The 144,179-nt window shown below is 25.5% G+C and overlaps 4 protein-coding genes across 10 annotated transcripts; 2 read left to right on the top strand and 2 right to left on the bottom strand.

Moving 5' to 3' along the window:
• The first annotated feature begins 66,672 nt into the window (after positions 1–66,672).
• LOC145831357 (RNA-binding protein 39-like) lies at positions 66,673–75,082 on the top strand. 6 transcript variants are annotated; one of them, XM_082938591.1, is made up of 17 exons: positions 66,673–68,137; positions 68,265–68,318; positions 68,737–68,766; positions 68,947–68,995; positions 69,363–69,838; positions 69,961–70,087; positions 70,502–70,660; positions 71,032–71,163; positions 71,396–71,535; positions 71,741–71,847; positions 71,908–72,041; positions 72,438–72,527; positions 72,770–72,883; positions 73,191–73,356; positions 73,846–73,985; positions 74,214–74,319; positions 74,698–75,082. In XM_082938591.1, the coding sequence occupies exons 6-17, from the start codon at positions 69,981–69,983 to the stop codon at positions 74,752–74,754; spliced, it is 1,452 nt and encodes a 483-aa protein (XP_082794717.1). In that variant the 5' UTR covers positions 66,673–68,137; positions 68,265–68,318; positions 68,737–68,766; positions 68,947–68,995; positions 69,363–69,838; positions 69,961–69,980; the 3' UTR covers positions 74,755–75,082. The 6 variants fall into 6 exon arrangements, with proteins under 6 accessions (XP_082794717.1, XP_082794718.1, XP_082794716.1 ...); XM_082938592.1 differs by having other exon boundaries at positions 66,673–68,318; positions 69,363–69,401; positions 69,761–69,838; XM_082938590.1 differs by lacking the exons at positions 66,673–68,137; positions 68,265–68,318 and adding an exon at positions 68,530–68,606.
• A 12,804-nt stretch (positions 75,083–87,886) lies between these two features.
• On the bottom strand, positions 87,887–95,060 carry LOC145831993 (small ribosomal subunit protein uS2-like). Of its 2 annotated transcripts, none has more exons than XM_082939347.1 (6): positions 94,953–95,060; positions 91,928–92,076; positions 90,214–90,393; positions 89,526–89,737; positions 88,643–88,796; positions 87,887–88,139 (listed from the first exon to the last, which is right to left on the bottom strand). In XM_082939347.1, exons 1-6 carry the CDS (start codon positions 94,960–94,962, stop codon positions 87,954–87,956), a joined length of 891 nt encoding a protein of 296 aa, XP_082795473.1. In that variant the 5' UTR covers positions 94,963–95,060; the 3' UTR covers positions 87,887–87,953. The 2 variants fall into 2 exon arrangements, with proteins under 2 accessions (XP_082795473.1, XP_082795474.1); XM_082939348.1 differs by lacking the exon at positions 94,953–95,060 and adding an exon at positions 93,193–93,217.
• An 11,655-nt stretch (positions 95,061–106,715) lies between these two features.
• Positions 106,716–122,802, top strand: LOC145832474 (mannosylglucosyl-3-phosphoglycerate phosphatase-like). Its single transcript, XM_082939791.1, has 13 exons — positions 106,716–107,219; positions 111,240–111,479; positions 114,247–114,423; positions 115,188–115,307; positions 115,569–115,627; positions 115,685–115,761; positions 116,167–116,384; positions 116,850–117,065; positions 117,907–117,984; positions 118,330–118,493; positions 119,709–119,823; positions 121,628–121,954; positions 122,158–122,802. The coding sequence occupies exons 1-13, from the start codon at positions 106,716–106,718 to the stop codon at positions 122,287–122,289; spliced, it is 2,427 nt and encodes an 808-aa protein (XP_082795917.1). The 3' UTR covers positions 122,290–122,802.
• Positions 122,803–123,275: 473 nt separating this feature from the next.
• On the bottom strand, positions 123,276–133,840 carry LOC145831908 (steroid receptor RNA activator 1-like). Its single transcript, XM_082939262.1, has 4 exons — positions 133,585–133,840; positions 130,216–130,299; positions 126,551–126,733; positions 123,276–123,901 (listed from the first exon to the last, which is right to left on the bottom strand). The coding sequence occupies exons 1-4, from the start codon at positions 133,777–133,779 to the stop codon at positions 123,836–123,838; spliced, it is 528 nt and encodes a 175-aa protein (XP_082795388.1). The 5' UTR covers positions 133,780–133,840; the 3' UTR covers positions 123,276–123,835.
• Between the last annotated feature and the right edge of the window lie 10,339 nt (positions 133,841–144,179).

Raw genomic sequence — 144,179 nt, 5'->3', positions numbered from 1 at the left:
GTTATTCTTTAATCTTTACAAATGTTACAGTTACTAATGTGGTCAGATACAGCTGTTTTACCTTTTAGATGTTCTTTGACTCTTTCTATCAGTCGTCTTGATGTAAATCCAATGTATTGGATGCTTTTATCTTTAGAGCATTTATATTCATAGACTGCATTGGATTTCAGTTCGTCAGGTGTTTTGTCCTTGTTACTGAAATAGTTACCTATTTTGATTGTGGTAAAATAACTTTGAAGTCTTCAATATAATTGTTTAATAATTTTTCTAGTTTTTTTTTATATTCAGTACTTGGTTTTCCAATGTAAGGTACTTTCAGGATGTTTTTGAAGTTTTAATTATTAAGTTTCTCATTTGTGGACTCTTTACTGTTGTTAATAGATCTTTTAATTACGTCATCGACAAATTTTTTTGCATAAACATATTTTGTGAACTTTTTTTTATAAGAAGTTTGAGACTATGATTATGGAAACTATTTTGTTTAAACGTCATAGTCCAATTTTGAACAGACAACTAACTAAACCGGGTATTGCCCACACAATAAAACTTTTTGATTAGTTATGTATATTTTTCTTTTAACAATTTATAAAAACTTATATAAATGGTAATTGTATTGTAGTTTTAATTTTGTTATATAACTGATAGATATATATCTTAATACTTTAGTTTTGTTGTACATTTGGTTATTTTAACACTAAATTTTAGATACTTTGCACAGTGTTCTATTTTAAAATGATTAATAAAAAGTCGAAACTCTGTCAAAATTATTTTTTAAACTATAAATCTACAATGTGTATCTCTCTAAGTTGATATATAAAATTTACAACATCCCTTTCTGTATTTAATGTTTTTAATTCTAAAATTTTTTTTTTGAAGTTTAAAAAAGATAGAGAAGTAAAGTATTAACTTGACGTTAGTACTGAATAAATGAAATTTCACTGCTTAAGTTCATAGATTTTATTTTTAAATTTATTTAGTTTTCAACGGTTTTAAATTAATTGTCAAATTCATGCTTTACATATAAAATATTGAAATATAATCAAAATAAAAAACTTTAATTTAATTTTTGTAGTAAAGTGTTGATGTAAATCTTTTTACATCATAAATCAATGAATATTTAAATTACTAAGTTTGAGTAGTAGATGTTCATTTATAAAATACTTAAGTGAAATAATGAGAAATTTTTTTTTAAAGCCAGCTAGACAAAGAAATAAATACTTTGTTAGTAGTTTAATTTGAGTTAGTCAATAACAATTGAGAATAACAATTTTAACGTTATTAAATTTAGTTAGTTGTTTAATTTTTGTAAAAGAATTATTATAAAATTATCAAAAAAACTAATGATCAAACAAAACATTTATCAATTCAAATCAGTAAACTTAACTCTAAATCAGATAAATTTATTTTAGTTTTAGTCAATGCAGTTTTAGCTTTATTCACTTAATCGAATTAATTTAAAACCTTATTTGCTTGTTAAGCCGGTAGATAAAAAATAAATTTATAAACTTTAACATAATTACGAACCGTTAGAATATTAATTTCCCAAATCTGCTGTAATAGTACTCGATATCTGTTGTTTAAAATCATGGCTAATCGAATAAAAAAGACCGACGTTAAACACATGAGTCTAAATGCAAAATTAGTTGTGCTAAAAACATGAAGCTTAAACAAAACATCATTATTGGTTATCAAAAACAGCTCTGTTTTAGAGCTTAATCTTACAGTTCTATATATTTTACTAAATCTATTTTTTTTTGAACAGTAAGTTATGAAAAACTAAAGTATAAGCTTATAATAAAGAGTTTTACAAGATTTTAATCGCTTATAAAGAACATTAAGACTCGAAATTCTATTACAACTATACTATTGATTTTTTTAACCTTACTTATTATTATTAACTATACTTTCGATTGTATGAGTAATTTTTGACTAGAAGTATAAGAATCAAAATTCAATTTTAAAGTGTTTTTTACTTATTCGTGCCACAATTGACCAAAATTTTGAAATTTTTATAAATTTTGCGACAACTTGCAATGTAATAAAAAAAACTTTGGTATCTTAGTGACGTCACTAAGTGCACAACAAATATTAGCAGCAAAACTTATAAATATAAGTAAAATGAGTTATGCATCTAACGAACACTTTAGATAATCAATGTTGCTAATCAATTTTGAAACTGTTTTAAAAACAGTACAAATACAACCAATTAAAAAAAAGAAATGTGTAAGTTTTTTGTTTTACACAATAATTTTGTTAAGATAAAGGTTTCCGTCAAAAAGTAACAAAGTAAAGACAACTACAGCATATTTATACAACTTAAAAAATTGACTAATTTATACTAAATTAATTGTAAATCATAAACAAATAATGTTAAAAAAGCAAGCATATATTTCAAACTATAAAAATAAAAAAAATTTTAAAGAAAATAACATCAGTCATTAATAAAACCTAACACCAGATTGTGCTGGGTACCATAATTAATTTTAGTTTTTATTGATTTTCTAAACAACTAACCAAATTTTGAAATTTTAATCAATTTTGCGACAACTTGCAATGTAATAAAAAAAACTTTGGTATCTTAGTGACGTCATTAAGTGCACAACAAATATTAGCAGCAAAACTTATAAATATAAATAAAATGAGTTATGTGGTTGACGAGCATTTTAAATACTCAAAGTTGTTTTTAATTTTAAAACTGTTATAAAAACAGTATAAATACAATCTATATATAAAACCAGTTTAAAATTAAGCTTTCTAATTTGTAATGTTCAAATTTTTGTTTCACACATGCGCAACAGTTTCTTCAAAATAAAGGTTTTCAATAAAAAGTTATAGCGGAATAAAAGCTACAGCTTTTTATACAATTTTAAAAACTTAATATTTTCTACTAAGTTAATTGAAAATAATTATAATTAACTTTAAAAGAAGAAAATTTTAACATCTAATAATTGAAAAAGCTTAAAAGAAAATAACATTATCCATTAAAAAAACCTACCACCACTTTTTTATTTGTATTCTACACTGAACACGAGAATTTTTTTTAGTATTTATAAAGTTTCTAAATAATAAGATTGTTTAATTTTAGCAAGTTTAAAGTTTTAATAAACACAACCTTGCTAAAATTTTGTTAGTTACTAACAACGTTTTTGAGTTGTTTAATTACGATAAAAAAATAAAAACTAAAAGAAAAAAATGTACGATAATTTATTTAAAAATATAAGCAAAAATACATTTCTTATATAAAGTAATAAAAAATGATAAATAGGTAACAAAAACGTAATTAAATTTTTACTATTAATAACCCACCATATAAAAACGTAACTAATTTTAATATTTTTGAAAAAGCAAGAGTTCATAAATTACTTATAAAACTCTTTTTTTAATGCTTGTGAACTAACTTAATTACCTTTTAGTTTTTTATAATTAATATTTTGAAGCATTCCTGTGATTAAAATTAATTATGTGATGTTTTAAAGTGTAAATAAACCTAAGTAAAAGTAAAATTTTATTAAAATAGTCTTTAATTAGAATCTTTCTTTACAAAGTCACTTATAAAAAGTTGCTTTAAATCACAGCAGAGTTCTAATTTTAGTCAGTTTTAAAAATTTGATTTTATTCAGGCAACAGAGACATAAAAACTTATAAGTTTGATAACAGTTTTATATTAAATCAAAACGAACAATAAACATTGTTTTACAAGAATCCGTTTTTACTTTCATGTTCATTGAATAATCTTTAATGTTTCTTTGTGTCATATACATTAATTAATACAGAATATCGATAATTATATCTCTCTTGCGTAACATCTTGAAAGCGTGCATACTTAATCAATCTGAAAGAAGATGTTTTTACTTTGTCACATAAAACTTAACTAACTATTTTAAGCAGATTTTTAATACATGTTTGTATCTAAAGTTTTAGGAACAAGATATACTGATAGTAATAATTAGCTTATTTTAGTAATTACCACTGAACAAAATGAATAAAACTAAAAGCTTACTGAAATAAATATATCTGCTTTCTAATTAACTTTAACCATCGAAATGAAAATATTTAAAAGTTTATTAGTTCAAAACCTATATATCTTTACTTAAGAGGTGTGTAATTTTATTCAATACTAATAGTTTAAACTGTTTAAAACTATAACTAATTTTATTATATAAAATAATAATTTTTTTTATTATTAACTAAAAAAATTGAGTGTTTATTAGTTAACTTTTTATACTTTTGTTAAAAAACTTAACTTGTTTTACTCGTACTAAAAAAATAAAATCGAGTTTTAGTTATAATGTAAGCCTTAATTATTAGAAAACTAAAACTAAGTTCATAAGTTAATTATAACAATAAAAACAAATTAAACAATATTTTTTATTGCTCTGACATACGTTTCTGTAAGTTAAACGAGTTAACTCACTTTAACGGAGCTCTGCAAAACATAAACACTGTAAGGAAAGAATAGACTTAAATGTAGTTATATCTATGTGTTTACAAAAATAAAAAATAAATACTATAGATTAGGTGCATCGTGTGGGATGTTGCACTGCCGCAACTGCATTTAAACATATTTTAGATTATATTGATTTTAAATTATACAGTAAGATAAATGTATTTTACCCTGTATTATTTTAAACATCTACATCAGTCTTCTTGTAACAGTAAGTTTTTACTAGTTGTTTAATTTTTTTTTTCATCATCTATTTTCACATAAATAATAAAACATATGTTTTAGAAAAAAGATTTTATAGTTACAATAAAAATAAGCTCATTTTTAGGTACATATAGTACACAATTAATTTAGTTGGTTTAAAGCTAAGACTTAAAGAAAAAATTAAATAACAACTGAATATGAACTTTTTTGAGTAATAAATATTTTTTTTAAAAGACCAATTTTTCTATAATAAGCTATTCGCGCCGCAGGCATGAAATACTTAAAATTATTGTTAAATTAAACTTAGGAAGTATTTTTTTAAGCAAGAAATATGAAACATTAAGCTTAATAAAACAAAATGTATTCCAAAAATTGCAAACAAAAAAAATATGCCAAGCAATATTAATTTCTATAGTCTTTACAAAGGTAGATTTAATTGGACATAAATCAGTTACCGTAGAATACTTTGTTATAAAAAATAGTTCGGATACTAAAAAAACTTGAATTTGCTTTGAACCTGATTTGGACTAAATTGTATTAGCCGTAAAAGCATTTTACTAAAGATAGGCCAATTTTCCTTGCCGTCCGTAAATACTTAAAAAAATCTAGTAATCAACGAACAAATGTAATTTAGGTCTAGATTTTAATAAAATAAGCATTGTTATAGTTTTTAAATTCCAAAGGTCTTATTAAAGAAAACTATGTTGTACAGTACTATATTTTGTTGTTTTAATTAATTACAAAAACTAAAGTATAATTAAGTGTCAATGTCAATTGTTCCAACTCGTACAAAAAAAAATAATTGGACATAAATTAGTTACCATGATAGAAAATGGTTCCGATACTAAAAACTTAATTATTATTTAAACCTGATCTGGATTAAACTTAAGTAACAATAATAGCATTTTACAAGTAACAGACCAATTTTCTGTTGCTCGCAAGTCGTAATTATTTAATTATCGTAGTTATCAACAAATAAAACTGACATTAAACTAAAAACATGATAAAATAAGCAACAGTAACAATTTTAGCGTAAACAAAAAAAAATTATTACCTTACTAGTTTAATATTTTAAATGATTTTTAAAAATACAAAATAAAAATTTTAATGTGAGTTCCAAACGTATTAAATATTTTAACTTGTACAAGAATAAATCTATATCTGGTTTGATAATATAGTGGGAATTGACCGGGTAGGAATTATGTGGATGGGAATTGATTCGGGTGGGAAATGATCGGGTGGGATTTGATCGGGTGGAATTTGATTTTGGTGGGATTTGATTCTGGTAGGATTAGATCGAGTGGAACTTGATTCAGGTGGGAAATGATCGGGTAGGAAATTATCGGGTGGGATTTGAATCAGGTGGATTTCGTGCGGGTGGAAAATGATCGGGTGCAGTTTGATTTGGATTTAAATTGATCGGGTGGGAATTGTGCGCGGGTTAAAACTGAACTGTTACCGTAATAAATTAATATAGTTAACAAAAAAGTTTTAATTTTATAAAACTGGCAATTAATTAGTTCTATCATAAGAAATAAAACTTTATTGCACTTTTGAGTTACGTCAGCTATTGAGAACTTTATTTTAAGACTGAATCTTATAAAGAATTTTAAGTCTTTACAACGGTAAAAATACTATCATGAGTTTAAATGACAAATAAGTTACATTTAAATAACTATAATCATTTTAACTTTTAACTCTACTGAAAATAAAAGAGTTAGCATAAAAAACTATTTATATATTACAGTACATTATAGTATAGTGATTATTTCAATTAAAATAACTGATAAACGCTAAAAGTTTATAGAAAAAATAAACAAAATTTAAACTTGTTTTAAAACCATTTTAGTTCTTTATGTTACATGCAAGGAGATAAGTTAAAAAAAAACTCTTTTTTACAGTTTTGATAGTTTGTTTAAAGTTTTATTAAAGGTTTAAAAACTGAACATATAAACTGTTTCTAAAAATTTTAGAGCTTTTTTATGATCTTAGTTCTTTTTTTATAATGTTGCAACTTGTTTTTAGACCAAAATTTAAGTATAATTAAAAAAATAATTATACTCAGGAAGCTTTAGAACAAATTTTAATGTATTTATATTTTTAGTTACGTTACTAGTTACTCATAATCTCATATTTAACACTAATATATATATATATATCAATATTAAATTCTACTTAATTTGCAACGCAGTCAGGGCGCTTCTTTGAAACTATTGAAAACGCGGTAAACTAAAAGCTTATTTAAAAAGTATATGATTTAATTACTCATAGGTCAAAGTTAAGTATGAACTTTTATTGAACTGTTAAAAATTAATGTAATTGTTGTGTTAAAATAAACTAGAATTAGATACAGAATATACTAACAAACTGTTTTAGCACTGTGAGTAAAACGTAATAAATTTAGAGTTGTATTGTTATAAAGTCTTTGAAATGTTAAATCCTTATTACCTTTTATTATTTTATATAAGTGACGAAGTACTTAGTAAGAGAATTATGCATAAGGAACTTGTTTAATTTAAATAGTTATATAGATGACACAAACTTTTTACTATTAATACTTTCATTTGTAAAATAATTTAAATCAACTTCCTTATATTTAACATACTTTGACGCTATTGAAACGTTGCATTTATTTTTATTCATAAATATTGTAAAAAAGGTCGAATATTAAAATAATTATACATTTTGATAAAACAAGCTGTTTTCCACTTTACTGTCACTCCTGAAACACCCCTGCAAAAATATCTTTGTGCAAAAGTGTTAATAAGGTTTTTTTTCAAGTTTGAACTTAATTTAACAATAAAAAAAAATATTTATAATCTTAATTAATTCGCCAAATATTTGTTATGAAAACATTCTTTCATACATAACTAAAAGCACCTAACATAAAAAATAATAAAGGTATATTTAGTATATCGTGCATTTTTTAAATACTTTAAAAAAAACTCGTTTAAAATACAATAAACTGACTTTAAGAAATTCACACTACTTAAAGCTAAAATTAGTTTATTAGCCTAAACAAACAATAAAACTTTTGATAAAACATATATTCTGGTTGTTTGTAAATAAAGTTTTTCAATTTAACTTTATTTTTCCGAACAAAAAAATTGTTTAGCAATTAGATTAGAATATTGTTAAGTTTTAAATAAACTTATTAAATATTAAACAGCTAAAGTTGTAATAATTTTTTTTTTTACTTTAATTACTTACCAGGTTTATTTGTAAGTCATTTGAGTACTTGAGTAATGGTTTTTTCTTATGCTTGTTTTGTGTAATTAGTTGCTAAAATAATTGCTAGTATAGTGTATATTATATTGCTTTTGGTAAAACACTCAAGCATAGTTATTGCTAGAACTTTATGTATATTTGGTAGTAAATAATTAATAATAACTTGTGATATACTAGTTATAAAATGAGTGAAGGAAACTTAAATGGAAAAACTGCTGCAAGTAACGTAAGTAAACTTTGCTCTAACAAACATACTTTGCTTACATTTTACTAATCTATTAAGCAGTTAAACCTTTACTACCCAGGCTTAATTATTTGAACAATTATTGATTATCACACAATCACCACAAACGTTCAAGTGAAACTAATAGTGATATAAATAGTGCCTTGCTTCGGCTTTATTGATTAAATATATAACAAATTGTGATAATATTTTGTTTTTAAATTTTTTGTTAACGGCAACCAGTGCTTTTCATTTATCATTAAATCTAAAATTAAAAATTAGAAATAAAATAAATCTTGTCTACACAAATTAAAAGAATTTTTAATATCAAAACACTAAATAACTAAATAACGATTTTTTTTCTTTTTCTTTTTTTATTGAGTCAAAGAACATCTACTACCAAGACTTTTTATTATATTGAAATATGTCATAGACAGGTTCACCACAACCATTAAATGGAAACTTTTACATTTATAATACTGTTTTATTTGCTCTTTTCCGGTCATTTATCAAACTTAACAGAAACATTGAAAACGTGGTACACTTTACCAATGTAATTTTAGCAATTAATACTTTTTGTCATATAAAATTGTTGGAAAATTGAAAATTAATTGCATATAGTGCAATTTAGATATCGGGAAATTGCAGCGGGAATTATTCCGTTATTGCAGCTTAAATTAATCATTGACTTTTACTCCTTAATCCACAATATTTTAAATGATATACTATATTTAAATTGTATTGAACGAAAACTCTAACACACTTCTGTTTGTTTTTTGCCATTCTCAGTTATCCAAATTAGTTTTGTATTTTTTAAATCATTTTTATTTTAAAGTGATTTTATAAAACTATTATTTTTAATTTAGTTAAAAAAGCCTTAAATTAAATAAATTAAGTTTTTATTATATCAATAAACTATTGTTTTAAACTGAAATTAATTGAATTAAGACTTGACAACAATAACATTTTAAAAGTTTTCAGTAAGTGCTATAATTTTTTTTTTTAATTCGAAATTTATTTATTCAGTAAAAAATAGAATCCTTAGTAGATCATCTATAATAGGGGTTGACAGGTAGTTGGTGCTCGCGGCCCAAATTTCAAGTTTCGAAAGTCTTCTCGGGCCGCAGTTTTAGTTTTAGTCACATTTGAATAACGTTTTGCTTATAGTCACTAGTGAAAGTTTTCTTTTATTCACTTATTTATTTTATGTGACTTTTAGATATACATAGAATGCTTATTTAAAATATAAATACTTGTTACAATAAAATTTACATTGAATTATTTACTTTAGTCTAAATAACTTGTGTACTATCTTAAGGACTTAATAGTTTAAACTACATATTTTTGTAATTTACTTACAACCTCACGCTTTATAAAAACTGAGCTTGAAAAACATTTATGGGTCAATTTTATACATTTTTTATAACAATAACCCTTTTTTCATATTTATAAAAACATTTATCTTTAAAAATAATTTTGCGTCTTAGTTAGTTTACACTCTCTAAAAAACTCAGTAATTAGTTAATTAAATAAAATTAGTACCTATTTGTAATGTAGAAAGCTAAAACAAAATTTTTAACATAAATTGTTCTTGAAAATTATAATAAAATACTTTATGAGTAATTAATTAGTATTTACATGGTTACCACTTTAAAAGCAAAAATTTCTGAGTTATATTAAACAAGCCTAATATTATTAAACGTTGAAAAAGTTAAAAACTTGCTGTTAATGAAGCTTAAACACTTTATTAAAACATCATCATTATTATAAAATATACAATTTGAAAGAAGACAAGAAAAAATAACAATTAGTAAACTACATTACAGTCAAAAAAGCTCTTCTAAAAATTCGAATATTTATTCAGAGTACTCAAAATAAAAATTTCACACACCTGAATTTTAAAATTTCTTAAACAGGTTTAACATAGTCTGAGTTTTTCAAACTTTTAAACTTTTTAAAATAAAGATCACGAAATAAAGAAGTTTATTAACAGCAAAAAATATAACTGTTAGGCAGTTTGGATAGACAACTAAGTTAAGTAAACATTTTTAACAAAAGTATAAAATTTTATTATGATATTAATGATGTAGAAAAGCTTTGTTTTATTCAGAATTATAGCAATTCTTTATCTGCAACAAAATTATTGCATTAAAGAGTAAATTTGAAATTTAAGATGAGCTATAAAAATTAAAAAACTTAGAGTTATTGCGAGAAACAAAAAAAATCGCTTAAGTCAGTTCCAACAAAGTACATGATTATCGTTAGCAACTACAGACTGATCGAAGAAATTGTTTAGCAAGTTATGAAGTAGCAAAATTAATTACTATAAAGAAAAAACCGTTTAGCATTTTATTATTCTTAAGAATATATGTTAGCGGTAGTAAAATATTTTTGTTTATTACTTTAATGACAACAAGAAGTCGTGTTTAGGAAATGCCTGAAGATTTTAAAGACGCATAAATCAAATTAGGACTTAAATTAATATTTTAAGATGAGAGCACTGATACAGCAAACATTGGTTATCTGCGAATTTTTAATAGAGATGTTTTTACTAACTTTGACATTTTTAAAAACATTATAGGTTTAGTTCCAATGCGTGGCACAACAATAGGTAAATACAGTTTAAAAGCAATGGTGCAATTCACTAATATAAAGTTTAGGAAAGTTTTTTTCTTCTATTATTAGTGTACAACCAAATTAAAGGTAAAGTAGGCTGTCTAAACTAACATACCAAGATTAAAAAGATACTGTTAAGCTACTTTAAATGTATTTTTTTATAAAAAATTTTCATATGGTAGATTTTATTTTCTAATCGAATTTACTTTACTTTACATGTAAAAATTGTTTAAAACTCCTGTATTTTCAAAAATTCTCAAATTCAAGCTTCAGATTTTTTAAGTATAAGTTGTCAAATTACAAGCCTTTCCGGGACTAAAAAAACTAACATTTAAGAGTTTAAAGAAGCTGAATAAACAAAGAAAGTATATGACTCTTCAGTTTGAAACCATTGTAAACGCGGTACAATTAACAATTGTTTGTATGTACCACAACAATTACTAGCAGTGTGTTGTATCTTATAATAAATTAGTTTACAAGTTAATTAGCTTACTAGCTAGATGTAACTTTTTTCAATGATAACATTAAATTCTTTTTATTGATAAAATATTTTAAAACCAAAAAAACCACTAAACTTAAAACGGTAAGTTTAGTATTACGAATATTATGCTTATGAACATTTATGACCTGACCCAAAAAATTTAAAAATCAATGGTGATTTTGAATGATGTATGAGCAGTGTATTTTATTAAAAAATACTATTATAAATGTTTAAATTTTTTGAAGTTGAACCATACATAGATTTGTAATATCGTGTTTTTAAAGTTTTCAAAATTATAGTTTAATCAAAAAAGTTCAAATTATTCGGGTAAGCATTAAATAAACTCTAGTTTAAACACAGCTCTAAAATTATTTTTAGTGAAAACTTCGATTTAATTAAGAATAATTAATAATATAAGTAATGCAGCAAATAAAGAAAAAAACAACTATGTAATATATAACGACAATAAACACAATAAAGATGATAAAATAACTTTAAATATGATAAATACCACAAGTTATACATATCTAAACTTTTAGATTTTTCTGAATTAAAAGTTGTTTGCTTGACTACTTTTGTACGTAGAATATTTTACACCTCATTCTAAGTAAAGTATAGTGTATCTGCATTTTAACAACAAAATGTTGTAAACTATATACTACACACAAAAAAATATATACAAAAATTGATGTTTAGCCGATTTAAAAATGTTTAACTTAATTTTGTATATTAATTGTATTTCGAGTTTTTTTGCTTTAAAAACTTTTAGTTTTTATTTATTTTATTTCTGTTAGGTAGCTCAGATCTCTCAACATTATTCTTTAATGTTAATTACGTTTAAGAAAAGAATACATTTGTAAATCGACACTATTTTCGTGATAATTTTTTATCTTAAAAGCAAGATAAATGTTTGTTAAATAAATTAGTTTCTGTGAAAAGTAAAATTAAAAAATCAATTAAAAAGATAATTAAGGTTTTAAAAGTAAAAAACTATAACATTATTTAGTTAGTGGTTCTATCATAAAAATGATCACAAGTTAAAAATTTTTTAATTTAAAATTTTTATTTATTTACGTTTGAAAAGACGTCAAATTTTTACACGCAAAGTGTTCTTTGAAACTTGGGTATGTAAGTAGATAAAATATTTGATCATATTTAATAGTGTCAAAAAACAAATTTAAAGCCGTTAAAAACGCAGCATACTTTTAATCATCAAACAAGTAATGAATTTTTAAAAGTAAGAAAAATGTGGTATAAAATTGAAAAAAGTTTATAGTCTTAAAGTTGGTATTGACAGACTAATTAAAGTACTTATAGATTTTGTAATCAAGAGGAGGTTTTTTAAACCTGTTTTAATATTAAAAGTAAAAATGTTGTTTAAGTACTTAAAACGAAAAAGTGATCAGTATTGTGACGATACTAAGTACTTAAGAAAATTAATGATTTTTTGAAATAAAATACTAAAACATTTAATAACTTAAAACACGTAGTTTTTTGAGTATAGAAATTATTTTTTTTATAAATATGTAAGATTAATCGTACTGCGAGTAATTAGCGCTAAAAACAAAAAGACAAGTACTAAATATGCCGCGTTTAGATCAGTTCTAAAGTAAGGAAAAGTAGTCGAACTGAATTTAACCAACTTACTTAGAATTTAAAATATTACTTTTTGTTTTACGTTTGTGGTGAAACTAATGCTGAAACCAAACAAGTTAAAAATTCTTAAATAAGTTTTTAGAGGATAACCTCAGTTTAATTTAGATAAAAAAATAAACAAAACATTTTGTATAGAATTTTTATGTATGGATTTTTAATTAAAACTTTGTTTAATGTGTTTCTTATATTTTATTAGAATTATCTTTGGTGTTGTCTTTAATTATATTCAAATATTATTAAGTACCTATTAGTTTTAAGGATTTTTAAGGAAAATTTAATAAAATGTTAAAATAGTACAATATTTTTATTGCTAATCAAGTATCATTATGTATTCTTGAAAACTTTTAAATTTTTACTACGTTTTTAAAAGTTTTAAAATTAGAAATCAAAAAAAGCAACTAAATTAAGTTTTTTGCAATATAAAACTATTTTAAAACTTACGTTAAAAGTATTAATGTCATCAACAAAAATAATTTGCATCAACTATTGTTCGTTTAGTATAAATTTTTAGCATTTAGTTTTTTTATTAAGTCTAAATAATGTTAGTTCTACGCTTTTTTTAACATTTACATTTTAGAAAAAGTAATGATAATTTTTTCACACAATACTTTATAAATGATTAAAGAAAAATAAAAGTTTTAAGCATAACTATACTGTTTTTTATATCACTTTTTTGTATGTAGTATTTAGAATACATTCAATGTGCTTAGTTATTATATTGAAGGTACGCTAAACTTACATATAATGTATTAGAGAATTTGATGTAACAAATAAATATTCGTCAAAAACGAAGTTTGAAAAAGTGTAAATCAAAACATGTTAGATATTTTATAATTTACTTTAATTTAATAATTTTCTAGATTTAATAAATATAAAATAATTCAATTGACTTGAACTACTCATGTTTTACATATGCTATTTTTGTATTTAAATTTTTCTTGTATGCTCTGACTTTTTAAATGTTATTCTATACTATATTATATTTTTTGTTGCATTAATAACGTTATTAATTAAATTAAGTTAAATAGAAATCATTTACTAATGTAAACCATTCTTGAAAAACCAATTATTCAAAACAAATAGTTTACCGCTTTTTCAGTGGTTTCAAACTTATTTATGTTGCTGTTTGAAGTGATTTAACGTTTAAAATGTTAATAAGTTAAAGTATTAAAGCATAGTTTGTGTGAAAATAAAATCAGGTGAAGTCTCTGTAAAGAATACAAAAATTCTATAAACTGTTTTCATTTAAACGAGTGTTGAATTTTTCAAACTCAAAAAATTAGATTTAATATAGCACTTGTAAATACTATACTTCACTAATCTAAAATTGTCTTGAATTTTATTAGCCTGTTGTAAGGACAGTTTCCTTTATTTGTATTAAGTATAAAGAAAGTTTTAATTTTAAAAGGTTTGTCACTTTTACCTCCTTTTAAAAATATATAACACTTTTAAATTGATTAGGATAAAATTTGCCTCTACGATTACAAAAGAAAGCTTTTTCAACGGATTCAAACTCCAACGTGTTAGTAAATTCTTTATGTTTCTAAAGTATATTGTTTGTAAATATTATTATCAAACTAGCGTTTCTTGCATAAAAAACAAGCGTCGTAATACAACAAATAATAACATAAACAAAGTTTGCGAAGAGTATATAAGTTGAGAACAAGCCAATATATGATAAATCAGCCAATAAAAAATACTTTAATATTTTACACAACCTTTGCTTATATCAATTGTAAAATTATTTGGTTAAAAAACTTACATATTTTAATGTCAGAACTTAAAAATTCTGTAATTTCGCTGTAAAATTATTTATTGCTATGGCGTGATTGCTCTTTTTTTGTCTATAGTGAAACGTTATTAGCAGAGTTTAAAAAGCTAAAAATGCAGTTTTCAGACTTGGTTTGAATGCAACTGTATTTTGTAAATTTATACGAAACTTACCATGCCAAAATTAATTAATATCAACTTACTTTTAAACTAACCGTGTTTTAATTTTTAGACTAAAAAATTGTGTATATAAGGTTAAAGAAGTAAAATGTATAATAAAAAAATTTAATAACGTAAGATAAAACTTATAAAAAATATATATTTTTTAAATTCTGTTTCATTTGATACCACAATACTTTTTTTATTGCTTAGAATTTTAAACACAAATGTTAACTTTAAAACTGTAAATTAAACAAAAGCTAATCAATAAGCGTTGTATTTATAAATTACTTTAGTTTGAAATCGCTGAAAACGCGGTGTTTTACACATACATAATTAATATAACATCTGGTTAAAATTTATCTTAATATAAGGATCACTAACTTTATTAAAAAACTCGGTTTTATCATAGAAAAAATCTTACCGTATTTTAAACGGCTTTAAATTTTCAAAAATGAATATTCTAAAATTGTATGTTATTTTATAAAAGAATCGTTAGTGCTTTACTAACGTTTGTGGCAAAATCTTTTAATACATGAATAAATGCCATCAACTTTAACATTTTTTATTTGATTTTAACAGAATAACAACGTTATTTTATATTATTTAACTAAATGGTTAAGTTCTAGTCAGTTAATCAAAGTAATATTATAAAAAATAACTTTATTAAACTAATTTTCTTAAGCAATTAAAATATATTAAAAGAATTTTTAAGCTGTTTAATTTGTTGAATCATCAACATATTGAATGATAAAAAATGATCAAACAATATTGCATTTATGATAACCGCATTTCGCACGGTTTTAAATAAAACTACAAACAACCATCGAAGTGGGGAAAAATTTCTTAAAAACTAAATAATAATTTTAAACTTATGTTTTTTGGTGAAAGTGTTTATGCCATAAGTAAAAGTTGTTTATAGTAAACAAAGTTCTGTAGTTTTATGTTACTTGACTTAATAACTAGCAAAATAAAAAGAAGTCATCTATGGTTTGATATTGTTCAGCTTGAAACTACTGGAATACAAAAACTGAAAATAATAAACCAGCTATCATAAATATATTTCAAAACTATACGTTAAGTTCAAAAGGTTTTCGAAGGTATGTTACAAGCAAATCAAAAACCTAAATTATTTACGTACAGTAATTAAGATTTGACAAATGTGTAAGTTTGCATATGTTGATTTTTTAAGTTACTAAACTTTTGCTTTATTCTAAAAGTAAACTCTTAAGTAACAAATTTTATAAAAGTAACTATATTTGAACTAGACAACTACATAAACATTCTTAGCAGCTATTTTTTGGAACATTAAATACCTTTATTTTAGTTTGGATTTTAAAAGATGCGTCTAATCCTAAGGTAATAAAACAGTTTTATATAATTAAATTATATGCACTGTAACCTTTTTTATATAAATAAAATAATTTAACTTTATTTATTATCAATTGTCGCATCGTATCAGTGTCGCAATTAACTCTACGACACTGATTTTTTTAACGTTGATTATTTTTTGAGCATGAAATTGTTTGAAAATGTTTTCATGATATTACGGGACATTAAGTTTACCGCATTTACAACGGTTTTAAAATAGCTAAAGTGTATTGCAAAATCTTCCAAAAAATGCTGTTAACATATCAAAGATTTTAATAAGACAGATTGATTCTAACAAAAAAACTGAATTGACGAGATGCAAGGTATATTTATAAAAAAATATGATATTTACAAAAACTAAGTTTCTTAAATGAGTCTTATATATTAATAAATTTTAGTTTTCATTAATGTTCGTCATCAAGCTAACTTAATTTTATTGATAAATATTCATTTTTTTAACAACATCTAAACATAACTTGCTTTACGAAACGTAAATTTCACAACAAACACTCGTTTAACAAAAACATTAATAAAAAACAACTATTTACTGATTGATAGGCTAAATAATGATTTGAGTTTGTAACTGTTGAAAATACGGTGTAAACATTTCTTGTAAATAAAACAATAATGTTACTTAACACGTTTCTTAACACAATACCTAGTCTTGACTTAAAAGGAAAATCTTCTATACGAATATAACTAATCTGCTTTTAAAAAATATTAATAAATTATATACATATATATAAAATATTATTATTTTGTCAGTTTTATTGATATAAATACTAAAACAGTTATGACTTATGTACATATATACAAATCATTATTATATTACTTCATACATTGAAAGAGAAATTTGTTTTATTTGGTTAATATCATAAGTGTAATCTAAAAAAAAAATTAAAACATGAAGTATATTTCTAATATAAGTTAATTGGTATGTAAACAAAGTTTAGAAGTTTTGTGTTGGTAAATTTTTTTGACTTCTACTAAAATAAAATAAAAAACTTTTAATTTTGAGTTTATAAGAAGTTTTTGTAAACTATTTTCCTATTTAATTAACTTCTATCAACTTAAATATAAAGATGATCAATTTCTACTATTAGATTGTAAATACACTTTTAAACCGCAACCAAAAATATTGTTATAATAACTATGGATTTTTTATTTACCGCGTTTTTAACGGTTTTAAATTGCTCGATTTGCTTTTGAGATTATTTACGAGTTTTATTTCATAATGAGCTTAAGGTATCAAATTAAAGTTTATGTGTAAGTTTTTAACGTCACCAAACAATATAAAAATGATAAAATATTTTCTTAGCAAACATCTAATAATGAATAGAAAATGATAATTCAAAATGTATAATAAAATAATATTTATAAAACATTAGGTTTATTAAAATAAGAATGTTTTTGTTTGTAGATTGATACTAAGTTTTATGTGTTGTAATAAAAATTAAAAATTAAATCAAAAACCTTAACAACTAGAATCTTAAAATAAATGTAAGTACAATACATAGTTATGTAAATATAAAACATTATACAAAAAATCACCTAATGTAAAAATCTATTATGTACATACAATTAAAAACTTTAAAAACACTTGCCATATATATTCTCTTATTTTTGTTTTAAATGGTCTTTGCTAAAATGTTGAATAAATTGAATGACAAAAGACTTACGTAACACATAAACATTTTAGGCATGATTGAATTTTAACTTGATCATATTGCGGTAATACTTTATGAAACGTATGTTTTAATATTTTTAAAATCGAGTTTCCTTAATGAACTATTAAAAAGCGACTCTTTAAGTGGGTTCAGTGGAAAGGCCTTAGTTCTAGATAGTTACAGTATTTTTATGTGTACATTTATTTATTAATACAACGCTACGTTTTACAAATAAAATTGTTTTACTGTTTTGTTAGACAGAACAGCTTTTCAATTTATTTATTTATTATAAAAGTATTTTAAAACACAAATCAAAATGTACATGAAATTATGGAATTTTAAGGGTTGTTACGTCAATAAATAAATAGTAATAAAGTATGAGACAAACTAAGTTTTCATAAACAATCAAAAAAAATTAAGTAAAAGCTAAAAAATTTTTACAATTACTTTATGTTTATGAGTTTAACTTTATGATCTCATATTTTCTAAATTAAAGAGAGTGCAGCCTTAATTTGTATTTTTTTCGTGATAAAATTACTCACTTAGTGCAAAATTCTTCATTTATATCTTTCAAAACCAGAATAAATTCAAAAACGTAGTTTTCAGTCTGTATTTACTGTTGTTAAAATAACATTTATGCAGTATGTAGTTTGTTTTTAAAGTAAACCTGATAACCTGAAAAACTGCTAAATTTTCACCGACGTTATTACCGTCGCTATATATCAAATTAAATTGTTTTGCAGTTTTGAAACACTATCAAGTTATCATATTTAAAATAGAAGCATAAAGCATTTTCAACAGTTTGCCGATATTTTTTTTGTGATGAGTATATATATATTTATATGTTTATTAAATTATATAAAAACTATAATTTATACAGCTGTTTCATGTACTCCTCAATAAGCTACAGTTTATTAAAATAGTAAACAGAAATTTATATTGTGAAAATTTTTATAATAATTGTGACGTAGTAATTATACAGCTTATTGTACAGTTAGCAGAATTTGAAAATAATACGCTGTAGTTGTTAATTTATGCATTTTAGGAAAGTTTAAAAAGGTTATTTTAGAAAAATGTTTTAAGCTAATATAAAAAAGTTTTGGACTGTTGGAAAAATGTTATAAAATACTCGTGTTTGCCGCTTAAATTTTATTTTTAGGCACTTTTGCGCTGCGTCACTTTTGCACGAAAAGACACATTTGCACAGACGTCACTTTTGCACGCAGTGTCATTTTTGCCCGGCGTCACTTTTGCACAGCAAAGTTTTTACATTTCAAAACTTTTTCACGCCGTTACATTAGCATGGCGACATTTTTGCGAAGCGTCACTTTCGCACTGCGTTATTATTTTACGGATATACTTATGAACTGCAAAAATTTTAAGCATTCAGTCATTTTTTAACGGAACTTAACTTTTGCACGCTTCTAATTTTTATCTACTCCAATAAAAAAATCAATAAATTATTTTTTTGTCAACTTAAATAATATTCGCTTTTAAACGCAATTTGTTTTGAATGAATAAAATGTGGTATTTTTTAATAAAATTTTAATGTAAAGTTTTTATGAATTTATTGATTTAAGAATTAATTTTACAAAATAAGTTTCGGTCAAAGACCTAGTCAGTGCTTTAATAAAGTTCTTGAAAAAAGTTTTTTTTGGAATTTTACTTAAAACAATATAATAAGGTATCAAAATTCATTAATTTGTATTTATAATTTTTATTTAAATAAACTAGATTAATACACATTTTATAATTTTAAATAAAAACAATTTGGAATACTTTAAATAAAAATAATCTGAATCACGTTAATTTTTAAACAAAAAGATAAACTTAATTTAGAAAGGCTATAAAACACGAGTCTTAAGTATCATTTTTTACTTATATTCTCTTGATGTTAAAATTAGCATTATGTAGTTGTTAAACAAATGCTTAATTTTTTTTCAATTTTTAACAATTGTTAAATAAAAATTTAAAAAAAGTTAGTTTATGAAGTGTAAAGGTATTTGAGATTTTACTAGATGTTTATTTTTTAGCTTTTCTTTGAACTTGTGTTCAAAGAAAATATACCACATTAGTCTTCAACCGCTGCAATATTTTTATAATGAGGCTTAGCAGATTTCTTTTTTTTATTTATCAGTTAGTTGAAATATGAAACAAACTTCCAAATGAATTAGTTTCTTGCAAAAATTAAAAAAAAGTCGATTAAAGTTAAAAAAATTTAATCTTATTTATATTTGTGCTAGTAGAATTAATAAGTATTTTTTATCAACCGTTAATTTAATTATAAGATTTAGCTTAGTTTATAGTTCAATTTTATTAGCAGCACCTTTACTCTACTAATATTGAGTCGTTTTTAAGCGTATTTAATGATTATTCATTTGCCCAGTCTATTGTTAATATCCTTAGAGCGTTAGGTTTTTATTTTTATTGTTAGTCAATGAATTTAACTATTTGTTGTTGATCGTTCTACATCAAAGTGTAAATAAGTATAAGTTTGTGGTTAAAGTTTTGCTTTTTATATTAAATTATGTTTTTACCTCTGTTTTAATAAATAAAACAAATGTTTATACTCACAAACAACTCGTTTAGTTAAATTTGTTTTTGAAAACTCAGTTTGAAACAGTTAAAAACGCGGTATACATACGTTCTACTAGTTATATTTATATTCTAACATTTATTGAGACAATTATTCAATTTGACTAAGTTCAAAAATTTAAAAAAGTGTTTTCATTTAAAACAGTTTGTTTTTGGTGTATAGTAATTTAAAGGATAATTGCTTGTTTAATTGCCATAAACTTTAAAGCAGTTAAAACTCAGTAAGCTAAACGAGCCTAGATTAAAGTACAGTATTAGGTAAAGTGTATTATATAATAAACTTAAATATTTAGCATTTAAATGTATCGGTTTCTAATTAGTTATAGTAAACTCTCATTCGAGTTTGTTCTGTTGAATTTTAAATTACAAATTTTAACTATAAAATGATTTATATTGTATAGTCTGAGCAATTAAGTTTTTTAATAATAATATAACGCTTTACATTAAGATTTAATTGTTTAAAAATTAAACATTGTTCTTCAATGTAATTTAAGGAATAATACTTTATATATAAAGATAAAATTGAAGGTGGTATTAATTAAAAAAATATTAAATTTGTTATACCGTGGTTTAACGGCTTTGAAATTGAAGTATATGATAGTTTTGTTTCTGTAACATAAATTATAATAATAGTATATTGAATTAAAGTTTGAAGGTAAAGTTTGTGAAGAAATAATTAGCATCAATAAAACAAGAAAAAAATAATTTATTTTGATTTTAATAATCTTCAAATTAAATTTTGAAATTATAATGTAATATGTTCGTTATTTAAAGCCGGCAATTCAAATTTAAGTTTGAAACTGCAAAAAACTATTTTCTAGTTCAATATGTGCGTTAAATCATGAAAATTAAATTTCTTTATGCACTACTAGTTCAGAAGTTTACTGATCTTCTTAACACTTAGAACTTAATTTGTACTTTTTTAATTAAGTTTTTATCATTCAATCATTAAGCCGTTCTAATTTCACGACAAAAATTACGTTTGGCAATATTGAACAATGTGTGAAGCATAAATATAAAATTTGAGTAAAAATTTAAGTCAAACACCAAGTTTTAAGATTTGAAAATAAATATTTTTATCATGTAAATAAGTAGCTTTCGCCCGACCAAGCTTGAGTAATTAAAATTTTTTGTTTATACTTTGTACTGCTCCATTCTACATATTAGCTTTTTTTTGACAATTTTGCAAATAAAGAGTCGCATGGTGATCAAAGTTTTTTTATTCAAATAAAACTAAACATTTTTTTCTGCTAAACAATACTTTCATTAACAGAATACTAATTTATATGGCAATAAAATAGGTCAATAAAATGTTTTTTGTAACGGCTGCAATACTTTTCAACGAAATGCTTGTATATTTAAAACTGAGTTAATGAAAAAACAAACATTTTAGGTGATTTTAATATTTTCGGGGGATAATAAATAGTGGAAAGCAAAAGGGAGAGAGAAAATTTAATTTAACAAAAATATATCACGTTTTCACTCGTTTGAATTTACTGCGACAATTGGTTAGATTAAGTTGGTTTTTATATTCAAATTAATAATTAGAATTCGTTTGTTGAGACTGCTGACGTCACTAGATTAAGAAACTTGGTTTTAAAATAAATTATTATTGGTATTATTATTATTGTTACTATTTTTATTATTATCATTATCATTATTATTATTGTTAGTATTTTTGATATAACTTTTATTATTATCATTGTTATTATTATTACTGTTATCATTGTTATCATTTTTATTGTTTTAGTAATAATAACTTTGAAGGTTTTTTTTTATGTTTATAAAAACAAAAAACTTAAATAAAGTAGTTGACCAATACCAAATATATACAATTTTATTAAAATTAATCAGTTACCAAATATACTTTAAATAAGATTTAGAAAGTGGTTTTATACTAATTTTTAACTAACATATTTTAAAGTTTTTAACAAAAGGTAGTTTAAATTTTACATCAAAAATGTTATCTTGTTATAGATCTTTATAAGTTTGCGTTTTAAATACTAATATCATATACTTTGAAAGTTAAATATTACATCATATTTTAAACAAAAGAATGTAATTTTTTGGTTTTTAACTTAACCCCAATTGCTTTTTCTTATTATGATAATAAGTTTACCGCATTTCTATCGATTTCAAATTTTTGTCCATTGTCAAAGCAGTTGAAGAAGGATTTATTTTGATTTTATATCTAGTCTCAAAGTTAAAGTTCATATGTAAATTACTGATATCAGTTATTTATGCACTAAACTTATATGAGACTGCAACTTCATTTTTGCAGTATTTACTTAAAAATTTAACAAAACAGTTGTACACACTTTAGCCATGTAAAGTTCTTAGACTAAACTATCTAAATACTAGTCTATATACTACAATTAAAAACTTCTATAATTAGAAAACTTAGGTTTGAAATTAATTCTTATGGCATACGGAAGTTCAGGCTTCTGCTTTGCAGAGTATCGCCGGTGTTTTTGTTAATTGTATTAAATACGAGCGTAACAGATGTCTTATCTAGTGGAAAATGTATTGAAAGTTGCACGGAAAAAGACAATGATAACATCACTAATAAATACCAGCAAATTGTTGCTTCATGTGAAAGCATCATAAACCGTTTATAAATTGAAGACTGCAAGTTTTTTGGATGTGACTGACTAATGAGTTCTGATAAGGATGAAACTGGTCTCAGTCAACCTAAACTTGTGGTCTGATGATCAAGTTGGTATGACCAACCTTTTGTTAACAGTAGTCAGTTAAACTAATTAATTATTATAAAACTTAATTTATCGAATTATGATATAAAAAGACTCACCACAAACACTAAATGGTAACTTATAAGTAAGTTACAATACAACGTTTTATTTATTTTAAATTGTTGAAAACACAGTAAAGGTTATTTATGTATGTTTAACTTTTACTTAGTAGTCAAAGATTTTTTTACATAATGTTGTATGCTCTTTTGTAGATATATCTTTTTTATTTTTAAATATAAAGATATTACAAAAAGCCGTTAATTTTATGTTTTTTAGTTTATTTTATTGTTCTAACTTTAGTTTTTGATATTTTTGATTTTATTTTTCAGATGCTTTCCCCTAAAACTTCTTTTATTATTTTTATCAATACTATTGCACTGCATAAGTTTCATTTGCGCAAAAAAATTAAATAAAAAATATGCAAATAAAGTGATTAAATATTGTAAACTATAGTCATAATAATGATTTTTTTTTTAATTTTTGATTGATTTAAATCGGAAAATTTACTTAACTATGAGCTGTAAAGTTTAAGTTCAAACTAAAAGTATTTAACAAGGTAATTGTAGATAGCTACTTCGAAAATAAAAGAAAATTAAGCGTATTTTAAACATCAGAGTTAGTAACAGTTCTTCATATATTCGCTTATTAATTCATCGAGATTTTCATATTTGAATTTTATTTCTTTTACCACTAATACTCTCAAACGATTTAACTTATTTATGAATTAATACTTATTATCAAGTAAAACTACATATCTCCGTGCAATTTTTCGGGTTACTTTGTAAGCTTAAATAAATAAAATCTTTTATCGTACTACAAAAACAATAAGTAAGTTTAATATTATGAAATAAAAGTTATAAAATGAAAGATAACCTGTTTGTTAAATTATGTTATGGAGTTAAAGTTTTAAACAATTGTTTTTTTTACATTTGGTTTGTAGCAGTTATGTTTACCAAAATCATTTTGACTAATTAAAACTAAAACTCTTTTATGATTTCATCGCATTTCTATGTAAAATGAAATGCTATCAAGCGATGTACATCAGCAGTATTGCATAAAACATTTTAATGAGCTAAAATTACAAATTACATCGCAAAATAAACGTTTTATATCTGAGTGTAGCTTTTAAACAAGTTTTCATTACAATATTATTTGTACAGTATTAGTGCAAAAAGCAATTGCTAATTTAATGTCAATAAAAACGCGGTAAACTCGTTTTATATTAATTAACTTTATGCTTATTCAAACAAATATCAACATTTCGTGATAAAAAGTGACTTTAGTAATTATCAACTAGTAGTAAAAATTTTTCTTAAAAACTAACTTTTATTAATTGAATGAATAATTTTAGTTGTATTTGTTATTTGATATAACGAAAATATTATTTATGGTAGAGCGATGCTAAACATGTGTTAAGCTTTTTATACTAATTTAGTACAACTTATCCTAAACGATAAATTATCTATTGAAGTAGCAACTAAATTAAAACTCGGTTAAATATAAGCATTAAAAAAATTCAGTAAAGTAGAAGATTTAAACAAATAAACAAACATAAAAACAATGTTTTATATAAATAACAAAAATTTATCAAACGCAGATATATTACTTTTAATTTTTAGATAAGGTCATTAAATTAGTGATAAGAGGTTACTTTTTCCCTAAGGTATTAAAATAAAGTTAAGAGATAAGTTTTTCTTAATAACTATGTAATTTCTGTTACAATAACCCTTAATAATAATTCTATCTTAACTAAATGAATTTTTACAAAGTTAAACACTTTTTTTTTCAGATAATATTTAATGCACTAATAATTTTTTCAATTCTTAAATTTGATTTCTAAAAAGTTTATTATAATGTTTTTTTTTAAAAATGGTTTTATTAAATTCAATGTTGTACAGTTTTACTAATTTTTTCTAATTAAAGAAAATTAAAACTTTGCCGTTAATTTATTTCAAATTTAAATAAAACTAAACGCAAATGTCCGAGTGACGTCACAGCTAGCCACAAACGCTAGCTTTAAATTCTATAATAAAAACAAAACTAATCTTTACGTTTTGACTGTGAGAACTACTCTGTTTTGGTTTGCATTTTGAAACCGTTGAAATGCGGTTTTTATGACTTAATTAAATGAACGTTGGATTGCTCTAATGCTTTATAACAACTTAATCAATATGATAACAAGTTTTTTTTTTACTTGTAATGGATTGAAATCCAAGTTGCATTTCTATTTTGCTATATGTTTCTTTTTTCGCTGCATAGTGAACCAAGTTTCTATATTTTTAACTAAATCCCAAAAAATAAATTTTATTGCAATTTACAGCTATAAAATGGATTCTGATTATGAAATAAAATTTAACTATTAATTTTTTTTTAGTAAATGTTGAAAAATAAGCACTGTAAAATATTTCGTTTTTTAACAATCCAAAATTTTTATAAGACTTGTAGATGGTTTAAAATTATCACTAACTACTAAATAAATAATTATTTTTTTAATTAGCTAGCTTGTTTTAAAGTTTGACGTATTAACATAATTTATCTAACGAATGTTGTTTGCCAACGAATGTTAAAAGAAAGTTAGTATAGAAATTAGTAAGTGATAATTGCTAAAGAACTATAAGTTTATAGGTGTAAATAAATGTAAACAGAATTAATAAAAGCTATTAAAGCAATGAAATTGATAAAATGTTTTCATATTTTGCTTTTTACTTCAATTTGATTAATGTTTAACTTTAGATTAGGTTAGTTTGAACATTTTAAAAAAATATTTTCGGTATTGAGGCGGGTATTTAGTATTTTCGCTTTTTTGACCAGAGTATTTATGGTTATCCTTTTTATGTGTGACAAATTTAAAATCATTTCTTCAAACTGATTATGCTGCACTTCGCCAAAATAAAATCCTTTTTTATAGTTAGGGTTTATTTTTTTGTTATCAGCTAAATGGTTTGACATTTCACTACATTAAGCATTTGAAATGAGAATTTATTAGTTATGTTTTATAACTAATGCTGTTTTAGTTTTATCCTTAGGGTTGAACTAAAACTTTAGGAAAAAATCCATAAGTTTTATTTCTTTATTACTAGAAATTCTAACAATCTGTATAAATGTACCTGATAATCTATATATATTTTATTAATTTTTTAAAAAGGTGCATATAATATAATTATTTTACTAGTAGTTATAAAACGCTAAATGTAAAAATCTAACTTTAAAATCTTACTTAAATAGTAATTTATTTTAAAGAAGTCTAAAGCTCAACTAAAGCTAAATAATCAAAGAGGGTACTTTTTAACAAAATTACCACATTAGAAATATTAAAAAAAATTGTAAGTATTACAGAGGGTCTAGCTTTAGCAATAGCTACTAAAAGTCTAAAAGGAATTACACTTCAAAATGTATCTAAAGTTTAAAAGTTTAAAATTACAAAATTTATAACCTGCAGAAGGTTTGATCCTACATTACCAAGACTTTATTTATAAAATACTTTAATTTAAAAATATATTCTTATAACTAAGTTATATTACTATTTTTCGACTTTATTAAATGCTAATTTTATACTTTAAATTATTTAACTACTTTTATAGTAACTTTGTTTTGAAAATAAAACTTAGTCTTACTGAAGTATTTTTTTTTCTTAATTTCTGTTTTATTAACATACAAAAATTATAAATTTACTACAATTTTGAAAACAACTTAAACAGTATATGACTTAAAACTACTCGAAACTACTCTTAAACAAAAAGTAGGTTTTATCAAGTTTTAAAGTTATTAAACACCTCTTTTTGAAAAAGCTTGACTATGAAAAATAAACAATAAAATATAAATACAAATACAACTAATGTGAAAAAAAATCAAGATAACTTAAAACTTTACAGTATGAATAATACAGATTACTTTTTATTTTTAATATGTATACCCTTTTTAAAAACACAAACTGCCAATCCAAGCACATTTGAAACATCTGTTGATGTGCCTCTTTGTAAATTCCAATGATATTTTTTTAAAGTACAAAGGTTTTATGTGTGTATTGTTCCGTACCATAAACTTACATAAACACATGACAGCGTTACACGTGAAACTTAAGCCTCTATGCTGCGGCAACGTTTTGAAATCACCAGCAAAATTTTTGAATGAATTTATTTTGAATCATATTCAAATAAATTCGTTAGTGTTTGAGTATTATTTACATCACCAATCAAAACTGTTAACTAATTCTTGTATAACTTAGCTATACTGGTAGTGCAACTTGATATACGAAATTAATCATTTCAGATCTTGTGTGTCTTATTAACTTGTCGAAAAAAACTACACAATTTAACTGAAGATTAAAAGAAAACTGTCTAAAACGATTTAATTTGGTAGTATTTAACTAAAAACATAGATTTATAAGCAGATAAATTAAAAATAACATCAAAAGTTTCAAAACATTTCTGTAAACTTTCATACATCTTTTGTGCAAATGACTCTACAATCTGTTTTTATTTGTTCCTATTAAAAAATTATAAAGTAAAAAACAATTATTTTGTCTTTAAACACATTTATAACAATTTTATTTATTTAATTGATTTTTTAATCGTTATCATACATCTAAAACTAAAAGTAAACTTTTGAGCTAAAATTAGTCTACAACAGGGATACCGATTTTTTTTTTCAAATCGCCCCTACAAAGAATTAATAAATATATGGCCCCCATTAGCATTAATACACAACAAACAACCGTTAAAATACTAAAAAAAATTTTTTGCTCTTCATCTGCAACTCCAGGATATCTAGAGTTTCAAATTTTGACCTCATGGCCCCTCTGTGGCTCCTTTACTGCTCATCTTTTTCGTCCCTTTGCTGTTCATGTTCTCCTGAATATCTGTCATGACCCCTAATCCTGATTAGGAAACCCTAGCCTAGAAAAAAATTAGTTCAATAAAGTTCACAAAGCATAAAATACATTTATATACTATAGTTTAAAAAAAAGCACAAATACACTTTTTAAACATAAAAATTTATGTAAAAAAAAATACTATTTATTATTGTCAAGTTTAAAAAACGACATAAAAATACGATTTGTATCACATTAATGATTATTATTTTATAATTTTATAGGGCACATAAGCAGACTTAACCACATTATATATTTTGGATTAAATTACTTAACACTTTTTTCAATAGCAGTTCGTTTAACAAAGTAGCTAAATGTATAAAGCAATTTTTAGAATTTTATAATTTTTTTAGATAAGTTTTTTTTGTTTATATCAATTTGATGATTCCAAGTATTAAACGATAAAGAACACTTTAAGTGACCATAAATCAAAAAAATTAAATGTCATAACTCACGCTTTTCCATGCTTCTAGTGTTTTGAATATTTTCTAAAGATTTGGTACCAATAGTAAAATATAGTTTCTGCTAAATTATAAATTTCTTAAAAATTACAATGATAAGTGTTTATGTAAGTAAGTAAATTGTTAAGTAAATTAAAAAATTTATATTAATTAATATTCTACCTCAGCAGACGAAAAATATTTGGGTACAAACATTTTGACTAGTTTATCTGCTTTTTATTTTCCAGTGTATGTAGTGATTTTCATGTCAGATTTTATAAACGTCATGTTGGTTTCTAAAATCTTAATTAGATGCAAGTTTTTATTGTTTTATAAAATAGCATCTTTTTTTTAAGTCACTTTTATTTTTAAGGATTAAATTTTTACCATACTTACATTAAATAATTTTTTAATGATAAGTTATTTTTACATTCTAAGATCGAAAGTTGACGCAGTCAAATCGTTCACAGCCCAACGTCTAAGACATTGTCAGCTAAATGTGAAATAATAGTGAACTATTTAGCTGCGTAAATTTTTCGGACTTTACCCACAAACGGTCGCTTTAGTGTATTTGCACTTAAGCCCGCTCGGTTTAGATAACAACAGCGGTATCTCGCAACTAAGCCTGCCTGATGAGTCCGAAAAGGGCGAAACCGGTCGTAGGTTGTCTCGGAAGCTGTTGTTGTTGGTCGTGCGGTGAAGTTCATTGTTTATTATCAATGGCATTAAAGATCTCAACTTTATTGATGATGGCCGAAATAAATACTGGCTACTCTTAATTTATCTTTTTTTCGCATCACTTTTTGCTATAGCTTTTTAAATAGATAGTCATGTTTTCCAGTTACGTTTCAAATTGAATATAAGTATTTTTTCAAAACGAAAAACAATACTATTCTTAAAACTGCTAAATATAAACTAAATATAATACTAGTAAAAGGTAACAAACAAATTCACATAGAGATACACTTTTTTAAGTTTTTTTAAATTTTAAGTTAAGTTTAAAGTTTTTTAAAATAATCAAATTTAAGTTTTGTTGAGTTTTGTATGAATCTTAGATCTACGAACAAAAAAAAAATAGCCTATAAATATAAAATTTTCTAAATTCTACTAACAGGTTTTCCAAAAAAGACACATAAACAAATTAATTTAATAAATTTCTAATAATCTTGTTCAGAAATAAATCACTACACGACTTATAATTATAAGAATCAATAATATTTCGGTTGTTGCTGAAAATAACTTTAATCCAGCATAAAAATACTTTAAATACTTACATAGTTACTGTATACTAGACCTCTGCACTAAAATACTATATCTTAATCACAACGAATAAAAAAAATTAAAACTAATTATGTAATCCCAAGTAGACAAATATCTTAATTAAAACAAACATAAACGTATTTTAAAATAAACTTCAAACCAAAACTACCTATTTGACAGTTAAATATAAAAAACTAAAAAACAACAAAAACTATCATTGCTACAAATAGACCTCTTCAAAAATGACACATTAACAAGGTAAGCTAAACAGATTTGGTTAGAGAATACTAACATCATAATTAGGCCGGGATAAGATTTTAGGCTGAACTTAGGTGACCATATATTGACTTTGTTAAAATTTAATAAAGTTATAAAACTACAAATGTTTACAAAACTACACAAAACTTTAGTGATAAACTAAGTTTGAGATGTATAGTATGAGTTAATATGCAGAAATCTGCGATTAAAGGCCTCGATAAAACACTTCATTATATTTGAGAGTATAACAAGAAAAATATTATACAATAAGTTACACAAGACACATAGTTTTAAACACTAAATATATTTCGAGCAATTCTTATCAGTAGAGTACAAAGCTAATAAGTAATAAGATTTTACAAACTTATATAGTAACCAAGTAATCATAAAGTAACCAAGAGATTAATCAAAGACAAAAGCAATTAGTTAAAGTTAAAATCAAATAAATTTACTTATGTTATAATTGATCTACAATAAAACTAAACATAAATAAAATAAAAACAGTCCTTATAAAGTATTACGAAAATAAAGAAACAGTATATTCAAAATATTTTTGCTTACATAAAACTGGTTTCCTTAACAAAATACAATTGGCTTCTAATTTAATCAAATCGAAATCATTACTACAAGTTTCAATAATTTTAAATTTATCTATATTATAACTGTTTTGCACGAATCGAATTATTAACTAAATGTTCTGCAATAGATGAACGTTTAGATGCGTTTAAAACCTTGACCGGTATATCATCTTTCTTATCTAAAAAGCAAAAACTTTCTACACTTTTTGGTACATGCTCTTTTATTCTTTTCCTTAGATGTCTTGTCATTAATCCAATATAACTTGATGTACAACAATAGCTGTATTGGTAGATTACTATACTTTTATTTAAGTTTGATACTGGATCCTAACCACCTGGTGTTAATAGTGGCTTAAAGGTGAAAACAATTCTAGGGTTTGCTGCATAATAAGTGTTCTTAATAATTGTCTAATTTTCTTTTCTAACATCTCAGAGCTTTTATTAATAAATAGAACTTTAAAAGTAACTACACATTTTTCCGGTCCTATTGTCTTTATTCTATCCAAGTTTTTCAAATGTAAACCGATTGTTTTGTTAACTAACTCTTGTAGGTAACCGTTTTTGTTAACATGATCTGTTTGATTTCACTAAGTAGCAACTCTGGGGAACAAATTTTGTGTGCACGATGACACAAAGTTCTAATTAGATCTACTTTCCTTTTTAAACTACAATATGATTGAAAATTTAAATAACATCCTGTAAAAGTTTTCTTCCTGTACACCGAAGTTTAAAACCTATTTTCTTTTCGTTTAACTTGTAAAAAAATGCAAGCCCATCATTGTTTTCTTTTTCTTTTGTGAACAAATATCATATTGCAGATCCAAAACTTTTAAAGATTTACAGTTATTAGAAATTGTTATTTAAAAATGTTATCCAAATTTATATTTTTGTGCTGAGAGTTACTTGAGCCAGTTAAATAGTTAAAAAGCTCTGTAGTGATTTAGTAAAAAGTTTTAGGATAAATTTCAGATTAAATAGAAATCAGATAAAAAAGCGAAGTATATTTAAGTCTGACTTTCTAACTTTAATACAAAGTGCTTAAACATCTTAAAAGACCTAAGGGTATAATTAAACATTAATTCATGACAAAAGTATGTGTTTTTTTATTTATTTAGTAGAGTCAATTTTAAGTTATTTTTGTCACAATAACCTTTTAGTGATTTAAAATATTAAGATATACCTATACCCTAGAAAAAACAAGTTTTTGGTAATTTAAGCTTGAGTGTAATAATTAGATTTTTTATCTTATAATGGAAAACAAGGAAAAATTATATTTATAACAAGTTGAGTATTTTAAAACTGTTGAGCTGATATAATTTTACTTAAACTTTTGTGAAATGTTTAACCATCTGACCTAATATCATAGAGATCTAACTTACTGTTATTATGGCTACTGTAACCACCGGTAATAATGTTTAATGTTATACCAATCTGACCTTCTGTTATAACAATCTGACCTACTGACATTGTAAGGATCTGACCTAGTGAGATAGTAGCCGTCTGTCCTAATATCATTATACCTACAGTTCTACTGTCGTTATAACTAAAAGGTCTATTATGGTTATATGAGGTACAGTGGTTACGAGAGGTAAAGGACATGTTAGGAGAGCGAATAGGGAAAGTTAAATGTTATAATATTAATGCGCTACTATAAACTAAGTATATGTATGAATACTACTTAATTCAAAACTTTTGAATCGGCTTAAAATAAAACGTCATAACGTCTTCGTGGCAAAATCTATTTATATTAAAACACCCTAAGAGTAGTTACTTTTTAGCTTTATTAGTATTAGAAAACTCGAAAACTAATAGGGTTAGGATTAGAATTTATTTATACTTTTAAATTTTATACAAGTTCTGTTATATTTGTTTATAAAAAGACTTATTTATATTTTTAAAATTAAAAGGTAAATTTTTCTTAATAATCTTAAAGATGGGGCAGGTGGAAAAACAAATGATGTGCTCAAACTCAATCGCTTGACCTTCAGAAAACGTTTATTTTTGCAGAGGGGAGAGTAAGTTCTGATGTTTTTCTACCTTGGAAAAAATCTCACACTTGATTTAAATCTACAGTTTTTGTCGTTGCTCTTAAACCAATCTCGACTCAATTAACGTTCTTGCTTTACTCCCAGGAAAACTTGCAAGATAATCTTCCGTGTAGGTAAAAGTAATTCTAGATCACTTTCAGGTTACTTCAGTTCAGCTAAAAACCTTATCTGGAATGCTCAGACACAATAAAGATTATTTTCTAACCAACACTATTAATCTTGTCTTGATTATTTTGACACATATGTTAAGGCTAGTTTTATGAAGTTTGAAATGCAGCGGTTTAGTTCAAAAAAAAACTATGTTATTATTAAAAGTTTTTTTTTGTTAGAACACTATGATTTTTAGTAACCATCTTTTTGTTGTTAATAATCTATTTAGGCGTTTAGTAAATGAGAAAGTAAAAAATTGTCTTTTTAAATGTCTAGTTTCATAATATGTTTTTTGTTATCAGTTTTTTGAAATAAAGTTAATTATAAAGTTTAGGAAAACTTAGCAAAAAAATAGGTTGAACACACTACATCTTATTATTCAATGAATTACTAATTGCAAATATATTCAAGTATAACTTTCTATTTTTGTTAAGTACGGCCCGAGATTAATTTTTTTAAATAAAACTTTTAGGCTCGTTACTTATAAAATTCTTTTAATCTGAACCTTCGGATATACTGCACACAATATAAAAATATGATAAATATTTTTAACTTTCAAAGTAAAAAAATACTTTGTTAGGATGTTTAACTTCAACCTTTTTTTTTTGCATAACAGTTTTTCCTTATTCATCTCACATTTTATTTATAATTACAGTTTTTTGTCGATGCTCATGAATCTATTTTGGCTCATAAACATTCTGGCTTTTATCCTACGAGAATTTGCAAGAGATATACCCTCGAAATTAGTAATATTAATTTCATTTTAGCACTAATACTCTGCAGGTTTTTACTATTCAGCTTGATTTCTTTTTGGTAAGCTCAGGTCTATTCAGGTTTTATTTTTTAAACAACTTTAATAAGCATATATGTTACGACTGAAACTATTTTTTTTTTATTGCTGAGGTCTAGTTTACAAAACCATAGATTATTTTAAGTATTTTTTATTTAAACAACATGCTTTTGAGCAACAATCTATAGTTTTTGATTATTTATTAAGCTCCGTAGTAAATAAAATGTGACTAGAATAAAACATTTATTTGTTAGCTTTTTTTTAATCTTACCTTGTTATATTTAATAAAGTTTCAATCTTTTGAAATTTTTTGTTTTATAATATGTTTTTTCTTATGAATTTATTTAAAATAAAATAATAACAATGTTCAGGAATATTTCACTAAAAAATAAAGGTTGTAGCTTTATTTGTGTTATTAGTAAATGGCTTAATAAAGGTAAAAATAATGAAGTTTTACATTATTTTTTAAATAACTCGTGCCCGAGAATAATTTTTATAAAAAAATTCTAGGATTTACTTACAAAATTCTTCCAACCTGAGATTTAGCATAGTGTGCACACAATAAAAGGACTGTGATAAATAATAATTTTTACCTTCAAGTTTAAAAGATATATATATATATATATATATATATATATATATGTATAAATTGTGGTGTTTAATTTCAGCTCTGTTGCCTAACAGTTCTTCCCTATTCATTTCACATTTTATTTATAGTTGCAGTTTTTTGTCTTTGCTCATGAATCTATTTTTGCTAAAAAACATTCTGGCTTTTATCCTACAAGAATTTGCAAGAAAAATATTTGTAAGTAAAAAATTAATTTCATTTTAGCACAATTACCTGCAGGTCACTTCATTTTGGTGAGCTCAGGTCTAATCAGGTTTTATTTTCTAATAGTCTCTTAAAAGCAAATATGTTATGTCTAATATTTTTTTTAAGTATTAAGGCCTAGCTTACAAAACCATGAAATTATTTTAAGTATTTTTTATTGAAACAACATGCTTTATAGCAAACATCTATAATTATTAGTTATTTATTTGATCGTGTAGTAAATAAATTTTGACCAAGATAAATGATTTATTTCTTAGCTTCTTTTCAATCTCACCTTGTTATATTTTTGTAGTTTCAATATTTTGGAATTTCAATTTTTATAATATGGTTTTTTTTTATAAATTTATAAAAAAATGACAGGAATATTTCACTGAAAAATAAAGGTTGCAGCACACTTTATTTTAAAAATAAATGGTTTATTAAAGGTAGTTATAAAAAAGTTTTACATTCTATTTCTAATAACTGCGGCCCGAGAATAATTTTTCTAAAAAAAATTCTAGGATTTAATTACAAAATTCATTCAACCTGAGTTTTGGCATAGAGTGCACACAAAAAAAGGACTGTAATAAACTATTGTTTTTACCTTCATATTAGATAAAATATATATTAAGGCGTTTAACTTCAGCGCTGTAGCCTAAAAGTTCTTCCTTAATCATTTCAAAATTTTAGAGATAATTACAGTTTTTTGTCTTGTTCATGAATCTATTTTGGCTAAAAAACATTCTGGCTTTTATCCTACAAGAATTTGCAAGAAAAATATTAGTATAAAATTTCATTTTATCACAAACACTCTGCAGTTCACTTCATTTTGGTAAGCTCAGGTCTAATCAGGTTTTATTTTCTAACAGTCTCTAAAAAGCATATATTTAATGGCATAATTTAATTTGTTTTAGTGCTGAGGTCTAGTTTACAAAACCATAAAATTATTTTAATCATGATTTTGAAATAATATGCTTTTCAGCACCCATCTATTGTTAATAATTAATAAGTTAATTGTTTAGTAATTGTGTTTTGATATATATAAAGGATTTATTTCTTAGTTTTTTTTTTAATCGTACCTTCTTATACCTTACATAGTTTTAGTCTTTTGAAAATTCAAGTTTTATGATACTTTTATTTTTTTGAATATATTTAAAATTAAATAACCTGGAAAAACCTGGAATTTGTAAAATTTAGAAAAATAACCCTTGAAAAACCTGAAATTTTGATCAAAAAACCTGGAAAATCCTGAAATTTTTAATAATTTTAATATTTTCTGTAGTAGTTTCGACTTGACACAAAAAATCTATCATATAAATACAATTTTTTTGTCATCATCAAAAAATTTTTTTTTATTAAAGGACACTTTTAAAATAAAGTTACAATATCTTTTCAATGATTTTATACTATTTAACGCAGTTTATTATATAGAAATCGACTTAAAACTAAATATAGACCAAACAATGTGTACTTTTAAAAACCTGGAAAAATTTGGAAAATAACCCTATAGAGTTAGTTTTCGATCTAGTTAAAAAAACAATTCTAATTAAAAGTAGCTTGGACAAAATTTGGTTTCAAAAACATTTCTAACAAATCTGCAAAATTCAAAAGCCATGAAAATTAACTGAGCAATATAAACAGAATGGTCTAAATTAACTTATAGGAAAAAATATCATTAATAACTTTTTAAGCTAAAGTTATAAGGACGGTATTGATAAACACAATACTAAAACTCGGAAAAACAGAAAAGTTTTGTCAAAAATTATTGACAGTATTTTTTTTTGTGGTTTCCAAGAGTTTTCAAGAGTTTTCATAACAATAAGTGTGTTTTTTTATACAGCGGGCGTGAGTTTGCTATCTTAGTTAAAATAAAGGAACTTCTTGGTCATCTCAGCCATAGTATAAAAAATAACTAACTACAACGAATTAACATGTATGTGTTTATAAATAGTTCAATATTTTAAACTTGCTGAAATTGTTTTTGCAACAAAAGATTTTTTTACGGGCGATTTATTTACGACGCTTGCTATGAGGACTCAGAGATTGAAGTTAAAACAATATCCTACTAAGTAGTCAGATAGAAAAAAAAACATAACAGTTTATATATAGAAGTTTAATATTTAATATAAAACAAGGTTAACATAATTGTTATCCTAGTAGTATTAATCTATTGATAATTTTATTAATTTTTGCAAAACTTTGCATTATCACTTTCTTGCACAAAGCAATTGAAAAATACCTAAATGTGTGACTGTGTATTAAATAAACTTTGTATGAATTTCAGTTTTAAGCATTATCATCTAACTGTTTCTGTCATTTCAGATTAACATTTCTATACAATTAAAAAAATATGAGTAAGCGAAACATGGAAAGTGGCGCATCGAGTGCTGGAAGTAAAAGACCGAAAAGGAGCTGCGTAGTTGAAGCGGAAAAAATAAAACTAGACAAAGCAAAGCAGCTGTATGACGATTACACCTCCATGTTTGGTAAAATCGTGATCTATTACTGCTGTTTTTTGTTCAGTCTTATACATAAAGTTCTTGATGATCCAACTGATCTTTCCTTTCAACGCAAGTACGATGAAATCATGTGTGAGCTTTATTTGTTTTGCGCACGTTGGAAAAGTTTGATTGAATTTAAATCGATTTATTTTTTCCATCCGGAACATCCAGATATAAAGACTAGCACTCTCTATTTCAATTACGATAACCCAAAAGAGTTTATTGACCGGAAAAGCGTGGAAAAATTGAACGATAAAATATATGCATTTCGTCAAATAAACGAAAATGAAGATATAACACGTATAACTGGAGCTTGTGAACTGCAAACACTTGACCCAATGTTGGGTCTCAACGAAGATTTACGCGAAGCTGTCGACGAAAACAATATACGAAATCGACTAAATGCTCACAATAGAAACTTCGTGGATTGTGATCATGTTAATAATCTCCCAACTGTTAAGTTTACTGAAAAGGAAACCGAAACAGAATGTAGCATTTGTCTTGGAGATTTCAAAGCGAAAAATGAGGTGTTCAAACTTCTGTGCGGACACCTTTACCATCGAAAATGCCTGAAAGATTGGTTAAAAAAATCTGTCAGCTGTCCATTTTGCAGGGAAATCCTTTCATAGATGATTTACCTAGTTCTAATGAGGCTCAGCATCAGTACGTTTCGAAAAATATTTAATTCAAACACCATCAAACGTAAATTTTATTGTTTATTTTACTCTAGCAGCTTAAGTTTAAAGCTCAAACATGTTTATTAAGTTCTATAGTTGTTTTACGATGCTATTTTGATAGAAATATTGATTTAGTACTACATATATTTAAATAAAGTAATTCTGAAATTCTTCAGTCCAATAGAAAATTTTTATCTTTTTAAAACAAATAAACAAAACCAGAAGATCATATTGTTTTTAAAAGTTCAATGATACAATGTTAATGGATAACTGTTTTACTAGATGGTAAATAAATAATTTTTGTTCTAAATGTATATCTCAGTTCTTTGTGAAAGTAAAAAGCTAGTTGTTGAGATATACCAAATGCTTTTCGGATAAAGATGTTTCGGATTGATTTTTTGAATAATTATTCTGACCGACGCATATTTTTTGAGAAACAAACTCATTTTTTATGATCTAATGCACAAGTTTATTAAAATAATATTCTTGTAATATGCTACTATATACATGATAATAAAATAAGGAAACATTTGAAGAGCACATTTGTTTAAAAAGCAACAGTGTTAGTTGCTTTGACAACCTTACTTAGAAAATGAAAACTACCCGCAAAACTTTAGCCGACCAGGTTTAACTAATGGGTTGTACCCGTACCTAAACTATGTTTATTCTCTTGTTACGTACGATTATGTGAAGTTAGAAATAAAAAAGTAAAACATTTTAATTTCATTTAAAAAACTGAAACATTTTTTCAATAGAATAAAAGCTCAAAACAGAATGCCTGTTAGTAGAACTTTTTTGCGACTACAAAAGTTTCAAATTCTAAAATATTCAGTAAGAAACGTTTTTTCAGTATCGTTGTAGACTTTTGTTATAAACAAGCATCAACTATAATAACCTTCTGCTTAAAAGTATTTGGTATTTCTGTGCTCAACATTTTAAGTTGTAGATAGATTTAAAAATCAAGTATAATTTTGAAGTAAACGTCGAATAAATGTTTTAATTAAGCTTGTCACGCTTTAAACGTTCTCAAGTTGTAAGACGGTTTGCTTATAATGTACGGTACGTGTTAAATGTACTGTAAATTAGGTTGCCCCTTGAAAATAAAAAATTTTGAAATACACTTTTGTGCAACTGTTTGCAAGTGAAAAACCACATTTAAAAGTAACAATATAAATATAGCCGGTTTGCACATAAGTATATTTTCGCACACAAATTTATATTTAACAAAATATTTCATGTAGTGTGAAAAACAAATAATGTATTAAACATTGTTTTTAGGTAAGTTATAAACCCTTAGTTGTGCATAGCTGGTTTTTACTCATTTTGTTTATTTACTTTGGGCTGTTTTAAACTTTTTTATTGATTTTTGACTTGAGGATAATACTCTAAAAAATATTCTGCAATTAAAAATGAAATACATAAATACGAAGAAAAACTTGTATAGGAACTTTTTTTATTAAGATAAAATTAAAACCTTTTTCCTGGATAAGACATTAAACTATATCCGTTGTATGAACGAAAGGTTTTCGAACATCAGTTCCTTGGACCAAACTTATTAGCTTTTTTTATGTCTTTCAATAAGCAATATATAAACTAAATATTTTTTCTTCAGTTGTCTATCATAAAGCTTTTGCCTTCATACTCAAAACTGTATAAACTATTTTTTTTGAAATATAAATAAAAATGAATATTTTTAAAACACTTTGAACGTTTTTATATAAAAACGCTTAACTTGTTTAATAGTTTTTACTTTTATTTTTAAAAAACAGAAAAAGCTTAAAAATATAGTAAAACTTTTAAACTGTATTATTTTGCAACTACTTAAAATCCGGCATGTATTACCAAATAAATTAACAAGTGTTTGCGTTAAATTTCGACAAACATTGCAGCTGTTCAGTTGGCTTCAGTGAAGTGAGACGCTTGACTGTTTTCGACGTATTTGAAATATTTCACCAAGCGCAATCAAAAATATCTGTTTGCACTTTTGTTCGCATTATCGTGTTGTGGGAAAATATTTTTAACTTCCCACAACTTGAAATGGTTTTTTAATTTCCGTAAAAGTTTTACTGTCGAAAACATTAAATGGTGTTAGATTTTAACCAGTCACGCGAATTGTGTTACAACTAAATTGAGCAATGCTTTATTTAGAATTAGTTTTACTATTTTAACTAGCAAACAAACGATGTTTAAAACATTGTGTTTAGGTAAGTTGTAAACCCTCAGTTATGCGCAGCTAATTTTAAGAATTTTTTTGTTTACTTTAATCTGTCTTCAATTTTTTTTATTGATACCTAAATTCAGGATTTAACCCTAAAAAACTTTTTGACAATCTAAGTATGTAATTATGAATTTTTTTAGGTAATACAGTAAAAAGACAGTTTACAGAAAACTTTTAATGTTGTTAATTCATAATCGAAACAACAAAACTACATAAGAATAAACGTTACTGTATAAAACGTACAGGAAACTCATTTTTCTAAAATTCTGGCAGCAAAAAACAAGGGTGAGAAAAAATATAATCTCCTGCCCTTGAGATTTGTTAAGAGTTTAATTGAACTCTAATTTCTGCTTACAGGTTTTTGTTTTAGAAAGTTTTGATTATCTAACCTTTAAACAAACAAAAAATAACTTTTTTATAAGTTATTGATTAAATGTAAAATGAGTTTTTATTTTGAACACAGCGTTTTTGGCCTAAAAGTTCGTCACACAACCCAACCTGCAGTTCGTACCGACGAATGCGTACTTGGTTTGCTTGTTGACTTAACACTGAAATTTAACTATTAAACTTTTAAACATAGTAAAATGGAATAAGTGCCTATTTTAGTTTTAAAATGTTTTTAAAAGCGGTAAATTTAAAAAAATTGAACACTGCTGCTGGTTTGTACAGTATCTGGGAAAATAACATTTTCAATTGTTAAATGTTTAATATAAACAAAAAATTAATTAACTTTAAGTGTAAACTTTTTAACTCGTATAAAAGTTTGCAGTCATTAAATTTATTTATTATGAATGAACTGAAGAGACACCTTCTTAAGTTTACTGAAGTTTATAATGTTTATCAGTTGTACTTTTTATCCGTACTTAAAATCATCAAGTTATACTGTTTATAACAATCTATGTTTTTTAAAGTGTTGAAAAATAAGTCAGTTTAGCAAAATTGGATTTTAGAATGAAACAAACATTTTAAAGCAAATTTAATCGACTTTATTTACATCTAATGTTTTAAAGTTGAATATTGTTTAAAGTATTTTAGTAGATACATCTCTATTTTTATGATCTATGGTGACGAATTCATCTATAAACATTAAAAAAAAGTATGTATGTTTATAGCTTAATTTTAACATAAACTTAAAAACATTTTGTTATCGCTTTTTCTTTGTACTCAGTAAAAACTGATTTAAAAAAAGTAGAATTGGCAATATTTTAAACAGTTATTAAAAAAATTTATAAAAACAAATATTTAAAAAAAACATTTAAGAAAAAAAACAATATAAAAACATTAAATCTTTATAAGTTTAAAGCTCGATGTCGTTACTTTGTTTCTTAACTAGAATATGGAAGAATAAATTTTGTTTTCAAAAATTGTTTGTTACGAGAAATTAAACTTGATTTAATACATTTTATAAATTTGTACTTTACTGAAATACTACCTATACACTAACTCGTTAGGTGTATGTTTATTCCTTCATAGGTTTTTTTTTTTGGTTAACAAAAAATAATTTTCAAGTTGGTAAAAAACATGTTTAAAGTAGATAATTCTTGTAAAATGTCAATAAGTTAGACAAAAAGTTTTATTAGATTTTTTTAGGCTGTTAAAATAACACTACATGAACCAAAGTACTTAATTATTTATTGCCTTATAATGTGTAAGGATACAAGTATTACAACAAATCGAATACAATATATGCGTAACTGGACTAATTAATTTTATTAGTTTAAAACTGTTGAAAACTTGGCGTTTTCTAAACATACATGTTTTTAATGTTAACTGGTACAACACTTCGTTTTAATTCTTTCTTATCAAAAATTGTTTATCGAATTTAAATAAAACCTTTTAGAATTAAATATTTAAAAATATACCAATTAGTTTTATCAGATTATGAAAAAAAATACTAAATTGTTGCTTCAACTAAATTGAACAAACAAATATTTAAAAGCAAACAGAAATATAGTTTAATTAGGAAAATTCAGATTTTTATAAATCTGAAGTAATTTAATTATGAGGATAAAAAGTTTTTTTTTACATCAAAATTATCATAGTAAAAATATAAGATTTCTTTTTTTTTAAACAACTTTTATCTACCTGACCAAGTTTTACGTAAATCACTAAGAAAAACTCTTTAAAAGTAAACATTTTGTTTTTAAGCTTTAATTTTAAAATTTTCAAATATTTTTTATTGTTATCCTTATCTAAAAAAAAATTCTTTGTAATAACTAGTGGTTAATTAGAGACCTATATAATTTACTGTACACAATTTATAGTTAGAAAAGTTTGTTAAGGTATATATAAATCAAAACCATAATACAGATCGGAGATTCTTCAAAGAAGTTAATATACCTAGGTGATTGGTAGTTGATTTTTTTATGTTTTATTTTAACATAATTTATAGTTTAGAAAAACATTTGATCGAGTTACAAAACATGGACACTACAAAACAATATTAATTGTAACAAATTAAATACATAATTTTTTACTGACTGACGACCGACACCAAAATTACAACCATGTAAATTTTTACTAATGATCAAGTGACGCCAGTAGTTTTACCACGAGCAGTTATTTCAAGCTACTGTGTATTACTTGTTGAAAAAAATAGTAACTTATTTAATCGCATCGCTAAACGAATTGAAAACATTTTTTCAATATTAAAACTGGTTAAAGTACATACAAGTTCAAAATATGATATTTTCAGTAGATAAATGGTATAGTAACTAAATCAGGAAACATAAATAAAAAAACTTTAAATGACAAGAGATTTATTAAAAAGTTCCTTACAAATACGAATAAAGTAAAAATTATACGATAAATTAATAAAATAAGTTATAAATTTTTGTAAACAAAATAACATAGTTTTCTTTTCTACCATTTGTATTATCTTTAAGATGGTTATTTTGTCATAAAAAAAAAGTTAAATTATACCGTTTATAAATAATGTTACTAAAAAATTATTGAAGTTAATTTATCTAATTTTTTTTAATTTCAAATATTTTGAATAAGTCATTTTAATGCTGTTTAAAATGCTTTTAAATTTAATAATAAAAGTTATTCTGGTTTATTATTTAGATATATAAAATAAGTACTCCGCGTTTTTAACAAATTCAAACTCAAATTCAAAGAAAGAAGAGACAAGATGAAAACTTTATGATAATCAGTATTAATCTAAAACTAATAAAATAGTGTAATTCATAATGAAAAAGATGAAAAAAATTAAATGTATTAGATTGTGCAGCATGACTTTATATATTGAAAAAAGATATGTTAAAAAAGCAAACAAAATATTTTTGTTAGGAATTCTACATTTTCAATAAACAGAAACCTTATCGTTCTTAAATTAAATGTAAAAGTTTTATTGGAAAATAAAAGTCTAAAGTAAAATTACTTTACGACATAAAAAATAAAAAATACAGTTATGATCAGTAAACAAAATAAAATAAACACGGTTGCGTAAAACTGTTGTTTCATAAATCTAGTAACAGTTGCTTCGTTCAAAAGTTATTAACTTATTACACTTTTTGTTAAAGTTTATAAATGTATTTTTTATATAGTGTACACTGTACAGCATAATGGTATTTTACGAGGAAAAAAAACTTGTACTAAGATTTTGACAGTTTTAATTCAGAAGAAGACAAAATTTCTAAACTTTTCTTAAACATTGCTAAACTTTAGCTTATAGTTTTAATTTTATTGTCCGAATACACTTAAATCGTAAAAACCTTCTTAACATTGTTAATAAATAGGTGAAATAATAAGCACTCAAGATACAGAAAAAATAGTATATGTAAATAAGCTTTGCGTTTCAAACCTAGCGTTTTGTTTCAGTTTTTGATTTAGCTGTTTAAACCATTTATAAAATAAACTTGTAATGTTTGGAATTAAATACATTAATGCTATTCATATGATAGTTTATAGGTAGTTACTATTATACTTGTATCAGATTTTTATAATTTTCACCACCTTCTAAGAAAAATACCAAACAGCGTCACTGTTTGAAGCTTTATCATTTTCAAGGTCATTTAAAACTTAATAAGAACTTTTCAAAAACGCTCAATTTATACTGATGCTATCAAATACATACTGTTAAAGAAAGATTTTTGAATAATAAATAAAAGTTTGTTTTTTTAACAAGCAAAGAGATGCTTGAGTAAATTTGTGGCCTCTTGCTGATTGAACTCTTAGAATTATGTGAGGAATTATGCTTCTTTTAACCAGCTAATCTTAAAATTAATAAAAAACTACTCAAGCTTGACAGTTTCATAGCTAAGAGTAGCTTTTTTAGTTTTCAGTGTTCAATTCTCATAGCAAACATAGCATTCTGACAACCCTGCTAAGTGTCTAAATATTTTTAATAAAAAAAATTTTGGACCTTGATGTATCTTATTAGTACTTTTGTGTCTTACCAATATAGTTTTTCAGAATTAAATTGAAGTCAATCATTATTAAAAACCATCATAATCATATTTCTAGTTAAGAATGGTGACTTTTACTAAATACTTTTGAGATCAGCATTTTAGTAGTGCAGTTCTTGTTTTAATTCTGTAAAGTTTTTCATAGATAATGATGACAACTTTTATTATCATTATATTTTTAATTGTGCAATGTTGGGCTCAGGAACCAAAAACTGAGCCACTTAAACAGGACACACAATAAAAAAAAAGATTTTTTTTTTTAATTTCCAACAGTATAAGAATGAGAAAAAAAATGTTTTGATGTTTAATGTTTTGAGAATTATCCCTGTAATATGACCTTGCTATACTAGATAGTTTTGGTATTTTTAGGTTATATCATTTTTATACCGCATAGTATACTTGTAGAAATTTGAATGTGAGCTTTAGTTTAATAAAATTAAAAGTTCTATTTTAAAACAGTTTTAATGATGTACTTACCTTGTTGGTGTTTTCAGAGATCTAAATTATTGATAGAAATAACAAAATTTATGTAGAAAAAAAATTGTTTTATGCAACTTAAGCCCAGTACTATTTGACCAGCTTGTTTTTTGTTTTTAGAGGTGATAAGTCTTTCAATTAAGTATTAATAGAAGTTAATTGCGAAACTATGTTTTAATGAAATATAATTACTAGTAAAAAACCTACACATTTAAACTTAAAAAAATACAGAAAAATGAACTGTCGTAAAATATTTTAGTTTCATTAAAAAAACTACACATTTTTGAGAAAAAAGTTATTTCTTATCTTTGTTATCAGAGTATGCCATAATATTAATGTCAGGTGTTTGGCAGGCTATCGGAAATTTTCCAGTTTGTTGACTAGAAATGAAACTAATCACTTTTCATTGTGCCGATACTGTAATGAGAGAATAGAATCATAGAATAAAGTGGGTGTATACAAGTTTTCATTAAAATAAGATATTTTCTACAGATAATAGTTATTAATAGGTAAAATATTTAATATTAAATCCGACTGTTATAAAACTATATAATATTTGTGATTATTAAGTGTAAAATAAGTAAAGTAAGCTAAATTACACAACAAAACAACAAATCATAATATAAACAAACAACTCACGTTAATGGGAAAGATAACTGATTAAAATTTTATTGTTGCTAACTAATGAAAAATATATTCATTAAAACCAATAATTACGTCACGATGTAAATGAGGTTGTTTAAACTATTTAATTTGTATTGCAAAGAACATTAATTTAGTTTTTATGTAATCTATTTTGAACAAAAATAAAACATTAACCATTAGTTAGTGAATCAATAAAATTTAATAAAACTTAACGACGGTGAAGGCAATATAAGTCACAGAAACTCGATGTAACATGTTATTATATATTAAATGTTTGTAATGATTAAATCAATGTTATATAGAATTAGGAAGCATATTTAGATCAAATGTAAAAATCAAAAATGAAAAATTTAAACTTTAAAATTGTTATTGGGCTTACAATGTACTGACCGATAATTAATTTACAGCGACATACATAAAATCACAATCATCTAAATTAAATATATATTGTATTTTATAATTAATAAAATAATTAATTGGTAAAGTAGGAGTCGGCTGTTTAATTTAAATATCCCACACAGATATTTTAAATATTTAATAATAAGTAAACTGTGTTATATATGAAAGTTAAAATGTAAAACAACAAGGTAGTCATATGCTAAGTATAAACCTGCAGTAAAAAACCTACTAGCTCTCTTGGGCGTAGTAGGTAAAAATGCACGGTTTATCTGTGATTTGAATACAGGCTTCCAATTAAACTTAAACCTTAACATATAAAGGTGTGAAGAATTATAGTCGGAGGGTAAAATGAATGTATGAAATTTTGGAGAATAGAAAGTGACTTGTGTGAAATAGATATAAATAATAAATGAATAAAACTATATGTTACTTAGGATATATAATATTACCATTCCTATACAATAATTCTTTTTAAAAATTTAATGTTCTTTGCTATACAAATTAAATAGTTTAAATAATCTCATTTACATTGTGACGTAATTATTAGTTTTAATGAATGTATTTTTCATTAGTTAACAACAATAGAATTTTAATCAGTTATCTTTCCCATTAACGTGAGCTGTTTGTTTATATTATGATTTGTTGTTTTGTTGTGTAATTTAGCTTACTTTACTTATTTTACACTTAATAATCACAAATATTATATAGTATTATAACAGTCGGATTTAATATTAAGTATTTTACCTACTAATAACTATTATCTGTAGAAAATATCTTATTTTAATGAAAACATGTATACACCCACTTTATTCTATGCTTTTATTCTCTCATTACAGTAATTATTTTTTACAGAACCCAGTTGAAGTGTGTTGATTCGTTGACACACAGAAACATATGTTGGTAGAATAAAGGAAGATTACTGTATAATTTGTTTTTATTTATATTCCAGTGAAGTTACTTAATAGGATCTTTTGTTAGCAAACAATTAAACCTATATTTTGAACAGTTATTTAGTATATACAACTATCTCTACGATGGGCAAAAATATACCAAATGTTGGCGCTACTGATGTTTGTGAAGCTAAAAAAGTTTGTAAAAATTCAACTGATACTCAAAATGACAGTTCAGTTCAAACCTTTGCAAAACTGTGTATCGGAAAAGCATCAGACAATGTTGACAGAAAATTTTTGAACAACTTCAATGACTACGTTCAATCAAGTTAGTTTTTGTGTCAATTACTTTATTAATCCTGTCCCGGATATGACGTTAAAAGGTGTGCGTGGTGTGCAACTCGATATCCGTAAGGTTTATTCGTGCATCAGGTCTTACGACCAAATATTTTGAGCGATTTTTTGTTGTCGTTTAATAAACAATCAACGATTTTTTATTTACTGTTTTTTATTTACCTGTTATTTCTTTATCCTTCTCCATTTCTATCTAACAGGTAAAAATTTAATGATGAAAATTATAACTTAAAGTTTATACAGTTTAAAAGTTTGTAAACTAAATGACATTTTTTTATAAAGTCAATTAGTTCAAGTTATCAAAGTTTAATCACCATTTGATCATCAAACCACAAGCCTTCGGTAAACTGAGACCCGAGTGTTCTTATTGAAACTAGCCAGTCAGCCACAAGCAAAAAACTTACAGTCGTCAAGATAAAAATTGTTTATAAGGTTTCAGCATGAAGCAACCGTTTGCTGGTAACAACCAATGAAGTCAGAATAGTCTTTGGCCAAGTTTTATACATTGTCGGGTATACAACTACCGAATGCATTATATAATGTAATAAACTATTATAGATTTCCGGCTGCAAGTTTTTAGGTTACCTGACTAACAAGTTTAAATAAGAACAAAACGAAGGCCTCAACCTACCAAAGGCTTGTGGTCTGATAAGCTAACTTTTACTATCAAACCTTGTTAATTTTAGCTTGTCTCAGGGCTTTAACTCTTTTGACTTTAGCAGATCCTTTATTAAATCCATTAGCAAAACAAATCTTTAAAATTTATTAAATTTCAGGTAAACCTAAACAAGAAGGCAACAAGTTAACTCAAATTTTACTAATGAACAAAATTTTTCTGAACATTAAAGCTGAACGAATGGTAGTCAATCATGTCAAGGAAAACATTAAGTACAAAGCTATTGATAAACATCAATTTATTACTACTTTCTATCAGTTATCTAGTTTTTATAACTTATTAGATATTAAAAATGAGACTTTAGATTACATTTACCGTTGGTTTACAGTTATAGCTAAAACTGAAAACTTTCAACAGCTAGATTTTAACAGTGTAATGAAAATACTGTCAAGTTCTGAACTAAACATTTCTTCAGAGTATGAAGTTTTTGATGCATCAAACTTTTGGCTGAGCTATGAAAGTTTTAATAGATGTGAGTTTGCAAAAAAGTTGTTTTTAAAAACTCGGTTTTCATTATTGTCTGATCATGTGACTAAAAGTCTTTTAGAAAAAGACAAAGATTCAAGTAATGTTTCTTTTTTTCATAAAAACAAGGAGTGTCTTGTGTTTGTAGAAGAAGTACTTAAAAACAAGGAAGAATTTTACAGAAACAAGTCAAGAGTTTATCGCACGAACAGATATTGTAACAGCAGCAAGTTTAATATAATACTATGTGGTGGGTATAATCATAGAGCTTTAAAACTAAACATGAACATATATGATTTTGAAGCAGATAATTTCCAACAAGTTAAATTGAGTACTCAAAGTAAAGAATGGAGGATTGACGGTGCTGTTAGCATCAGAAATGACCTTTACTTTCTTTTTGAAAAGCGATATGATAAAAGTTATGCATTTGGGAAACATTCAGTTGCTACAAAATCCTGGACAGAGTTACAATTTTATTATGATGTAGAAATAGTGAATTACTGTATGTGCTCTTTTGTAGATAGTATATATTTTATAGGAGGATGTTTTCACAACAAATTTCGTAATAATGATGAGGGTAATTATGAAATTGCAAAATCTTGCGTAGTTTTTGACACAACTACTGAAAAATGGAAAGAAATTGCTATAATGAACGATTGTAGAATTCGTTCTGCGTGCACAGTTTTTGAAGGAAGAGTAGTTGTGTCGGGTGGAAATAATGATAATGGAGATCTTCGCACAGTTGAGGCTTATGACCATGTAGCTGATAAATGGTCATACATGCCAAGTATGAATAATCAAAGTTGTTCTCACGCCATGATAGCTATTAGCAACAAATTGTTTGCTCTTGGATGTGGTGGAATAAACTTGTGTGAAGTTTATGATTCAATTGGTAAAAACTTTGTGGTTTTCAAAGGTCCTTCTGAGTTTTATAATTTATACCGTGACCATGTTATTCCAATTGGTGGGAAAATTATGGTTTTCAGATATTATTCAACAAAAGTGGCAATTTACAATGTAGATCAAAAGGATTGGTCTGAAGACTTTTTTGAAGCTAAAGAGCATAATAGTGGTTTTTTTTGTTTTAGAATACCAACCTTAAAACTTTAATGCTTGGTTTTTTTATGAAATGTTTTAAGTTGGTGTTACAAAGCGTATAAGTTAACTTTAGTTATTGAAACTGCCTAGCTTGAACTTTTGATCTCATGTACTTTTTTATACTTAAAAGATAAGTTTGAACAATTTCAATTTAATTAACTTTGGAAATTTTAGAAATTTTGAAAAAAAAAATATTAAAGCTTTTACTAAATGTTGTAAACTTGTTTATAGTTTTTTTAAGTTCAAACTTTTTTAGATTGCATTTAATAAAATAATATAAATTTGTTTCTTTTAGTTACTCATATAAATGACTTAGATATATCTTAGTTAACAACTAGATCAAGGTTTTCAAAAATGATCCATTACAGAAGTTTAGGGGGTCATGAGGTCATAATTTGAGATGATGAATAGCAAAATAAAAGTACTCAGGCGTTTTTAAAAAAAGTTTTATTAGAAACTTTGTCGGAGACCCATAGATTTTTTTAATTAATAAAGGGGACCTTTCGAATAAAAATTAAAAACCCTGAATTAGACATGTCTCGAAGTAGCATTTAATAGATAAGCATAAACAGTCTTCGTATATTAGAAAGCTATGTATGTCTGTTTAAACTTAATAGTTCACGTTTAGTATTAATTAAAAGATTTGACATGACCGACTTAAAAGTTTTAATTATCATATTTCATTACTTTACTTATTTAGTTTGAAACTAGTTTATTAAATTTGTTGAACAACTTTTTGTAACTCAAATTTTACATTTCAAGGTATGATAAAAATAACAATTACTTCTTTAAAATGATTTTAACAGAACAATTATGTTAACTAAGATATTAAATGCAACTGAATGTTATTAAAGATATAATAAATTGTTAATAAACAAATTATTTTATTGGATTTTAGTGCTAGTGTACTATCCATGTTGAATATTTAAAATTTATCTGAAATATTTGAAAAAATAGCATCTAACTCAACATTTCATAGTCGCTCTTTTTACTACAGAATCTCAATATTTTCCAATTACCCTTTTAAAATTTTTATTATTATTCCTTAATAACCAAAAAGTATTTAGTTTAATTCATTTTCATCATCATGAAGGTCAAATATTGTATAGTATTATTATTATTATGCTGGTAAATTAGATAAAAACTAAAACTCTATAAATGCCAAAAATTCTGAAAAACCGCTTGTTTAGCTGCATTACTAGATAATAAACTTAATAAAATGTAATGACAATTAGTTCCGACAAATAAAATCGCTAAAGGAGGGCCAATACTGACCTTTTTGGGAGTCTGATCTAGCTTGCCCAAAACCTTCTAAAGTGTCCATTGAAAAAAAAAAGTTAGTAAAAACATAAAGGCATGATAGAAACCGTTTAAAAAAAAACTGAGTTAAAGTACTTTACATTTTATTTATTAAAAACAATTTCATTTATTTAATATAAAAGTTCTAATTTTTAAAAATTTTTCAAATTTTTTAACGGATTTTTAAGCAAAAATATATTTCTTTGGTACAACTTAAAATCTTGATTACGTAGACCAAGTTATGCATTCCAAAATAGAACTCTGAATTCAGAAAAACTGTTTGTTTAATATTAGTTAAAATGTAACGCATGAGTAATTATGTGGCCTCTTGCTGATCGGTCTCTGGAAACTATGTGTCGAATTAGCCATTTTTATAAAAAACAGTGTTTTTTTATCATAAACTATTCAAGCGTAAGACTTTAATTTCAGAAAAAAAAGCTCATTAAGTATTCAGTATTCAGTTGTCATAGGAAGATAAGCATTCTGACAACCTTGTGGAGAATTATTTTAAAAACTTATTAACAAAAACACTTTAGAACCTTTATATTTCTTATTGATACTTTTGTGTTTTCTTATTTTTTCAGACGTTAAAATTGAAGGAGAGCATATACAAAACTCTTTACAAGATAATGTTCAAGTTTTTATTGATGACTTTAAGTAGAACTCCTTTGAATTAATTATTCTAATGTTGCTTTTTTCATTTTATTTACAAACTTCCTATTTTTAGAAACTGGCAAGGGATAGGTTATGTAACAGTTTGCTAGGTTTAGTTGAGTAATTTTTGTTGTTTTTAAGAGAAATAATGGTATACTTACAACTCAAATCAATGTTTTTAATTCATATATTTTTCATTATCTTCTGCTATTATTGTTACCAATAATCCTTACCCTTGGTTGGTAAGCGGTTCTAGGATATTATTGAGTGGAGATTTTGCGCGGGTGGATCGTGGGTTGCAAGTGAGTGGTTTTCTCTTGTGATATTGTTATATTACATAGTTATTAAATATTTAACTAACATAATTCTCATACGATATAAAAAATTTAAAGAAAGTAAAACTTGAGCCTTAGTTGCCAAACAAAAATTAATTAAAAGTTTTATTAATTTAAAGAAGGTCTTACCGTTTTCTTAGTTTAAAGAAACCAAAATTATTAATTGCTTTAAAAAATCACGTTCTAAATAAATTAAATTTGAAGTAGCTATATGCTTTGACCAGATTTTTTTAGTTTTAAAAATCTACAAGTATGTCAAATGAATGTTAGTAGGTCAATTTTAAAAGTATACGTGGTTGAATTAAACGTATCAATAAAATCCTACACAATATAGTAGACTATAGCAAAAAACTATAAATCATTAAGTCACTAAACACCATTAAAAATATTTTTCGCACTTTTTTTTACCACCATTGTGAGTATAGGTTTTTTGAAATCAGTCGACAAATGTTTAAAATGTTAGATTTTATTGTTTATACCTGGGTTACTGTGTTTGATTTCGTTCAAGTTAAGTACTTAGTAGTTTTGTCAGTTTTAATGGGGCTAATGTTCACATTTGTTTTAAAATTATTTTGACCCGACAACTGTTTTAAAATATCAATGTTTTAATTAATATTGAATTTAATTAATCAAAACCACATAAATTATTTCTATATACTATATTTTTGCATTTTATCATTTATTTGTTCTTTTTTTATTCATTTCATTTATTTGTATTCATATCATTATCATTTGAATTGAATAATGGATACTTAACTAGTGATTTTTTTTAAATATTTGATTATTAGTTTTTACAGTTTAGAAAAAAATCAAAAGTCACAAGTATACTCCCTTTGGTTTTCAACAAAAAAAAACTAAATACAAAACTACAGAAAATTCTTCTGAAACAACAAATTTGCTAGGTTATTATACGCAATATTTCCAAGCATTTTTACTTTTTTTGTTTAGAAAGTAGAAATTAAAAAACTAAAAATACCATATTGTTTAAAGTCTTTTTTTAATTAACGAACTTGTTTATTTTTCATATTTAAATTTATTATTAATTTATCTTCAATAGAATCATAAAAAGAAAAAGTGTATTTAAGTGTTTCAGTGATTTTTTTGTGTAGGTTTTGCAAGCAATTTTTGACCAAACTTCTTCATTATTTCAGAGTTCTTGTAATACTTGAAATATAAAAAAAATTAAAATAAATCTATGAACTGTTTATTTCTGTTTTTATAGTTTCTATAAAACTGGTAGCAGTAAAGAAATAAGACTAGTTTAATTCTATAGTAAAGTATTACTAAAAGCTTTAGGGGCATTGAATTTTATTAAACTTTCTTATATTGCCTTATACACCATAACATTCCAATTTCCTTAGTTAGATATTTTATATCTACACCAGGGATCGGCAAACTGCGGTCCGCGGGCCAACTGCAGCCCTCCAAGTGTAAATCTGCGGCCTGCGAGCACGTTTTTTTAATGGAATAGGGCCCGCGAAAGAACATTGAAATTCTGTGACCCGTGAGTACGTAAGTGTGGCCCGCTGTGCAAAATTATATAATAAGTTTTTTTTGGTAATCTGTAAAAATTTAATTAGATTTGTTTTAAGTCCCTGTATAACATTTTTAAATACTTAAAAGACTTCACTGCTTTGGACTAAAAATGTGAAAAAGACATATTGGTATTCGAGCAGTGATTTTTTCTTAGTTTTATTATAGCTTTCTTCTTACAATAGCGACTAACACGCGTTAACTTAGCTCAATTTTTAAAAAATTTCCAAACTTTGAACCCAATTATTTTCCTTATCTTTAAAGCTAAATAAGATTCTTTTTTATTCTAGAGAACACTCCTTTGCCTATAATTAAAAGTAAAACAAAACTACGTTAAACATAAAAATTGTAAAAAAGATTTTTTAATTTTAAAATCGTGTTATATGAGCTTTGTTGTCGTAAGTTACAGTTTTAGAATTCAACTGAAACCTTTGGTAGTTGCGCATAAAATGTATAACTTATATGATTTTATAACAAAACCTGAAAATCTCAAGTAATTATAGCTATTTAAGTAATAAAGATAGACTTAATCGAGTCTATTATTTTATCAATTTATTTATATGCAAATTCTAAAATTTTACTTAAAATTTACAAACGATAACTTTCATTAGAAAACAAAGTCAGAAAAACATCAACAGTTTGTTTTTTAGATAAAACTACCACAAGAGAAAAAAAAATTGTAAGTGTTTTATGAGGGACTTGATGCAAAAGTTCTAAAAATAAGTTTACATTTGTTAGACAGTGCGAGTTTAAAGGGTTTAGCTTCAAGGTTTTTTACGAGATTTTTGTAAGTTTTTTATTAATTTTTTACTTTACTTTATTTTATAAACCAGTCAGTTAAGGGAGCTACCAATACTCAGAAAAAACAGCTAGATATAAGTTCAAACTTGGATAAAATTTTACACTACTTTATAAGTTAAAAATAATATTATTAAGAATTTTAGATATTTTTTAGAAATAAAGTTTGAAACAAGTTTTCAGCTGTTTAAATACTATCTATATGTATTTTTTAGCAGTTTAACTAAAATATACTTTAGAAACTTATACATCAAAAATATTCAAAATTTAGTTTAATGATTTATATATAGAACTTTAAGTTTTACTTTTTTATAAAAAACAACTAGTTTTCAATTTGCTTACAGTTGTTTCAACACTTAAAGGCAAGTAAATATTATCAAAGCAAATTAAGTTTTATTTGGCGATTTTTATCAATGTATATAAAAATACATTTCATGACCTATTAAATAAATCTAATATATTTGGTAGGTCTTTTTTTGAAATTATTTTGTACAACTAAAGTTAGTTTTTGATTTGTATTGTTTGTTCTAATTTTTAGTTTTAGCATGCTTTTATTGTTTATTATCTTATTTTAAGTACATATTTAAATTATACATACAGGGTTGTTGTCTTTTTTTTTTAATTCTTTATACTTTATTTTTACTTTCCCGATTAATCATAATTTTAATCATGAATAAAAGCATGATAAAATTAAGAATGAAAAGAAATAATACAAAAATAAAAAACTTTAATAGTACAAAAATATTTTTTTAAATAGACAAAGCAGATTTATTTAAAACCTCATCATATTTATCATTGTAAATATGTAAAATATTTTGCCAATAAACTTTATTTGCTTCGATAAGATACTTTTAAGTAGTGATTTACCGAATACTAGTACTCGGATCCAGCCGGATACTAATTTTATGGACTCGGTAGATCACTTTAAGCATTTTGAATTATCCTCAATCATTTGTCAGTAGTTTAATGAAATGTAAAACTGTTCGGAAGAATGTTAAAATTTAATCTGAATAGGACTTAAAACATACAAAGTCATAGAAAAGCAAACAGCTTAAAGTTTGAAACGAACGTAAGTTGATACAACGTCAATAAAGCTATATTTTTATTCGCAGCCACTGGCGTGTTTAACTTCGGTTGCTCTTTTTCGATCAGCATTATTCTAAATTAGAAGCACATCTCGGGCGCACCTCTACAAATTTCAAGTTGTTTTTAATGCTAGAGTTTTAACATAACATACATTCATGCAAACGATCGTAAACAACAGTAAATAGTATCACCTCTTCAAAAACTTGTTCTCGATACTTTTCCTATGAAGGAAATGATCTGGTCTAAAGAGTAGTTGTACTTGTTTATGACACTTTAATCTAATGTTTCTGTATATCAGTATTCGACAAATCTTGTGAAAAACTGGCTACAACAATCCGACAGACTTACATGTGCGTTTTGCTTTAGCAGCTAAGGGAAGATTGCAGTACCTGTTTTCATGTTTAGTTATTATTGAGTAAGTTTCACATTTTGTTATGTTTTTTTAGCCGTGAGGTTTTTCTTCTATTAAAAGTCTGCTTACAATTGAAATAATGTTACGTACGATTTGATGAAAATAATCCAAGAACATCAAAATTCCGCAACTAATTTGCATAGATCAAAACAAGTCCTTTCTTTTCATTCTAAACCTACACCGTTAAGCCTAGACCCTAGAGCAACCTTGTAAAACATATAACAAATAAATTAAAATAAAAGTTTAAATAGTTAAAATATTACTCTTGAAATAACAGAGGTATATGCAAATTAGTTGCAGGTTTCTGAATATACCTAAAATATATCTAAAATAACAAAAATTTTCTCCCCTCTTGTAAATTTGTCTTCGTGCTAAAGTATCTTCTTGCAGTTTTGTGCCCTCGTGCAATTTTGTCTTCGTGCAATTTAGTCCCCTCGTGTAGTTTAGTAACCTCGGGCAATTTTGTCTTCGTGCAATTTTGACTCGTTCCCCAGAAAATGGTTGCTTCATGCTTGCAATTATAAACCGTTTGTAGATTGAAGACTGCAAGTGTTTTGGTTGTGGCTGACTGATGTGTCCTAATTAGGACGAGACCGGTCTCAGTCTACTGAAGGCTTATGGTCTGATGATCGCATTGGTATGATCAACACTTTCATCTACTTTTTTGTTATTATTTAATTTTAATCAAATACAAGTTTTTATAAAAAGAATCATTTTTATTTATCTTAAGATAAAGCTTTGATGTAGTTAAAATGCCAAACGTAGTTAAAATGTCACTAGAAGTTACAGTTTTCTATCTTTTCTTTAAATTTCTTGTCTTCGTCTCTGATAACACCTGTAAAAAGTTATAAATACTTAGGATTAAAAAGGTTTCCTAAAAACAATATTAAATATATTACATAAACGTTCGTACATCATTTTGATTCTGATAAGAAAAGAAATAGTTAATTCTTAAAGTGCGTATCTTATCGATGTCTTTACTGCATTTAATAGCACAATATTGAATTTTAAGCCTACACATACGAAAAGCATTCTAAATTTTACATGGTTAAGTCCAGCTTACATCGGTAAATTATGTTATGTTTTATTTATTTTAAACTTAAAGTAAATTGTTAAATAAATTAAGATATACCATTGTTACTTTAATTAAATGGTTTTACTCATTATTTAACTTAATGCGTACCTTAGACGTTTGCTTACCTCTTAAAAAGCGTACCTTACCGATGTCTTTACTTTTTTGAAAGCACATTGTAGAAATTTGGACCTGGTAGTAGATATTAACTGAATATCATATAAAATTGGAAAAGTTTCTGCGAATAATGTAAAATATGGTGTGCCCTGATTCGGCGACCTATTTTTCTCTATAAGTCTGTTACTAATCATTTCATTTTAAATTTTAAATAACATTTAGTTTTAGACATTATTTTTTATTATTATTTATTATATTAATTTGTTTCTTTTAATCACGTTTAATAAGCAAGCTTATAGTATTTAAGAAAGATTTATAGACTTTTATCCTGTTTAGTTTTTTACTGTGATTAAGTAGAAGAATTTTAAATATCATTTAGTTTACAGGAAGTCTCAGAAATACTTCAAAATATTGTAATTTTTTTTTTTTTTTGAAATCAGCGTTAACCCAAGTTTTCAAATAATAAGTTTTTTTTTAAACGATCATATTATAAACTAAAATAATGAAAATTTAACTCAGATACATTTACTATCATAATAACTTTCTCAATACTCAACTACAATAATAACAAATTAAAATTAAAAGTTAGCACAATTTTTATGAGTTTTTTAATGGTTTTTTTTATTTCTTTTAATCTTGAAACACTAAGTTTTTATACTTGTTTTTTTTTCATATACAAAATTCAGTTTTTAGTTGACTTAAAATAAAGTTTTTTTTGATTAGCTTTTTTCAGTTGCAATGCAAATTTAATTTATACAAAGTCTGTAAAATTTAAACTAGACTAGAATGCAACCATGACAAACAAATACTTAAACATTAAAATGTTCAGCTTAGCTAAAAATAATAAAGAACCAACTGAAACAGCTATTCAAATAAAAACTATGCTAAATGTGAAAATTAAAAACAAGTATATCAGTAAACAAAAGTAATTAAACTTATTAAACAATATAAAAAAGTTTTTTTTTAACAATTTTTATTTATCTGTAGATAGTTGGCTCTAGTTTTAATTAATTAAGCAGAGTTTAAGAGTTGCTGAATATTATTTTATTTTTTCAAGCACACAATATTTTACAAATTTATGTATACTTTTAGAGATAAAATTATTTAAATTTATAAAATATTTTTAAGTTAAAAATTTTTTATTCTATATAAATTAATTTTTAATAAATATTTTGTTAGTATTAAACTAAAATTTACGTTAAATGACAACTTTTCTAAAACCTTTTTTACTTTTAAATTTGATTTTAAGCAAAACTTAAAAGTTACTTTTACTAAATTTGGTCTAGTACAGTTTTACTAAAACTTATTCGACTAGTTGAACAAAACTAAAACTTTGCTGTAACTTCATTGCAATTCTAAATATTCGTTCTAATGAAAAGCAAATGACTTATAAAAAACCAATTGACGTCACAATTATTCAAAGTGACGTCACGTTCAAACCATAAACGCTAGCTTCAAATTTAGATGTTTATTTAAAATTTTGAAACCGATGAAAATGCGGTATGCACTATTTACAACTTAATTGAATAAATGCTGATATTTAAATGATGCATTAAAGTTGTTAAGCAATGAAATAAACTAAGAATGTTTGTGCTTGATTTGTAATTTGTATAAGATTTAACAGTTGTTATTGTTATTTGATTGCTTAAACTTTATTATTTTCAATTTATTAAGCTATACTTTTAGTGTTGAAATTTTTGTTATATGGTTGTTGATATCAGTAGAAACTAACTCTGACTCGAAAAGCTTGTTTTGTAGTTAAATTTTACAGCCACATTATATTTCAAAAATTGTTTGACAAAAAAAGTTTACTAAAATGTAGAAGTCAGACAGTTTAAGTTGACAAAGTACTAAATATAAAGTTTAACTTAGTTAATTAAAATTCATTGTTGCAACCAGTTTGTAGCTCATCAAAAAAAAGTTCTTTGTATAATTTTTCAAAAGATTATTTCGTTACTTTATAAAAGTCATAAGAGTTTGTGATTACACCCTACTCAATACAAACTTAGAACTAAGTTTATTACATATAATTGTAAATTTGTCTTCAAAATATATTTGTTACTAATAATGAAACTCACAATAAAATTGTGTTAAATTTTAGGTAACACTAAAATATTTTTGAAAGTTTGCTCTTTCCCTTAAATTTCTATACTTGCTACAAAAAGGCTTCATATTGTTATTACTCCGGTGATTTTAAATTGTTTACATCAAAAAAATATTTTATTTCATTTGCTTTTGTTAATATTTTTTTTCAATGTTTTAATCGTAAATATAAGTTTTAGTTTTCTACATTAAACAAGATGTAACGTTTTTTTTTTACTATACACTTGAATACTAGTAGTTTAGTTTGTAATAAGTACTGCGCATTTTAATCATTTTACAAGCTTTTTAATTTAATTTTTATTTATTGGTTCAACATCTTAATAATAAGCCTGCTCCGTGGTGATCAATGACTGTTTGTTAAAAAAGATATATCGTTTGTACCACAAAATATAAAGCTTATGTTTTTTACACCAAAATTTAACTGCACAAAACATCTGCTCGAAACAAGACTTTTTAAGTTAGAGTTATGTTTTATCAACAATGCTGTTTTAGTTTCATACTTAGGATTGCGTTTAAACCTTAGATAAGTTCGCATAAGTTTTATAATTTTTTATTAGCAAACCTGATAATTTATATATATATATATATTCATGGTTTTTTATAACTATAACTACTTTTACTTATTCTGAAAGAGTAAACTAACTATTTAATAGTAGTTTTTCTAAACAAAAACCAAATATCAAACTTAACAATTTTACTTATCTGCTAAGTTTTATTTGAAAATTTTATAGCTCAACCAAAGCTACAAAACTAAAGAAAATAGCTTTTAATAATACTTCCACATTGTAAAACAAAATATTTTCGTTAGTGTTATAAGAAGGACTAGCACTAGCTACCAAAATTTTAAAAGGCAACTCTTAAAGTATATAAAAGTGTAAAATTGTCAAAAAAATGCAAAATTGCAAAAGAATTGATCCTATATTTTCAGGACATCATACTAGTTTAGTTAGCAAAAACAATTTAAAAAATATGGAGGTAAAAACTAATCTTCTGTTTTGATCTTTTAGTGCCAAAATACTGTTAAAACTCTGGTAGAAGATAATTAAGGTGAATAAAAATACTAAAGTGTTAATAATGTTTTTCTTTTTGTTTAATCTTGGTTTTATAAAAAAAGGTAAACATCATAAAAATAAGTTCTTAAACGATTTTAAGCTCTAAAGATAAATCAAACTAAAACTTTTTTTAATATTTTTCACAACTTTGAATTATATTTTACTTGTTTTACTTTTAAGTAAATTTATTATTAATGTTTGTCCAAGGCTGGACCTTGGTTTGTTAAGCTAAAAGACACATGAAAGTTGTTTTAAATAAAAAAATATATATACTTTGTAAGCTGGCTGTCCAACATAAGTTAAAATAATCAGTTAAACTAAACTTCATGTAGTACTTAACAAGACGTTATAAGGTACCCAAAAGGTGTGCGACTTGATAACCGAAAGGTTCTTTGTGCACCAGGCCTTTAGTCCAAAATTTTTGAGCGTTTTTCTGTCGTTCAATAAACTATTATTAAACATAAAATAATAAAACTACACAATACTAATTATAAAAAACAAAAAAAAAAGTATACAAACAAAAATTAGAGCTTTTTTTTTGTTTGTTTGCATAAAAACATAAAAGAAATATTAGCCATGGTTTTATTGATTACAATAAAACAAATAAAAAACTTTAAAGTATATTTAAAAACCATTTGATGTCAAAAATATGTTGATAATTGAAAAACAAAAGCTTCATAAGAAAACATAAAATGTTTATGAAATTTATAACGCTTGAATTTTATGTCTACAATACACAAAATTAAGAGAACTTTTTATTTTTTATCAAATACTCTATCACAATCGCCATTTGCCAGAACTTTAGTGTGATGTTTGTTAAAGCTGTAGTTTATTAAGCTTAGATTGTCAAGCTTCTGGTCTTAAAAAATTAAAGAAGAAAATGCAATTTGAAAACAGATAAATTTAAAACTTCGTTTATAACGGCTCAGCTTTGTAAAAAAAAGTTTTAAGAAAATTCAAGAACGAGTTAAGAGTAATATTCTATTGCAATTTTATGTGAAACTACAACATCTATAAAAAGCATTAGAAATATCAAATACAAATGATTTTTTTTTAATTAAAAACATTAAAAAATATCTTAACAAATTTTTGTAACTTTTAAAAGACTGAGTATAGCTTGTATGTAAACGAAAAGTTAAGAATAAGCTTTCCTTTTCATTCATAAAAACTATTTTTAAATAACAGTCCTTGTTACCAGTGGCGTAGCGTGGTATTTTGGTCAGGGGGTGCGCAATTTTTTTTTCTCAAAAAATTCTCTAAATTAAAACTTTTGTAATTAGCTATAAAAAAACTTTTTATAAGTAAAATAATTGAAATAAATTTATTAACTAAAATAAGTTCGTTAACTGTTTTAAAAAATATTTATTTGTTACAAAATTAAACAATTAAATAAAAGTATAAATTTCATTAGACTTACTTATACTTGCAAAAATGTAAACTTACTAAATAAAAATTGTTTTTATTACTTATAGTAAACTTAATATCTTTAAAAATTTATATATTCAATAAAACCAAAGTATATGTTTTATTTACGAAAAAAATATCAATCTCTTTAATATACAATACAACAGTGATAACAACACCTCATTGCACATAATTTTAATAAAGTTACACAGAAGTTAAAATAGACCAACTTTATAACTGTTATTACAGTTTATTACAACTTAGTAAAATAGTTTTAGTATACTTTTTAAATTTAATTTATTTGATTGTATTTGTTTAAAATAAAAATCACAAACAAAATTTATTTCTCATAGGCCGACACGCTTATCTTGTATGTTTACAAAAATAAAGTTCAGAAAACTAGCAGTAGTCTTAACAATGTAGCTAAAAAAAAGTTGTAAAATTGTTTAATTTTTCTTTAAGCGTGACGTATTTTTGTAAACTTTTTGTAGAAAAAAAATCTGCCATAAGGTTATACTACAGCGGTGCGCTATATTAATTGCGTACTTTTTGAGTCTAAATTCTTATGAAGATAATGAACTTATAAAATTTTCCTTGTGGAGTTTTTCATCAACATCGGTGCGCATTTGCAATTACGCACCGAATCAGTATATTGAGTAATAACATGTACTTTCCTAACTTGTCACTAACTGGTATTCAAAATTTTGTTTAACTTTTTGAATACTAGATAAACATAGTTGAAAAAAGGCAAATTAAGCAGAAAAAATAAACTATAAAGGATAAAGATATTACATTCTTTTTTTTACATTTTTCTTTTTTTGGGTGGCACGCATGCGCCAGTGTCCCTCCCCACGCTACGCCCCTACTTGTTACTATAAAGATATATAAACTTATTTATATTTTTTTGGCTTTTTTTGTTAGTTTGATTCACAAAAATTTATTCAAACTTGATATTTTAAGTTAAAACTGTTCTATTAAATATATAAATGTTTATTATGTAGCAATGTTCAGAGTACGTTATCATTTACTTCAATTTACGACAGGTTTACCAGAAATAAATGTTTTTAATTAGTTTTGGAGTTTTTTTTACTCCCTTTTTAATTCAGATCCGTTATAAGTGAAGTTTTATAAGACTTTTACTTTTTGTTATTGTTTTGGAACACCAGGTGCTTAACAAAGTGTTTGTATGAAACTATAGCATTCACAACCGCTATATTTACGCTGTACAGAATTCTGGCCGCTATGAGAGCAAGGAAAGTAATCCATAATTGTCCTTGGCATGATTTAAACTGTTCTGGTGTATGACTCGATAACCGAAAGGTTTTTCGTACACCAGGTCCTTGGACCAAACCTTTTGAGCGTATTTTTGTCGTTTAATAAACAATAATAATTCAATTATAATTAAAGTTTTTGTTCTTTTTACTGTTTCTTACATCAAACTTTTACTTTTTTGAATTTTTTTTTTGTGGAAAAATATCAGTTTCACTCTTCCCTCTACAACAATGACCGTTTTTTGAAGGTCAAGCAAATAAATTACACCACTTGTAATTCAACCTACCTGACTTGAAAAAATAAGTTTAAAACCATAATTCTACGAAGTGCTATGTTTTAGATTCCCTTAATTGTAGCGTCATGTTTCAGATACAAAACCTATGATGAACATCAAGTTTAAGTGCCAGAAAATAAACAAAGTGGAAAACTGAATACTTCATAAAAAGGCTTTTGATGTTTTAACTTAAAATGTCGTGCTCGAGTGTTTTTGTAAATAAAAAATTTTAATGATGATTCTGTTTAAAAAAGACTTATCAGATATTTTTTTTATTAAATTTGGCTTAAATTTGCCTAGAAAATAAAGTAACGGTTTACATTTCAAAAAAAAAATCTACTTAAGTAAGTATAACAATTAATGGTTAAAATATTCTTTTTATTCTTAAAGTTTGAGCTATTTGTTTATGTTTCAACTCAAGTTTGTAGATTAAAATAGATCAGTAATAAAACAAATAAAAGTATTTTACAATACATTAAATTGTACTTTTAAGTTTTTCATAAAATTTGCAACTCATCTTAACCTTGCAATTTTAACTTATTTAAATTTATAAATTAGTTTTATGTAAACACTGTTTTTCACTACTTTCTGTTGACTGGAAATGAAATGATGTTTTGAAAAAAATTGTGGGATGAATAAATTTAAGTTAAAATAATGTATTTTTATATTGCATATTTACTGTTGTTGTTATTTATACGCTCTTATCAAATTTTTGGTTCAATAATCTAAATTAAATGAATTCATAGGTTATTTAAATCAATTCTAGTAGTCTCACAGATTTTAAAAGATACTCATTGGTATTCAAAATCCAGGGTTGCAACTCAATTAGTAAAGTTAAATAAAGTTTCTCAATCTAATTTAAATTATTTCTGTTTCCTTATTAAACTTTAAACTAGTTTTACATTTTGGTTTTATTCCAACTGAGTATTTTTTGTATATGTGTTGATCATGAGTTTTGATCTTAAAATTTTCAACTCACAGAAATTTATTAAGACCCCTACCCCATCTGGTCACACACAGTTTTACAGTTTGTTATAAAACTAAACTGTATCATGTTTCTTAACCTAGATTCATATTAGAAATTCTATAATCAGGGTTGCCACACACTCTTGATATTTAAAAAAATCTTAGGCAAACTTAGGATATTTTTTTTTTTTTTTAAACTGATTTAAATCTCAAGACATTTTTTTTGTTTTAAATAAGATTTAGTTTCAACATTATTCCTTTTTAACCAAGTTTGTTAAAGATTTTGGTTTTTAAAGCTTTAATTTCAGGGTTTCCACTTTACCTGGAATTTGACAATTTAGACAAAATATAAAGAAAAAACTATGAACAAAAAAACCTGAAACTTTTAACATGTTAAGTAGTAAAAATTTAATTTGACACAAAAAATCTAATATAGATTAAAGTGTTGTCATCGTAAGCTTTTTTTTAAAACATAAGTAGTTTAATAGTATGTTTTTAATGTTGTTTTACTATTTAACACACTTTCTTACCTTAAACTTATCTTTAAACAAAAAATAAACCCAAAAATGTCTACTTATAAAAACCTAGAGGAAATTTGGGAAACCTGTAAAAAATTTGGAAAAAACAAGTGGCAACCCTGTAGAAATGTTGTATGCTTTTGGCCCTCTGAATTTCTGAAATGTTTCCACAATATCTAGTATAAGTTTCAAAACTTCCCTAAACTATGCTTAAGACCTTTTTTTGCTGTTCATCATCAATTCAAGAATATCTAGTCTAAGTTTTGAGGCCCCTTTCCAGCTTATGACCCACTTTGGGAAACCCTGGTTTAAGGTCACTTAAGGATAGATTTTGGTTACTCAGTACAGTTTCTTGATTAAAAGAGTGGCAAAACTATGATGAATGCTTATATTAAACTAGATGGGTTGGGGATAACAGAATATCAGTCAATATTTGAGTCAGATGAATATGTTTTATGAAATATCAAGGCTTTAGTTTAAAAAATTACTCAGGGTTGCTGTGTTGATGAGTGGCAGAATTTGTTAAATAAAATTTTGAATCTATCCAAGGGAATTTTAATTTATTTGTTTAGCCAGGACTGTAAGACGTCAGTTATGGTTCAATGTCTTTTTGAGTATTGTTGATATTTTTTCTCTAATGAACTGTTACAAATCATTTAATTTTATTTTTTTTAGGACATTTGGTTTCAGGTATTGTTTTGTGTCAGTATAATATTAATTTATTTCTTTACATCACTTAAAATTAATTATATTTATAATATTTAAGAAAGGTTTATAGACTGTTATCCTGTTTAATTTTTTATTTTGATTAAATATAAAAATTAAAAACAATAGTTAGTTTATAGGAAATGTCTAAAATATTTCATTATATTGAGCTTTTAAATATGAAAAACATATTTATTTGTTTATTTATTATAAGTATAGAGATTTTTTTGTTAAACTTCTGCAAGTATTAAATAACTTCTTCAACATACATTATAAAGGCCGTAGGTGGGGGGTAAGCCATGTTTTTACAAGTTGATCTTATTATATAGAGTTTTTCTAAGCTTCAAGATGCTTTTTATCGTTTTAAAAAATATGAATAATTTTTTGAGATATGACCAATCAAAGTTGGGCCGCAAAAAGGTTCCCTAAAGGAAGGGAAAACTAAAACAGCGAAAAAAGACTATTTTATTTAGAATCTATCTCCTTTATTTTTCAAACAATCTTCTTCAAACTTTCACAGTCTAACCTTTATACAATAACAAAAATTGTTACTTTGGAATTAAAAAAAAATTGTAAAAAAACTTTTTTTAATTTTTGTGATAATTTTTTATTATTATTATTAAAATTCATAAGTAAAGTTTTTTCCTTTTAATATAAGGAACATTTCCTGAAAATTTGAAAAAGATTGCTTGAAAAATGAAGGAGGAGATAGTTTGTATTGAAACCAAAAAATTTGAAGTTTGTATTGGAAACTTTTTACAAAAAATAAAATATCTCAAAAATTAAATGACATTTTTGAATTCTATTAAAACAGATTTGTAGTTACTATTTAAAGCTTTCATATAAAAGCCAAAGTTAATTTTTGTAAAAAAAATGTTTTTCCTCCCATGACCTTGGATTGCCAAAAAATATGAATTAAGAAATTTTGAAAAATAACCTGGAATTTTTAACAATTTGAACATGTTAAATGGTAACATTTTAGTTTGACTCAACATATATATTAAAAAAATTGTCATCATCAAAATTTTTATATTATTTCACACAATTTCTTACCTTAAACTTAACTTAATCTAAAAATAGACCCAAAAATGTGTACGTTTAAAAACCTGGAAGAAATTTTGGAAACCTGGAGAAAATTTGCCAAAAACATTTGGCAACCCTGATTGTTGTATTTAGGGATTCCAGTAGTTGAATTTTGTACCAGGTTTTTTTTTTTGAAAAGTTCCTGTAGAACAAGTCTAACACACAGTAACCTCATGTAATTAAAAAATTATTACTGTCATAAAGTAGTTAAAGTTTCAAGGGTAAAGCTGTATAAAGCCTAAATTGATTATAAGTTAACAGCTTTTTTGTCAATCTCAAGTTAGTTACTAGTTAAAATTTTAAAGAAGCAATTCTCTAAAAAGAAGCCATTTATTACAACTTCATTTAATTTTTTTTTATTAGTTTATCTTTTACATTTGTAACAAAAAGTGACAACTTATTATTTCCTTCTACCATAAAAAGTTATTTTACTTATCTGACTAACTTAATTAAGATTCCAACATAAGAATTTCATTTATTAAAATTAAAACTTAAACATTTAAGAAACAGTTATAGTTTGTTTTACTTAATTAGTGAATACTAATTCAAACTATAAAGTTATTATATAACTGTGTCTACATAATTAAATATTTCACTCAAGCTTTTAAATATTTTATGTATTTTCTGCTGATACCCTATCATATAATAATTTTATAATATATATTTTAAATGATGTTTTAGATTCTAGAAGGTAACTATTTCTGTCACGTAAAATAGTATAAGATTGATTAGATACAAAAAATTCATAATATATGTTTTTTTTTGTAATTTTTTAAATTTTATTTATTATAAAATAATTCAAAGTAGTATTAAAGTATATTTTTATAGTATTTCAGACAGTATTTCACCTTCAACTTAATTTTATATTAAAAATAGACAAAAAAAACTTGAGTTATCAAAAGTGTTTAAGAAATTCAAAAAGTATGGAAAAAAATTCAAAAACTAATGGTAACCTTGGCCTGTTTTGTTATGTTCATCTATTTATTGTTGATCAGAGTTATTATTATTTTTAACTGTTAAGTTAAACATTGATGCACAACAACTAACTTACAAAGCTTATAGATTCTTGAAGTTAGAAAACTAGTGTTGTTTTAGTTATTAAATGACAAGTATTAAAGTGTTTTCATTTTAAAAAATGAATAAATCAAAAGTGTTCAAAGCATTGTTTTTTGTGTAATTTTGTAAAAGCTCATGTTCAAAATACTGTAGCTTTTGACAGTTTTAATCAGCTTAAAAGTAATAAGTATGTTGATATACAATGTTTTAAAGTTCTTAGTTAAGTCTTGGTGTTAGTTTTTCTATATAGAACCAGGGTTGCCTTTCACTCAAGATTATTCAAACTATTTTTTAACTCAGGCAAAACAGGCTAGTTTAATTTTTTTGATTTGTTTGATTTTTCATAAAGCCAATTGTTTAACTTAAACCTCTTAATTTGAATTAAATTATAATTTGAGTCAGAATATAGTAAAAACTATCATTTGACCCTAACAAAGTTTAAATAAACCTCAAATTACTTCACCAGTTTTAGTTCAACATTCAAGTTTTTAACATTGTAATAAAATATTTGACAAAATAATTTCCATAAATACTTATCAGTGTGTTTAAAATGAAATAGTATTTTTGTTCATCTGCTAGTACATCATTTATACAGGTTAACTCAGAAATATAACTTTCTTTGAAGGTCCAAAAGTATTTGACACATGAATATTTTCTCTTTTTAAGTATTTTATTGTTGTGGTTTGTTTATAACAAAACACATGATTAAAAGCTTATTTTTTTCCAATTAAAGCATTAAGGGCATAGGAAATAATACCTTGATTTTTACAAGTTGATCTTAAACTAAAGAGTTTTATCTGAGCTATCAGACAATTTTGGGATATGAGCGATCAAAGTTGGTGACCTCAATAGGTTCCTAATGGAAGCCACAAACTAAAAACACAAAAAAAGACCATTTCACTAAAAATCTATCTCCTCCTTCATTTTCTAAGCAATCTTATTCAAATTTTTACAGAAAGCGTATTATTAAATTTTTAAAAGATTGAATGCAGGATTTTTTCCATTTTGAGAAGTAACATTTTAATTAAAAAAAAAACTTTTTTTTTTGTTTTATTTTTTTGTTTTTTTTTTAATTCCAACAGTCAAAGTCTTTTAAACTATAAAAGGAACTTTTCCTGAAAGTTTGAGGTCTCTAGCTCAAAAAATGAATGAGAAGATAGGTTTGTAGCAGTTTTTTGAATTTCCAAGAAAATTGAGCCCAAAAAATTTGCGGTCCATACGTTAGTATATGAAACTTTTTATGAAAATTACAATATCTCAAAAGTTAAATATGATTTTTTAATTCTATAAAAACTGGCTTGTAGTTTGGGCTTTAAGCTTTCTTATAAGATCCAATGTTATTTTTAGTAAAAAGAAAAAAATTTGGACTCCCCTAAGCCCTTAATATCTATTCTAGCACATGTTAGTTGAAAGAATTATTCTAGATTTTTTCCATTGTGTTTCAAATTAACTGTTTTTTTTTGCTCAAACATTATGTGTAAGTACCATAGACTATTTTATTAACATTATTTTATTAAGATTATTTTATTTAAAACAAAAAAGATCATGCATTATAGTACTCTAAAAAACTTAAAGTTAATATGATCATAACAGTATGTGCATTTTTTTCAAACTTAAAAAACTTTTCAGATTTATTTTCTAAAACAATTTTGTGTTTTTCAAACAAACACTTCATAGAAGCCAATAATGGTTATTTTAAATTACTTTTCTAAGTAGCTTATGAAAATAAGTGTGTTTATAAAATAAAATGTTTAATTTAGTCTTATGCTATAAAAAAACACTAAGTTACCTGATATTAACTATGTAAATTTGCTAACAGGCCTTCCAACTCCTAATTCTTCATAAGTATGTGAGTTTCTATTGCGGCAGTCATAGCAAAGAAATTATGTGAATTTTACACATTATATTTTCTTTAGTTTGGTTTGTAAAAACAAACCTCAGCATTGTTAAGACTTTAAATTAAAGGCTTTTATTTTTTCCCTTGCAAATATATTATAAACACAAAGCTAAACTGCCTAATATTTTTCAGTACACCAAAGGTTCTGAGAGGTATTGGCCCTATTGCTAATCCGAGCAATGTAAGTGAAATAAAAGAATATTACCCGCTTATAAGTCTTAATATTGTGTGAAGAACTATAAATGAAAAGTTTTTTAATTGTGTTTATAACTATAAAATTCTTAATTTTTTTTAGTGTTTTGGTAAAAATATCTAACCAACTTTTTTCAAGTTTTTCCTTTGTCAACACTTTTATTTGAAACTTTGTTTTTTATGTAGTAAAATAGAGCCAAGGCTATTCCTAAAATATGGTAAATGTAGTTATAAAACTAATTGTATTTATATTGTAATAAACTGAGTGTGTAATTATAGCTTTATAACTTTTACAATTATTGTAACTTAGCTATTTCATGAATGTGTTATCTTACCATTGTAATATTACTTGTTAGACTCGCGTTCAAATGAAAACTATGGAAATGTCAAAGAAGGTAATGACAACTTTTGGATTATTTTTGCACCACACCCCTTTTTTTAGGTCCAACCCTCTTGATTTCGAATGGTGCTTAGGGTTTTCAAATATCATTTTAGCAGTTTTAATACTTAAGAAAATATTGTTCTTGAAATTAAAAAAGTATTTTCAGTTTGAATAAAAACAAAATAGTATTAAATAAAAAAGATTACTTACATTAATAATTTTACTGGTCAATTAAATTTTTCTGAACATAGAGTACTCTGTGTGAGCCAAAAGTTTAAACAAAGCATAATAAATCACACAGAGGTCAATGTTCAGCATAGCTTATTAAATTGGCCGCTTGCAAGGCAAAATTAAACATATTTTATTACCTAGGAGTCGCCCTTTGTTATCAACTTGAAAGTTTTCTAGCACATTCTATATGAAAAACCCACAAAATTCAGAAGCAACAAGGTATACACATAAGTAAAAAATGTAACTTAACATATCTTTAAAATTTTGAAACTCAAAAGTTCTAACATAAATAAAATTCCAAGCAAGCTACACACAGTGTTATAGATAATTAAAAATGGCAGACGATTTTGATATTGATGGCATGCTCGAAGCTACCTTCAAGAAGGCGAAAGAGGAAAAGGTTGAAGAGAAGGTGGTTGAAGAAAAAGAAAAGAAGAGCAAGAGCCACAAGAGGAGCTCCAGGGATAGGTTAAAAAGAATTGAAGTAACAGAATAATAATTAAAAATAATTAGCCTTAAATATTGATTTATTTTCTTGGTTTCATTCCAATCAGACTTTCTGATGTCTTTTAAATTAGAACTCTAAAGACTAGTTGAAGAATATAGTAATTAAATGATAAGCATCAATGAAATTCTTAATATCAAAGTTTATAAAAGCCACAAAAGAGTTAAATTTTAATAAGTTTGTTGGTGTTTGAAAATTTGTTGATAAATTAGTTTTTTTTTTTGTCCAACCAACTTCTTTCCAAAATTTCCAGAAGAGTTTTATTAAAAAACTAAATATCCAAGAGCCAACTTACATGCATTTATATTTGTTACAATCAAAGTGAATTTCGCTCTTCCTCCAAACAAGTTTGATTTTTATTAAAACGTCAATTTCAGATCGAAGAGCTCGCGTCACAGGAGCGAGAAGAAGCACCGATCTCGGTCGAGGAGGAGCAGATCGAGCTCGAGGAAAAGGAGCAGAAGCCGGAGATCGAGAAGCAGGGATAGGAAGCACAGGAGAAGGTCCACGAGCCGTTCCAGGCACAGGAGAAGCAGGTTTGTTTGTGATGTCATAGTAATATTTTTGGAACTTTTCAAAATTTGTCAGCAAGATAACATTTCTGTTCCTCAACTATGCTTAGAATGTTTTGTATATTTTTTAAGTGAATAAAATTCATTAATTTATATTTATAATTTTTCTTTCTATATGTTTGAAAATTTCATAAGTTGTTGTGAAGTTATCATGTTTGGAATATTGTATCACATAACAAGCTCATAACTTTTGTAAATTTTTCTTAATTATATTCAACTTTAGACTAATCACAGCATAAACAGTTGGTTATTTCAGGCTCAGGGATAAAAAAAATGTAATTTTTTTCTTATTAAACATAATCACGTAATCAATGTGTAACTGAAAACTTTTACAGGTCCAGGGAGCGCAGGAGGTCGAGGTCGCCACGTGAAAGGATCAGGGAGAAAACTCCGGACGGACCGGCTCCATCCGAGGATGACAGGGACGAAAGGACCGTATTCTGCATGCAGCTCAGTCAGAGAATCAGGTTGATTAAGTGTTTATTTGAACCTCCTGAAACAGTTTGTTTGTTAAGTCTCATTGATTTGTTTAAGAACTAAACTAATGGTAGATGTTAAAAAACTTGATTTGTTTTGTTATCAATATTAAAAGTATGCTGATATTTATGAAAAAAAGTTATGAACAATAATAAACTAACAACACATTTAATCCTTACATACTTTAATAAAAAAAAAATTAACCAATAAACTTAATCACAGGTCGCGCGATTTGGAGGAGTTCTTCTCTGCTGTGGGGAAAGTCCGTGAAGTGAAACTGATCGCGGACAAGCATTCAAAGAGAAGCAAGGGAATCGCATACGTCGAGTTCAGAAACATGGAAAGCGTTCCATTGGCATTAGGTTTGTTATAAGTTGAAATTTTTAAAGTTAGTTTTGTTGTACTGCAATAATTTTTTTTAATAACTTATAGAAGTTTAAATTACACATAACTGTGTTAAACAGTCAGAAACTATTGTAGTCTAACAATTATTTAACAACTGTTCAACATGAAAGCCAATTATAATAAGTATCTTAAACAGCCTTATGACAAACATTTGTTTTACAGGATTGAACGGACAGAAACTTTTGGGAGTGCCAATCATTGTGCAACCGACTCAATCTGAAAAGAACAAAGTAGCCGCCGCCAACAACCTTCTATCCAAGGCAGCCCAAGTTCTTAAACACTTAAACATTATTAGTTTCAAATATTTAATCAGAGTATTTATTTAACAGGGCCCGACCAAGCTGTACGTGGGAAACTTGCACGAAAACATCAGTGAGGAGATGCTCAAAGCCGTCTTCCAACCGTTCGGAAGAGTCGACTTGGTGCAAATCATCAGGGACAACGAAACAAACGCTTCAAAGGGGTGAGATTTGTTATGAAATAAAATTTAAAATATATATAGTATATAAATTTATTTTTGCATAAAAGAATAACACAAACGTTTCAAAGAGGTGAGATTTGTTGGTAGAATATTTTAATTGAGAATATATAAGAATTTAAAAGGTTTAAACGGAATTCTTGAAAATTGTATCAATTAAATGTTGTCAAAACATTTAAACCTTAAAACAGTTTATTTTTGATTTTTTTTTTTACGAAAACATATTTTCTTCTTAACATCTTTATTCTTGGGTGTTTTTGTAGTAGATAAAAGTTCGTGAAACTACCTTTATATTACCATAACATACCTAATAATAAAATTCAGAATTCAATCAATCAAAGTTTTTTTTTTAATATCGTAAAAGTTTAATTAACCTCACAGTTATGCCTTCATAACATTCGCCGAAGCTCAGCAAGCCAAACAAGCTCTCGACCAATTGAATGGCTTCGACATTGCCGGCAGACCAATCAGGTTTGATTGTTTATAGTTGAAATTTCAAATCAATTTTATGATTTATTTGATAATTATATATATTATTATACATACTATTTATATATTATTATTATACATACTATTATTTATTATACAATTATTACGCTATAAACTATTAATAATATTCTAATAAGAATATTTATCAGCTATTTATCATGACAAGTTTATATTAATTTTAAATATTTAATAATATAAATAATAAGTAATTACAAATATTACAGACTGAACACCGTATCGAGCAATGCTGAAGTGTCAACATCGGCGCTCGGAGGTCCTTCGTTCCTCGACAATGAGGCCATTGAAAGAAACGGGATCGATCTCGGCACCACTGGAAGGTATAAATTTTTATTGAATTCAACACATTGTTATGAGGTTTTGTTATATAATGTAAATATCAAGGTTATGAATTCACTATTCCTCAACTTTGTGAATTACAGGAAGATATTTATCTAAAGCGTAAAATAACAATAATGTAAAAGCTATTATAATTCAAACAAACGATGACAAAGTTAGCTGAAGGAACGGGCTTAAAATTGCCTTGTTCAATAGTAATTATTAAAATAATCTGTGTGCAACTAGTAATAAAGCCTTATCTTACACAATTTCATGTTATAAAACATAAGAATAATGCAAATCCTTCAGACTGCAACTGATGGCGAAGTTAGCCGAGGGAACGGGATTGAAAGTTCCGTCTTCGGCCCAGCACGCTTTGATGGTCGGTCAGCAGATGGGGTTGGGTTTGCAGGGCAGCCAGCCGATACCCGGAACAACCCAGCATCAACCACCCGTCGCCACCAACTGCTTTCAGGTTTGTTGGAAAATTTTATTGTTTATTTAGTTATGAATTAGGTTTGTTTAAAGTTTAGTCTTTTGATTAACTTGATTAGTTTGAAAATTTAGTGTTTTTATTAATAAGTTTCAACATAATGACTGCCTTTAACTGTTTTCAGGTTGTTTGACCGAAACTTAATTTGTAAAATAAAGTCTTTAAAGGATAAATACAATATAGTAAATGATTACTTATATATTGTTGTCACTGAATTTAAGTGATTTTTAGGCGTGGTAATATTTTGATTATGGTGATTGAGACCAACTGTTTCCGGGTAATAAACAAACAAGCAATTTAATTTTTCTACTAAACAGCTTTTAATATATTTGTATAAGGAAAATTTTTCTTAAAGTTAACAATTTCCCATACCCCAGACCCTTTATTTTCACACCGTAGGCTTATGGAAAATAAACCTTTTATCTGAATAATTTAAATACAACCATTCGAATAATACTAAAATTTCCACAGCTGACCAACATGTTCGACCCGTCGAAGGAATCCGGCGAGGGTTGGGACACTGAAATTCGCGATGACGTCATAGAAGAATGCTCACGTCACGGTGACGTGCATCACGTCCATGTTGATAAAAATTCAGTGAACGGTGTTGTGTGAGTTACTTAGTTTGTTCAATGTTTATTAACTGTTTTTATTTCAAATGGTTGTTTATGATAACGTCATCATTAATAAAAATTCTTTTGACATTGCTGTGTTTGTAACTAACTTTTTTTATTTGAAAATAGCTTAATTTCTATCTTAATTTTGCATAAAAACTATATATATATATATATATATACATGTATGATTTTAAATATTTTAACAACTTTTATTTCACTCAGCTACGTTAAATGCGCCAGCCTTGACGTTGCTGCGAAATCAGTGGCTTCTTTGCACGGAAGATATTTCTCTGGAAACATGATCACCGCTAACTACGTTCCGTTGCAGGTTAGATAGTTGAATAATTTTGTTCAAGATACGTTTTATTACCAGTTTTTGGTTTATAAGAATAGATAAAAATTGAAGCATTTGAAAAAAAAAGAATGATTTGAACCAGTGGTCACTATTCATTTAATTCAAGTTGTTTTTACAAACCTATCTAGAAAAATTAAATTTAAGAAAAGTTTATAAAAGTCAAAGATAGTTAAAACGTTTTTATTTACGATAAAATTTTAAAAATATTAATAAATTAAATGAAATTTTTTCAAATTGTTTAAATGTAAATTTTTTGAATCATTTCTCTCATAAGAAATAGTTTATTTAGTTGAAACTAATAAAAGTGTATGTATTTTTGTCTTATTAAATTTGAATATTTTTTATAAACAGGGATACAACCAGATGTTTCCGCAGGCCACCTACGCCACGGTGCCATTGAAAAAGTGATAATTGTGACGTCATAACGGTATAAGAATGCATATATTATATATACAACATTCTGTTCTTTCTACGGGTTTCAACTTTTTCTCAAGTTGAATATTCAATAGCTAATTTTTCGATTTTAGAACATGCGTCAGTATTTTTTAAGTTTTTAAAACTTCACTCTAATTTTAGTAACAGTTTTATTAACTTAAATATTTTTTAACAATTTCTGACTTTTATTTTAATAGATATTTTCTATTATTTGGATCAGTGTTACGATAAGATTGTTGTATATTTCTTTTTTTGTGAATTGTTTTTTTTTGCTAACTTAGTTTTAATAAATCTAAATTAAACAGAAGTGTTATCAACGTGTTGAAATAATTTTAAATAGTCTAAGTTGTTTGTTGTAATATTATCTCATGTTCAGCTAGCTTTTATTTTTTATTGTCTATTAAAGTTCTGTAAAACACAATATAATTTTACTTTAATATGTAAAATTAAACACAAACAGTTAAACGTTTATAAACTGCAAATTAATGATCTAGCAACTTTAAGGTGTATTCATCTAATTACATTTATTAAATTATGATTTAGATAGATCAAAATATTATTTAAAACACAAGCACCTGAACAACTTTATGATAAAAACATTATGTTGAACTTTCTCAAATACATATACATTATTTAAATGGTTTTGTTGTTGGACAATAACAATTGCCACTGGTGATCCTGGTTGGAAAAATCACATGGGTAAGTATTTTTTCTGAAGCAAAATATTTTTAATATAAAACGTAATCATGCCAAATGTGTTTTAAAAAATACTCAAACCGCTAAGGTAAAACTTTCTTCGAATTAATAATTGAAATTGTTAGCATGGCTGCCTCCAACTCAAGCTAATCTAAATTTTTCTTATAACACAAGCTAGTTCGAATTGAAAAACTAAGGCTTGTTTAAATACATTTTATTTTGAAAACTTCGAATATTTCCCTAAATATCAAGCTAATTTTTATGTCTTAAAACTTTTTCAATTGCGTGTTATTAACTACAGTAACCTCTCGCTTATTTACGCACATTGTGTCCACAGAAAAAGTGCGTAAAGATATGAGAGATCGTAAAGATACGAGAGGTACCAAATATACTTACTATAATGTCTGTTTTTTGATATTGCTTTTAGTTAAAAGCAGACTGGGGACTTTCCTACTTTAACAATTTCTTTACTTTATTTATAAATATGAAAACAAAAGATAAAACTATACGTATATTTATAAAAAAAAGATTTAGATTAATTTTAGAAATAATACTTGTAGAAAAGTTTTACTACTTTTTATTTTAAGTAGATTTTATCTTAAACTTTATTTAAATGTGACTTATTTAATACTTATCATTTATATTCTAGTCTACTAAGCAACTTCAATTTATAATTAAGCATTTGTTTACAACTAAGAAATGGTGGGTGTCTATATTAAAATTCCTGTTGCTTTATTAATATATAGGGCAAGAGTGCTGTACTATTTATTTGTGTTTTAAACTCTCATTGTTTAGTTATACTTTTATTATTTAACACAGTCATACTTCTTTCAGAATTTTAATTTAACTCCTTACTGTTAATATAATTTTTGATACACTGAGGTATAACTAAATGTTTATCAATTAGTCAAGGAACATAAGTTTACAAAGTCTAAAGATATAGAGAGGTTAAGTGGTGTTTTAAAACATGTTTTAAATAAAAATACACAATTAACCTAATTTGTGTAATATTAAAAAAACTTAAATTTATATTTTTTAGAATTTTAAAATGCGTAACTAAACGAGAGTGCGTAACGTCACGAGTGCGTAAAGATGTGAGAGGTTACTGTACATCAGCTTGATTAAAAGTATTTGTTTAGTTTTTTCTTAAACCAATATTAGTGGTCATTCAGGCAAAGGCTCTACCTCAAAAAGTAAAAAATTTTTATCACTACAAGAAAAAATAAATACTAAATTTAAAATGAGTGTTTTTTTGAAAATCGGAATTTATCTAAATTATTTAATATATATTATCTAACAACGATATAGAAATAACTCTGCTTATGAGTTCCACTGATGCATGATTACAATTCCATGTTTGTACATCACTGAACAACTCGTTTATACGCTGAAGGCTTAAAAATTTCTATTATTATGGTAAGCTGATTCTTTGAATATTGGTAATAGCTGATCTTCTCGAAACAACTTTCTTTAGAAGCAAAAAGTTTTACATCAGAGCGACAGATCAAGTTGACATTGATCAAATAACAACAATGATCCCAGAAGTTTTAAGAGTAAAAGGTTATATTTTATATACGCTATACATCAGGATTTCGCAAACATATTTTTATAATCGGTGATCGGCAGGCAACCTCAGAATAAAATTTTATCTCAGACCTTTTTCTCTTCATTACGAACCCCAGAATATAGAGCAGGGTTTCTCAAACTTTTTTCAAAGGGACCCCTTTCTGTAATTGCCGAAAAATTTGAAAAAAAATATTTCGGCAATTTTTTTCTCGAATCAAAAATGTTTTTAAACGTGATCACACCAAAATATTTAAAAATTTGTAAGGGGCCACTTAGCCTGTTTTAGTCAACCCTGATATAAAGTTTAAGTTAAGATTTTTTAAATTTTACAGTTGTCCAAAACAGCCCTTTATTAATTATTGCCTCCCTAATACTAACATCGTCCTTTTGGAGATCTAGCATACATCACTTACAATTTGTTTAAGTGATTGATACTGCAAATATTGAATCAAGTCAAAACTGACTTCAGAAAAATTTGAACAAGTAAAAAATGACGTTTGGTTTACAACTGTTATTTGGTTCAGTATTAGATATAAATAAACGTAAAAATAAACCTTATTTCTATACATTTAAAAATAATTATAAACTTTTGTTGTGGATAAAAATTTATAATTTTTTTAAACTAGCACTTAATTGATATATTTTTTTCTTATGTTGATCAACAAAAATAGGGTAGCTGTCTAATTTGCACGAGCGTACAAAATTGCACGAAGATACTTATACACGAAGGGTCACTTTTGTACAAAGAAACTTTTGCACGATCAGACATTTTTGCACGGGTTAATTTATTTTATTTTAGTTTCTGTATTAATTTTAATTTATCTTTTTTGTTATTTAGTTTATTTTTTACTATCACTGCTACCCTTACCCTCAGTCGGTATGTTATCATTATTTTTTTTAGCTGTTTTTGTTAGTTTTTTTTTAATTCTTTTTTTTTTACTACTACTGTTACCCCTAACCAGGCATGTAAAAATTTGAAAACGACTAATTACAGCTGTTTTATCGCTATAGTAACTAGAAAGCTAAAGAAACAAAATATAGCTAACTTTTTTCTCATGTTTTACATTGGATAAAATTTCATAAGTTAATCTTTATTACTTTTGTTGTTATAAACTTCCTGTAATGTTAAATTATAAATTTACAATAAACTAAAACAATTTTAACACCTTGATTTTAAAACTAAAACAGTTTATAATAATATTTTTACATATTACCTCTTTTTTTTCTATAACAAAAAATGAAGTTCTTCTTAAATTATTTGTAGTTAAAAGTTTAAAAAAAAGAGTAGAAAAACTTTTTAATGTAAACTTTATCTTTTATTCAACATTAAAATTTATTAACTAATACTATTTTTTTTTTGTATTAAGTTTTTATAAAATTAAATACATAAGTTCTTCAAGATACATTAGACTTAAATGTTTTAATACCTTTTCAATAAAAGTTTGAAACAAAATCTTTAGAGAAATATTTTAATGTCTTATTTACAGTATACAAAATTAAGTTTTGTTTTGTTAAGTTTGCATGCTTTGTCCACAAATGAGAGTTGTAAATTTTAGGCTGAATTGTTCTAAAGAAATAACTATATAGTTTTAATTTGTGGCTATAAAATAAATTAAAGGTTTAAATGATGAAACTAAAAAGATTTTAGCTTAATTTAATTTTGATATCTTCAGAATGATAAAACCAATCTTAAGATTTAAAATTAACTAAATATAACTAGTTTTAAAAGTTTATTTACATTTGAGATTAAAAAACCCTACTGACGGGGATTTGCGACGCTTGTTACTATCTATGCCCCTAACCCTTACTCTCGGTCGGTAGCTTTTTTTATTTTTTTTTTATCAAATTTTTTTGTCTGGTGTTTTTATTTAATTTTTTATAGTTTTTATCAGTTATTTTTTTATTTTTACTATCACTGTTACCCCTTACCCTTCCCTCGGTCAGTAACTTTTTTTCCTCTTTTATTACTAATTTTTTTTATTGTATTTTTTTATTCTTTTGCAAAAATGTAACACGTGCAAAATTGACCCAAAATTGATTTTTTTAAACTTTTATAAACTATTAAAGTTCTAATTCAAACATGTAAGTAAACTTTTTAAAATCTTTCATGTATTAAACAAAAAACTCATAAGATTATTTAAAAAACAACTTGTTAACTGTCCGACTAAATTGAATTTTTTCTTTATCTAATTGGTTTAAATATGTTTTTTTTACTTAACTTATATAAACAGTTTGTAATTTTTTTTTACCTATGTTGACCCTCAGTTAACTTGATTTGACCACCAGTGGTTAATTACTATGCAGATTAAATTTGTTACTGATCAAAAAAAAAGTATTTTATTTTAACTTACTTAATTAAGTTTGACAGCGAGTTACTTACAAGTTTAAAATGCAAGTCTTTTATGAGAAAAATTTATGAGATGACAATTTATAAGTGTTCTGATTAAACTCATCGAGCACTAAACCTTTTATAACTCTAGAATACGTCAGATTTGATTCTTGAAAAAAAAACCATTAGAGGCCTCTACAACCACTAAAAGGAGAACAAACATACTTGAGTTTTTTCAAAAGTTTTATTTAGTAAACTATGCTTGCTCAGTAAGAGATACTTAGTTTATCAAATAAACTTTTAAAGAAAGTACAAATCTAGTATAATAGTTTTCCAAATACCTCTAAAAAGTTTATATGATACGATTTATTACACAAAAATCATAAAGCAAACTTAGTTTTGACGCACTAGACTTTTTTAATAAGAAACGCTAGATTAAGTGAAGCTTCATTAGTTCACCTCTGCTTTCAAAACAAGCTTACAACTGGCAGTGAAATGGTTAGTTCGTTGGAAATTGTATTAAAAATTACAAAGGAGTGTATGGAATCAGATTTGTATACTGTATTGAAAATCATACGTCTGAAACTTATACTTCTTCAATTTGAAAGAGACAAAGTACTAGAATTCAAATCTAAACTAAAAAGAAGACAACAATTTAAGTTTTATGCAAAGTATCATATAAAAATTAAGCTTAGTTGTGTAAGCCGTAATCTTTCTGAGAACAGAACGTAACTGAGAGTCACAAACAATTGTAGATTTTTTAATAGTGTTTGAAGTTTACTGTAAATTCTATTAGAATTTCTTGTTAAATATAAAATGGATAAATACAGTAATGAGATTAATCAAATGTTATAAAGAAGCTTTTACATTAATAAACAAAAAAAAAAAATTAAGGCTTATAATATTTTTCTGTAATTTTATATTAATTAAAGTTTTTCTGATATAGAATTTAAATATCTATGTAGTTGTAAAGTTTCAAAAAAAACGGCTCCATTTTGTTTGAAAGATTTATCTACTTTCCTTTGTAGAAACAGACCGTCTATATATTATAAATCAATCACACTAAATTTGTTTCCTGGAAAAACATCTAAAACCATAACACAAATCCACCTTGTTTTACTTTTTAGTAGTTTCTTACTCAATTAACTTTTAAACGTTTTTGAGTTCTTTATAATAGAATTTGACTACTTCACTAAGCCAATTGTATAAGTCTGTTGTACATAGCAAACAAGATTTGTTCAAACTAGTATTTAGACTACTAATTTTAATTCGTAAAGTTATTTTGAAAGCAACTTATTGTTTTATCTTAACACCAAAATATAACACTACAGCCGTTTAACTAGCACAATCGTTTAATCTAAGTTTAGTTTATTTGTAAATTTTGGTTTGAACACAAAGATATATAATATTGTAAAACAAGCTTCCACAAATTATACATTGATAAAAGTACTACCAGGTAAACTTACCTTGAATTAAATATTTTTGACATCTAGAAGCTAAAAGTGTTCTTTTACTATAAGACCGTAATGTCTTTATTTTAATAATAAAGTTTCGAACATGTAGAAATGTTTAATTGAATTTCGTTAAGTTCTTTTTTTGTTACAACTGGTTCTAACACAAAGTTTAAAAAAAAATCAGTGACCATATTAATCTTTGAATATATCACATAAACTTTTCATCTGCTTAAATATAAATGAACAAATGAGTAAATTACAAATTAAAGTCTAATTAGCTAGTTTTATCGAGTTTTTTTAGAACTTTTCCTGAAAGATAACTTGACTAAAATAATTAAATTTATTCTGATTTTGCACAAATATTAGTTTTAATACCATAGTTAGTTAAAACTACATAAAAATTATTTAAAAACCGTTATAAAGTATATATCTGTTTAGCATTAACAATAATTCACTTATGTTTAGTGACAATTCAAGCTGTATAAAACAAATTTTACATCAAATAGTTTGTTTATATTTAAATTCATTATTTAATTGTTGTCTACTTGTGGGTGTGAGTGAAACTTATACTGTACAAAATTATTAGAGTTTCTTTTTTTGTATCTGGTTAGTGCAACTATTAATCACAGATTTTAAAAATAATTAAAGTATTCCCTATACTTTACTTAAAGCGTTTTATTCAACTATTGTTACTTTAGCTTACACTGATTCTCCTAGAAATATCTTCAGAGCTTTTAAGTAACAATTTTGATAATTAAGCTCTTTAGTATTGAGCACTGTAATCTAATCATACAGTTTTCTAACTTGTACATATACTTTAATTAAAAATTTTTTGCTGGCTAAGATTAAATTTTAGTCATAAGATGTTTACTTTACTTTTCTTATTAAAAATGTACTTTTTTTTTGGTAGAAAAATACCGGACTTACTCTTCCCTCTACAACGATAAACGTTTTTTTAAGGTCAAGCTAACAATTTGTCATCACCTGTAATTCTACCTCCCTTTAAAAATAACACTAGACAAACCAAAAAAATAAAATAAAAGACTATCTATTTAACTAAAAAAAATCCCTTGGTGACACGTCATTTGGCAAACGCTCATAAGGAACACCAAAAACCACAAAGCGTCGTAAAATCAAGAAGCCCCAAAGCAAGTATCCGCCGACGCTACAACAAAAAGTACATCAATAATCCAATCATGTGATCACTGCCACCAGTGTGAACTCACAATCAGCTGTTGCAAACTCATTTAAACCAATATCTAGTTGAAAGTATTAAGTTCTATAAAAAAAAACAGAATAAAGAAACACTATAAGTAGGAACAAAGAAAAACTGTTTGGATTTAAATAATATTTATATCAACAATAAAATCAAAAACATAATAAACATTATATAAGATTGTTAGTATTAACTTGACATAAAGCTCAAATAACAATAAAAAAATAATAAACAAAAAATTTGTATAAGCTTTATAGTTTTACCTCCAATTTTTTGTAAAAAATTAAAATAAATAATTAGATAACAATACAATTAACTATCTTAAATCTAACACAGTAACAAAATGATAACAAATAAAATATATTAACAATAAACATAATTTATTTCAATAATTTGTAACAATCACTCTTTCATTACCAAAATAACATTATTTATTTAATATTATTATTACTTGACATAACATAATAATTATTAAAATAAAAGACCCATCACAATCTGATGCCCATACAACGTGAATAAAATTTCAACACAAACAAAACATACATACAGAAGCACTCTAGATTACATACTTGGCAAACTAACTTTTTCTCTTTTTGTATGTTCTCTTTTTGTAAACTATCTATAGTATAACTAGTTTTTAAAGACTTTTTTTCGAAAGATAACTTGATTGATACAATTAAAGTTGTGCTGTTATGGTGAAAATAGATAACTTTCATACTACTTTTATCGAATTTATATCTGTTTAGTACTTAAAATAACTCACTTATGTTTACTGACGTTACAAGTTGTATAACACAAACTTTCCACCAACTAGTTTATATTTATCGTCATCAATTTACTGATGTCTACCGTTGAGTATTAATTAAGCTCAACAAGCTTACACCCAAAGCTAAAGTTGAAATTCTTTGTCAACATTGTAAAAAGTACTGAAGAAGCAGATGAATTGTAGAAGTTACTTTTGAAAGCTTGTTGATAATGACATTGAAAACAAACGCTAGCTTGCAATCTAAATATCAGAGAAATTGAGACATTTGGGCTAAAGTAGGTAGGTTAAATCAGGATTTCCCAAAGTGGGCTAAGTGACCCCCTTGGGTGCCTTGAGCAGCAAAGGGCCAAAGGGAAGGGTTGCATGAGCAGTAAAGGGATCATGAGGTCATCATTTGAATTTAGCATTAGATATTCTGAAGTTTTAGGCGGTTTTTGTGGCAGTTTTTTGAGAAATCTTGTTGGGAAAGGGCCATAGCTTTTTTAACTTTTTTAACGAGGATCTTTTAAAAAATAGTTTGGGAAACCCTGGGCTAGATTAACTCAATTATAACAGTTGTACAACATATTGTCAGAACCATAAGAATGTAGATGATTAAAACCTTTTCTACTTGTTAACTCAAGTTTTTTTTTTACAGGCGCTGATCCTTAATAGACTTTTAGTTTTTTAAAGTATAAAGTTTCTCGTAGGAGAGTAACCAAGCCTTTCTGATTTTGTAACTCGTAACATTTGTATACAAGATAATGAAACAAACGTAAAGTAAAATATTTATAAAAATTTACGAGAAATTTATGAGTCAAAACTTTCATTTTACTTAGTTTGTATATAATTAAAATCAGTTATTTACTCAATTTTAAAATCTAGAAGTACTTTTTTTTACTTACATGTTTAAATATTTAGAATTTTTTTGTTAGAACAAAACATAAGAAAAACTGTTGTTTGTATTTGTTATTGATAGTTTTCCTAATAATATGCAGCTTATAGTTTATAAAGTAAAATTGCTTACAATACTGCAAAATACTAAAAGATTTAATGATAACTATTGTTTGTGATTTTAGCTTAAGACGCTGCAAAATTGTACAAACTTTTTTGTAGTTGTTTATTGTAACAGTTACAACTTTAAAAAGCTTTTATTCAAGTATTTCATAAAATTTAACTGGAATTTTTTAGTTAATTAGCTAAAAAATACCTTTAATTATGATTATTTACAATAAACTTATTAGAATTATCGACCTCCTGTAGTAAACAAAACTCAACAAACATTTTGACTATAGGTAGACTGAGATAATTTTTTTGATTTTGTTGGCACCATACATCATTTAGTACAAAATGCTATTAAAATTCATTAGCTTATAAATGATTGAAATATTTTTACTTCTGTAGTGCTTGTTAGCTTAACTTTTCTAAAAATAAGTGCTGAACTTGAATAGAGTTTTAACTTTGGTTATTCCAAACGTTTATTCCACTTTCTCTGCCATATAGTTACAAGTAAAATAATTTTTTGTATAAAATCTGAATATAACAAACTGCTAATAATCTAGTAGAAATATTGTACTCAATTATTAAACGGTTCTCTATTTCTCTAGTATGGTCACTTGGTAAAAGAAAAAATAAACCTTTAGTTTATTTTCTTCATAATTACTCTAAAAGATAGTTGCCAAATTTTTTCTAACATGTTCATTGAAGAATTATTAGATTAACTTTAACATTTTCTATATGTAAGTTTTACCGTCCCTTTTAAAGTTTTTAATACTACAGTATAAATTGATTACAACGATTTGAATTTCATTATAAGGTCTATAGGACTTTTCTAAATGATTCTAGGAAAGCAACTCAAAAGTATTTTTTAATACTTATAATATATTCTGTCGGATAATTTAAATACTGTACTAGCAAAACTTGCACAAGATTTTTTTTTTTTTTTTTTAGCAGAAGTATTTTAGTTACAATTTTTTTTGAATAGATCACTAAGTTGTTTTTTAAATTAAAGCGACGAAATGTCACATATTTTAAGTATATCTAGTTTTATCTAAAACACCTTGTATATCTTGCCATTGAAAAGCTAAAGAATAAACAGATTTTAGTCATGCTTGACAAAAGAAATTTCAGATATTACATTTTGCGTTTATATACTAAGACCTATATTTCTCTTCTTTTTTATACAGTGGTATATTTCTATACAATGGTATATATTTATGATTAATATTGATACACTAGGTTATCAAATTTAACTGTCACATAAGCACTCTTTTGAATAATTGTGTGTATACCTTAGTTGTATAACAACAACGTAGAATAGAAATCTGAATGTAGTCATGTAATACCAAGTATATTACAAAAATTTGAAAATTACTAATTATCAAAACATACGATGTTAAAACAAGATTTATCAGATTATTTAACTTTAGAACTGTTTATTTTATAGTGATCGCATATACCAACTTGATAATTAGCGATATTTTTAAATAGAAATTCTAAATCCAAGAGTATATTTACAGGGAAACATTAAAAAAAGAAATCATCTTTTATTTAACAAAATTTGAAACAGCTTAATCAATTTTATATGTTTTAGTTTTAAGAAAACAAATAAAGAGATCTCAACTACTAGAGAAGAAATAATGAATTTATTCTTTCATCAATTTATTTTACAAACTAACTAATTTGACCGAAGCTTAGTTTATAAAATAAATTCTTGAAAAAATAAATTAACAGTTTAATCAATGTTATACATACCATTTTATAAATTAATCTAAATCTATAATTAATATAAGTGTCTACTTATTTTTATTCTTTAAACACTATTAAGCACTAAATGTTTTGATTGGAGGCATTTATACGAAAGTTTAGCCGAATAGCGGCTAAATGCAATTTGAAAACGACATGTCGTCAATTTTTAATGATCTACAGATGGTTAACTATAGAAGAATCCACAAATAGAATCGTATCGGCAGACGATTACAAACTGAATGATCGAATCCATAATGTTGCAACCTTTGTCTTTTCATTTTATCTTTTATAGAGCAGGACAATTCAAAACCGAAAAAAAATCTTGACCGACAGCCTATCTTTCCGATAAACCTTTAGATTTTACTGACGGGGATACCTTAAGCACCTAGTTTAAGCCACTATCAAAAAAAAAACCTTTAAACTTTAAAAAAAATGGAATGCCAAGATCATCGAAACGTACTCTTTCATGTTGAAAGTTTTCCTTCTCGGATCCAAGCGTACTTTCATCTCTCTCAAAAATTTTAGTTCCTTATAAACAAGGAGGTTTTCTCATACTCGAAATTTTCGAGTATTATTCTGAACCGTGGGACTCATAAAGCTCAAATTTGGTGTCAATATAAATAAAACTTATATACTAAATTATGTTTTGATGTCGAAGAACTTTATGTCAGTCTCATTTCTTCTTTAAGTTTTGTTGAAAAGGTTTTTAATTTAATCTATTTCTTCTTTTTTTTAATCTTCTAATTAAGCATAAAACAATAGCTTACTTTAAAAACTGATAGACATAAAAAAAATTAAAAAGTGGCTGACCTGCACCGGCTTACTGATTATTATACGATTTGTTTCACAAATATTGGACTTTTAAATCAAGGCATATATTTTTGTAGTTTTAATGTATCTAAATGTTTGGGACGGGTGTCAATATTGCACGAGTAAAAAAGATAATAATTAAGTTACTGACATTACTGACAAAGAAGGGTTAACAGTTATTATAAAATTAACAAACTAAGTCTTCAACCAGTGCAAAATATCTACGTGCATATTTAACGCCTACCCATAATTTTAACAGGTTAATTAATATTATGATTTTATTAAAAATTATTTTGTTTTATTGGTAGCTATGTACATCTAGTACAAGAAAAACATAATGAAAGTATCACATTTTTTATAAGTTTGAGGATTCATAAAATTTGGATTGATGGAAAGGTAGTTTTAAAAATCAATATACGCCTGACAAGAAAGAATGTAAGTCTTGAAAATCTTTAGCTTAAGAAGCTAGCCCATGGTTTTTAAACTTTTGAAATGTAAACATAATTTAATTAAAATTTATACCAAGGTTTTAGACTCAAAGAGACTTTTAGACATTAACTTTATAATGGTATTCTTTTTTAACTTTGGGTTGGAAATACATTTACAAAAATGATTTAAAAGCGGTGCGCAACGTCATTTAAGAAAATTTGGCTGCCTTAACTAATGAGGCTAGTGGTTTTGAACTGGCTTTCCTCGTTTAAATAAAAACTTGCCTAAATAAATTGTTCATTATTGGTAACTACTTGAGCATTTACAATTCTCTAAAGCATTTAGTTTACGGACTTGGGCAGTTTTAAACAAACTTGTAATACAAATAAGTCACACTTTTTAATAATCTAATATACCGTTTGAATAACATATCTTTAAGTTAGTTATTATCTTTTTATCAATATAATTATGTTACAAAGGTAGATGGAAACATACTATACTGATTAGGACAATACTAGAATTATTATGTGTATTCGGTATTTTATTGGAATTATATCCAACTACCTTCAATTGAACTTAGATTTATGCTATTATTTAGAGAAACATCACTTAAATGCTTTATATTAGAAGTTTTAGCAATAACAGAATTTAGGTTATGAGAAATGGGAAACAGAACTTGCTCATGAATGTTCGGAAGATATAACACAGTAGGTTTACTTTATAAGTCAAGATAGACATTAGTTTACTTTAGAAAACAACTTAGTTACTTTTTAAGGTCCTATAAAGTAAGAATTAAAGTTGGTCTGCCTTTTAAGAAAAATGGTAGTGTAAGTAGGTTTTATCAATAATATTTTTCACTTTTTTTCAACAATTAATGAATTTATTGCTCAAATACGAAGACTTTATAGCTTTTAAGGATATTAGGCCAACATAAACTTTATACAGACCAAATTAAAATCCTTTAATTTTAATGGATTTATTTAAAATATTTATTCTTGGAAAACCCTCCCTAACAAAATATATATTTAAACTAGTTTATAATTTATCAAAAAAAAGTAAAATACTGTTTGTGTTTCAACATTTAAAAACATTTATTAATAATTGTCTAAACCTCAAAATTGTATAAAATTTATTCACTATAAAGTTTTTACAAAATCAAGGGTTTGCGGTTGCCACTGGTTACCAGCTGCCCTCGACATTTTCACCCCAGTCTCCGGTCTCCTTCTGTGCCTGGGTGCTCTGCGCTGCCCAGTCGTCGACCTTGCCGGCATCTGCTCCTTCAACGGCGGCTCCCTCGGCTGGGGCTGCTGGCGCTTCTCCGGTCATTCCGACCTCTGGCTCGTTGTTCCAGTCGCCTGGTGCTGCCTGTGAGTCAGGGTAGAGTTATTTTTGAGTAAGTGGTTTTGATTAATTTTTTTTAATGGCTACATACTTTTTTATACGAAAATCGATTACAGAATGCTCAAAAAGATAAAAAATACATCTTATTATTATTAAAAAAATGCGTATATAAACATGTTTTGTGTAAATAATCAGTCAAGTATCATGACAAAACAATTATAAAATAAATAAAATCAAGCAAATACTCTTGGTACATTAAGTTACATTTAAAATATATGTTCCTTGCATGGTTTATCATGATGGTAACTGCTACATTGTAGCTACAAAATGACAAAGGAATATGCATTGGTTTGATTTTTGATATTGTGACGGTGTACACACCATTTTCTAATGCTCAGTGTCGCGCAGGCAGAGCTACTTAACTCAAAAATGAATTCAAGTTTAGCAGATAACCCTATATCAGTGTAACTTTGTACCAAGAGACTCGAAAATTTATTGTTTTTAACAAAAATAATGGAGCCGCTGACCTCAGCAGACCAGTCAGCAGGGGCTGCTTCGGTTTCTTCCTGTGCTGCCTTCTGGGCAACTTCTTCGTCCTTTTCGATTTCTTCTTGGTCACGGAAGAAGTACAAGTCTGGCATGACATCCCATTCCTGTTCACGGGGGATGGTTCCACGGAGCCTGTTAATTAGTTTTATTAAACTGTAATACTTAATGACCAAATGCAAGCATCTTACACATACAGGTGGTATTTACTCGTCTTAATGTAAAAAATAAGACAATGAAATAAAAAAATAGTTGTAAATGATAAGCTAAATTACAAAACATCAAAACTGATTTTTTAACTCCTCATAAATACCAGTAGGTAATTCAATAATTTTAAAATGCTGTTAGTGATAATGATAGGTTACAACAAAATAGAATTGAATTTTCAGGACTATCATTACTGTCTAGAAAAAATTACTGTTTTGTTTAGAATTAGAATGTTCCTTGCATGGTTTGTCATGATGGTAATTGCTACATAGTAGCTACAAAATGACAAAGGAATATGCATTAGTTTGATTTTTGATATTGTGACGGTGTACACACCATTTTCTAATGCTCAGTGTCACGCAGGCAGAGCTACTAAACTCAAAAATGAATTCAAGTTCAGCAGATAACCCTATATCATTAGAATTAAATATGAAACTTTATAATTTCTTACTTAAAAAGCTGGTGAAAACAGTAATACAATAATTAAAAAGGTTTTATTTTGTAAACAGAGATGCCATAATAATTCTAAAGACCATTTTTTAAACTAAATGTTACAAAAATAGTTATTTATGTCATTAGTTTTTACACTTACGATTTAGCAGTGCTAGCAACAATAATTATTTCCTTTTAGTTTAACTCGGTATTAAAATATCTCACCTGAGTACTTCTCTGGCAAGGAACCACCAGATGAGACCGACGGACTGCTTTCCCTTGTTGTTGCATGGGATGGCAACATCGACGAACCTGGTTGGAGAGTCGGTGTCGCAGAGAGCAACAACTGGAATGTTGACGTACGATGACTCAGTGATGGGCTGATGATCAGCGCGTGGGTCGGTGACAATCAACAGACGTGGTTCACGGAAAGCTTTCTGTAATGATCACAAGTTATATATCTAGAATTAAACATTGTAAACAAAAAATGTTTTTAAATTGGAATGTTCCTTGCATGGTTTATCACGATGGTAATTGCTACATAGTAGCTACAAAATGACAAAGGAATATGCATTGGTTTGATTTTTGATATTGTGACGGTGTACACACCATTTTCTAATGCTCAGTGTCACACAGGCAGAGCTACTAAACTTAAAAGTTAATTCAAGTTAGGTAGATAACCCTATATCAAATTGTAACAAAAATAATGAGTAAGAAACTACAATCAAAATAAATTTAAAAACAAAAAGTTGTCTTCAATCAAGTTCAAGTAACTATATATTTAAAAATATCACTTAAACTTAATACAATTTTTTATTAATTGTAAAACATACTCAAAATTTCAGGTGTAATTAGTGTAATTAATTAGAATATATTAATCCAACTTATGAAGTGTCAAAGATAAACAACAAACTTGGATCTGGTTAGTGAAAGCACCAGGGGTGAATCTTCCAGCAACAGCGGTGGCTCCGGTGGCAGCTGCGAACTTGAGAATGGCACGCTGACCGATGGTCCTGGATGAGATCACGCAGACATCAGCTGGGTTCTCAACGGCTGCGATGACACGTGCTGCCAACACAATCTTCTCCCAGGTCTATTGAAAAAATTGATTTACAAACTTGCATGAAAAATGTTGATAAATGAAATTGTTAAATTGGAATGTTCCTTGCATGGTTTATCATGATGGTAATTGCTACATTGTAGCTACAAAATGACAAAGGAATATGCATTAGGTTGATTTTTGATATTGTGACAGTGTACACACCATTTTTTAATGCTCAGTGTCACGCAGGCAGAGCTACTAAACTCAAAAATTAATTTAAGTTCAGCAGATAACCCTATATCAGTTTAGGCTCATAGTTATAAACAAAAATATACAGATTTTTGTTAGCATTGCTTTTAAAAATACTATTTATGTAGTCTTTGGCAAAAACTTATATTTTCAAAATAAAAAAACCTAAGGAGTAACAAACAACAGTAGGTGTTGAGCTCAATTTTTAAAAAGTTAACTAAAAAAACATAGATTTAGGAAATAAGATCACATTAAGCATATAAGAAAGAAATAACGAATTTATTATCACTTATCACATTAATAAATAGATGTAGTTAAAAAAATTTATTTATTTATTATGTTAATCTGAACAAATACTTATTTTTCATTAGTTACTTAACTTAATTAGAAAATATAAAAATCAAGGTTGACTAGTTGATACTGAAATAAGTAAAAAATGAAGACCATACTCAATAAACCTCAAAACTAATTTGAAAAAAGATTTGAAATATTTTTACTTACTTACTTACTTACTACTAAGGATTTTGTGTAAGATTATGTAAGAATAAGTCATTGAAAGGTGGTAGATAAAATTATTAATTTTATAGATACAAGGTAATTGACAAGTTTTATGATTATTTCAGTGTAAATTAAATCTTAAGAATGTAATACTTATAAGTTTAGTTGACAACAACCATATAAAAAAATCAATATACTCTCTAGCCCATGTAATATAAATTATGCACTTTATTATAAATATAAGTCATAGAGAAAGTTGATTTTTTTTGTTAAAATTTTCATCTTTAAAGAATAACTACTTTTCAGCCTAAGAAAAAATCAAATAAAATACCTACAATATTTTCTTATTTTTTTAAGTAACCTATCAGGGAAATAAAATATTTTTGCTGCCCATCGAATTCAGTATAGTGCTATTAAAAAACTAGGACCTATGTTACAGCAATTGAGGTACAAGGTTATTTGTTTAACCAGTCACAAAATAAATTATTAAAAATTTAATTAAAATACTTTCAACTCTTGCAACACTTTCTTATAACTCTATAGACAAAATAAGGGATTTAGTACAAAATTAAAAGAATGATGACAAGAAAAACATTATCAAAGACATTAGAAATTAATTAGTTTGAGGTTGTAGTACTGTTAGTATAAGGCACTTATACTAACAGTAAATCAACTTTTAACAATTTCAATGAAACATTTTCAAACAAATCACTAAAAAGTTTAAAAAGTGGTGACACATTGGTTATTTTTAAGGCGATTTACTATAATTTCAAAAGCAAACACAAAATTTACATTACTTGAAAAGATTAGAATTTTGTACTGAAAATTAATATAATACCTTTTTGGAGTCAACAACATGGACACCGTCAGCCCTTGTTTTGTAGACATACTGTTCCATTTGGTATTGGCATTGCTGTGATCCCAAATGGACAGAGGCAGCAATCATTTTGCGGCAATCATCCGCTTGAAGCTCAAGAAGCGAGTTATCTGGTTGAAACAACAATTTTAATAACTAGATTTACAATTATGAAGTACAAAAACATGGTTATTCTACTTTTTATTTTGATATTAATACATTTCAAATGTGCCAAGAGAAAATTACTTAATCAGGTACAAGTCTAAACTGAAACTTGAAAGTGTGGATTTGTCCTAAATCTTTAGCACTTAACTTTTTTAACCAAATTCCACTTGAATATTAAAATTAAAGGACAACAAACACAATTAAAATCAGCCAGAGAATTAACTTAGACTTGGGCTAAGAGAATTTCATAAAATAAACTAAGGATCACTATTATATTTAGTTTGGAAAGTTTTTTTTTTATAAGTATAAAATTTTAAACTACATAATAAATTTTTGTGTACAGTATCTTATCAATGCAAAACTTATACTCTAGTTATATGTTCCTTGAATGGTTTATCATAATGGTAATTACTACATAGGAGCTATAAAATGACAAAGGAATATGCATTAGGTTGATTTTTTATATTGTGACTGTGTACACACCATTTTATAAAGCTAACATGTGGGCAGAGCAAACTAACTCAAAAAAATCAAGTTAAGTGGATACCCCAATATCATTTGATTGAAAAGAATTTAAGATTTTAGATTATCTATATTTGCCGAAGTAAAAGTTTTCAAACTTTTGTGGGAGATCAACTACAATCTATTCTTGGAAATCCTTGTAATAAAGAAAATGCAATGAAACTACCATTATTGATATTTAGTGTTCATACTAACATCAGTTAGCACATAGGTATGCTTATAGTTGAACTTTTTTCAGTACTTAAAGTAATTATAAAGGAAACTAGGCATGGAATACTTGAATAAATCAATTACACAAAAGGGTGCCTTTATAAATAAGAAAATGAAAACTTATATACCCATTAAAATTGTTTTAAAAACTTGTTACTCATACAAACAAATACAATCGAAAATTAGCAGGTTTAACTAAACATCTATGAATTAATGTATATGGTTTTGGAAAAGATGTCATAACTATTGGACAATGCAGATTAGTTATGTATTAATAACTAAAAAAAGTTATAAAATTCCAAATCTAGTGATTATGTTTGGATTTCTTAAATATGATAACAAAAACTTACTAGCACTCATATTTTATGTTTTTACAGTAAGTTAATAGATAAAATTTCAATTATTTTAAGTAGTTTTCTGTTCACAAATAATGTATTAGCAGTTTTAGTTTATAGCTATTGTGAAAAGTAGTTCATTTAAAAAGGTTTGAGATTTGTGTATTTAAAAAAGCTCAAAAGATATTGTAAAATATTTTATTTTAATTAAAGCTTATTCTTGAACCTTTAGATAATAAACAACTTTCATTTAATTTATGTTAATTCTACTTGGCACTCTGTATGCAGAGTTGCCACTTGTTTTTTCAAAAACTTACCCAGGTTTTTAAAAGTACATATTTTTGGGTCTATTTTTATTTTAAAACTAAGTTGAAGGCAAGAGAACTGTGTCAAATAGTATAAAATAATTAAAAAGATACTGTTTTGCTACTTTAAAACTTTTACACTGATAAAAAAATTTTTGATGAGGTCAAAAAAAACGTTATCTATGCAATATATTTTTGGTGTTAAATTGAAATTTAACTACTGATCATATTTAAATTGTCAAAAATTACAAGTTTTTTCAGGTTTTTGTTTAAATTTCTAGGTTTTTCCAGGTTTTTTTCAAAATAAATCAAATTCTTTTTTCTTTTTTTTCCTAAACTGTCTAATTCCAGGTTTCCAGGTAAAGTGGCAACCCTGTGAACAAATAATCTGTATATTATCCATCATTAAAAAATTATTAAGACATACTAGCTTGATAAAATATTGTAAGATGGATTCATAAAAATTATTTAATAGTCTAGAAAATTTTTGACCATCACCACATTATCAAGTTTTCAATAATAATTGTTGTAATGTATGTTGATATTCCTGGGTAGGGGGGTGAAAAAGTTCAGATAAATTTATTGTTTTTCCAGGGTGGCCAGTGGCAACTGGTTTTTAAAAAATTCAAGGTTATAGAAAGTGAATATTTAAAGTTTATTCTAATTTAAAGTTAAGCTTTAAGGAAAAATTTGTGTTTAATAGTATAACAGCATTCAAAGATACTGTAAAGCTACTGTTAATGTTTATATGAATATTTTTGGTAACAATGAACCATTATCATGTCAAATTTAAACTTACTAATACGCATGAAAAAATTGTTTAAATTGTGGTTTTTCCAGGTTTATTTCGAAAATTTTCAAATTCCTGGTATGAAAATGCCACACTTACAACTTTAAATTTATTCATACTTGTTGGTAAACAATGAATCTTTATAAGTGTAACTTTTCATGGTTAATGAATAATGTTATGTTATAGAAATAAACTTATATTTATATACTTCTAAATATTATTTCAGAGATTTCAAGTAAATAAAGAAGATTTATATATTTGGTTGAAAATCTCTGTATTTCAAATCATACTTCTTCATAACATCATTCATAAATTCAGTAATAACTTACCATTATTGTTTACTAAAATATTAAACAATAAATTAATTAAGTTATTAAAATAAATAGCATTTGATATTAAGAAATTTAAACTCTTATAACCATTTAAAATTTTAAACTGTACAAATCTTAATTTATACTTTTCAATGAATATAATAATAAATATAAATATAATTAAGGTTCAATTTCAATAACACAACTGATATTATAAAAAACCAAGAAACAACAAAATAGAAAATGTGGAAGTTTAGAAATAACAAAAATTTAAACACCAAAAACTAAGTACATCAAAATAACTGGTATATTATCTTTGGACATATTCAAACAACTATACATAACATTTATAATCAAATAATAACTTACTAGCTGACATATTTCTATGGGTCTACAATTTAGAAGAGCAAGCTGGTGTAAAATAAAAATATGGCTACAGAACTTTTAGCAGTTATAAACCAATTTAGTACTCAAGCCAATACCAGGGCCAAAATAATGAAAATTATTGTTATAATTCCTATCTTTAAAAAAAAAGTTTTTAATGCAATATTTTTTCATAGCACTTTTACTAATTTTAATCTTTTTTAAATTTATCCGAATAATTTTTTTTTTTTTAATTTATGAACTCATAATAAACAAACAGTCAGTTTTACATTTTTGTGTAAATTGTAAAAAAAATCGAAAAGGGGTTTATAAGTAAGAATATTTTTTTTTTAACAAATGTTTGGCATTAAAAAAAGAAATTGTTTTTCGAGTAATTTTGTCGATAAAAAGACTTAACTTTAAAAATGAAAATTAAATGTGTTTTGTTCTAATAAAAGAAAGTAGAAAGATAATGATGTAATTAAAAAAGCTTTCGATGATCCATTAAAATATTAATAAAATTACTACTTTAACAAAAACTATTCTAATAGTTTACCTTCATACATAATTGCAATTTTGACTGAAAAAAAAATCGCCAAAAATTAGTCAAGCATAGAATTTTGACTTAAGACGAATAAAAGTTTCTGAAGTGTTCAAATTTCTAGCAAACCTACTTTTAAACAGCCTTAATTGTATTTGACTTGCTGTCATCTTACTTCAATACTATTTAAATTCTTATAAATCAGTTCCGTAGATAATTTTTAATGATAAAGGATTGTTTTTTTAGATATTTTCTGTTATCTTTAAAAAAATTATATAGGTAGTTTTAACTATTAAAAATATAAATTTAATCGTTTGTTAAAAAAGATCCTAGCGAAAAAAGTTTTACTTGAATTTAGACTTAAGAATCACAAATATTATGTTGTTTTATTACAGTCTGATATTAATTTAAGTATTTTATCTATTATTAACCATTAACCTATAAAAATCTATACCAATTATTTTTGTTTTTATCGGACACATGTATGTACGAAGAATATAATGGTACGAAAGAATATAAGCTAAAGTAGGTACATAATGTACCTACTTTAGCTTATATTCTTTCGTTACAGTATTTATTTTTTTAAAGAGCTCCGTTGAAGTGTGTTAATCTCTTAAGACTAGAAACATGTGTTAGTATGATAAAAGAAGGAAACTGTATAGTTTGTATAAGTAGTTTTATATATATCACAGTTTATTGATAGTTTAAATAAACGGCTTTTTTTTATTTAATTTAACTGTGATAAGTTATAACCTTTATTTAATTCAACTTTTAGAATATATTTTCATTCAGCTACAGTAAAATGTTCAAACTATAAAAATTTTAAGAAACTAAAGCAACTTTATTTTTGCAAGAAACTAAAGCAACTCTATTTTTGCTTTAAACAAAAGAAAATTGACTGTATTTTCAAAATCTACAATAATATATTTTAGTTTTAGCTAACTAAAATTCAAATATTTACTAAGTACATAACTTACTCTTTATATTTAAATCTCCCTTAAAATTTTGAAACAAGTTAAGTTTATTTATTTAATATGTTTAATTAAAGCTGATAAAATAAATGGTTATAATAAAACATACAGTGTTAGTATTAAAAGAATAAAATAAGGTACTACTAATTTAAGTTAAATAAAGTTCAAACGCTTAAATGAAATTAAGTAAGACAAAAAAAAAAATTACAAATTTATACTAGTGGTTTAAAGCAGTTTTTACTTTATTGTTTTTATTGTGACACTCTAAGCCAAAATCGTCATACAATTACTCAAGCATGAAGTTTTAAATTAAAAAAAAACGTGTAACCAATTTTCAGAAATCTTTATTAATAAATTTGTGGCAGGCCTGCTTTATAGTAGTTAAAAATTATAACATAAGCCTATATACATTCAGTAATCAGCACTATAGAGACTTAATTGGATGATTTTGTAGTTTAGCTATTATTCTTAGGCATGAGACTGGTAGCAGAATCATCAATGTGTTAATAAGCATGTTGCGCGGGCATTAAGACACTAGTATCAAGAAAGACAAAAAATATTGTACCTTACGGTTTGTTTGTGTGCGGTAAAGATTTATATTATCATTTTTGATTTATGCTAAGAGAAAAAATTTTAGCTTGTAAAAATAACTGTAAGCAAAACTGTCTTAAGAACTTTATTAAAATGATCCAGAATCGAAAAGTATATGAGTTTTATTTTCGACTAAGTAACATCATTTAAATTATGAAGATAGTAGTGATTTTAAAATATTTTCTACTTTATATACCTGTTTTTTTTTTGAATTTCGTTTAAGGAAATTAAGTTTCAAAGTAAAACTTATAAGATTTAGTTATAATTTAAGCAAAAAAAAAAACTGTACTAGTGTTTATTAGCAGTTGTTTGTAGTTGTTGCTTGGATTAAATTACTAATTGAAGTAAGAAAAAATTAGATTTTTTTTTCAAAAGGTTTAATACTGGTGTTTTTGATAATGAAGTCTTGTGAAAAACTAAATTCTCAACAGGTATTTTATGAAGTATGTTTAAAAAATAGAGCAAAGTATTGTAAACTCAAACAGGGAGATTTATCAAAAATGAACTAGAACATATGAAAATAATTACTAAAAGCTAAAATAAACGAGTAAAACTATTACTAAGACAACTTTTATTATCAAACTTAAAGCTTTAATAGAAAAAGGTCTCATAAGTATTTATTTTGATAGGTTTTTCGAATTTTTTGTTAGGGTGTTTTAAAAAATTAGAAGTTTTTTAAAACATAAATAATTTTTAATAAATTGTAAAAATGGGAACGGGTCAAAATTGCACGAAAACAAAACTACAGGAGATTACTAAATTGCACGAAGACAAAACTTCACGAGGGCACAAAATTGCAAAAAGATACTTTTGCACGAAGACAAATATGCACGAAGTTACTAAATTGCACGAAGATAGTTTTTGCACGAGAGTAAAAAAAAAAAACAGAAAAAAAGAAGAAAGTAAATTAATAAAAAAACAAAAAGAAAAAACAAAGTAACTGACCAAGGGTAAGGGTTAGGGGTAACAGTGCTAGTAAAAATAAAAAATATAAACAACTAATCAATTTTATTATGAAAAAAAAAAAAAATAATAAACTAATTAAAAAGGAAAAAAAAGCTACTAACCGAGGGTAAGGGTTAGGCGTAACAGTGATAGTAAAAAAAAAAGTAAATTAAAAAAAGTAAAGTTAAAATAAATAAATAAAATATCAACCCGTGCAAAAATGTTTCCGTGCAAAACTGTCTGCTCGTGCAGAATTATCTTCATGCAATTTTATCCCCTCGCTCAAAATTGCACAAAAATACTTTTGCACAAAGAAAAATATGAACGAAGTTACTAAATTGCACGAAGATAATTCGTGCAGTTTTGTGCCCTTGTGAAATTTTTTACACTCGTGCAAATTTGAAAGCTACCTATTCTTCATTCTCCTACATAAAAAAGCTTAAAGGGCACGCTAAAGCTTTTTATTTAATAAAAAAGAGAAAGTAATCGTCATAGCTGACACTTAATAATAAAAGCAGTTGATTTTTTGGAAAAATATTTTTATTGTATTTCGTATTAAAAAGTATCTTGTTAATAATAAAAAAAAACATCTAACAAGATATTTCTATTTTGCTAATCTCTTTAATAGTTTTCTTGGGTACATAAGTGATGTTTTGTTTCAATCTGTGCTCTTTAGTCTTTCTTAAGAATAGTTTGCGTAGAAATTTGCTTTCGTAATCTAAATTGTTGATTTTGTAAGCCTTGCAATCTGAAATGTTTTATATTTGTTTTACTTTTTTGCAATGAAAATGACCAAAAATATGTTGAGTGATTCTAATAGTATATATTACAAATATTTTGAAAAGTGTAATGTTTTTCATCTTAACTGTTTTTAACAGTATATTACATAAATTATAAAAGTTTTAAAGATTTGTTTTGCATTTATACAGTTTATGTATTTTAGAAGTAAATAAGGTAAGTAGTAAACCATGTTTCTGTTATTATATATTTTCTAATTTTAACTCAAGTTGAAACTAAAGTTATATTTATTTTTTTTGAACTTTACAATTGAATTATGTCATACTTTTAAAGTGGTTGGTTTTGAAAACATAAAAGAGTTGTTAGTGTTTATATACTGAAATAAAAAAACACTTTCTCAGTAAAGTTAAATTTTATTAATAGATCAAAATATATTAAAAAATGTATGACAAGTTAAATTTAGTCTCTTGTTTAATAAAATATCAGAACACATATTCACTCTTTAAAATTAATAAGATTTAAGCCAACAATCTGATGTTGTTTTAATCGTATATGGCTGTTTATTTTAATTATATTTCTTTTTAAAACTTTCAATTATTAAAGTCTAGACAAGACTCTAAACTTAAACATTTTTTGTGAGGTTAATAATTAAACTTTTAGTGTATATGTGTGTAGGTCCGCAGTAATTTAAAACAATGAGCCGGATTAAATAAACCAAACCTTTAGTGAATTGCTCTGTAAAAATGTATAGAAAAAAAGTTAAAAAAAAGAACATACATCGAACACTATACAGTGGTGAAATAACGATGATAGAAGAAATGTTGGTTGCAATTAAACCAAAACAATGTTTGTAAATTTTATTCTGAACAAAAATTGCAGGTCGGTTATTAATGTTCCTAAGAACTTCTGAACTGAATTTCGAACAAAATTAAACTGCTTATAGTTATTAGTTAGCAGAAAATTTGCAGAAAAATTTCTTTAAATGTTTATTTATTGTTTAGGCTTTCTACAATAAAATTTCAAACGATGTGTTCTGTTTTTTTTTTCTGTTGAACAAATTGATAAGTTTTGTTAAAATGCCAACCAGAATAAGAATTCAAAAAACAATAGTGATAGTTCATTGAACGACAAAAGAAGATGCTTTTTGGTCTTTACGTCCTGTTGCACGAAAAAACCTTTCGGTTATCGAGTAGTAAATACCTTTTAACGTCTTGTCCAGGACAAGTATTTACAACTGTTACTTTATATACAGAATTTTTAAAGTTTAATATGTTTGACTTAAGTACTTTTTAACTACGATTAACGTTCTCACGGTACTGATTTATCTTAGGTAATTCCTTTTATTTTATGTTTAAATAAAATATTCTACAAAAGTTTTATTTTAGAGTGAATTAAAGTATGTTCATGAAAAACAAAATGTTTTAATAACATTATTTTTGAACTACATAAAAATGTTAAGTTTTCTGACATATACGTTGTACCTTATTTTTTTGTAAAAACACAGCTAGATCTATAATTTTTTTATTATAAGCAATATTGTATTTTAGTTTAAAAACCTGTAAAAGTTTTTTTTTTCTTAAATTTACCATAAGTATGTTGAAGTCTGATAAAAATTTATATTTTAAAAATCACTAAATACTTTAACAACTTTAATAGGTTAAAATAAATATTTCTAAATTATTAAAATATATTTGTGTTAAAAACTTTATACCTATATATTGTTAAATAAACGACAAAAAAGCGCTCAGAATATTTTGTCCTAAGACCTGGTGCACGAAAAAACCTTTCGGTTATCGAGTCGCACACCACGGATCCCTTATAATGTCTTGTCCAGGACTATAAAATATTCAATGTGATAAATTTAAATTGATAAAGATGTGGAAACATTAATTTTCTATAAGTTTTGTTTATTCATTTTCACTTAAAACGCATTTGCTGAAACTTAAATTTTTACAACAATGCGCTTGTAAGCAAAAACGAAAGATTTAAAAAAACTATTTTATTTCTGTTTAGTCTTTGAAAAGTTAGTTATTTTGAGACAACCACAATCTTTATTTAAGATACATATTGTATCTAAGATCTTATACGAGCTTAATTTATAGTTTTATAAGAGTAACAAAATGAATTTGCTGAAAAGTTGTTATAAGTGCATTTGAAAAGCAAAAATTAAAAGTTTTTAAACTTATACTAATAAAATGTTTTCAAACAAAAATTAAACGAAGCTATTTTGATTATAAAGCCACAAGTTTAATTTAATGAACTATTAAATTTACTTATTAAATTTTGTTTATAGTACTTTAAAAAAGATGTTGAAAAAAGTTTTGAATATTGTATACAATTTTGTTTTTTATTACTTAATTGTAAACTTTAGTCAAATTGAAATGAGAAAAATGTTCTACAAAATATATCAAAAAATCACAGTATTTATTTAGAGATTAATTTTGAAAGTAGTACAACTTCTAAATCTAATCCATTCAGAAAGCTAATAGTTTGTTTTTGTACTAAAATTATAAAAATACTCATGTCAAATAACAAGTTCGTCTTACAAAATAACAAGTAGAACAGGATTAAGTTAATTAACTAGTAAATATTACCTGATTATGTAAGTTTATTAACATACCAAGTCAACAAGAATTAATTAATAACTGAAATTTAAGGTGTAAATAATTTAAACGAAAACAACAAATATTTAATATACAGTGTATTTTAGCTGAAACTTAAGAAACAGTATTAATAGATAGTAAAGATTTGCTAAAACTAACTAAATAAATTATGATATTATAATTTAGATAGATTAGGTTATAAGTTTATATTGCTAAATGCAAATAAGGTGCTAAAAATTGCTTTTGAAATAATTGTAGCTAAAAACTTTTTAAACAAATTGATTTTTAAAAGATATGAAATAAACATACTTATTCAGAACAGTTTATTTAGTTTTGAGCTCGATTTTGAACAAACTAAACTACTTTTACATTTCTCTTAACAATAGTCTTTTTTTAAACAGCTCTATTTTATACAAAGTGAAATTTTGTTTTCTTTTGTTTTGAAAGCATTGCTTAACAAAACAGAAGCGAATGGAAACTCAAAGCGATTTGAATGAATTATAAAGTTGTTAAGAATAGTTTTTCAAATTAATAAATTTAATAGCTCTTCTTAATATGAGAATTAACTATTGTGGCTTCTTTTATTTTAGTTGAATACTTTTATATTACTTTTTAAGCAGCTTTTGAAAAAGTTTATGTTTTTATACAGTAAGGCTAAAATGTAAAGCAAAAAACAAACATTAAAAAATTTAACTAAAAATAAACTGTTAATTTCATAACAATTTAAACGAAATTACTTTTATTGTAGGCAATTTTTTTTTTATACAAAAAACGGTTAATCTAAAATATATAAAGCAACAATATTTAAAAGTTACAAAAAGTAGCCATGTGGTAAAAAAAAAATAAATATTAAGTGGTTCTACATTTAATTTGTTTTGAGTTTGTAACATTTAAACACTTTTTAACTGAACACAAGTAAAAGTAAAAGTTTTAGTTGATAAGTTTTATACAAATTTGTAGAAAAAATTGTAAAAATGAAGCATACATTGATTATTGAAAAATGCAAGTTTGTTTTCAAACTAAACATGTTTTGTAAAACTTAAAAATACAAATGAATAAGAGTTTTATACGAGCTAGAAAGAAATACATAAAGATATCTATAGATAAAATTAATTAAGTACTATAAAAAAAATTAGATATGTAAATAAAAAAAAAATAAAAAAAGTTAAAAGAAGTTTCAAAAATAGTGAAAATTATCATACAATAATAAAAAGAAAAAAATCACAAAGTCTAAATTTAGTTAACTTTTTTTGTTAAATGGTACATGAACTTCGTCGAATTAATCACCCTACGTAACACCAACCAACGTGATTATGACGTAACAGTAAGCGTTTAAAGCGTGCAGCTTGTTTACTTTCTATTTTTTCGCACTTTTCATGGTGCATGTTGTTTGTTATTTTTTAAATTTTGTAGGAAGGTTTTAAAAGTCATAAGTTGTTAATTTTAGTTGTTTAGGATTTTTTTAAATTAATATTTTAAAATTATGTTTTTTTTTCTTCCTGATATTACACAATTACCACTTTAAAAGCTATTTGTTTGTTATTTCGTGTAATAAATTTTTTAATAATTCTATTTGTTTATTTAGAATGTTTAATTTTTTTTTTACAACTGTTTCAGCTTCACATTTATCTTTCTAGATAAAAGTTTGTGCTTTTATTTAAGTTTAGCTTTTTGTTAAGTTTTGCAAACTGATTTTTAAGTTTGTTTTATTTAAAGTCTACTTATATACTTTCTCTTTTTAGACACTTCCAACTAAGCAAGCTGTTTTATTTTTATTTTTTAGTAGTAAACTTTTAATTTTTTTTTAAGTCTTTTGTTAACAACTGCTTTACTTTCATATTTTACTTTTTAAATAAAAGTTTGTGCTTTTATTTAATTTTAGCTTTCTTGTTAAGTTGTGCATAGCAATTTTTTAAGAGTTTTATACTTTCTAGTTTGATTTGTTCTATTCTTTTATAAATAGTTGAGTATGAACTGTTTTTAGTATTCAAACTTACGTTCTTGTGTGCTTTAATTTTTAAAACATGAAGTTATACTTATTTCAAACATGTAATTTTGTTTATAGAGATCAGTTTACATTTACTCTTACATGTATTTTTAGTTGAAGCTTATGTTTACAACTTTTTTCATTATTGTTTATATTACGTGTTATGACATTTAAAGATAGTTTATTAAAGTTATTTAATTCTTTTATTTATGCTTTATTTGTGAATACTTTTAGTTTATAGTTGTTAAAGGATAAATATTTTAGTTCTCTTTGACCTTTTGAGTTCAAATTATAGTTATTTATTATTTACAGCTTTACTTCTAAATCGATTAAGTCTTACTTAATTGAAAACTTTTAACTTGTTCAATTTTATAAAAAACTTTATTTAGAATCTACTGCATTGTAAAATTTTGTTTTTAAACTTGAATATTTTGTGTTTCTAAGATTTTATCTACTTAAGTTCTAGTTTCGATTTGAAGTGAATAATTCATGCTTATATCATTATTTTCTTCTCACTTTTTTAAAAGTTCAAGCTTTGAAAAGTTTAACTTTTTATGTTAGTTATGTTACAAACATGTATTTTGTTTTTGTTTTAGTGAATAAAAACAGGTTTAAATGAACAATCTTCAATAAAAATAAGAACAATCCTTTCTTTTTCCAAGTTTGTTTTCGTTTAGTACTAAACTTTTACGTTTTGTAGTATCAGCACTAAAACATCAAAATTACTTTAATAAGTATTTTAAATTTAGTCACAAACATGTATTTTTGGTTAAGTTTTTCTAAAAATTCTGATGTAGTTATGTTTGTTCCTTTTAATTAAGAAAAACACATGAGCTTGATTTTAAAATTTAGTTCTATTTTATAATCAAAGTGTATTTTAGACCTTACAACTAATTTTTACTCACTAATTTAATGGCATTAGTTATTGAAAACTTTTTTTATTACCAGTAAACATAAACAGGTAATATAAGTTAGCTTGAAAACACCTCATTAAAACTAACTTTTAACGTGTGCAACATTTTTGGAATAGTTTCTAATGTTTTCAATTTTACAGGCTATCTTTAATTAAATCTCTCCTCAATGTGCTTAAATTATAGTTTGTAACACTGTATAGCTTGGATTGTAGTGTATTCGTAGTACTAACTTAAAACTTTTTTTTTTCTGAAAGAAAAATTCTTAGTTTTCCAAGTTTAAAAACAGATGAGTATCAGTTTTTTTAGTTCTTTTAGTCAGTTTGTTTAAACATGTTGTTGAACTAAATAGAACTTTAAATCAACTTTCTTTAACTTTTTTAAGGTATTAATGAATGATTGAAAAACTTGTTTTTGTTTGTTCCTATATAACCAGAAGGATATATATGTATTAATATATTAATAGAAAAAAACAGTTAAGCTCTGGTAGATATTATACTTTTCTGTTGTGTGAATTTATTTAGCTTCACCTGATTTTTTTTGTCACAAATTACTTTTACTGCAGCGCAGTTTTGAATAATTCACGCTTAGGTTTCTTTTTTTTTGAAAAAAAGCGCTTAAACTTCCTTTAATATTCTTAACATAGTTTTTATTAATGTTTGTGTAAGTTGAAAAGATGTAGACTAGTTAACTTTTAGTATTTTTTATTTTTGGTAAAGTAAATTATAAGTTTTGTATTTATTTAATATGTCACACTTTTGTTTATCTGTGGTGTCGAAACACTAATTAAACATTTTGTTTATAAACAGCTTATGCATGTTACCATAGCATGTAGAAGCTAAAATATACAATCATATCATAAATTTAATTGTAAGCTAGATGTTTTTATACAAGAATTATATATTTTGATATTATTTATTTTTAATATTTGTACTACATTGAGTTTGGATAAAATAAAATTTTGTGTGGCCTGACGTTATATGGGTCCTAATGATGGCTTGGAAAATTCTCTGAGTTGATGGTTCAGGATCAATACCCAGTGGTTGACACTTGTACAAAAAATAATTTAATAAAATCAGTTTAAGTAACATATTCTTTCAAACTTGGACAAAGTTTTAGTTTTTCTTAGAAAAACTAGGTTAAGCTTGGTGTAACTTTATTGAATTATAAATTTTTTAATTTTTTAATTGTAAAAAACTAAAAATCTTTAAAATTTTTTTATTAATCTTTAAAAAAAAAATACAAGCGTTAAAAAATTGTACTGAAAAGTACTGAATTAAAAAAAAAAGCTGATAAAGTTTTGTCCATACTTTTTGTTGAAAACAAGAAAGAAATTTTTGAAAATTGGTTTTAAGTGTAGTAAAACCCTCAATTTGTTTTACGTGAAAAGTTTTACTATTTTTTTTAAGAAGCAAAACAAAAATAGTAAAGTGATTTTTCATAATATGTATAATTATTTTTGTTTTATTGTTTTAAATACAAGATTATAAGTACATTTTAGTTCTTAACCCTTATCTTTTATTGTTAAGATTGGTTGTTATATTTTTTTTTAATAAGCAGTTTCTATTGTGTATATTTTTTAATTGAACCTATAAAAACTCATATTTTATAACTAACTCAATTTTTCAAGTTTTCTCTTCCAAATATTTGTTAATATTTTGTAAACAATTTGTTACAGAATGGTTGAATTATGAAATTGGTTTACAACTTATATGCATGTTAAAAACTTATACTTACTAAACATAAATTATAAAAAATAACTTAGAACTTTACTGCACGTTCTGCACATGATGTAACTATTTTATTTTATCAACTCCTACACGTTTTTACTGATGCAGCTTGAATATTTTTTTTCTTACAAAAAAGCTTGCAATTTTATATTTTTATAGACAAGTTTAGTTTAATAAAAAAAAAAAAAGTTTTTAGCAAAGTTACTAACTTTTAATTATATTTTTTAAAGTATATTTGTTGTTTTTATATGAAAAAGTAGTAGGTTGTTTGTTTTAACATAAAAGTTTCAATCAAATAAATTTAGACTTGTAAATTGTAAACTAAGTTAATAAAACACATATGCAAAGAAAGCTTAAAACTAAAAAAAAAGAACTTTTTGCATTTCTACCACAGAAAAAACAAATAGTTCATGGTTAAGTTTATAATTAAAGTATGTTTATAAATTTGATTAAGATTTCAAAACTTAAAAATATTTTGGTTGTGTAAAGTAAATTAAATTTAACTTTGCTTGTTTTTATTTTGAATCATACTTTGATTAAATGTTAACAAAATAATTTTTCAATTTGCAAGTTTAAAAAAATGAAATAATACCTCCATCAATGTATATGAACATGTAATTGCAATTTTTTTTGTTTTTCATGTTGTAAAAACTTAAGAACTTAAAGTGTTGAAAACAAAACAGTGTTGAAGCAGACTTAGTGTTGATTTTTAAATTTCCCACAGAAACTCAACTTTTTTTAAACAAACTTTAATGGGCTGCGGAACTTCAAACTTGCCGCTGGTCTCAGCCACATCAAGCCTGGACACAAACGTCGGCAAGCCTTTATACCCACTCCCCACAAAATACTCATCCCAAGGGCTGCCAACAAACTCTGCTAGCAAAAGGAGGTCCCTCAACACTAACAACAACGCCCTAAATGTCAAAGAAAAACTTGCGCTGAGCAGCACTGAGACCGGCAACAGCACTCAAAACCTGTCAAACTTTGAAAACCTGTCCCTGAATAACAATACAAATGAGGCGTACAGTCAAAATTCACACCAAAACGGCCACATAAAAGTGAAAAAGTACAAGAACAACAGTTTGGAGGAAAACGGGTCATCTTGCTCAGATGAAAGCTCAGAATACAGTTCTGACGGTCATCTGGAGTGTAGGTGGATCAGGAGCCACTTCAGCCAGTCCATCCTCTCATCGCAGACCAGCTTCAAGAAGGCTGAAGTTGTGGAGTTTCCAGCAAAAAGCTCAGAAAAACAAAAAGTTAGTTTGTTAGTTTTTTTAACATTAGTATTTGATTAAAATTAAATGAGTAAGAACTTTTTAAACATGAAAGATTTCTTATAAAAAAAAAGAATAAGGTAGGAATAGTTTAAATGTGTGAGTTGATCAAAAAGCTAATAAAATTATATTAACTTGTTGTTTTTAATTGTTGCTAGTTTGCATTTGACTAGATAGATATTTTTTAAATATATAACTTTTAAGGAATCAAGCCGTGAAATTTAAGTAGTTTGTGTATGTATTTTATATTTTAAAAGTTGAAATAACTAACATAATTTTTAGCAAAATAGCTTTAAGATTAGCTGCTTTAACTTTATAAGTTATTGTAATTTATTTATTAGTAATTTTGATTATATACAAGTATACTTTATGAATATTAAAATATATTTAGTGTTAAATAGAAATTTGTATCTTTATTTAGTGGTACTTTAAATATTAAAATTTGAATTGTTTTATATATAACTAGAAAAGGTTGATGTTTTGATAAAGTATTTTCAGTTTAATTATAAATAGATTTATTTATTTGTTTAAGTTCTAAAATGTTTGGTTTGTGGTTATTTTTTAAATTGTACAATTTAATTTAAAAAGCTTAAATGCATACTTTTTCAATGTAAAAATAATAAGTTGAGTCATAAAGTAATTGATTTCTTATATAACTATATATATTGCAACTATAACTATGAGCTTTGCACAGTTTATAAATTTTAAACATTAACAAGCTTTGAAATTAGGTTTTTATGAAATTAATAAAATTAAGTTTCTTAGAATTACCAAAAAGCTTTGAAATTTTAGTTTTCATTATTATGAATAAGTAAAAAGTTTTAAACTAACTTATTTGTTTAAATAAAAATCTTTCTAATTTTCATTAGAAAAAACAAAAAAGCTTGTAGAAATAATTTTTTAGTTAACAAAAGCTGTACTAAATAAGCTTACAAAAAGTTCAGAATATATTGTTAATTGATTTTATAATACTGAGTTGATGAAGATATAGTTTAGTTTATCTTTTAACTAAATTGTTGTTGGTATATTTTTAATTTTGATTTTAAGTGTACAACATTGTTTTAATGAGATAAGATGATTAGTTTAATTTTAAATGCATTGAACAATTTTTAGATGATAACAGCAGTTAATGCTTGTCAGTATTTATTCTAAATAACTTTTACAATGAAATTGAACTATTATTGCATTTGACACCACTTAAAAAGGTTTGACTGTAAAAAATAAAGTTTTTCAATAACATTACGTTAATCACTGTTTTGTTTTGTTACTACAGAAAAAAAAATCTTCAATAACTTTTTTTTTTAATAATTTTTTTATTTATTTTACTTTGCAAAAACAATAAACTATTTAATTATTTTTTTTACTGTGTGACTTGAGCTGGTATCATAAAAAAATTAATTAAACTTTTTCAGTTTGCATAATACGATCATTGTGTAGTAAAATTTTTTTGTATAATATCCACTTCTAACAGTTTTCAAAATATGATACTGTAAATTAGCTTTAATTAGATTTTATAGTATTTTAAATTGTATTTTAAACTTCTTCAAACTCATAAAGTTGGTCATGAGATTTGAGAGTTTGTTTATTATAATTACATTATAAAAGCATAATTTCGGGAGTGCTTTATTTGCTGAAGTTATTTGTTTTAAACGGCGTATCATTTAAAATACTTCATTCGGTTTTTGTTGGTTTCAGATTAAAATGGTTAGTTTTTTCAACTTAGAAAACTTTTAATTTTTTCTTAAAAGTAAGATAATTTGATTCAAATAATTATCTTTTGAAAGTTAAATTAAACATAAGTAAAAGTTATCAATTATTCGTAATTTGTTGCTTACAATTGTACGTTGTGTATATTTTGGAGTAATTAGAAATATTTAAATTAGTTTTTGTAATATTTTTATACAAGTTTTGTTAGTAACAAGTGTACTAAAGTTACTACTTTATTTAAGTTGTTTTATAACAAGAAAATCTAGTTTCAATTAATTTAGTAAAAGCTTAATAGTTCAACTTTAGCTTGATATTTTAATTTGAAACATACACTTAAAAGTTTAAAACACATAAATACAAATAAAAGTTAGATAAAAATAAAGAAGATCTTGGAACTATATAAGGTTTACAAAACTGTTTATTTTTAAAAAATATTATCGAAAAGTTTTCATAAACTTTAATGTTGGTTTTAGTCTATTAAAATTTTATATTGAAATTCAAGTAAATCAAGTTATTTTTACTTTATGTTTTTATTTGTGATAAAAAGTAAAACTTTTTTGTTTTCAAATACATAGTCGTTAAGCTGAAAATATTAACTTTTGAGTTGTTTTGTTTTTACTAATTAAAAATTACTTTTAATGAACTGTTTTTACAATTCGAATAAGCTTCAAGCTTTGTTTTTCTAATTACTTAAGCAAGTTTGGCAAAAAACAAACACATACTGAAATCTTAGACTGGTTTATGTTTCAAGAAAAATTTTGAATAAAATAAGTTTGAACAACCTTTAATTTTTGATTATCAGTTTAGGATTTTAAGTTTAAAATATTTGGTTTTGTATTACGATAGTATTCAAAATAGATTTGTTACAAAAAGATTTTACACCTACAAAAAAGTAAACTGTTCTTTTTTAGGTTTGTACTAATCACGGTTAAAAATTTCACCAAGTTTCTTCAAAAAAAAAAAAAATAAAAAAATTATCAAGACTGTTGATATTGTTAAAAGTATACATACAAATTTAACAAAAATAATCAATATTCATCGTTCGATGTTTTAATCCAATTCAATTCAAAAAACACTCCACAATTAAATTTGTTATCAAAAATGTTTATTAAATACTAATTAGAAAGTGTTAATAAACGAAAACGAACAAATGAGCTTATAGACAATTCAAACAGAAATTTTCAAAATAACATTTGGAATTTAGTCTTAAAACAAAAACAAATAACCGATTGAAATTTTGTGCTTAGAATTTTAATTATTAAACACTATTGATCTAATAACTAATTTCTTCTTATTTAAAATTAACCTAATAAAACAAATTAAAGATTTTAGAAATTCTAAACAAACATAAATTACTTAATACTGTGAAATCATAAACAAACAAAACTTATAGATAACCAAAACTTAAAAAAAAAACTTTTAAACAATCGAAACTGACTAAGTAATCAAAAGTTACAAATTAAAAAACCTACTAAATAATCAAAACAGACTAAGTACTCAAAACTTACTAAACAAATATTGTATACAGCAAAATGAATTGTTTGTTTAACAAACCAATAAATTTTTGTTAGTACACATTTTATAAGTTACATAAAAACAATTGAGCACAAAAAAGTTACTAAGTTAAGCTGTTAGAATTAAAAAACAGCAACGAAATATTTTACTTTCTCAAGAAAACTCTTTCTTATTGTTTTTAGTTAAATCAAAACATAAAACTCTCTATTGAAACCAAATACAGACATCCTTTTCTAAGAAATACTTGGATATATTTAATAGTATCAAAACTCTAAACAACCAAATATATCTGACCACAAGTACTGAAGTCATTTATTTTTTACATTCTAAAATTTAACGACATGCGAAAAAATATTTAAAAAAACTAAAATAGGTTTAGATATTTCTGCCATACAAAAGTTTTTTCATTCTCAAAAAGTAACAGTTACACAATTTTTAGACACAAATTCTAAACTGCAATGAAAGAAAAACTAAAAACATCCAAAAATCACAACAAAAATTTTAAGCTAATCAAAACCCACCATTTAATTTTTAACCAATCGCAGGCCACCAAGTACCTTCACATTTTCTACTTCAACAACGTGTATAGAAAACTACCTTTCAAACCAGTAAAGTACACCAAAAAACTTCAAAAACCAATAAAAGATCTAAATAGACATTTTTATCTACCAAAAAATAACTTCTCATCTCCAATCACAATAATCCATGAAAAACTAAAAACTTCTTTAAAAACCTTAAACCAATCAAAACCCTTCGTTCAAACTGTTAAACCAATCACAGAGCTACAAGCACCTGAACGTCCTCCACTTCAACGACGTGTACGACATCGGCGAGCGCAGGGTGGAGCCGGTGGGTGGCGCCAGCAAGTTTGCCCAGCTGCTGCACGCCAGGAGGGAAGAAGTGCACAATGTTGAGGGGGAATACCCTCTTGTTTTGTTCAGCGGGGACTGTCTGAACCCCTCCATGCTGAGTTGCGCCACCCTGGGTAGGCATATGGTGGAAGTGTTCAAGTTGTTGAAAGTTTGTTCTTTTATTTAATCTACTTAATTTTAATTTTTATCTAATAAATTTTATTTATTTTTATTAGCTTTTGGTAGGCATATAGTGTTTAAATTGGTACAAGTTTTTTTTTTATTCGTTTATGTTCTTAACTTTATAAATTGTTTGTTAAATTTTTAAAATATTAAAAAACATACAATTATGCACATTAGTTAAAATATTTTCATACATAGATGCTTTTAAAATATACACATTAAAATTTAACTAAAAAAATAATTTATTAAACTTTTAAATTGTTAAAATATGTAGGTATGAACATTAGATATAAAAATATTTTCGTAGTTGGAGACTTTTCAAACATACATATTAAAACTTAACTAAAATAGTTGTCAAATGTACAGTATACTCAATAAAGAATAAAACAATTTTTATTGAAGTTGTCAAGTTTTCGACGATCTTTCATTTTCATTTGTTTTGTTTACATTACAGTTGTTTCTTATGTATAACATTTGAACTATATTAAGCCTGGGTAGGAGTTTGGTTGAAGTTTTCAAGCTATTTTTGTTTTATAAGATATATCTGCAATTATTGAAAATAAATCTAATAGTTTAGTGAATTCTGAAAACATAGTTCTGAACATATTTGAAAATGCAATAATTTTTAATTTAATAAAAGACAAAATATAAACTTTTTCATTCTTTTTCTTTTTGGATTTGAAGAGTTATATAAAATTTATTAGTAATCTACTTGATAAAACAGTTCTTGTATTTCAGTTTTTAGTACCAGTAAATACTATTTTTAATCGTCTTGAAAACATAACCAGTTTATTTAAAGTTTTTAATGTTGGAAAATTACTAGTGTAAAAAAACTTGGTTAATATGTATTTTAAGTACATTTTTAAATAAAGCAGCAGGAATTATTTTACTTTTTAAATTACAAATTTTTGATTAAATAATCTTATGTAATCTAAAGTTAAGAAAGATTACAGTTTAAAAGAAAAAACATTTTAAACTATAAAAAAGTTAATTGTTATAAAATTAGCGTATAGGTTAACTTTAATTTCATACTATTTAAAACTTATTCTTTGCTGCTATTTTATTTAAAAAAACTTAATAGTTAGTATTTTTAACATTGTGTACGTAATAATATAACGTATTGAACGGTTTTATTCGTATTTTGTGATATAGTAATTTTTTCGCATTATATAACTTATTAATCATTTGCATTATATAGTAATTCATTGAAAAAGATCTTTAATATATGTAAATAGAGTAGCTATTTAATTTTAGAAAGACTAGAAGCTTTATAAAATTTATACGAATGTTCATTGATTATAAAATTTATCTTTTTAAGAAAAAATTACAATAGAATTTTCTTAACAACATTTTTAGTAGTACATATTTACAGTATCTAAAAGGTGCTTAAGAGCTTTTAACGTTAATGCTAAGCATTTAAAAGCACCAATAATGTTTAAATCTATATAATTAGAATTTTCAACAATTTATTAAGAATGTTTAAAGTATAAACATGATAATAACTCTAAGATTTAAAACTAATAGTTTTTAAAAACTTTACAAACAATGTTTATTACTAATTAAAAAAACAAATATAGTATCAAACTTAACGCCATACCACTTTTTAATTAAAAAACTAAAGTACTTAATTTTTACTATCTTGTACAAAATTCTAATCGTTATATAGTGAAAGTATATAACAGTTAGATTGATCTATTTCCTTTTTGTTAACATAAAAAAATTCTCACACTAAAACGACTATAATTTTGAAAATTGATCTTGATTTATAAATTTATTAGTTTGGGAGTTTGTACAAATAGTTTAATCAAAATAAATTAAATAAATTTTTATAAAATAATATTCACATGAATTCTAACTTGCAGATTTGAACATTTGCACATAAAAGCATTTGAAAAGTAAAGTTTGCATTTGTTATAAATTTTATTTACTTAATGCTTTGAAAACAGTTGAAATTTGTTGTAGAAAGTTTTTTTCTATGTACAATTTGTTTAATTAAAATAATATTTTACATAAAAGTTTCAAATTATACTTATACATTTGTATTTTAATAAAATTGAAAAAAAAAACTTTAATCTGAATGCTGACTTTACATTAAACTGTTGTTTTTAAATTTATTTGTCTATGTTTTATGTCTTTGAAATCAACTTATTAATTTTATCAGTTATAAACAACTTATATCATCACTTTGTGGTTTTTATTTTATTTTTCTAAAGTAACTGTAACTAGTGGTAACAGTTATAGTTTTCATACTTGATGAACATGTATTTCTTATTACTTTTTAAAATTAAAACAAATAAATGGAACAAACAAATAAAGCATGGTTTTTTGTTTTTATATTCCGTTGTGAAGACTTATACAAATTTAAACGAGTTAAACAAACTCGTTTTTAAACCTTAATGCAATATTAAACTAGATAAACTAATTTCATTTAAAGTTTTAATAACCAAAACAATGTTAAACTCGATTAAACAATTGAAACGAGTTATGCTTTCTTATTCGTTTACGGTATATATTTTAGGCTGTATGTAAGGTCAATTTTCTTAATGTCTTCCATATCAACGTTGTTTTTTATTAATACAATAGTCGACTCACGATTATTAATTTTCGAAAAAAAGTTTTCTAAGAAACTTTATAGTTGTTTTTATGAAATAATGAGCTGAAAATTTTTTTTTTGTATTTTTTCCCTACAATGAAGTATCATAAAAGTAGACACCTAACTTCCGGGTTTCCCCTAACAAGCAACTGTATTCAAGGTGGAAGTGGCGGTTTTCGGCAACCACGAGTTCGACTTCGGCGTGGATCACGCCCGTGACGTCACAAACGAAATGGGGTTTCCCTGGTTGCTTGGCAACGTCACCGACAATTTCACGGGTCACTTGTTGGGAGGGGGAGGCAGTCACGTGGTTTTCAGGAGGAAAAACGGGTTGAAGGTTTTTTGAGTAATTCTGTTTGTTTTTATTTAGTTTTGTTTATAATTTATATCTACGGTGTTTAAATATAATTCTAATATTTTTGTTAATTTCTGAACTGGATATTCAAAAAAAAAAAAATTATTTATTTATTTCTTATTGGCCGTCAAGAGAAAAAACGAGTTGAAGATTTTTGACAGCATTAAATTCTTTTTTTTTTATTGTTTATAGTTGTCACAACTTTATTAATTTATTTTCGGTTTAAATCAGTTCAAAATAAAATAATTTTGTTATATTAGTTAATATTTATGTACTAGATTAATTACTTTTGGTTTTAGTTCTTTAGATTGCTGCTTTTTTATTCTATAAACAAATTTTCTTACTACGGTTTACTTAGGGATAGTAAATTATTTATTTATCTGTTCAGGTAGGTTTAATATGACTTATTTTTCAGCTAGGTATAATAATACTACTTTATACAAGTAAATATAAAATGACTTACTTTATAAGGTATATTAGAACTTATTTATTAAGGTAGGTATATTAGGACTTATTTATTAAGGTAGCTGTGATATGAATTATATATTCAGGTAGGTAAAACAGGACTTGTTTTTCAGGTAGGTATAATAATACTACTATGTTAAAATAAATACAAAAGGACTTATTTTTTAAGGTATATTAGAACTTATTTATTAAGGTAGGTATATAGGACTTTTTTTCAGGTAGGTATAATTTTTTACTTAGGTATAATAGTACTTGTTTTCTCAGGTAGAAATTATTTTCAGGTAGGTATAATGGGGCTGGTAGAAGAAGAATGGTTGGACACTCTGACCACTGTGGACCGCAAAGACCTGACATATGTCGATTATGTGGACAAGGGGAACGAACTGTGCAAGGAATTACGAGTCAGTTTTTTTAATATTTAATTTAAAATATAAATTTGTACAAGCATTACCTTAGACAATTATGTTTTAAATGAAAAAAAAAAATTGTAGATAGCCTTTTCAAGACTTAGTTTAATAAAAAAGTTTCATGTTTTAGCAATTAGTATTGAGTGTTCTACCTCCATGCATCTTAATTTTTGCAAAGATAAGGGAAACAAAGTTTTACCAAACAAATAATTTAGTATGCAAAATTATATTTATTATTCATAAAACTTTTAACAGAACGAGGGTTGTGACGTCATAATAGCACTGACGCACATGAGGTGGCCGAACGACCACAGGTTGGTGTGATTTATAAAATATTTTATTTAATCTTATATCTAATTAAATAAAAACAGGTTGGCGCAACTGTGTCCTGACATCGACATCATACTTGGAGGACATGACCACGATTTTGGTATAAGAAACCAGAATGGTTTGTTTTAAATTAATTTTTTAATAAAGTTATGACATTGTAAAGTTTAATTTGTTGGAAAAATAAAAGTTTGAGGTAGCTTTGATTTCAGTATCAAAAATTAGAGTTGTTGGGTAACTATTAAAACAAAAATAAAGATAGATAATACTTATGGATAAGTTAAGATAAGGTACTAGAACATTTGCTTAAAATATAAATTGAATTAGAAAAAGTTTGATTCTTTTACATAATTTATAATAACTATTTTTAGAAAAGGCAGCATCAAATGGAAGCAATGGTTTTTTTAGTTTGATTTTTAAGTTTTATTTATTAATTAAAACTTTAAAGAAAAAACTTTCTGACAATAAAAATAAAACTTCTTTGTAAGTTTTCAAATAACAAAAAAAAAACAATATTTTTTTTCAGAAACCCTGATAATAAAATCTGGAACCGACTTCCGCCAGTTTTCCGAGATCCAGCTGGAAATCGCGTCAAACGATGACGTCACGAAGCTGAACGACGTCAGGGTGACGCGGCACGACATCACGTCATCGATCGGAAACTGCTCTCGCATGCTCCAAGTGGTGGACAAGTACCAGTCGACTTTGAAGGCCAGCTTGAACAAGAGCATCGGTGTGATCAAGGTTGTTACTTTAAATGGTGATATTATATTGTTTTTATATGCATAATGAAAATAGAAATAAAATTTAAGTTTGTAAAAAAATACACTTCACTGTCAAACCGGCTCCATTTAATCAACTGGTGTCATTAAGTTTTTTATTTAATTCAAGTTTTTTTGAATATTAATCGATTTTATTTTTAATCAACTTGAATAAATCGATAAGGTTTTATAAAATTAATGATAAATTTATATAATTAGATACAAATTAAAACCTCATCATTTAGGTAAATATTGTTATTAAGTGTTTATAGATTGTTGGGTACTAAGTATAAAATAAGTTAGCCATATTCTTTAAATACAAGTACTTTTTTTTCATAAAATACTTGTATTTAAATAAAAAAGTCTAAAGTAGTGTACATGTTTATTTTATAAAGTTAAATTACAAAGTTTTTATAAATATTAAACTTTTTTTTCCATCCGCCAACAGTCGCAACTGGACGGTCGTTTCGGTTCAGTGCGTTCGTGCGAAACTGCACTAGGCAACTTCGTGACTGACATAATGGCGGCGGTGACCCCCCACGCCGACCTGGTCATGATCAACTCGGGGACTTTCCGGTCGGACCAGCTCCACAGTGAGGGGGACTTCCATCTCAGTGACCTGCTGAAGATACTCCCCATAAACGACCCCATCGTTGTTATACAGGTTTGTTGATAAAAATTGTTTGTTGGGAAGTTGTTTATTTTATGTCGATATAAACTTTTGATAAAACTATTTTATTTTACAAATTTTTTAAAGATATTACTGTCTGTACTATATTAACTACTACTTTAATAAGATATATGAATTTAATATATATACTTAATATTAAGTAAAATTTATATATACTCTAAATATATTTCTTTCTTCCCATTAACGTCGTTATACAGATTTGTTTTTGTTTTATTTAAACTATCACTAATAGATTCTTGGCACATTTTATATATGGTTATTACTGCAACTAATATTTTATATTTTAAATAGTTGTTGCCATCACCGTATTGTTGTTATACAGGTTTATTATAACTTTGAATAAAAAAAGTTAAAAAAGGCACACGACATATCAAACTAAGTTACTTTCAATTTCAGAGTTATTTTGAATTGCCTCTTAATTGTTTATAACTTCAAAATGATTATATTATCATAATATTTTTCAATTGGAATTTGTGGTACATTTTTATTCTATCAAATTTAAACTATTTTTTAAGATATCGCTTCATGAAAACTTTTAACTTTAATCGTCTTGTAACAGGTTAATAAAACAGTCGATAGAAAACAGTTAAATTAATGCATGGTGCGAATAAAAATTGTATATCTGTATATTTTCGAAAGCTAATACAAATTTTTGTTAACTATATAAACATGTATAAAATGTTTTAGTTTTTGAAATAACAGAAAATTTATTTTAGTTATTAACATATGTTGTTTATATGTTATCCTTTAGTTTATTTCATTAGCTAAATGAAAACAAATGTGTTTTTTGTAAAAATTTATTTAAAAATTTTAGGTGACCGGTCAGCAACTTTTGGACGCCTTGGAAAACGGGGTCAGCAAATTGCCCAAATTAGAAGGAAGGTTTCCACAGGTATGTATTTTATATATTACGATTTGTAATGATATTTAGCTGTTTAATTTAGGCAATATTCATCATCTGTTTATCAAACTTAAACTAGATCATATTCGGTAAACAATCTGTTAGCTGTTAATAAAATAAAATATCATTAAAAATTTGTTAGAAAAAGAAACTAAATTAAAAACTACTATTTTTTTATTGCGTTATAAGTAAAACCACTTATTTAAAATATAAATTCCAGCAAAATTATAAAAAATCTTCCCCATAATTTGGACAATTTCATAAGCTAAGTATTAATTCCAATAAAAAAAATTATAAAGTACTTTCACCACGCCTTGTGTATTTTTATCCCGTCAGGTGTCGCGAATGTCGTTCGGGTTCGACCCCTCAGCTCCGGTGGGACACCGCGTGGACAGAAATTTGGTGCGAGTTAACAACCAGCCGCTGGATGTCGACAAAATGTACAAAATGGCCACCAAGGCCTACGTCGCTCGCGGCAGGGACGGGTACTCTTGTTTGAGGTCAGTTTGATTTTAATGTTTATTTAAGTATATATCAATTGTAAGTAGATGTTATTCTTGCTTGAGGTAATTTGTTTGTTTGGTTTCTTTGGAACGGATACTCCTGTTTGAGGTGACAATTGTTGTTTCGTTTTTATGCTTTCAAGTTTATTGTTAGCTTGATGTTAATCTTGTTTAAGATTTTTGTTATTTTATTAATTATAATGATTTTGTGCATACATGTATATATTTTCAGTTTTAAGTTAGTACTGGTCTTGCTTGAGGTGATTTATTATTTTAAATGATTTAAAATTAATATAGATTTTTTAACTGTAAGTAGATGTTATTTTTGCTTGATGATTTTTATTTGTTTGTTTCTATTTATATATATATAAATATAAATGTATATATATATGTATATATATATATACATATATAGTATTCTGATATTTAATGAATTTGTACTCTTGTTTATGTTATTTAATATTTTGTATAAGTACTTCTTATTTGTGGTTATTTTTTAACCTTTGTTTTAGGTGTGTTTCAAATTAGATTATTGCGTTTTATTTTTGCATGCGAGATTTGGCAACTAATAATATTTGTTAAAGTATTTTGACTATTTATTTATGTCCGACGCTTACTCTTGCTTACGATATTTCAAAGTTACTTAAATTATTCTAAACTTAGTTATTTTTATTTTATTAAACTTTTTATTGATTTTTCTTGCTTGATATTTTTACATTTGTTCATAATAAGTATAGTTTAATGAATTAATCAAAAGCTTGTCTAAGATGGTTTTATAATTTAAAACTACACAAAAGTTGCTAATTTTCTTCTTTTTTTGTTGATTGTTTTGACCATTTTCAATTTTGCTTTATTTTAGATTAATTATTTAATTATTCTATGTATATCTCAACCCCAGTTATTGTTATCCGGTTTGAAATTTTTGTGTTTATTAAAGTAGTTGTGTATGTAACAAATTATCAAATTATTTGCATAAACTGATTTTTTGAACTTAATGAAAAAACTTAGTTTTGAGATATTTAGCAAAAAAAAATTTATTGAGACCTTAAGTAATAACTGTAAAAATTTAATATAATTGAAGAATAAGATTTTACTAAATTTTTATTACGTTTCGTCTAATTACTATAAATTATCTGATAAAGGTGAATAAATATTATTTCTATACAATAATATGTACTTACACCGCTAATCTAATTTACCGACTCACTTTAGGGATTGCCCCCTTTTAAACGACCCGGACAGCGGACCAGTCCTGTCTACGGTGGTCCGAAACCACATCATGAACGTAAACAAATTGATGGAATTTGAAATCAAACAGAACTGCAAGGTTTGCTTAAATTTTATTTATAAAAAGAGTTAGCTAGCAGTTTTTATTTACTTTTTGTTTAAAAAAAAAATTGTGACTTTTTTGTGTCATGAGTGAGACGGAGACCGCTATAGTGAAAAAAAAGTAATCAGAATTTTAAATTTCCGATTCACAGGCGTTATATACAATTTCTATCTTAGTTTAGCAGTTTTAAGACTTATTAAAATTAACTCTTTAAGACTTAATGGACAATGGTATAAATGATTAATTCCGTAGCATTTAAAAAATCTAGATTAAGAATATTTGTGTTAATTATAAATTCTAAGAGTTTAGTAAGATTAAAAAGCTTTTCACACAAACTCAGGTTCATTTTGGTGACTCAAACCTTTTTTAAATTGATCTGCTAGGTTTTAATATGACAAAAATTACAAAGCAAAAATGGTGGCTTTGAAACATTAAGAAAAGAAATATTAATTATTTTGTAACCAACTACAGAAATTAGTACATAACTAATCTTGTATTGAGGTTTTTAGAAAAGAAATTGAGCGACTGGTTTTTAATGGATTTTTTGTTATTAAATGGAAAATAAGTCGTTTTTTGTTTAATTGGTCTTTTTAATGGTATTTGTAAGGGAAACTTGTTTTTGAATTTACTGTTTTTAAAATTAATCTTCTTTGAAAAAAAGTTAAGAAAAATTTCAGTTTTTTTAAAACTTTCTCTTTTTGAGTACCACTTTAAAAAAGTACTTTTAAGCAGATGTTCGGTTTATATAGATTAAATCTCATAAAACGTAAGTAGTTTTTGGTAAAGGTATTTTTACAAAATAAAATACTTGATGCATAGATGTTATAACTTACGATTTTATTCAAAATATTTAGTTATCAAAAACAAAATATCTTAAAATAGATTATTGTTTTTAAATATGTTGTAGTATACAGCATAAGTTTTCAAATCATTTGGTTATGCATTTAATATTTGCATTATTATTTTTGATAATTATTGAAACGAAAATGCTTACATTGGTTTTAAATCCAGGTAACAAATAAAAGCTTATTCAGTTTTTTTGAAACCAGCTTGGTAGTTTTTTAAGTCTGTATTTAATTATTGTACCAAGGTCGCTACAATCTAGATTTTCCAAACTTATTTTCGTAACCCTTCTCTTTGGCAGAAATTAAAAAATAATCGCCCTTTTACCAGTTGATTACTCGTTCCCTTTTTGCCGCCTTACTAGTTATCGCCCACTTCAAAAAACAATCTGAGTAAACAATTTGCATGCATTGTTCAAATCAGGGCAACATTTTTTCAAAACGTCCCCTTTGAAAAAATCCCTCAAATATTGTTTTTTAAGATTTACCGTGCGCTTTCTTGATTCATAAAACCAGTATCCGGCCGAACACTGATCCGAGTCTTTTTTTTTTAATTAAAAAAAATTTAAATTTAAAAATCTTCCCGCAATATCTGGTGTGAATATCAAAACTACCCTCTTAAACACGCTCAAGACTTTTTTTTGCACTCCATCATCAACTCTTGAATATCAAAAGTAAGTTTCAAATTATGTCTTAGTAACTCCCCCTTTTACAGCTTATGGCCCCCTTAATTTCTGAGAAAAACCACTTTGGGAAGCCCTGATTTAAATAAACTCAATTAAAATTACTTATTGTAAAACTTTTCTCAAACTAGTTTAAAGTCATTTTCGTAATCGCCTATTTGACAGAAAAATGAAAAATAGTTACCCATTTCGCCTTACAATTTATTGTCAAATTTGGTAAAAACTGATTTGATGTATAAATATTCATTAAACAATACAATTTATTCTATACGCCAGGTGGTGATTTCAGACGACGGCAAGAACCTCACCCTCAGCCAGCCCCAAAACAGGGAAACTCCCCAGGTCGATCCGTACGCGGCCCTGTTCGCCCCCCTCAACCCTCAGGGTCAGCAGGACAGGGACGAGGTGGAGGGGCCGCTGCAGATCGTCCAGCGGGAGATGAGTAGGTCGTTGAGGGGGGAGCAGGGGCAGGCGAGGGCGGCGAAGGCGCCACCCAGCGGTCAAACCCACAACCCCAGCTTCATACCGCCGAAGAACTTCAAAATGTTTCAGAGCTTCGAGAGTGAGGACATCAGCGACTGCTTGCGGAGGCTCGCATTGAAGGTTGGTAAAAAATAAAAATGTTTTAAAACATTGTTATGAGAATTTATATGGATTTTATTCAAGGTTGTAAAAAAAATTTCGGTCAAAAATTTTCAGCCATACTAAAAAAAAATACTTAAAAAACTAAGGACTATAATTCAGTTTTGCTGGTTTTCATTTGTAAACTAGTTAAAATATTTCTTAACTAACAAAATTTTTTCTAGGAGGGAGACGGGGACAACGAGTTCCACAGGTACCAGCGGAGGGAGGAGGCGGAGTTGCTGGAGTGGCAGGTGAGGCCGATGCTGGAGGCGCGGGTGTTCAGGACCACCAGCAACCGGGGAAATAAGTGCTGACGTCAGCAATAAAAATGCTGACTCTGCGGTTCTTTATTTGCATTTCTACTTTTTATTTGCATTTTTATGACATTTTGAATCCCGACTTGTTAAAGTTTGAAAAAAATATACAAAGAAAAAAGATGACCACTTAACAATTTTTTAAAAGTTTTATAATTTTCTATAGATTTTTTACTGCCTTTCTAAATTATCAGTTTTGTGTGAGAGTCTTTCTTAAGCTGGTGTCTTTAAAATTTATACAAGTTTTTAAAAGCCTCTTTTTTAATTTTTTCAGTTATTGAAATTTCTAAGTTTTAAACTGCAACATAAACTGACTTGAATGATTTCTTTTTTTTAGCAAGTTAATGCAAGCTTTCTTTAAAAAGACATTATTAGCTGAATTTTTTTTTGTAACACCTTTAAAAACCTTCACAATTAAAATAACAAAATGCAAAGTTTACTTAAGTAGAAAAAATGAGCCGAATAATTTGGATTGATACTGTAATGAGTTTTCATATTTATTCAACTTTTAAATTTTTAGAACTAGTACTATAAAAGCAATTGAAATTTTTTTTTCGATAAGTATTTTCTGATAAAATTTAATTTTTCATTACAAATCTTATTTTCTGTCAAAAAAGAATCAAAATTTAAGTGCAATTAAAAAGTATAAAAATTTAATCATAAAAAAGTTGTTGTTTAAATCGAATATAATCAATAAAATACTGCTTTTGTTATTTATACTTTTTGTTTATTTGTAATAAAGAAAAAAGCAAGTTTTTATATATTTTATTTCAGTAGAAAATACGAATCAATTAAATTTGTAATTAATTTTATAGGTAAAAAAAGTCTTAAATAAACCAGTTAGATAAATTTTAAATATACTTAAAACTATTTTTTTTAAGTATGTATTACTGTTGAGTTCTGTAAGTCAATAAAAATTAAAACTGTAAAGTAAGCACCTTTGTTTTAAGTACTCTTAAATTAACTTACTTTTATAAATAAAATGAAAAATAAGGCTTGTATGTAAATGAAGTTTGAAAACTAGAAATGACAAATGAAAATAAATTCTATAAAAGTTCAAGTAAAAGTTTACAAAACTTAAAAAAAGCTATTTTAAGCTCTAAAATACGTTTCAATAGGATTCTAGCTTTGAGAATACAAAACAAAAGTTTATAACATTTAAATTTCGTATTTGCACTTAAATTTTTTTAACAATCAATATTTTTTTAACTTGGAACAATATTAAAATAAGGCAAGTATTATTAGTAAAACATGTATATAACTAATTCAGTAAAATGTACAAATGTACTGAAACAAAAATTTAGTTTGAGAATTCCATGAAATAAATTGCGGCAAATTATTTTACTTGTGAATTTTAAAGGAGATATTTTAATTAACTGAAAACTTTACTTTGAACAACCTTAAAATTAAATAAGAAAATAAAATTTTAAACAAATTACAAGTTATTTAAAGAAATTTTCTCACAAAATGTTTTTTGAAGAAACAACTTTATTTATGTAGGTAGTTTGTATTGAGTTTGTCAAAACTTTATGTAGTGTTTTACTTTTTATGTATTTTTCTGCTTTTTTAATTCTTCCATCAATTTCTTGACACCTATCATCCATTGTCGAACCTGAAAAGGTTTTAAAATTTGCTTTTATAACCATTGAAAGAATAACGATACTAAAAAATCTTAGTTAAAAACTTTATAAGTAAAATAAACTAAACTTAGTCTAACAACTTGAAAAGTGTTTTGTTAACTTTTATATTCTGTCTTAACTTAAATAGTTAAAAAAAAATGTTTAAATTTATTAGTTACTTTAAGAAGAATCACACCAATGTTTTGTGATGCGATTTAGCACAAAGAAATGTTAATGGAAAAAGTATCTTTTATAAGCAAATCAAAATTCGAGTAATTAAATAAAAATTTTACAAAAGCTAAGTACATGCTAAAAATAAAACTGATAACTGTTTAAAATAAGGATTCAATTTGAGTTTTTTTAACGTTGAATGAAAAATCATATAAATTTATTTAGTAATATACTCTTTAAAAAACTATATAAAATTATAATGAGCGATTCAAAACAATAAAAAAAAACAAAACCTGTGTTTTTGTACGTCTTTTGTAAAAACAACTTAAATATTTTGTAAAGTATTACTATTATGTCTTACAAATTTTTGTTTGTCGTTGATTTTGAGTTTAATCCTCATTTTTAAATAGTGTATTATTTATCAAATTTTAGTATTATTATACTACCTCCTTGATTTATATAAAAAACAACTTTTAAGCTGGACTTCTATCAAAGTATTTGTAAGCTTTAGCTTAAACGTACATTCGTGTACAAGAAAGCTTTATGTAAATTTAAAAAAAGGAGAAAAACTTATAAACGTAAATAAAGTCTTTAAAAACAAAAAATTTCATGAAATTGTAGCGCTTGAAAAACAACTTTTAGAAAAATGTTCTTTTTTATTTAAAAGTACTTGGACATAAAACTCTAAAAATACATTATTAAAAGAAAAAATTCAAGATATACTTAATTGACCTTAATTCAACACAAGAGAGAATAAGTTTATAAAACCTATGATTTATCGTCTTGTACAGTGAAATAAAAAAAATTTTCTTAAGAATATTTTTTGTAAATTTGTTCAAATATTTACTGTAGTTGGAATTTATATTTCAAAAATTTAATATCTTTAATAGAGTAAGAACTATATGAAACTTATAAACAGAACTTACACACAAAAAATCTGTTATGATTAGTAACTAAAATTCAGTAGGTATAATACAAACATTTTATAAAGATTATAATTATAAACATGCTTTTAAACAACGCTACTTATAATTGTAACACTCTAATTATGTTGTTATAATAAGATTGTGTTTTAAGCTTTTGAACACCTCTACACAATAGATAACTTAGGATAAAATTATGTGCATAGATAAACTCACTACATTATGTACTAAGAGCTGTAAAAACAGCCTTTTAGAATAAAATATTAAAAATTTTCCATAAAAAAAATTACTACTCATTAAAATATTGTTTATAGTAAAACTTTTTGAGCACATTTTGGAAGAAATTGCTATAGAACAAGTTTTATGAGAAAAAAAAAGAAATTGAACATTTGTAAACAGCTAATCAACAATAAGTAATGTGTCAATCAAAATGTTACACTGAGTTTTAAATTACTTTAAACTTAAGTATTATTTTTTTTGTATAAATGAAGTATAATTTAAATTTTTGTGTACATCTTCATTTCAATTTACCTTTAATTTTTATTGGTAAAATATTTTTCAGTGATAGAATCTAGAATTTTAACACTTATATATACCAGATTCACATAAAAGTAATTTTTTAAGTTAAAAAAAAAATTACTTTGGATATACTAAAAAACTTTGAAACTAAAACTTACTGGATGTTTTGGTAAGGTGGGTTAGCGGTAAGGGTTAATATTAAACATTTTTGAATACATGTATATTGTTAAATTTCAAAAATTGTAAAAATAAAAGCTCTTTAATGAATAAGATAAATTTATACTTAAAAAAAATTTAAAATAAGAGTTAGATAAGCAACTTAAAAACAGTCATTTTATTTTAGAAAATTGAGTTTAAATTTAATCAAACAAAAGCTTATAGATATTTTATTATTTCTTTGCTATCTAATGTGGTTCATAAGTTAAAACACCAGAAATTTATGATACGAAATATAAAAAACCCATCATAACATAAACCTTGTAGCTAGATTTTTTTTCTTGAATTAATATGTTGACAATATTTTTCTAATTCAAAAACTTACTATTACATAAAAGTTTTATCTTTAATCTGTGATTACAAGTTTACAAATTAATTTCTACTTAATAATTTAATATCTTCCAAATGTTGATACTTTTCTTCAATTTTTGATAATTTTTCTCCAGTTCAAAACTTGCGTGTATAAAAACTATTAATGTTAATAAAAACCCCTGTTTAACATACTAGCATGTTGATATCCAAGACTATTGTGAAAAAACTTTTATTAATATTCAAAAAAGGTTTATTCAACAAAAATATGTCATTGCGATTTAAATAAGTTGTCATAACCTATTACTATTTTTTATTAGTTTGAAACTGTTTTAAATTTTTTTATATACCATAACTTTTCAACAAACCTATTTTGTATGCTTAAATTAAGCATGTGTTATTTAAAATACACAGTAATTTTCCACGAACCTTATTGTGTATACTTAAACACAAAAAATTCACAAATATCTAAAAAAATTTAAACAAAACACTTAAACAACGAACCTCTGCTGTGTGGTCACACATGATCGCCACGTGCATTTTACCCGCTTCTTCAAACTCACAATCCCGCAGTTTTCCCGCCATTTCGCTCATCGCAGCGTCCAGTTTCCCGCCAAATTTACCCTCTTTCTGCATCTTAGCTGCGACTTGCAGCTTCTTCAACACTGTTTTCGAAGTTGCAGCGCTCTGAAAATAAACAAAGAATTTTTTTATATGTTACATGCGATTCTTTTTCATTAGTAAAAATAAAAAAGAGAAGCTCTCTACAATAGATTGGAGGCGCCAGTACATTTATTAAATAAACACAAAAGTTAGTTGAGAAGGATTGCCAAAGGTTTTTTTGTAAATTTTCTCTAGGATTTCTAAATTTCTTCCAAGTTTTTAAATTAATAATTCTCTTGTTGTATTTTAAGTTTAAAACTTAGTCTAAGGTAGAAAAAAACTGTCTTAAATATCATAACAACATTGAAAATATCCTGTTAAGTAGATCAAGCTGAAAAAAATGTTCCGACTTTTTACTAAAATTTTCCTGAATTTTCTAAATCTAACTTTGAATTTAAACTTATCCTAAAATACATAATCAAACAATTGAAACTAAAAGCATTCAGTCTTGTTTTTATACTATATAACATAACGTTATCTATATATAAACAACAGTTTCTTTTTACTGAATTCAATTACACCACAAGTGTATGATTGATGTATTTGCAATAAACAGCTCTATTAACAAAATAATTTTATTTTCCAACTTTTAAACACAAATTGTTTGAAAAAAAAAACAATACTTTATCATTTCCTAACCTAAATGTATGTAAATAAACGAAACGACAAATAAGGAACTTTTACAAATAAAACCTTAAACAGTAACGAACTTTTATAACTACAACCAATAAATACTAAACTTAGTGCTTAATTATAAAGAAGTTAATTATTTACTTAAACAAAAAACACTTTAATTCAAAAATTCTGCAAGGTAAACTTTTGTGTATATATCAGTTTCACTATGGAAGTGTCCTTGCCACAGATCATCAAAACTAAAAAGCATACAAAAACTGCTTGTTCAAGAAGGGTAGTTGTTCAATATGTTAATAGTAAAACTTTGCAGTTTTTTAAAGGATAATTTATTAATTTTTACCAGATGGAGGCATTGAAGTTTTAGTAGTTTTGTGAATTTCTAGGAAAATTTTGCAATTTTAGTCTGACTTAAAAGGGTTTTTAATAATTTTTTTACCATTTGAAGGCTTTGGAAAATAAGGAATTTTGTAAATTTGAACTGACAAAATCTGACGGTTTTTCAAACTTTGTCAAATCACCTGACTTTTGTCTTTTTTTTTTAGTTTTTCCTGACTTTTCTGATCTTGTGGCAGCCCTGGTAAAGCTACTTACAATGATTTTTTAATGGTACAAAAAATATCTATATGATAGATTTTCGTATAAAACTGAAATTTCAATACTTTATATGGAAAATAGCTTATAATTCCTGATTTTTTGTTGCTTTTTTTTTTTTGAAATTCCAGGATTTTCAGTTTTTTTTTAATCTCTCAAATTCCAGGTTTTTTTAACAAACCTGGTTAATTTAATACAGTTACTAATGAGCTTGTGTAATTTTGAAGGCCAGTAAACAACTTATCTACAAAGTCTTTGTGCTTTATTAAACAAAAAAACTAATTATTGTACGCATTAACTTAGAAGAACTAAAAACTTATTTTTGCCTAGCTAGTCTGGATTATTAGGATTCAACACTTTATTACGTAGTTATCTGATATACCAAGTAAACATTTATTTTGTATAGAAAGTAACAGAAAGTTAAAAAAAAGTAAAATTGGTAAATACACAAGACATGTTGTATAGAATATAACAAAACATCAAACCTGATTTTTAAAATTTCTTACTAGGATGATAAAACTAACAACAGTTTATATTTGAATAATAAAATACATTGTATTTATATTTATCTCAGAAATTCTTAGAAACACAAATCTTATGTTTCTTGATAAATGCAAAATTTTGTAAAACTTACAATTGTTCGAGCAAACAACTATATTTTTTTAGTTTGAAGTAGAGTGTTTTTATTTAAGCTATATTTATAAACAGTTTTAGACAAGATAATGTATAGTTACTTTAAACAAAAAAAAAAACATTATTTTCACTTTGTAAATGAATATATCATTTTTAATAGCACACGAGTTAGGCTAGATAAAAAACAGTTATTAAAAGTTTATCCTTAATTAAAATCTTTTCACTCTAAATTAAATAAATTAGTAAAACAAAAGACTAATTTATATAACTATTTGGTATCAATTTACAAATATATATATATATATATATATAGCTGTGCATGACAATATTTCAGTTGTAAAAATTTAATGAGCCTTTTTTGACTTAGAGTAACTGTAGTTGTTCAGTTTAGTTATTTAATTTAAAGCAGCTACTTAAGTGGTTTGCTAACAATTTGTAGTTTGCTACTCAAGCACAAACTAAAACATTACATTTTGAACAAGAATTATAGAACTACAAACCTTAGTAAATTTTATTAGGTATATATTATATAAAACAGACACAATATTACACGAACAAAAAAAAAGTAACTTTTAATATTTCTTCATAAAAGAACCTCCATTCAGAATAACTTTACTTTTGCTCAGTGATAAACTAGCTGTTACCTATAACTTGACATAAGCTTCTAAACATTTAAACTAGTAGACCAATGACAACTTTTACTAGATAGTTTTACTTTATAACCAATGTGTATTTTAATGTTTATGTTTTAATTATACACAGGATTACCAAATATTTGAAAAAAACTTTTTCCAAGTTTTCAGAATTTCTTACAGGTTTTTTAAAGAACAATTTTTTTGGCTAATTTTTAGTATAAAACTAAATTTAAGGTAAAAAATGTCTTAAATAGCATTAAAATATTGAAAATATACTGTAAAGCTACTTCAAATGTGTTTTTAAGTAATATTTTTTAATGAAATTTATATAATATGATATACTTTTTGTTTGTTATCAGAATTTCATAACTTTACAGGTAAAAACTTATTAAAATTCAAATTTTTTCCTTTATAATTTAATTTCTTAAACCCCATTTTTTGGAAAATGTCATAGATATTTTTAAATATATTAGAAACTTTTAAGAATCACAAGTTAATCAAATAAAATAGCTTATAAAACATCACGTTTTGTAAAAAGACTTAACATTTTTTAAGTACCACTTTCATGATAACTGAAAAACTGTTTAATTAAAGATAATATGTATAAAATACTACATATTTAATATCGTGAAAAATAGTAAATACCTGAAATACAATATTAACTTTTTCAACATTTTAAAAATGCTATCCTCACACAAAAGTTAACTCTAGAATCTAGATGCATTAGATATTGATAAACAATTTAACTAATTTAATTTTAAGATTTAAAGAATAAATTTGTGGTTTATACAAAAAATAAAAAGGAAAATATAAAATAATTACTTATTGTTCAGAAACTGTATATGATTTTTAAAAACCAAATAATACATAACAATAAAAAAACTAACTAACACATTGTTTTACAACACTTAAAAATTATTAGAACCAAAAAAGAACACTAAGCATAAAAGTAAATAACGTAAACCTTGTTCAGATGTTGTGTATGAAAAATGACAAATAAATAAGTTAACTAACACATTTTTCAGATAATTCAGTAAGAACTTGAATCCAATCTAATTTTTCTTCTTCTTCTTTCTTAGTATCTTCTTTTTCCACAGTCTGAATTTATAATTATTAATTTTAATAAAAAAACATAAAAACTATAAGTTGGTAAAGTATTGCAAAAAACAGGGTTAAAAAGGTATTTTGAAAAATTTTCTCAGATTTTTGAAAGCACACCTTTTTTGTCCATTTTTAGTACAAAATTAACTTTAAAGTAAAAAATGTCTTAAACAATAAAAATAATGAATTGAAACTGTAAAGCTACTTTAGATATGTTTTATAATAAATAAAATTCTAAATCATACAAAAAGTGTTAATAATGATAGACTTTTGTCTCTAATTAAATTTTCATCATTTTACATGTAAACATTGTTAAAAACTGCAGGTTTTTACAGATTTTTTTGAACTTTCTCAAATTCCAGATTTTTCCAGTTTTTTTGCTTAAATTGTCAAATTCCAAGCATTTTTAGGATTCCAGGTTTATTGCAACCCTAAAAATAATTTAATGGTAAAAGACTCAATTTTTACTTTTAGAATAAAACTTAAATCATCCTAAGCTCAATAAAGTTAAAAAAATTATTTAAAGTCTTAATTATATATAATTAAAAGTGCTTTTAACAAAAAAAAATTACAAAAAAACTTAATGCTAAGTATTAAAGTATACAAATGGAGATCTAGTAACTAAAATAATAAGTGAAAATAAAAATAAGCATTAAGTTTTTTCGGATCAACCAAAATCAATACCGAGGAAACACTAGTAACATAAAATTGGGATAAATTATAACCACTGTTGTACACTATCAATTTATTTGGAATGTTACTGCTTCTAACTTGCTAACTTATGTAGCTTTAAACGAGTATATTAATTATACAGAGTGAGTCACACTAATAGTTAAAAAAAAGATTCGTAACTGGGTTAAGTTTTTTATTTAACACTTTAAAATTTGATTCTCATATGGGAAACATAGTGGGAAGTTTTTGCCCTCGAAAAAATTAAAATCCTTGTAATTCTACCAAGTCTTATGAAATTTAGTATGTTACAAATGCTTAACTTTAATTGAGTGAAAACATTTTGTTTGATTTTTATTTTATATACATGGTTGGTACTTTTAGATGTATAATTAAAAAAAAAGTTCCTTTTGTCATACTTGGTATCTTCTTCATTTATTCTACATAATCTTATGAAGTTGATTCCTAAGAGTGTTTACAAGTACAATCACATCTAGCAAATCTACACACTCTCGTTTAGTTACGCATTTTAGAATTCTAAAAATGTACAAAAAAAAAAACTTTAATATTGTAAACATATCTATATATTGAGTTAACAATATACTTACTTTATTCTACTTAGTTTTAAATGGTAACTCTTCTCTACATTTGTTTAGACGCTGTAAACTTATGTTCCTTGACGGTTGGACAAGTTGTGCTTCATTGTATTAAAATCTATGGCTTTGCTTTTTATATTTAAGGTGTTTTAGCCTCTTTTTATACCTTTAAATTAAACAAGGTACAATGTTCATTTCCTCACAATATTTATGGCATAAAGTTTCATTTTAACTCAATAAAACTCTTATTCTCAAGTAAATTGTTCCTTGTCCACCCAAGATTAAACTTTTCTTGCATTTTATTTGAGATGGTCAAGGAACAAAGTAGTATCAGGGTTGCCACTGGTTTTTGAGAATTTTTTTTTCCAGATTTTCTGAATTTCTTCCGGGTTTTTGGGTCTATTTTTAGTAAAAGTTAAATTTAATGTTAAAATCCGTTTTAATAGTATAATAACATTAAAAAGGTAACGTAAAGCTATTTTTAATAAAACATTTTTTTTATCTATATGATAAACTTTTTGATTCAACTCAAAATTTTACTACTTAATATGTACTAATAATATTGACTGCAAAAAGGATGCTCAATTTTCACAGTGTAAAGAGCTAAATATAATTTTACAAACGTTTAGGCACTGCTTTGTTTAGTTACCAGGTTTTGGTGAGCATGAGCTGACCTTGTCAAATAACAACAAAACAGTAAATAACATTTAAACGTTGGCAGTAAAGTGAATCTGAACTCATTGATGCCTAAAAATATAAACAAAATAACTTTGATATTAAGTATTCAAATTTTATGAAAAATGCATACTTGGGTAAAATTAGTATTAGTAATAACTAATAAAAATATAATTAAAAAAAAAATACAATATGAACCGAAACACAACAAATTCTTAACAAAGCAGTTACTTATAGTTTTTACTATTTAACATGTAAAAATTGTTTAGAATTCCAGGTTTTTTAGTGATTTTTGTTCAAAATTCCAGGTTTATATTCAAAATTTCACAAATGCCAAGTTTTTTAAGCCTAAATTGTCAAATTCTATGATTCCAGGCTTTGTGGCAATCCTGTTTGTATACACACAAACGACTTTTATAAATATTTTTTTCAAATATATGTCCAACTTGGTAAAAAAATATTTTTGTAAACAAAAAAGAAGGGAAAGTTCCCAAACTGTATGTATTAGCCAAATGTATTATAAGAAAAAAGGCAACATAGTAGGTATATTTGCTACCTATTGTTTAGTTACGCACTCTTGCTGTAACCACAATGTGCGGAGATTTACAATAGGTGACTATAGTCATAGTTTAGCAAAACTATTAAACTAATTATAAACCAAAAAAAAAACAGTTTTTTTAATTAAAATCATCAGTATCTAACACTCCAAACCTATTTCCTATATTTGATAGAAAGGAAAATTTTCTTAAGTATTTAAAATAAAACTTTATGTAAACATAATTAAGCCTGAATGTTCATAACAGATTAAAAGTAGCTTTAATCAGCACATGAAACTAAAACTGTAACCTTTAGCAAAGACCATAATGACTTACATTTACAAGGTCTTAAAAAAAGAAAATTTAACTGTTAAAACTCCCATAAAAGTCTGATCTAAAGGTGAAACTATATTATAGCACAACAAAGTTATCAAGATCTTTTAATAGCAAGTCTTTATCAAACAATCACCATACAAATCAGCAAAACCTTGATTTTAAGCAAAGATCATATTGACTACCAATTGTTGTATAAAGATCTATATAAAAAAAGCTTTAAATAAATCAAAAAACTAAAACTAATAAAAATTAAATTTAAAATCATTATAAAAGTAGCCTGTGTCAGCACAAAATGACAGTCTTGTTCTTAAGTCATATTCATTTAAAATTAAATTACAAAGAAATTTAAAAACAGTCTTTTACTGTTAAAATACCAAAAATACCCTTTATCTTAAGGTGAATTAATAATATTTAACAATAGAGCTATCAAGCTAACAATAAATTTTGAAACTATAAAAAATCAAACAAACTTTTTCAACATCTTCATCCTGTTTGGGACTTTTGCTCTTCAGCAGCTCAATGTCACTGACGGCCTGGTGTTTTGTTTGTGGGGACTCCCCTTTGTTGAAAACGTGCTGGACATACTGGTTCAAGTTGTTCTTGCGCTTGGTAGTGTTGTGGTGCTTGTCGTAGGACAGCGTTGGTGGGTCGTTCCATCCTTGCATTTCTCAGTTTTGATTTATTTCCAAAAAAATCTTTAAAAGCTTCAGTCTTATTAAGAGTCTTTTGCCTGCAAAATTTTTACTTTTAGTTTTTACTCCAACTTGGGTTTCATAAAGGATTTTTTTGAAGGTACTATAAAATAAAAGCTTTTTTCAGTATTTAAATTGAGTAACTTAAGAACTTAGTTACCTGTTAAACTTTGTTTAAGCTTGTTTGAATTAAAAGAATAAGCATTTTGAAATATTTTAAGAACAATGAATAAAACACCTTTTTAAATAAGTCAAATTACTTTAAGCTATGTAACATAAACAGATTAATTTAACAATGTCTAGTAAAAAGCTTACTTATTTGTTTTTTTAATTAGTAACTTTTATAGATTTGATTGTAAATTAAAAGAAAAATTATAAGTTGTACACTTTTGTGCAAGCTGTATTTAAATAAAATTTTACTACTTGGTAAAATCCAACTATTGTGTTTATAAAACAACTAATATGAAAGTCATTCAATAAATCTATAAGTAAAAATATTTAGAGAAACTGTTAAAAAATCATTAACTAAAAAATACATATATACATTTATGGTATACTATCAATTCCCACCCAGTAAACTGCAACCCAGTAAGTTTTCATCTAAATCATTACTTGTGCAAAAAATACTAACAGTGTATAAGTAATAATAAATTTAGTTAAGGATTAATTGGCTGGTAATTGAATGGGTAGGAATCTATTAGATTGAAATTAATTTTGGTGATAATTGATCAGGTAGTAATTACCTTGAGTTTAGCAGATGGCAATTGATATGAGTGAAAGAGAATTTTTTATGTCAGTTTTTTTAGAAAAAAATCAACCTCTTCTTTCATTTTTTGGCAATTGCAGGATTCCCACTAAAATTAAACAAAAATATATATAAGGAAGCAAACTTATAAGGAAACTATCGAAAAATTTTAGCTTTATAGATAGTATTAGAGAACAACCATATTTAGCTACTGTTCATACTCTTCTTTAACTTAATTTTAAAATCAACTTATATGTTAATATTACTATACTTTCATCATCAAAGTTATTAAGTTTATATTTATTATAGAAAAAAGTTTGATGTTTCACCGTCTTTGTGTCTATTTTAAATTGCTTATAGCATATAATAAAAACTATAGACAATATTAAACTGCGTGCAGGAGTTGTATTCTAGTAGATCAGTATAACAGATAGAATAAAAAAGGCATTTTGAATAGTTTTAATTAAATCAAATAAAAAACACTTAAGTTTTTTATTTCTGAACAACAGTATAGTGGATATAGTAGTTGATTAACTACTTTAAAATTTTTAGCATCAAAATCAAACAATAATGTTCATTAAAGTTTTTTGTAAATGGGTATTAAAGCTTTCATCAAAATGCATCAATTTTTTTGGGGGAAATAAGCATGTTATGTCACTAATCAATTTACATAAAAAAATGTACTTTTCCACTCATAAAATCAAATAAAAAATGATGCTAAAACTTAGTTGTTGCTAAGGCAACAAAAATATTTAAATAATGCATTTTATGTTTTGCTTTTTGAAGTGCATATCACTTTAAAATACAAATAAAATTTATAAAACTAAACAAATAATATTGGTTTTATTAAAGCAAAAAATTCAATCACCAAGCAAAAAAACGTAATTTCTAGGGTTTTCACATATTTTTAAATTTTTTCTAGGGATTTTTCAGAATATTGCAAATTTCTAGGGATTATAGGGAAGTGGGAACCCTGCAATTGGCATAAATTTTCATAAAAATTCCTTGCATTAAAAAAAAAATTATTTGAAACAATTTTAAGATAAACAAATTTTTATGACCAAAAGATAAAAAAGTCATTGAACTTTTTTTAGGACAAAATAGATTTTTGATGAAATAGTCTTTTAAATTACAAAGAACCTATTCTACTTGTACCCTTGTTTTAATGATCTTTAACTTAGCTAACAGTTGCTTTTTACTGTTTTTTAATTCAAACTAGTTACAAAGGTACAAAGTAAGCGAGTAGAATAGGTCCTTGTTTTAATGATCTTTAACTTAGGTAATTCAAATATTATAAATATTAAAGTTGGGTTGCTAGTCTTTGAAGCAAAAAGTCCAGCCTGAGTAATAAAGAAAATTTCTTGAGGTTGAGGGAAAATCAAAAAAAAGGTATAAAGCTCAATAAAAAAAAAATTTGCTAATAATCAAATTTGAGTATTTGAAAAATCATAATAATAATAAAAGGACAAAATATTTGTTTTTATTGGGAGGTTTTTATTTAAAAATTGTCTTTGAAAACTTCTAGTCCTTAGGTCTAAAATACTTTAAAACAAATACTAAATTGTAAAATATCCGTTTAAAACAGTGTAGGCATTTGGTTGTTGTCAGCCAAATTTTGAAAGCAGAAGTATTTTAGACCACAGTTGCAGTTTTTACTCTTTATGACAGACACCAAAACTTAATTACTCTCACTTTAAACCTGAAATATAATTTGTATGCTCACAGCCCCTCTTTTACCTTTTGTTGGCCACAGTTTGCCACCCAGGGTTATCAAAGGTTTTATGTAAATTTCTTCCAGGTTCTAAAAAACAAGCTTTTTAGTCCATTAAAAAAAATGTTTTACACAGTATAACAATATTGAAAAGATACTGTACTACTTAAAATGTGGTTTTTAATGATATAATTATTTTTTAATTTTTATGGCAGATTTTTGTATCTAATTAAAATTTTGTTACTTTACATGTTCAAAACTCCAGGTTTTTTGCTTAAATTGTCAAATTCCATGTTTTTTCAGAATTCAAGGTTTTTCTGGAAACTCTTGTAGATATAAAAAATTATAATCTATAAAAACTGATTTCAAGCTCAAACTTAGTCAAAGATTTAGGGAAAGTAATTAAACTAGTCAGACTATTGCAAAAAGTAAAAATCAAACAGCCTTAGTTACCCTGTGTAACCTGAGTAGGTGGCAAAATGTTTACTTAAAATTAGAAATATCCAAATAAATCTGCAGTGTGCTGGAGGGAGTTACATTGTAGGTCAATGACCAAAATGTTTTTCCCTGAAAATCACCTGAAAAAAAAACAGGGTTGGCAAATGTTGGCAAATTTTGTCTAGGTTTTTATAAGTACAAATTTTTGGGTTTTTAGTTTAATGTAAAGTTTAAAGTAAGAAACTGTGTTAAATAATATAAAAACATTGAAAAGATACTGTAGAAACTTTAAACGTTTTTCTTAATAAAAAAAGTTTTTGATGATGACAAAAAAAAACAATCTTTAGGATAGACTTTTTGTGTCAAATCAAAATGGTTCTAGTTAACTTGTTGAAATTGTTAAAAATTCCAGGGTTTTCCAGGTTTTTGTGGCAACCCTGTAAACATTTTATTTATTATTATGTTTGTTGAACAAAAAATAAAACGTTTAATAAGGTTGGTCTAAGGACCTGGTGTGCAAAAAAAACCTTTCAGTTATTGAGTTGTACACCACTGATACAGTTTAATGTCCTGTCCAGGACTTTTAAGATGTTAAGTTAAATTGTTTTTATTTATTTAACAAACTATCAAGATTTAATTTGGACCACATCTGTAATATCAAAGTAAATTTGAAAAAAAGCTCATTCAGGTCAAATTAATAAGTATATGATGGTAAAAAAACTAAAAAAGAAAACTAATAATTACTTAAAATAGCAATAAAGCACGTTTCTATAGTTAGCCTCATATTTGCATCCTTATATTCATATTTATATCCTAGGGCACCAAACTTTAAATTGAGGTTGTATAGTTTTAATACTTCATATATGTGTTCTTGTGAGTCGTCTGAACCTTAACTTGAAATTAAAAATAAAAATAAAACATTTCTGACGTCATAATCGACACTTAAAGACGAAAAACCCGTAAAAACCGTCTAGTTACGTATACCCTAGGGCACCAAACCTTAAATTAAGGTTGTATAGTTTTAATAATTTATATATGTGTTCTTGTGAGTCGTCTGAACGTTAAATTGAATTTAAAAATTAAAAAAAAAACATTTCTGACGTCGTAATTGACACTTGAAGACGAAAAACCCGTAAAAACCGTCTAGTTACGTATACCCTAGGGCACCAAACCTTAAATTGAGGTTGTATAGTTTTAATACTTCATATATGTGTTCTTGTAAGTCGTCTTAACGTTAACTTGAAATTAAAATTTAAATAAAAACATTTCTGACGTCATAATCGACACTTGAAGACGAAAAACCCGTATTAACCGTCTAGTTACGTATATCCTAGGGCACCAAACCTTAAATTGAGATTGTATAGTTTTAATACTTCATATATGTGTTCTTGTAAGTCGTTTTAACCTTAACTTGAAATTAAAATTAAAAAAAAAATATTTCTGACGTCATAATCGACACTTGAAGACGAAAAACCCGTTTTAACCGTCTAGTTACGTATATCCTAGGGCACCAAACCTTAAATTTAGGTTGTATAGTTTTAATACTTCATATATGTGTTCTTGTAAGTCGTTTTAACGTTAACTTGAAATTAAAATTTAAATAAAAAGTATTTCTGACGTCATAATCGACACTTGAAGACGAAAAACCCGTTTTAACCGTCTAGTTACGTATATCCTAGGGCACCAAACCTTAAATTTAGGTTGTATAGTTGTAATACTTCATATATGTGTTCTTCTAAGTCGTTTTAACCTTAACTTAAAATTAAAATAAAATAAAAAACATTTCTGACGTCATAATCGACACTTGAAGACGAAAAACCCGTTTTAACCGTCTAGTTACGTATATCCTAGGGCACCAAACCTTAAATTGAGGTTGTATAGTTTTAATACTTCATATATGTGTTCTTGTAAGTCGTCAAAACCTTAACTTAAAATTAAAATTAAAAAAAAAAGCATTTCTGACGTCATTAAAATAAATTAAACTAATATTTAACTGTTCAAAAATAATAATACTATTTTTTTTTAGTACAATAACAAAAAATACTTATGAATATAATAATTTATTTAACATTTATTCATTGGTAGCTATATATTTGCAATAACGGCAATAGTATTTTTGAGATTTTAGCACATCGTAAGTCTTGTCCGTCATCTTCAGGCAGCTTTTATGGTACCATTTATTATAGTTGTCGCAGCCTAACTGTAATAAAGTGGTATACTGTTTAGTTTAAATATATTTAAAATCGTAAGTACTTGAAAGTTTTTATTAAATTTACATACATTTGATATGAATAAAAATCTAACTTATTTTTATTTTTCATTCTCATCTAGGTTCTGTCTTTGAAGGTTAATTGGTTGGTACCATTGGCAAATGTTACATGCATTCAGGTTTACAACTGCAGAGTATTTTATTTAAATATTTACCTAAATAGTTTAAACATAATATTTTAATAGTTTCTTAATTTATCTTAGTGTTAATAAATATTAGAAAACTTTGTAAAAATCAGTTTTACCTCCATCCCTAATCAAACTCGTCGCTACATTTAATCTTTTTAAATGATTTTCCTGACAGTCTGTTATTATCTTAATTTTTTTGGGAAAACTGGATACTTTGATAGTATTTGCTCTGCAGTCTGAAAAGTAATACTAAAATGAACAATTTAATGCTATAGAATACCTATAGTTTTTATTATTTTTATACACTAAAATAAAATTTATTTTTTACCTCGATGACATGTAGTCCGCAGCTATTATGATTTTTTTGTCGGTTGTGGGTTATTTTTATAACTTTTAACTGTCTAACATTTTTTAACAAATCACTATTTATTTTTACTTGTTGCCTAAATTGTAAAAAAAGTGTTACTCATACTTAAAAAAAATATATATTAACGTTACGAAATGAAATAAAATTTTGAAAAAAAAAAAATTCTATAATTATTGCTAATAATGTACTAACTTAATGTTATCTATAAACTTTTTGCCTTCATCTTCTTCTTCATATTGGTTATGAAAGGCATCAAATATATACACATTCTTTTCTACAATAAACTAAAAATTTATTTAAGTTACGCTTATTCTAGAAATTTAACTATTACTTTTTATTTTTCTATTGAAGACAATTAGGTTGTTAATATTATTACACAAAGCTTATATTTAAAAATTGTTCGAACTAATTACATCTAATAAAAACTTTCTTTAACTACTTACATAAAGCTACTGTAGGTAACTTTCACAGTTAAATGCACAATGACTTACTATCAATTAAAATGCAAAACTCTGTGGTTTAACGCACTTAAATACGAGTAACAATCATGATCTACATTTAAAATCTATTAATTCAGGCTACAACTAAATTTCTTGACCTTCACAACAAAACATTGTATCAAAAATACTTAAAAAATTTTGATAAGTTTTATAAAACGCTTTGCACTACATGAATTATCAAGATTTTACGTAATAAATAAAATAAAGCTAACAAATCCTTTCCAATGGTTTGGGTGTTTTCGATGGATAAAACTAACGATTGGTTCAGCATCTAAAATCTAAATTATTTATTAAGGTTACAAAATACAGTTAAAACTTTATTATATATTAAATAATAACTTATTTTATCAAGGACGGTATTATCTATTCGTTCACCATTATTTATCATTCCAGTATACTTGTGTTCTAGATATTCTACACTTTTAAATCTGGTTGTATTTAATAGTAAAAACATATACCCACGAATTACCTGTGTTAATTACATAAAGTTAATAAATAAACCTACTTAAACATTTGATGTTGTATAAGCAACTTACATTTCCATCTAGCTCATTACTTAATGTAAATATGTCGTCAAAAGTTATGCCCATCCAATCTCTAGTACTTTCTCTTCGTATAATTGTAACCGGTCCGAATACGTCTTCTGATCCATGTTTCCAAATGTAATCAACCTTTTACGAATTTTAATTAAATTTTTTATATCTCAAACAATAAAAAATAGTATAAAATTGAATGCTTACTAGGTCCTCAGGTTTTTGAATTGAGTTATTTTCCCACTGTAAAATGTTTTTGCTGTTCATATCAAGTTGTTAGTCTATAAACTATAAAAATAACTTACAATTGGTTCTTTATCCCATTCTTTTTTTTCCTCAGGGTAAACAATAACATCACTTGATCTTCTTTTTAACTTAAGCTTTTCTGTAATTTTTGAAGCACTTGGTATCTGATAATGATTAAAACACATTTTGAAACGAGACTTAGATTAACCAAATAATTAGACAATGCAAAAAAATATAAGTCTAAGTTATAAATCTAAAAGTTATAAACTTACGTTAGTTCCGGTACGATTTTCAGCAGAGACAGATTCTAAGAAAAAAAACAGTCATAACCTTTTAATATATATAGTAGAAATAGCTAAAAATATTCGCTGACCTTTATGTACAAACTTAATTGTTTTCACTCGAGTTAGTTTAATTATAATAAAACATTTTACAATTACGGGATCTTTTACAATTTTAACAACGGTACAATGGAGCATATCGGACCATAACTCTAAAACATTTACAACAGAATGAAGATGATAAGTACATGAAAACTAATAAAGAAACAATTAAGTTAAAATAATCAACTTACTTTTTTTTTCGGGTGAGATTTGTTATTTATTTTTTTTCGTTTTTGATAGTTGCACTTTCTTTTCCTTTTTCAGCTTTGAAACAGATATAATTAGAATTGTAATATTTTTTTTAATATATGACATCTAAACAAAATAAGTACCTTTTTTAAGTCAAGTTTGTTGAAATACCCCTCATTTTTGAAAGATGTTCCTTTAACCACCTTATTATTACGCTTCGCCCAACTTTCTTTATCATAAACGTTGTCTTCATCTTTTTTTATTAATAAATTGCCCTTAAAGATTGGATTGTCTTCCTCATGGGTAATACATCTGAAAAATAACGTTTATAAAATTAATATTATTTTATTTTAACAATGTTTAAAAGTGTTTACCTAGCTCTTATGGACTTTTCTACTTCCAATACAAATTCTGGAATGTCCAGTAACTTATTCTTAAACCGTTTACATTTATTTTCTGTTTCGGTAAGGATATTATTTTTTAAAATTCGAAACCAATTCTCAACGTGAGAATTGGTATCTCTTTTTTTAGGACAATTTCTAAAAGGAATACCGCGCCACAAAACTAAAACTCCTATATAGGTAGTTACTAAAGCTTTTGGTAATTTTGGGGCGTAATACTGGTTTGTAACAATGTTGTTTTGCTTTGAGTTAGCTTTTACAGTTTCATTGTAGATTCCTGTTTTTAAAAGGCTTAAGTAAGTAAGATTTTTATGAAATATAAGTAATAGAATAATAATCATTACCATTAAAAATTTGTCCGTAAGGAGTTCTTTTGTATAACGATAGTTCTTGAATATTTTTCTCGTTAATTGAGTCAAGTTCTTTATCAATGTTTTTGGCGACATTAGTTTTTAGCTCTTCATCAGGATGCTCTGTAACCGAGCTTACTAAACGTTTTAGAAACGTTAAAATTTCTTCTGTTTTTTCACTTTGTTTTCTTGTCGCTGATAATATACACAGATGTTGAAATGAGAGCTTTATTTCAGATGAGGTGTCACAGTTGATCTGCAATTTTTGTTATGCTTTAACAATCGACCGAAAAGAGTTAATACTTATATTTACGCAATGCTGGTTATTATCTGACTCCGTGCGCGTTATAAATATCTCGGTGATGTTATTTAAATGTTTAGATATGACTTAGCTAAGTCGACCTAATGAATTGGGAACTAAACTTAGACTATCTTTTAAGCTTAGTTTAATTAAATAGTTAGATTGTTAGAATGCTCAACTAATTGTATATAAGAAGTCAAGTCTAGAAACACAAAACTGTATTAAAATGAATATAAACTGCCATAACATGATAGAAAAATATACAAAAAAGCTACTCCAATTCACAAGTTAATATAAAAAACAGTCGCCTTCGTACAAGAAATACGAGGCGACACAATCTTTTAAAAACGATATTTTGTTGTTACAAAGGTAAAACTAGACTGCCCCGTCATGCTATAGCAGTTTGAGAAGTAAACAAAGAAATAAAAAGTCCCTAATTTGAGAAAACTCTCTAGCGCCCTTTTTTATTTAAACGCAGTGGCGTTACAATGCATTTATTAAGTTAAAAGTTATCTAAATTTTAATTTCAAGTTAAGGTTTAGACGACTTACAAGAACACATATATGAAGTATTAAAACTATACAACCTCAATTTAAGGTTTGGTGCCCTAGGGTATACGTAACTAGACGGTTGAAACGGTTTTTTTGTCTTCAAGTGTCAATTATGACGTCAGGAATGCTTTTTTTAAATTTTAATTTCATGTTAAGGTTAAGACGAATTATAAGAACACATATATGAAGTATTAAAACTATACAACCTCAATTTAAGGTTTGGTGCCCTAGGATACGTAACTAGACGGTTAAAACGGGTTCTTCGTCTTCAAGTGTCGATTATGACGTCAGAAATATTTTTTTTTGAATTTCAATTTCAAGTTAAGGTTAAGACGACATAGAAGAACACATATATGAGGTATTAAAACTATACAATCTCAATTTAAGGTTTAGTGCCCTAGGGTATACGTAACTAGACGGTTAAAACGGGTTTTTCGTCTTCAAGTGTCGATTATGACGTCAGAAATGTTTTTTTTTTAATTTTTAATTTCATGTTAAGGTTACGACGACTTACAAAAACACATATATAAAGTATTAAAACTATACAACCTCAATTTAAGGTTTGGTGCCCTAGGATATACGTAACTAGACGGTTAAAACGGGTTTTTCATCTTCAAGTGTCGATTATGACGTCTAAAATGTTTTTTTTTTAATTTTTAATTTTAAGTAAGGTTAAGACGACTTACAAGAACACATATATGAAGTAATAAAACTATACAACCTCAATTTAAGGTTTGGTGCACTAGGGTATACGTAACTAGACGGTTAAAACGGGTTTTTCGTCTTCAAGTGTCGATTATGACGTCAGAAATGTTTTTTTTTAATTTTAATATCAAATTAAGGTTAAGAAGACTTATAAGAACACATATATGAAGTATTAAAACTATACAACCTCAATTTAAGGTTTGGTTCCCTAAGGTATACGTTACTAGACGGTTAAAACGGGTTTTTCGTCCTCAAGTGTCGATTATGACGTCAGAATTTTTTTTTTAAATTTTTAATTTCATGTTAAGGTTACGACGACTTACAAGAACACATATATAAAGTATTAAAACTATACAACCTCAATTTAAGGTTTGGTGCCCTAGGATATACGTAACTAGACGGTTAAAACGGGTTTTCCGTCTTCAAGTGTCGATTATGACGTCAAAAATGCTTTTTTTTTTAATTTTTTATTTCATGTTAAGGTTAAGACGACTTAGAAGAACACATATATGAAGTATTAAAACTGTACAACCTCAATTTAAGGTTTGGTGCCCTA

The sequence above is a fragment of the Thalia democratica genome, chromosome 3, assembly GCF_965202585.1.
Source record: "Thalia democratica chromosome 3, ktThaDemo2.hap1.1, whole genome shotgun sequence".
NCBI lineage: Eukaryota > Metazoa > Chordata > Thaliacea > Salpida > Salpidae > Thalia > Thalia democratica.
Note: the sequence above shows the minus strand (reverse complement) of the source record. Positions and strands in the feature narration are given on the sequence as shown.

Bases quoted from the DNA above. Each gene is read 5' to 3' on its own strand.
- LOC145831357 (XM_082938588.1), top strand. From the start codon at position 69,954: ATGGCAGACGATTTTGATATTGATGGCATGCTCGAAGCTACCTTCAAG. The intron at 70,088-70,501 runs GTTAAAAAGAAT...CGTCAATTTCAG, and splicing joins AAGAGGAGCTCCAGGGATAG to ATCGAAGAGCTCGCGTCACA. The intron at 71,164-71,395 runs GTTGATTAAGTG...ACTTAATCACAG, and splicing joins CAGCTCAGTCAGAGAATCAG to GTCGCGCGATTTGGAGGAGT.
- LOC145831993 (XM_082939347.1), bottom strand. The intron at 90,394-91,927 runs GTATTATATTAA...TTTTTTCAATAG, and splicing joins ATGTTGTTGACTCCAAAAAG to ACCTGGGAGAAGATTGTGTT. The intron at 88,797-89,525 runs GTGAGATATTTT...ACTAATTAACAG, and splicing joins CTTGCCAGAGAAGTACTCAG to GCTCCGTGGAACCATCCCCC.
- LOC145832474 (XM_082939791.1), top strand. From the start codon at position 106,716: ATGGGCTGCGGAACTTCAAACTTGCCGCTGGTCTCAGCCACATCAAGC. The intron at 111,480-114,246 runs GTTTGTTCTTTT...ACTGTATTCAAG, and splicing joins AAGTGTTCAAGTTGTTGAAA to GTGGAAGTGGCGGTTTTCGG. The intron at 114,424-115,187 runs GTTTTTTGAGTA...AATTATTTTCAG, and splicing joins GGAGGAAAAACGGGTTGAAG to GTAGGTATAATGGGGCTGGT.
- LOC145831908 (XM_082939262.1), bottom strand. From the start codon at position 133,779: ATGCAAGGATGGAACGACCCACCAACGCTGTCCTACGACAAGCACCAC. The intron at 130,300-133,584 runs GTTTGTTTGATT...TTATAAATTCAG, and splicing joins AGGATGAAGATGTTGAAAAA to ACTGTGGAAAAAGAAGATAC. The intron at 126,734-130,215 runs GTTAGTTAACTT...GTTTATTTTCAG, and splicing joins CTGAATTATCTGAAAAATGT to AGCGCTGCAACTTCGAAAAC.